The sequence below is a fragment of the Brachypodium distachyon genome, chromosome 1 (assembly GCF_000005505.3).
Source record: "Brachypodium distachyon strain Bd21 chromosome 1, Brachypodium_distachyon_v3.0, whole genome shotgun sequence".
Lineage (NCBI taxonomy): Eukaryota > Viridiplantae > Streptophyta > Magnoliopsida > Poales > Poaceae > Brachypodium > Brachypodium distachyon.
The window spans coordinates 37646848-37791026 of NC_016131.3; the positions used below are offsets into that span (position 1 = coordinate 37646848).

Consider the following 144179-nt stretch of genomic DNA (forward strand, 5'->3'; position numbering starts at 1 on the left):
GAGTCGGTGCTAAACTTTGATTCGGAACGTGTCCATTTGAGGTACTAGGATCAGCACACCAAACGGACCTACTCATCGAAGCGAAACAAGACTTGACCACTTGTACGGACTCGCTAGTCATGGTCCCTCACTTGAATGGACAATCCGGCAAAATCGCAGTCTGTGCTAAACTTTGATCCGGAACGTGTGCATTGGAGGTACTAGGATGTGCACACCAAACAAAGCTACTCATCGAAGCGAAACAAGACGAGACAACTTGTATGGACTTGCTAGGCAAGGTCCCTCAATAGGTCGGACAATTCTGCGAAATCAGAGCCGGTGCGAAACTTTGATCCGGAACGTGTCCATTTGAGGTACAAGGATGAGCACAGATAACATTGGTACTCATCGAACCGAAACAAGTCTAGACCAGTTGTACGGACTCGCTACGCATGTTCTATCACTAGGACGGACAATTCGGGCAAATCGGAATCGGTGTCAAACTTTGATCCGGAAGGTGTTCATTTGAGGTACTAGGATGAACACACAAAACAAAGCTACTCATCGAAGCGAAACAAGACTAGACCACTTGTACGGACTTGCTAGGCATGGTCCCTCACTAGGACGGACAATCCGGCAAGATCGGAGTCGGTGCCAATCTTTGATCCGGAACGTGTCCATTTGAGGTACTAGGATGAACACACAAAATAAAGCTACTCATCGAAGCGAAACAAGACTACACAACTTGTACGGACTCGCTAGGCATGGTCCCTCACTAGGACGGAAAATTCGGCGAAATTGGAGTCGGTGCGACACTTTGATCCGGAACGTGTCCATTTGAGGTACTAGGATGAGCACACCAAACAAAGCTACTTATCGAAGCGAAACAAGACTAGACCACTTGTACGGACTCGCTAGGCATGCTCCATCACTAGGACGGACAATTCGGCCAAATCGGAATCGGTGCCAAACTTTGAGCCGCAACGTGTTCATTTGAGGTACTAGGATGAACACACCAAACAAAGCTACTCGCTAGGTCGGTGCTAAACTTTGATCCGGTATGTGTCTATTTGAGGTACTAGGATAAGCAAACCAAGCAAAGCTACTCACTAGGTCGGACAATTCGGCGAAATCGGAGTCGGTGCGAAACTTTGATACGGAACGTGTCCATTTGAGGTAGTGGGATGAGCACACCAAACAAACCTACTCATCAAAAGCGAAACAAGACTAGACCACTTGTACGAACTCGCTAAGAATGATCCCTCACTAGGACGGACAATTCGGCCAAATCGGAGTCGGTGCCAAACTTTGCTCCGGAACATGTCCATTTGAGGTACTAGGATGAGCACAGATAACATTGGTACTCATCGAACCGAAACAAGTCTAGCCCAGTTGTACGGACTCGCTACGCATGTTCGATCACTAGGACGGACAATTCGGCCAAATCGGAATCGGTGTCAAACTTTGATCCGGAAGGTGTTCATTTGAGGTACTAGGATGAACACACAAAACAAAGCTACTCATCGAAGCGAAACAAGACTAGACCACTTGTACGGACTTGCTAGGCATGGTCCCTCACTAGGACGGACAATCCGGCAAGATCGGAGTCGGTGCCAATCTTTGATCCGGAACGTGTCCATTTGAGGTACTAGGATGAACACCCAAAATAAAGCTATTCATCGAAGCGAAACAAGACTACACAACTTGTACGGACTCGCTAGGCATGGTCCCTCACTAGGACGGAAAATTCGGCGAAATTGGAGTCGGTGCGACACTTTGATCCGGAACGTGTCCATTTGAGGTACTAGGATGAGCACACCAAACAAAGCTCCTCATCGCAGCGAAACAAGACTAGACCACTTGTACGGACTCGCTAGGCATGGTCCCTCACTAGAATAGACAATCCGGCCAAAGCAGAGTCGGTGCGACACTTTGATTTGGAGCGTGTCCATTTGAGGTACTAGCATGAGCACACCAAACAAAGCTCCTCATCGCAGCGAAACAAGACTAGACCACTTGTACGGACTCGCTAGGCATGGTCCCTCACTAGAATAGACAATCCGGCCAAACCAGAGTCGGTGCTAAACTTTGATCCGGAACGTGTCCATTTGAGGTACTAGGATGAGCACACCAAACAAAGCTCCTCATCGAAGCGAAACAAGACTAGACCACTTGTACGGACTCGGTAGGCATGGTCCCTCACTAGCATAGAAAATCCGGCCAAACCAGAGTCGGTGCTAAACTTTGATCCGGAACGTGTCCATTTGAGGTACTACGATCAGCACCCCAAACAGACCTACTCAACGAAGCGAAACAAGACTTGACCACTTGTACGGACCCGCTAGGCATGGTCCCTCACTAGGACGGACAATTCGGCCAAATCGGAGTCGGTGCCAAACTTTGATCCGGAACGTGTCCATTTGAGGTACTAGGATATGCACACCAAACAAAGCTACTCATCGAAGCGAAACAAGACTTGACTGTACAGACCCGCTAGGCATGGTCCCTCACTAGGACGGACAATTCGGCCAAATCGGAGTCGGTGCAAAACTTCGATCTGCAACGTGTTCGTTTGAGGTATTAGGATGAACACACCAAACAAAGCTACTCATCGAAGCGAAACAGGACTAGACCACTTGTACGGACTCGCTAGGCATGGTCCCTCACTAGGACGGACAATCCGGAAAAAGCGGAGTCGGTGCAAAATTTTGATCCGGAACGTGTCCATTTGAGGTACTAGGATCAGCACACCAAACGGACCTACTCATCGAAGCGAAACAACACTTGACCACTTGTACGGACTCGCTAGTCATGGTCCCTCACTTGGATGGACAATCCGGCAAAATCGCAGTCTGTTTGAGGTAGTGGGATGAGCACACCAAACAAACCTACTCATCAAAAGCGAAACAAGACTAGACCACTTGTACGAACTCGCTAAGAATGATCCCTCACTAGGACGGACAATTCGGCCAAATCGGAGTCGGTGCCAAACTTTGCTCCGGAACATGTCCATTTGAGGTACTAGGATGAGCACAGATAACATTGGTACTCATCGAACCGAAACAAGTCTAGACCAGTTGTACGGACTCGCTACGCATGTTCTATCACTAGGACGGACAATTCGGCCAAATCGGAATCGGTGTCAAACTTTGATCCGGAAGGTGTTCATTTGAGGTACTAGGATGAACACACAAAACAAAGCTACTCATCGAAGCGAAACAAGACTAGACCACTTGTACGGACTTGCTAGGCATGGTCCCTCACTAGGACGGACAATCCGGCAAGATCGGAGTCGGTGCCAATCTTTGATCCGGAACGTGTCCATTTGAGGTACTAGGATGAACACACAAAATAAAGCTACTCATCGAAGCGAAACAAGACTACACAACTTGTACGGACTCGCTAGGCATGGTCCCTCACTAGGACGGAAAATTCGGCGAAATTGGAGTCGGTGCGACACTTTGATCCGGAACGTGTCCATTTGAGGTACTAGGATGAGCACACCAAACAAAGCTCCTCATCGCAGCGAAACAAGACTAGACCACTTGTACGGACTCGCTAGGCATGGTCCCTCACTAGAATAGACAATCCGGCCAAAGCAGAGTCGGTGCGACACTTTGATCTGGAGCGTGTCCATTTGAGGTACTAGCATGAGCACACCAAACAAAGCTCCTCATCGCAGCGAAACAAGACTAGACCACTTGTACGGACTCGCTAGGCATGGTACCTCACTAGAATAGACAATCCGGCCAAACCAGAGTCGGTGCTAAACTTTGATCCGGAACGTGTCCATTTGAGGTACTAGGATGAGCACACCAAACAAAGCTCCTCATCGAAGCGAAACAAGACTAGACCACTTGTACGGACTCGGTAGGCATGGTCCCTCACTAGCATAGAAAATCCGGCCAAACCAGAGTCGGTGCTAAACTTTGATCCGGAACGTGTCCATTTTAGGTACTACGATCAGCACACCAAACAGACCTACTCAACGAAACGAAACAAGACTTGACCACTTGTACGGACCCGCTAGGCATGGTCCCTCACTAGGACGGACAATTCGGCCAAATCGGAGTCGGTGCCAAACTTTGATCCGGAACGTGTCCATTTGAGGTACTAGGATATGCACACCAAACAAAGCTACTCATCGAAGCGAAACAAGACTTGACCACTTGTACGGACTCGCTAGTCATGGTCCCACACTTGGATGGACAATCCGGCAAAATCGCAGTCTGTTTGAGGTAGTGGGATGAGCACACCAAACAAACCTACTCATCAAAAGCGAAACAAGACTAGACCACTTATACAAACTCGCTAAGAATGATCCCTCACTAGGACGGACAATTCGGCCAAATCGGAGTCGGTGCCAAACTTTGCTCCGGAACGTGTCCATTTGAGGTACTAGGATGAGCACAGATAACATAGGTACTCATCGAACCGAAACAAGTCTAGACAAGTTGTACGGACTCGCTACGCATGTTCTATCACTAGGACGGACAATTCGGCCAAATCGGAATCGGTGTCAAACTTTGATCCGGAATGTGTTCATTTGAGGTACTAGGATGAACACACAAAACAAAGCTACTCATCGAAGCGAAACAAGACTAGACCACTTGTACGGACTCGCTAGGCATGGTCCCTCACTAGGACGGACAATCCGGCAAGATCGGAGTCGGTGCCAATCTTTGATCCGGAACGTGTCCATTTGAGGTACTAGGATGAAGACACAAAATAAAGCTACTCATCGAAGCGAAACAAGACTACACAACTTGTACGGACTCGCTAGGCATGGTCCCTCACTAGGACGGACAATTCGGCGAAATTGGAGTCGGTGCGACACTTTGATCCGAAACGTGTCCATTTGAGGTACTAGGATGAGCACACCAAACAAAGCTCCTCATCGCAGCGAAACAAGACTAGACCACTTGTATGGACTCGCTAGGCATGGTCCCTCACTAGAATAGACAATCCGGCCAAAGCAGAGTCGGTGCTAAACTTTGATCCGGAACGTGTCCATTTGAGGTACTAGGATGAGCACACCAAACAAAGCTCCTCATCGAAGCGAAACAAGACTAGACCACTTGTACGGACTCGCTAGGCATGGTCCCTCACTAGAATAGAAAATCTGGCCAAACCAGAGTCGGTGCTAAACTTTGATCCGGAACGTGTCCATTTGAGGTCCAACGATCAGCACCCCAAACAGACCTACTCAACGAAGCAAAACAATACTTGACCACTTGTACGGACCCGCTAGGCATGGTCCCTCACTAGGACGGACAATTCGGCCAAATCGGAGTCGGTGCCAGACTTTGATCCGGAACGTGTCCATTTGAGGTACTAGGATGAGCACACCAAACAAAGCTACTCATCGAAGGGAAACAAGACTTGACTGTACGGACCCGCTAGGCATGGTCCCTCACTAGGACGGACAATTCGGCCAAATCGGAGTCGGTGCCAAACTTTGATCTGGAACGTGTTCGTTTGAGGTATTAGGATGAACACACCAAACCAAGCTACTCATCGAAGCGAAACAGGACTAGACCACTTGTACGGACTCGCTAGGCATGGTCCCTCACTAGGACGGACAATCCGGAAAAATCGGAGTCGGTGCAAAATTTTGATCCGGAACATGTCCATTTGAGGTCCTAGGATCAGCACACCAAACGGACCTACTCATCGAAGCGAAACAAGACTTGACCACTTGTACGGACTCGCTAGTCATGGTCCCTCACTTGGATGGACAATCCGGCAAAATCGCAGTCTGTTTGAGGTAGTGGGATGAGCACACCAAACAAACCTACTCATCAAAAGCGAAAGAAGACTAGACCACTTGTACAAACTCGCTAAGAATGATCCCTCACTACGACGGACAATTCGGCCAAATCGGAGTCGGTGGCAAACTTTGCTCCGGAACGTGTCCATTTGAGGTACTAGGATGAGCAATGATAACATAGGTACTCATCGAACCGAAACAAGTCTAGACCAGTTGTACGGACTCGCTACGCATGTTTTATCACTAGGACGGACAATTCGGCCAAATCGGAATCGGTGTCAAACTTTGATCCGGAACGTGTTCATTTGAGGTACTAGGATGAACACACAAAACAAAGCTACTCATCGAAGCGAAACAAGACTAGACCACTTGTACGGACTCGCTAGGCATGGTCCCTCACTAGAATAGAAAATCCGGCCAAACCAGAGTCGGTGCTAAACTTTGATCCGGAACGTGTCCATTTGAGGTACCAGGATGAAGACACAAAATAAAGCTACTCATCGAAGCGAAACAAGACTACACAACTTGTACGGACTCGCTAGGCATGGTCCCTCACTAGGACGGACAATTCGGCGAAATTGGAGTCGGTGCGACACTTTGATCCGGAACGTGTCCATTTGAGGTACTAGGATGAGCACACCAAACAAAGCTCCTCATCGCAGCGAAACAAGACTAGACCACTTGTACGGACTCGCTAGGCATGGTCCCTCACTAGAATAGAAAATCCGGCCAAACCAGAGTCGGTGCTAAACTTTGATCCGGAACGTGTCCATTTGAGGTCCAACGATCAGCACCCCAAACAGACCTACTCAACGAAGCAAAACAAGACTTGACCACTTGTACGGACCCGCTAGGCATGGTCCCTCACTAGGACGGACAATTCGGCCAAATCGGAGTCGGTGCCAAACTTTGATCCTGAACGTGTCCATTTGAGGTACTAGGATGAGCACACCAAACAAAGCTACTCATCGAAGCGAAACAAGACTTGACTGTACGGACCCGCTAGGCATGGTCCCTCACTAGGACGGACAATTTGGCCAAATCGGAGTCGGTGCCAAACTTTGATCTGGAACGTGTTCGTTTGAGGTATTAGGATGAACATACCAAACAAAGCTACTCATCGAAGCGAAACAGGACTAGACCACTTGTACGGACTCGCTAGGCATGGTCCCTCACTAGGACGGACAATTTGGCCAAATCGGAGTCGGTGCAAAATTTTGATCCGGAACGTGTCCCTTTGAGGTACTAGGATCAGCACACCAAACAAAGCTCCTCATCGCACAGAAACAAGACTAGACCACTTGTACGGACTCGCTAGGCATGGTCCCTCACTAGAATAGACAATCCGGCCAAAGCAGAGTCGGTGCTAAACTTTGATCCGGAACTTGTCCATTTGAGGTACTAGGATGAGCACACCAAACAAAGCTCCTCATCGAAGCGAAACAAGACTAGACCACTTGTACGGACTCGCTAGGCATGGTCCCTCACTAGAATAGAAAATCCGGCCAAACCAGAGTCGGTGCTCAACTTTGATCCGGAACGTGTCCATTTGAGGTACTAGGATCAGCACACCAAACAAAGCTCCTCATCGCAGCGAAACAAGACTACACCACTTGTACGGACTCGCTAGGCATGGTCCCTCACTAGAAAAGACAATCCGGCCAAAGCAGAGTCGGTGCTAAACTTTGATCCGGAACGTGTCCATTTGAGGTACTAGGATGAGCACACCAAACAAAGCTCCTCATCGAAGTGAAACAAGACTAGACCACTTGTACGGACTCGCTAGGCATGGTCCCTCACTAGAATAGAAAATCCGGCCAAACCAGAGTCGGTGCTAAACTTTGATTCGGAACGTGTCCATTTGAGGTACTAGGATCAGCACACCAAACGGACCTACTCATCGAAGCGAAACAAGACTTGACCACTTGTACGGACTCGCTAGTCATGGTCCCTCACTTGAATGGACAATCCGGCAAAATCGCAGTCTGTGCTAAACTTTGATCCGGAACGTGTGCATTGGAGGTACTAGGATGTGCACACCAAACAAAGCTACTCATCGAAGCGAAACAAGACGAGACAACTTGTATGGACTTGCTAGGCAAGGTCCCTCAATAGGTCGGACAATTCTGCGAAATCAGAGCCGGTGCGAAACTTTGATCCGGAACGTGTCCATTTGAGGTACAAGGATGAGCACAGATAACATTGGTACTCATCGAACCGAAACAAGTCTAGACCAGTTGTACGGACTCGCTACGCATGTTCTATCACTAGGACGGACAATTCGGGCAAATCGGAATCGGTGTCAAACTTTGATCCGGAAGGTGTTCATTTGAGGTACTAGGATGAACACACAAAACAAAGCTACTCATCGAAGCGAAACAAGACTAGACCACTTGTACGGACTTGCTAGGCATGGTCCCTCACTAGGACGGACAATCCGGCAAGATCGGAGTCGGTGCCAATCTTTGATCCGGAACGTGTCCATTTGAGGTACTAGGATGAACACACAAAATAAAGCTACTCATCGAAGCGAAACAAGACTACACAACTTGTACGGACTCGCTAGGCATGGTCCCTCACTAGGACGGAAAATTCGGCGAAATTGGAGTCGGTGCGACACTTTGATCCGGAACGTGTCCATTTGAGGTACTAGGATGAGCACACCAAACAAAGCTACTTATCGAAGCGAAACAAGACTAGACCACTTGTACGGACTCGCTAGGCATGCTCCATCACTAGGACGGACAATTCGGCCAAATCGGAATCGGTGCCAAACTTTGAGCCGCAACGTGTTCATTTGAGGTACTAGGATGAACACACCAAACAAAGCTACTCACTAGGTCGGTGCTAAACTTTGATCCGGTATGTGTCTATTTGAGGTACTAGGATAAGCAAACCAAGCAAAGCTACTCACTAGGTCGGACAATTCGGCGAAATCGGAGTCGGTGCGAAACTTTGATACGGAACGTGTCCATTTGAGGTAGTGGGATGAGCACACCAAACAAACCTACTCATCAAAAGCGAAACAAGACTAGACCACTTGTACGAACTCGCTAAGAATGATCCCTCACTAGGACGGACAATTCGGCCAAATCGGAGTCGGTGCCAAACTTTGCTCCGGAACATGTCCATTTGAGGTACTAGGATGAGCACAGATAACATTGGTACTCATCGAACCGAAACAAGTCTAGCCCAGTTGTACGGACTCGCTACGCATGTTCTATCACTAGGACGGACAATTCGGCCAAATCGGAATCGGTGTCAAACTTTGATCCGGAAGGTGTTCATTTGAGGTACTAGGATGAACACACAAAACAAAGCTACTCATCGAAGCGAAACAAGACTAGACCACTTGTACGGACTTGCTAGGCATGGTCCCTCACTAGGACGGACAATCCGGCAAGATCGGAGTCGGTGCCAATCTTTGATCCGGAACGTGTCCATTTGAGGTACTAGGATGAACACACAAAATAAAGCTATTCATCGAAGCGAAACAAGACTACACAACTTGTACGGACTCGCTAGGCATGGTCCCTCACTAGGACGGAAAATTCGGCGAAATTGGAGTCGGTGCGACACTTTGATCCGGAACGTGTCCATTTGAGGTACTAGGATGAGCACACCAAACAAAGCTCCTCATCGCAGCGAAACAAGACTAGACCACTTGTACGGACTCGCTAGGCATGGTCCCTCACTAGAATAGACAATCCGGCCAAAGCAGAGTCGGTGCGACACTTTGATTTGGAGCGTGTCCATTTGAGGTACTAGCATGAGCACACCAAACAAAGCTCCTCATCGCAGCGAAACAAGACTAGACCACTTGTACGGACTCGCTAGGCATGGTCCCTCACTAGAATAGACAATCCGGCCAAACCAGAGTCGGTGCTAAACTTTGATCCGGAACGTGTCCATTTGAGGTACTAGGATGAGCACACCAAACAAAGCTCCTCATCGAAGCGAAACAAGACTAGACCACTTGTACGGACTCGGTAGGCATGGTCCCTCACTAGCATAGAAAATCCGGCCAAACCAGAGTCGGTGCTAAACTTTGATCCGGAACGTGTCCATTTGAGGTACTACGATCAGCACCCCAAACAGACCTACTCAACGAAGCGAAACAAGACTTGACCACTTGTACGGACCCGCTAGGCATGGTCCCTCACTAGGACGGACAATTCGGCCAAATCGGAGTCGGTGCCAAACTTTGATCCGGAACGTGTCCATTTGAGGTACTAGGATATGCACACCAAACAAAGCTACTCATCGAAGCGAAACAAGACTTGACTGTACAGACCCGCTAGGCATGGTCCCTCACTAGGACGGACAATTCGGCCAAATCGGAGTCGGTGCAAAACTTCGATCTGCAACGTGTTCGTTTGAGGTATTAGGATGAACACACCAAACAAAGCTACTCATCGAAGCGAAACAGGACTAGACCACTTGTACGGACTCGCTAGGCATGGTCCCTCACTAGGACGGACAATCCGGAAAAAGCGGAGTCGGTGCAAAATTTTGATCCGGAACGTGTCCATTTGAGGTACTAGGATCAGCACACCAAACGGACCTACTCATCGAAGCGAAACAACACTTGACCACTTGTACGGACTCGCTAGTCATGGTCCCTCACTTGGATGGACAATCCGGCAAAATCGCAGTCTGTTTGAGGTAGTGGGATGAGCACACCAAACAAACCTACTCATCAAAAGCGAAACAAGACTAGACCACTTATACAAACTCGCTAAGAATGATCCCTCACTAGGACGGACAATTCGGCCAAATCGGAGTCGGTGCCAAACTTTGCTCCGGAACGTGTCCATTTGAGGTACTAGGATGAGCACAGATAACATAGGTACTCATCGAACCGAAACAAGTCTAGACAAGTTGTACGGACTCGCTACGCATGTTCTATCACTAGGACGGACAATTCGGCCAAATCGGAATCGGTGTCAAACTTTGATCCAGAATGTGTTCATTTGAGGTACTAGGATGAACACACAAAACAAAGCTACTCATCGAAGCGAAACAAGACTAGACCACTTGTACGGACTCGCTAGGCATGGTCCCTCACTAGGACGGACAATCCGGCAAGATCGGAGTCGGTGCCAATCTTTGATCCGGAACGTGTCCATTTGAGGTACTAGGATGAAGACACAAAATAAAGCTACTCATCGAAGCGAAACAAGACTACACAACTTGTACGGACTCGCTAGGCATGGTCCCTCACTAGGACGGACAATTCGGCGAAATTGGAGTCGGTGCGACACTTTGATCCGAAACGTGTCCATTTGAGGTACTAGGATGAGCACACCAAACAAAGCTCCTCATCGCAGCGAAACAAGACTAGACCACTTGTACGGACTCGCTAGGCATGGTCCCTCACTAGAATAGAAAATCCGGCCAAAGCAGAGTCGGTGCGACACTTTGATCCGGAACGTGTCCATTTGAGGTACTAGGATGAGCACACCAAACAAAGCTCCTCATCGCAGCGAAACAAGACTAGACCACTTGTACGGACTCGCTAGGCATGGTCCCTCACTAGAATAGACAATCCGGCCAAAGCAGAGTCGGTGCTAAACTTTGATCCGGAACGTGTCCATTTGAGGTACTAGGATGAGCACACCAAACAAAGCTCCTCATCGCAGCGAAACAAGACTAGACCACTTGTACGAACTCGCTAGGCATGGTCCCTCACTAGAATAGACAATCCGGCCAAAGCAGAGTCGGTGCTAAACTTTGATCCGGAACGTGTCCATTTGAGGTACTAGGATGAGCACACCAAACAAAGCTCCTCATCGCAGCGAAACAAGACTAGACCACTTGTACGGACTCGCTAGGCATGGTCCCTCACTAGAATAGACAATCCGGCCAAAGCAGAGTCGGTGCGACGCTTTGATCCGGAACGTGTCCATTTGAGGTACTAGGATGAGCACACCAAACAAAGCTCCTCATCGCAGCGAAACAAGACTAGACCACTTGTATGGACTCGCTAGGCATGGTCCCTCACTAGAATAGACAATCCGGCCAAAGCAGAGTCGGTGCTAAACTTTGATCCGGAACGTGTCCATTTGAGGTACTAGGATGAGCACACCAAACAAAGCTCCTCATCGAAGCGAAACAAGACTAGACCACTTGTACGGACTCGCTAGGCATGGTCCCTCACTAGAATAGAAAATTCGGCCAAACCAGAGTCGGTGCTAAACTTTGATCCGGAACGTGTCCATTTGAGGTACTAGGATGAGCACACCAAACAAAGCTCCTCATCGAAGCGAAACAAGACTAGACCACTTGTACGGACTCGGTAGGCATGGTCCCTCACTAGCATAGAAAATCCGGCCAAACCAGAGTCGGTGCTAAACTTTGATCCGGAACGTGTCCATTTGAGGTACTACGATCAGCACCCCAAACAGACCTACTCAACGAAGCGAAACAAGACTTGACCACTTGTACGGACCCGCTAGGCATGGTCCCTCACTAGGACGGACAATTCGGCCAAATCGGAGTCGGTGCCAAACTTTGATCCGGAACGTGTCCATTTGAGGTACTAGGATATGCACACCAAACAAAGCTACTCATCGAAGCGAAACAAGACTTGACTGTACAGACCCGCTAGGCATGGTCCCTCACTAGGACGGACAATTCGGCCAAATCGGAGTCGGTGCAAAACTTCGATCTGCAACGTGTTCGTTTGAGGTATTAGGATGAACACACCAAACAAAGCTACTCATCGAAGCGAAACAGGACTAGACCACTTGTACGGACTCGCTAGGCATGGTCCCTCACTAGGACGGACAATCCGGAAAAAGCGGAGTCGGTGCAAAATTTTGATCCGGAACGTGTCCATTTGAGGTACTAGGATCAGCACACCAAACGGACCTACTCATCGAAGCGAAACAACACTTGACCACTTGTACGGACTCGCTAGTCATGGTCCCTCACTTGGATGGACAATCCGGCAAAATCGCAGTCTGTTTGAGGTAGTGGGATGAGCACACCAAATAAACCTACTCATCAAAAGCGAAACAAGACTAGACCACTTATACAAACTCGCTAAGAATGATCCCTCACTAGGACGGACAATTCGGCCAAATCGGAGTCGGTGCCAAACTTTGCTCCGGAACGTGTCCATTTGAGGTACTAGGATGAGCACAGATAACATAGGTACTCATCGAACCGAAACAAGTCTAGACAAGTTGTACGGACTCGCTACGCATGTTCTATCACTAGGACGGACAATTCGGCCAAATCGGAATCGGTGTCAAACTTTGATCCGGAATGTGTTCATTTGAGGTACTAGGATGAACACACAAAACAAAGCTACTCATCGAAGCGAAACAAGACTAGACCACTTGTACGGACTCGCTAGGCATGGTCCCTCACTAGGACGGACAATCCGGCAAGATCGGAGTCGGTGCCAATCTTTGATCCGGAACGTGTCCATTTGAGGTACTAGGATGAAGACACAAAATAAAGCTACTCATCGAAGCGAAACAAGACTACACAACTTGTACGGACTCGCTAGGCATGGTCCCTCACTAGGACGGACAATTCGGCGAAATTGGAGTCGGTGCGACACTTTGATCCGAAACGTGTCCATTTGAGGTACTAGGATGAGCACACCAAACAAAGCTCCTCATCGCAGCGAAACAAGACTAGACCACTTGTACGGACTCGCTAGGCATGGTCCCTCACTAGAATAGAAAATCCGGCCAAAGCAGAGTCGGTGCGACACTTTGATCCGGAACGTGTCCATTTGAGGTACTAGGATGAGCACACCAAACAAAGCTCCTCATCGCAGCGAAACAAGACTAGACCACTTGTATGGACTCGCTAGGCATGGTCCCTCACTAGAATAGACAATCCGGCCAAAGCAGAGTCGGTGCTAAACTTTGATCCGGAACGTGTCCATTTGAGGTACTAGGATGAGCACACCAAACAAAGCTCCTCATCGCAGCGAAACAAGACTAGACCACTTGTACGAACTCGCTAGGCATGGTCCCTCACTAGAATAGACAATCCGGCCAAAGCAGAGTCGGTGCTAAACTTTGATCCGGAACGTGTCCATTTGAGGTACTAGGATGAGCACACCAAACAAAGCTCCTCATCGCAGCGAAACAAGACTAGACCACTTGTACGGACTCGCTAGGCATGGTCCCTCACTAGAATAGACAATCCGGCCAAAGCAGAGTCGGTGCGACGCTTTGATCCGGAACTTGTCCATTTGAGGTATTAGGATGAGCACACCAAACAAAGCTCCTCATCGCAGGGAAACAAGACTAGACCACTTGTACGGACTCGCTAGGCATGGTCCCTCACTAGAATAGACAATCCGGCCAAAGCAGAGTCGGTGCGACGCTTTGATCCGGAACGTGTCCATTTGAGGTACTAGGATGAGCACTCCAAACAAAGCTCCTCATCGCAGCGAAACAAGACTAGACCACTTGTACGGACTCGCTAGGCATGGTCCCTCACTAGAATAGACAATCCGGCCAAAGCAGAGTCGGTGCGACACTTTGATTTGGAGCGTGTCCATTTGAGGTACTAGCATGAGCACACCAAACAAAGCTCCTCATCGCAGCGAAACAAGACTAGACCACTTGTACGGACTCGCTAGGCATGGTCCCTCACTAGAATAGACAATCCGGCCAAACCAGAGTCGGTGCTAAACTTTGATCCGGAACGTGTCCATTTGAGGTACTAGGATGAGCACACCAAACAAAGCTCCTCATCGAAGCGAAACAAGACTAGACCACTTGTACGGACTCGGTAGGCATGGTCCCTCACTAGCATAGAAAATCCGGCCAAACCAGAGTCGGTGCTAAACTTTGATCCGGAACGTGTCCATTTGAGGTACTACGATCAGCACCCCAAACAGACCTACTCAACGAAGCGAAACAAGACTTGACCACTTGTACGGACCCGCTAGGCATGGTCCCTCACTAGGACGGACAATTCGGCCAAATCGGAGTCGGTGCCAAACTTTGATCCGGAACGTGTCCATTTGAGGTACTAGGATATGCACACCAAACAAAGCTACTCATCGAAGCGAAACAAGACTTGACTGTACAGACCCGCTAGGCATGGTCCCTCACTAGGACGGACAATTCGGCCAAATCGGAGTCGGTGCAAAACTTCGATCTGCAACGTGTTCGTTTGAGGTATTACGATGAACACACCAAACAAAGCTACTCATCGAAGCGAAACAGGACTAGACCACTTGTACGGACTCGCTAGGCATGGTCCCTCACTAGGACGGACAATCCGGAAAAAGCGGAGTCGGTGCAAAATTTTGATCCGGAACGTGTCCATTTGAGGTACTAGGATCAGCACACCAAACGGACCTACTCATCGAAGCGAAACAACACTTGACCACTTGTACGGACTCGCTAGTCATGGTCCCTCACTTGGATGGACAATCCGGCAAAATCGCAGTCTGTTTGAGGTAGTGGGATGAGCACACCAAACAAACCTACTCATCAAAAGCGAAACAAGACTAGACCACTTATACAAACTCGCTAAGAATGATCCCTCACTAGGACGGACAATTCGGCCAAATCGGAGTCGGTGCCAAACTTTGCTCCGGAACGTGTCCATTTGAGGTACTAGGATGAGCACAGATAACATAGGTACTCATCGAACCGAAACAAGTCTAGACAAGTTGTACGGACTCGCTACGCATGTTCTATCACTAGGACGGACAATTCGGCCAAATCGGAATCGGTGTCAAACTTTGATCCGGAATGTGTTCATTTGAGGTACTAGGATGAACACACAAAACAAAGCTACTCATCGAAGCGAAACAAGACTAGACCACTTGTACGGACTCGCTAGGCATGGTCCCTCACTAGGACGGACAATCCGGCAAGATCGGAGTCGGTGCCAATCTTTGATCCGGAACGTGTCCATTTGAGGTACTAGGATGAAGACACAAAATAAAGCTACTCATCGAAGCGAAACAAGACTACACAACTTGTACGGACTCGCTAGGCATGGTCCCTCACTAGGACGGACAATTCGGCGAAATTGGAGTCGGTGCGACACTTTGATCCGAAACGTGTCCATTTGAGGTACTAGGATGAGCACACCAAACAAAGCTCCTCATCGCAGCGAAACAAGACTAGACCACTTGTACGGACTCGCTAGGCATGGTCCCTCACTAGAATAGAAAATCCGGCCAAAGCAGAGTCGGTGCGACACTTTGATCCGGAACGTGTCCATTTGAGGTACTAGGATGAGCACACCAAACAAAGCTCCTCATCGCAGCGAAACAAGACTAGACCACTTGTACGGACTCGCTAGGCATGGTCCCTCACTAGAATAGACAATCCGGCCAAAGCAGAGTCGGTGCTAAACTTTGATCCGGAACGTGTCCATTTGAGGTACTAGGATGAGCACACCAAACAAAGCTCCTCATCGCAGCGAAACAAGACTAGACCACTTGTACGAACTCGCTAGGCATGGTCCCTCACTAGAATAGACAATCCGGCCAAAGCAGAGTCGGTGCTAAACTTTGATCCGGAACGTGTCCATTTGAGGTACTAGGATGAGCACACCAAACAAAGCTCCTCATCGCAGCGAAACAAGACTAGACCACTTGTACGGACTCGCTAGGCATGGTCCCTCACTAGAATAGACAATCCGGCCAAAGCAGAGTCGGTGCGACGCTTTGATCCGGAACGTGTCCATTTGAGGTACTAGGATGAGCACACCAAACAAAGCTCCTCATCGCAGCGAAACAAGACTAGACCACTTGTATGGACTCGCTAGGCATGGTCCCTCACTAGAATAGATAATCCGGCCAAAGCAGAGTCGGTGCTAAACTTTGATCCGGAACGTGTCCATTTGAGGTACTAGGATGAGCACACCAAACAAAGCTCCTCATCGAAGCGAAACAAGACTAGACCACTTGTACGGACTCGCTAGGCATGGTCCCTCACTAGAATAGAAAATCCGGCCAAACCAGAGTCGGTGCTAAACTTTGATCCGGAACGTGTCCATTTGAGGTACTAGGATGAGCACACCAAACAAAGCTCCTCATCGCAGCGAAACAAGACTAGACCACTTGTACGGACTCGCTAGGCATGGTCCCTCACTAGAATAGACAATCCGGCCAAAGCAGAGTCGGTGCGACGCTTTGATCCGGAACGTGTCCATTTGAGGTACTAGGATGAGCACACCAAACAAAGCTCCTCATCGCAGCGAAACAAGACTAGACCACTTGTATGGACTCGCTAGGCATGGTCCCTCACTAGAATAGACAATCCGGCCAAAGCAGAGTCGGTGCTAAACTTTGATCCGGAACGTGTCCATTTGAGGTACTAGGATGAGCACACCAAACAAAGCTCCTCATCGAAGCGAAACAAGACTAGACCACTTGTACGGACTCGCTAGGCATGGTCCCTCACTAGAATAGAAAATCCGGCCAAACCAGAGTCGGTGCTAAACTTTGATCCGGAACGTGTCCATTTGAGGTCCAACGATCAGCACCCCAAACAGACCTACTCAACGAAGCAAAACAAGACTTGACCACTTGTACGGACCCGCTAGGCATGGTCCCTCACTAGGACGGACAATTCGGCCAAATCGGAGTCGGTGCCAAACTTTGATCCTGAACGTGTCCATTTGAGGTACTAGGATGAGCACACCAAACAAAGCTACTCATCGAAGCGAAACAAGACTTGACTGTACGGACCCGCTAGGCATGGTCCCTCACTAGGACGGACAATTTGGCCAAATCGGAGTCGGTGCCAAACTTTGATCTGGAACGTGTTCGTTTGAGGTATTAGGATGAACACACCAAACCAAGCTACTCATCGAAGCGAAACAGGACTAGACCACTTGTACGGACTCGCTAGGCATGGTCCCTCACTAGGACGGACAATCCGGAAAAATCGGAGTCGGTGCAAAATTTTGATCCGGAACGTGTCCATTTGAGGTCCTAGGATCAACACCCCAAACGGACCTACTCATCGAAGCGAAACAAGACTTGACCACTTGTACGGACTCGCTAGTCATGGTCCCTCACTTGGATGGACAATCCGGCAAAATCGCAGTCTGTTTGAGGTAGTGGGATGAGCACACCAAACAAACCTACTCATCAAAAGCGAAAGAAGACTAGACCACTTGTACAAACTCGCTAAGAATGATCCCTCACTACGACGGACAATTCGGCCAAATCAGAGTCGGTGCCAAACTTTGCTCCAGAACGTGTCCATTTGAGGTACTAGGATGAGCACAGATAACATAGGTACTCATCGAACCGAAACAAGTCTAGACCAGTTGTACGGACTCGCTACGCATGTTTTATCACTAGGACGGACAATTCGGCCAAATCGGAATCGGTGTCAAACTTTGATCCGGAATGTGTTCATTTGAGGTACTAGGATGAACACACAAAACAAAGCTACTCATCGAAGCGAAACAAGACTAGACCACTTGTACGGACTCGCTAGGCATGGTCCCTCACTAGAATAGAAAATCCGGCCAAACCAGAGTCGGTGCTAAACTTTGATCCGGAACGTGTCCATTTGAGGTACTACGATCAGCACCCCAAACAGACCTACTCAACGAAGCGAAACAAGACTTGACCACTTGTACGGACCCGCTAGGCATGGTCCCTCACTAGGACGGACAATTCGGCCAAATCGGAGTCGGTGCCAAACTTTGATCCTGAACGTGTCCATTTGAGGTACTAGGATGAGCACACCAAACAAAGCTACTCATCGAAGCGAAACAAGACTTGACTGTACGGACCCGCTAGGCATGGTCCCTCACTAGGACGGACAATTTGGCCAAATCGGAGTCGGTGCCAAACTTTGATCTGGAACGTGTTCGTTTGAGGTATTAGGATGAACACACCAAACAAAGCTACTCATCGAAGCGAAACAGGACTAGACCACTTGTACGGACTCGCTAGGCATGGTCCCTCACTAGGACGGACAATCCGGAAAAATCGGAGTCGGTGCAAAATTTTGATCCGGAACGTGTCCCTTTGAGGTACTAGGATGAGCACACCAAACAAAGCTCCTCATCGCAGCGAAACAAGACTAGACCACTTGTACGGACTCGCTAGGCATGGTCCCTCACTAGAATAGAAAATCCGGCCAAACCAGAGTCGGTGCTAAACTTTGATCCGGAACGTGTCCATTTGAGGTACTAGGATGAAGACACAAAATAAAGCTTCTCATCGAAGCGAAACAAGACTACACAACTTGTACGGACTCGCTAGGCATGGTCCCTCACTAGGACGGACAATTCGGCGAAATTGGAGTCGGTGCGACACTTTGATCCGGAACGTGTCCATTTGAGGTACTAGGATGAGCACACAAAACAAAGCTCCTCATCGCAGCGAAACAAGACTAGACCACTTGTACGGACTCGCTAGGCATGGTCCCTCACTAGAATAGAAAATCCGGCCAAACCAGAGTCGGTGCTAAACTTTGATCCGGAACGTGTCCATTTGAGGTACTACGATCAGCACCCCAAACAGACCTACTCAACGAAGCGAAACAACACTTGACCACTTGTACGGACCCGCTAGGCATGGTCCCTAACTAGGACGGACAATTCGGCCAAATCGGAGTCGGTGCCAAACTTTGATCCTGAACGTGTCCATTTGAGGTACTAGGATGAGCACACCAAACAAAGCTACTCATCGAAGCGAAACAAGACTTGACTGTACGGACCCGCTAGGCATGGTCCCTCACTAGGACGGACAATTTGGCCAAATCGGAGTCGGTGGCAAACTTTGATCGGGAACGTGTTCGTTTGAGGTATTAGGATGAACACACCAAACAAAGCTACTCATCGAAGCGAAACAGGACTAGACCACTTGTACGGACTAGCTAGGCATGGTCCCTCACTAGGACGGACAATCCGGAAAAATCGGAGTCGGTGCAAAATTTTGATCCGGAACGTGTCCCTTTGAGGTACTAGGATGAGCACACCAAACAAAGCTCCTCATCGCAGCGAAACAAGACTAGACCACTTGTACGGACTCGCTAGGCATGGTCCCTCACTAGAATAGACAATCCGGCCAAAGCAAAGTCGGTGCGACGCTTTGATCCGGAACTTGTCCATTTGAGGTACTAGGATGAGCACACCAAACAAAGCTCCTCATCGCAGGGAAACAAGACTAGACCACTTGTACGGACTCGCTAGGCATGGTCCCTCACTAGAATAGACAATCCGGCCAATGCAGAGTCGGTGCTAAACTTTGATCCGGAACGTGTCCATTTGAGGTACTAGGATGAGCACACCAAACAAAGCTCCTCATCGAAGCGAAACAAGACTAGACCACTTGTACGGACTCGCTAGGCATGGTCCCTCACTAGAATAGAAAATCCGGCCAAACCAGAGTCGGTGCTAAACTTTGATCCGGAACGTGTCCCTTTGAGGTCCTACGATCAGCACCCCAAACAGACCTACTCAACGAAGCGAAACAAGACTTGACCACTTGTACGGACCCGCTAGGCATGGTCCCTCACTAGGACGGACAATTCGGCCAAATCGGAGTCGGTGCCAGACTTTGATCCGGAACGTGTCCATTTGAGGTACTAGGATGAGCAAACCAAACAAAGCTACTCATCGAAGCGAAAACAAGACTTGACTGTACGGACCCGCTAGGCATGGTACCTCACTAGGACGGACAATCCGGAAAAATCGGAGTCGGTGCAAAATTTTGATCCGGAACGTGTCCCTTTGAGGTACTAGGATGAGCACACCAAACAAAGCTCCTCATCGCAGCGAAACAAGACTAGACCACTTGTACGGACTCGGTAGGCATGGACCCTCACTAGAATAGACAATCCGGCCAAAGCAGAGTCGGTGCGACGCTTTGATCCGGAACGTGTCCATTTGAGGTACTAGGATGAGCACACCAAACAAAGCTCCTCATCGCAGCGAAACAAGACTAGACCACTTGTACGGACTCGCTAGGCATGGTCCCTCACTATTATAGACAATCCGGCCAAAGCAGAGTCGGTGCTAAACTTTGATCCGGAACGTGTCCATTTGAGGTACTAGGATGAGCACACCAAACAAAGCTCCTCATCGAAGCGAAACAAGACTAGACCACTTGTACGGACTCGCTAGGCATGGTCCCTCACTAGAATAGAAAATCCGGCCAAACCAGAGTCGGTGCTAAACTTTGATGCGGAACGTGTCCATTTGAGGTACTACGATCAGCACCCCAAACAGACCTACTCAACGAAGCGAAACAAGACTTGACCACTTGTACGGACCCGCTAGGCATGGTCCCTCACTAGGACGGACAATTCGGCCAAATCGGAGTCGGTGCCAGACATTGATCCGGAACGTGTCCATTTGAGGTACTAGGATGAGCACACCAAACAAAGCTACTCATCGAAGCGAAACAAGACTTGACTGTACGGACCCGCTAGGCATGGTACCTCACTAGGACGGACAATCCGGAAAAATCGGAGTCGGTGCAAAATTTTGATCCGGAACGTGTCCCTTTGAGGTACTAGGATGAGCACACCAAACAAAGCTCCTCATCGCAGCGAAACAAGACTAGACCACTTGTACGGACTCGCTAGGCATGGTCCCTCACTAGAATAGACAATCCGGCCAAAGCAGAGTCGGTGCGACGCTTTGCTCCGGAACGTGTCCATTTGAGGTACTAGGATGAGCACACCAAACAAAGCTCCTCATCGCAGGGAAACAAGACTAGACCACTTGTACGGACTCGCTAGGCATGGTCCCTCACTAGAATAGACAATCCGGCCAAAGCAGAGTCGGTGCTAAACTTTGATCCGGAACGTGTCCATTTGAGGTACTAGGATGAGCACACCAAACAAAGCTCCTCATCGAAGCGAAACAAGACTAGACCACTTGTACGGACTCGCTAGGCATGGTCCCTCACTAGAATAGAAAATCCGGCCAAACCAGAGTCGGTGCTAAACTTTGGTACGGACTCGCTAGGCATGGTCCCTCACTAGAATAGACAATCCGGCCAAAGCAGAGTCGGTGCGACACTTTGATCCGGAACGTGTCCATTTGAGGTACTAGGATGAGCACACCAAACAAAGCTCCTCATCGCAGCGAAACAAGACTAGACCACTTGTACGGACTCGCTAGGCATGGTCCCTCACTAGAATAGACAATCCGGCGAAAGCAGAGTCGGTGCTAAACTTTGATCCGGAACGTGTCCATTTGAGGTACTAGGATGAGCACACCAAACAAAGCTCCTCATCGCAGCGAAACAAGAGTAGACCACTTGTACGGACTCGCTAGGCATGGTCCCTCACTAGAATAGACAATCCGGCCAAAGCAGAGTCGGTGCGACGCTTTGATCCGGAACGTGTCCATTTGAGGTACTAGGATGAGCACACCAAACAAAGCTCCTCATCGCAGCGAAACAAGACTAGACCACTTGTATGGACTCGCTAGGCATGGTCCCTCACTAGAATAGACAATCCGGCCAAAGCAGAGTCGGTGCTAAACTTTGATCCGGAACGTGTCCATTTGAGGTACTAGGATGAGCACACCAAACAAAGCTCCTCATCGAAGCGAAACAAGACTAGACCACTTGTACGGACTCGCTAGGCATGGTCCCTCACTAGAATAGAAAATCCGGCCAAACCAGAGTCGGTGCTAAACTTTGATCCGGAACGTGTCCTTTTGAGGTCCAACGATCAGCACCCCAAACAGACCTACTCAACGAAGCGAAACAAGACTTGACCACTTGTACGGACCCGCTAGGCATGGTCCCTCACTAGGACGGACAATTCGGCCAAATCGGAGTCGGTGCCAGACTTTGATCCGGAACGTGTCCATTTGAGGTACTAGGATGAGCACACCAAACAAAGCTACTCATCGAAGCGAAACAAGACTTGACTGTACGGACCCGCTAGGCATGGTCCCTCACTAGGACGGACAATTCGGCCAAATCGGAGTCGGTGCCAAACTTTGATCTGGAACGTGTTCGTTTGAGGTATTAGGATGAACACACCAAACCAAGCTACTCATCGAAGCGAAACAGGACTAGACCACTTGTACGGACTCGCTAGGCATGGTCCCTCACGAGGACGGACAATCCGGAAAAATCGGAGTCGGTGCAAAATTTTGATCCGGAACGTGTCCATTTGAGGTACTAGGATCAGCACACCAAACGGACCTACTCATCGAAGCGAAACAAGACTTGACCACTTGTACGGACTCGCTAGTCATGGTCCCTCACTTGGATGGACAATCCGGCAAAATCGCAGTCTGTTTGAGGTAGTGGGATGAGCACACAAAACAAACCTACTCATCAAAAGCGAAAGAAGACTAGACCACTTGTACAAACTCGCTAAGAATGATCCCTCACTACGACGGACAATTCGGCCAAATCGGAGTCGGTGCCAAACTTTGCTCCGGAACGTGTCCATTTGAGGTACTAGGATGAGCACAGATAACATAGGTACTCATCGAACCGAAACAAGTCTAGACCAGTTGTACGGACTCGCTACGCATGTTCTATCACTAGGACGGACAATTCGGCCAAATCGGAATCGGTGTCAAACTTTGATCCGGAATGTGTTCATTTGAGGTACTAGGATGAACACACAAAACAAAGCTACTCATCGAAGCGAAACAAGACTAGACCACTTGTACGGACTCGCTAGGCATGGTCCCTCACTAGAATAGAAAATCCGGCCAAACCAGAGTCGGTGCTAAACTTTGATCCGGAACGTGTCCATTTGAGGTACTAGGATGAAGACACAAAATAAAGCTACTCATCGAAGCGAAACAAGACTACACAACTTGTACGGACTCGCTAGGCATGGTCCCTCACTAGGACGGACAATTCGGCGAAATTGGAGTCGGTGCGACACTTTGATCCGGAACGTGTCCATTTGAGGTACTAGGATTAGCACACCAAACAAAGCTCCTCATCGCAGCGAAACAAGACTAGACCACTTGTACGGACTCGCTAGGCATGGTCCCTCACTAGAATAGACAATCCGGCCAAAGCAGAGTCGGTGCGACACTTTGATCCAGAACGTGTCCATTTGAGGTATTAGGATGAGCACACCAAACAAAGCTCCTCATCGCAGCGAAACAAGACTAGACCACTTGTACGGACTCGCTAGGAATGGTCCCTCACTAGAATAGAAAATCCGGCCAAACCAGAGTCGGTGCGACGCTTTGATCCGGAACGTGTCCATTTGAGGTACTAGGATGAGCACACCAAACAAAGCTCCTCATCGCAGGGAAACAAGACTAGACCACTTGTATGGACTCGCTAGGCATGGTCCCTCACTAGAATAGACAATCCGGCCAAAGCAGAGTCGGTGCTAAACTTTGATCCGGAACGTGTCCATTTGAGGTACTACGATCAGCACCCCAAACAGACCTACTCAACGAAGCGAAACAAGACTTGACCACTTGTACGGACCCGCTAGGCATGGTCCCTCACTAGGACGGACAATTCGGCCAAATCGGAGTCGGTGCCAGACATTGATCCGGAACGTGTCCATTTGAGGTACTAGGATGAGCACACCAAACAAAGCTACTCATCGAAGCGAAACAAGACTTGACTGTACGGACCCGCTAGGCATGGTACCTCACTAGGACGGACAATCCGGAAAAATCGGAGTCGGTGCAAAATTTTGATCCGGAACGTGTCCCTTTGAGGTACTAGGATGAGCACACCAAACAAAGCTCCTCATCGCAGCGAAACAAGACTAGACCACTTGTACGGACTCGCTAGGCATGGTCCCTCACTAGAATAGACAATCCGGCCAAAGCAGAGTCGGTGCGACGCTTTGATCCGGAACGTGTCCATTTGAGGTACTAGGATGAGCACACCAAACAAAGCTCCTCATCGCAGGGAAACAAGACTAGACCACTTGTACGGACTCGCTAGGCATGGTCCCTCACTAGAATAGAAAATCCGGCCAAACCAGAGTCGGTGCTAAATTTTGATCCGGAACGTGTCCATTTGAGGTACTACGATCAGCACCCCAAACAGACCTTCTCAACGAAGCGAAACAAGACTTGACCACTTGTACGGACCCGCTAGGCATGGTCCCTCACTAGGACGGACAATTCGGCCAAATCGGAGTCGGTGCCAAACTTTGCTCCGGAGCATGTCCATTTGAGGTACTAGGATGAGCACAGATAACATAGGTACTCATTGAACCGAAACAAGTCTAGACCAGTTGTACGGACTCGCTACGCATGTTCTATCACTAGGACGGACAATTTGGCCAAATCGGAATCGGTGTCAAACTTTGATCCGGAATGTGTTCATTTGAGGTACTAGGATGAACACACAAAACAAAGCTACTCATCGAAGCGAAACAAGACTAGACCACTTGTACGGACTCGCTAGGCATGGTCCCTCACTAGGACGGACAATCCGGCAAGATCGGAGTCGGTGCCAATCTTTGATCCGGAACGTGTCCATTTGAGGTACTAGGATGAACACACAAAATAAAGCTACTCATCGAAGCGAAAGAAGACTACACAACTTGTACGGACTCGCTAGGCATGGTCCCTCACTAGGACGGACAATTCGGCGAAATTGTAGTCGGTGCGACACTTTGATCCGGAACGTGTCCATTTGAGGTACTAGGATGAGCACACCAAACAAAGCTCCTCATCGCAGCGAAACAAGACGTCCACGTGACCACGTATTGTCGAGTGAATTTCTGAGGATTGCTCCTACAATCTCGCCGACGCCATCCCGGGGCAAGTGGCCCAACCATGGTCACGCTCCTCATCACCGTTCGCCCATGACACATGTCCTGCTCGATTCGTGTGCAGCAACTTGTACCGAATTACTGGCCACTGGTCTGACTGCAAGAAAATTATTTTATTCAGGTTCTAACGCACATTTCAGATCACATGCCCCAAGGATATTTGAATATAGCTTGGACGCTTGTCTTCTCAAATTAACTTAGGTTGCAATTTCAGATCCATGGGAGTTCCTGATCTCGAGAAGTTCGCTGCCTCCCTTCGGATGCGCTGGGCCTGGCTGCGTTGGGGTCCTGATCAACGTCCTTGGCAGGAGCTTCAGTTTCCCCTTTCCGATTCTGACAAGGAGATGTTTTCTGCTTTCACGAAGATCACCATTGGAGATGGAAACACTATCTCTTTCTGGAAGGATGCTTGGATGGAGGGCTCTCGCCCATGGATCTTGCTCCTGATCTCTTCGCCTGCTCGATCAGGAAGAATCGATCTCTCTTTCAAGCGCTCTCCAATGATAGTTGGATTCATGATTTGAAAGGAGATCCCAATGCGACAGCTTTACATCAGTTTATTGGTATCTTCCAATTCGTCTCCTTCACCAGACTTGATCCAACTACGGCGGATAGTATAAGATGGAAGCTTACAAGTTCAGGTGCTTATTCGGCTAGCTCAGCTTACCATGCTCAATTTCATGGCTTAGTCAGGGCTCAACATGTGAAACTTCTTTGGAACTGTCGGGCTCCTGTGAAATGCAAATTCTTTGGTTGGTTGGTAGCGCATGAACGGGTCCCGACGGCTGATGTGCTCATGAAGAAAGGAATCGACTGTGATAAATGGTGCTCCCACTGCCCAACTATTGCTGAGAATGTTGTGCACTTGTTCATCGACTGTTCTTTCGCCCGATAGGTTTGGAACCTCGTTGGCAGCCGTTTCCACCTCCCCCCCCCCTCTGCCCTCCCAACTGGAACGACTCCACTTCTGTCATCTCTTGGTGGACTGACAGGATGAAGGCCATCTCCATCGGCAGAACCAAAGCGGAGATCAAAGGGGCTACCTCCTGGTTCCTTCTTACCTTATGCTCTGTTTGGAATGAGCGAAATGGAAGGATCTTCAAGCATCGCAGGCGTTCGGCGATGGCGACGGTAGAGCTCATCCAGGAGGAAGCTCGTCTATGGAGTCATGTGCCGACTCTTTAGGGATTGGTGCCCTCCAGTCTGGAGATGATGATGTTCCTTGAATTTCTTTTTTCATGTTGCTTTCCATCAACTCATTTGTAAATCCATAACTTGTTACTTTTCTTCCGGTTGAGTTTTCTCGACTACTTGATAATGAAAGGCACGATGTGCTACTTTCGTAAAAAAAATATACTTAGGTTGCAATTTCACGTGCCAGCAGTTTAATTGAACATTGTCTTAAGCCGGTTGATTTCTTGAAAACATATTTTTGATTAGTGTAGAGTATCTGTCGGAGCACGGTCTTCGGCACCGGGGATGCCGAGCACCCCCTTTTTGTTTCGGTGGAGGGCGAGATGATTGCTCCGGCGATCGCCGGCGTGGCGATAGACACGAAGTGTAGACACAAGAGTTTACCTAGGTTCGGGCCACCCGGAGGTGTAATTTCCTACGTCCTGCCTTTTGTTGTATTCACAAGTTTGAGTGCGTATAAATCATCCAGGAAGTTCCTGGGTTGGCTACTTAGGTGAACGCTATGCAAAGTTCTAATAACTGGGGTTGGAACCCTTTGACCGGTGGCATTGGTCCTCTTTTTATAGACAAGGGGGATACCACAGGTGCCTAAGCATGCAGCGCGACATGTTTCCCGGACGCGTGTCACGGCTACACGAGATACACTTTGGTTGATCTGCGCTGGGCGCCATGCAGCGCCCTGTCTACTGTACACGATAGAAAAAACGGTTCGTAGGGTAGTCGCCCTAGCCTTGCTTAGCAAGCTAGGCCCGCCGATAAGACTCTTGTCGGTGCATTAAATGCACTGGGCCCACCATCTTGTCCTGTCTTCACTGTTCTGCGGGTCCCGCCTGCATGCCCGAGCGCGGGTTGCCGGGGTGCACCTTCCCGGCTAGCGCACTCAGCTGGTTGCCGGGAGGCATTCCTTCAGCTTCCCGAGACCGGGTTCCCGGGGGCATCTTGTACTCGGCTCTCAGCTTTAACTTCACCAAAGGCCGTCTCCTCGAGGCAGGCTTCCCGGACTCGTTGCTTCCCAGGAGGCCTTCCTGACGGCGCTTCGTCACTGGCGACCCATGCGTCCCGTATCAGTGGGACCCCGTGGGCCACTGGTACGACAGTAGCCCCCAGGTGTGGGCCGGCAGCCTTGAAGCTCCCAGCAAGTGCTACCCTCGGTCGGTTGTCGGGCTACGCCCTATCCGAAGCGTGGGTCGCCAGGGGTAAACCCCTTGGCACCCGGCCTCGCGGGTCGCATTTATAGTTCCACTTCTCCGAGCGAAACGGTCGGGCGCACGATTTCGTGCCTTATCTCCCTTAATCACTAGAGAGTTAAGGCCACGTCGCGCACCCCCCTCTTAATCTCCGATTCTTTAGGGCTCTTTAGTGCCAATCGTGGGGGTGTCCGTTGTAGCCCGCCAGCCCCGATAAATACCCAAGGCCGACGGCGGGCACTCCCCATTGTCTCTCGCTCCTGCCATCGCCTCCTCCCAAGCTCCCCGCTCCCCAACTCCAACCAAACCACCCCTCCACCTCCACCGATGTCCTCCAAGGGCTAGAACCGTCCCAAGGGGAGCACCAGCAAAGGGGAGATGGCCGACAAGAAGGAGCTGTCGGATAGGGCCCGAAAGGAGGAGGAAATGCGGGCTAAAGTCGCCTTCTTTCCCCCCGGGTACAACGGCGAGGGGGTCGACAAGCTGGACTTGGTGCTGGCCACCAAGCACAATGACCACAGGCCGACGCGGGTCCTCCCCGTCGGTGCGGAGAGCGATGGGCACTACTTCCGGATCTTCGGGAGGTTCATCCTTACCGGGTTCGTGCCGCCGCACTCCTACTTCCTTTCAGCCATCATGGAGACCTACAGGCTCATCATGGTGCAGCTTCACCCCATATCATTCTTCACATTGGCTGTTTTGCAGCACCTCTGTGAAGCGTTCGTGGGGGTGATGCCGTCGGTGGCGCTATTCCGCCACTACTACTACCCGAGGGTGGAGAAGAAGGCTCCCCTGTCCTCAGGAGTAGTGTTCCGATTCCGCGACAGAATCAAGTCGGAGTTCATCGAGCTGGGGAAGAAAAAGATCGAGCATGAATGGCGCCACGACTGGTGTTGGGTGCGCACCGAAGAGCTCCAGGAGTTCCACGAGGAGCCCCTCGGGCCTCCGAAGGGCTCTGACGACTGGACGCTCCGCGACCAGAAGGACGAGGAGCTGGCCCCAATCTGTGCGAAGATCAAGGCGCTCCGTGAGGCTGGGCTCACGGACACGGATGTGGCCCGCCACTTCATCGGGAGACGTGTGGCCCCCTGCAGCGGCGCTCGCATCCGGTGTGGATGTACACCGGGCCCGATAACCGGACCCGGCTGCAGCGCATGGACCTTCTCCTGGAGGAGGTGCAGTTCTGGGTGAAGTGTATTACCGGCGAGGACGAACCTTACTGGCCGCCCCGCTTGGAGCGCACCCGCTCCACATCGGGATCCCGAACCCGGGAGCCCGGGATCTCCCACTCTGCGACGAGTGGGGGGATCATGGAGGACCCCTCGATGCCGCCCTCCCCCCCGCAGCCAGGCCTCGCAAGGGCCAGGAGCCGGCTACTGACTCGGGGAAGGGGGGCCAAGGCCAGGCCTCCGCCAGGGCTGAGGGCTCGGACTCCGACGCCTCCTCGCTGGGCGTCGGACGGGACCTCAGCGACGACGACGACAACGACGATGCTCCCCCGGTAGCCGTCGGGGTCGCGCCAGAGGAGGACGATGAGGTAGACGACATCCCCCTGGTGAGTCGGTCTGCGGCGGGCGGGCGGGCTGGCGGGAGGCCAGCCCGCAGCCTCAGGACCCTCACGGCGACGCGGGGGCTGGGGTCTCCGGTGGTAGCAATGCGGCTGCAACAGCCACCTCGACCACCCCGGCGGCTCCGACAGCTCCCCCCGCGCGAAGTGGCCTTCCGGCGAGGAGCATCCTGGCGGACAGGGTGCTCAAGCTCAAACCGGCGGGGTAAATCCAATGTTATCCAAGACACCTTTGATTTCACAAATTTTTCGTGTGTCTGACTAATTTGTTGTTGTGCTTTTCAGTTCGTCGAGGAAGAGGGGGCAGACCAGCACGTCACCGGCAGGCTCGACCAAGAAGCCCTACCCGGCATCGCGTGGCGGCGACCCACATGCCGCTGACGGAGCGGTTGGGACGGCGGCAGCGGCCGCTTGGGACCCAAGGGTCCCCGATCCAAGCCCGCAGGGCATCGGCCCGGCGGGAGGTACGTGCGAGTTCGAGCGTTTCTTCTATCTATTCGCACCATTTCCCATGCCTGACGCAGGTGCTCCTCGTGCAGTTGCCAGAGGGGTTCCGGCTGCGCCCGCGCCTATAGAGGTGGGGTAATCGACCTCACTGGCGAGGTCGACGACGATGCTCCGGCAATCGGTCATGGTGCCTGCCGGGGCCATGACTGCTGCCACAGGTGACGCCACGCAGGGGGCGCCGTCCGAGGCGGGTGACACGGAGCAGCCTCCGCCAGCCGGAGCGGGCGGTGGTGCCTTGGAGAAGCCCCCGAGCCCCCAGCCCGCCCCTTCGGACGGGCAAGGAGCAGCAGGGCTTGGCCAAGCCGGGGGTGCGTCGCCAAACCCTGACGCGCCCTCGAGATCGCAGACGATCGCGCCGGGGTCCTCCTCCTCCGCCGGGGCCGCCTTCAACCGGGACTAATCAACAAACGGCGCCCGTTCTCGTTAGGTTGGACAGAGCGTCCGTCAACCTGTCGTGGAGTACTCTTTTTCCTAACTCTACTCTCTCTTTTCTCCCTCGCTCCACCTCGGATCATGTCCCAATTATCCTCTCCGTGTCCTTAGATGTTCCTATCCCTTCGGTGTTCAGGCTGGATAATCATCTCCTCACTCTCAATGCCTACGGGCAACTTGTCTCTCATATCCGGCACTCCTTTGGCTAGGCCCATGCTTCTCGCGGTCAACCAGGTCTTCTTTGCCGCAGATTGAAAAGAATTAGGGAATAGACTAAGAAATGGTGTCGCCACTCTCGATCCCCGGCAACCTTAGTTAAAAACTCCAACACTGTTATCTCCTTCCTAGACAGAATTGAGGAGTCAAGTGATTTATCGCCTGCTGAGTTCTCACTTCGGACTGCTGTCAAACAATCTCTTCATCGTCACAACGCCTTACTTGCTTCATTCTGGAGACAACGTGCCAAAATTAAAGATTTCTCTCTGGGTGATGAAAACACTAACTACTTTCACACCTGTGCCTCTATTAGGCTTCGAAAAAACCAAATCCGACTTCTGGATGTTAACGGCACCCTTATTTTCGCGCACTCAGCTAAACAAACTATTCTTACTGACTACTTCACCTCTTTCATTGGGATCGCTGGAACTTCGTCCATTAATTTCAATCTATCTTCCCTTCTAGCTTCCTCTTGTCTCTCTTCGTCTCAGGCGCAATCGCTTATCGCTCCCTTCACGGCCGAGGAAATTAAAGAGTGTTTCCTTTCTATGAACGATAATGCTAGCCCCGGGCCGGATGGATTTGGTCCTGCCTTTTTCAAGAAATTCTGGTTGTCAGTCAAACATGATCTTTGCTCCTTGATGTCAAATTTTTACTCTCATTCCACCGACCTTAGACGGATAAATAAAGCTTACATTGTACTTTTGCCTAAGAAGCGAGGCGCTTCTTCTCCGGACCACTTCCGTCCGATCTCTCTGCAAAACTGTTGTTTAAAATTTATTTTGAAATGCATGACTTTGCGGTTACATCCTCTTATTCCTCACCTTATTCACCAGGAGCAAACCGGCTTTGTCCAAGGAAGGAGTATCGCTGAAAACTTCATTTACGCGGCTGACAGTGTCCAGTCTTGTTTTAAACGTAACCTCCCTTCCATCGTTTTGAAGCTTGATTTTCAGAAAGCCTTTGATTCTGTTTCCTGAGAGGCTCTTTCTCGCGTCTTGATTGCCAAAGGCTTTCCTCAAAAATGGTGTGATTGGATTGTTGCTCTCAACTCCTCTAGTCAATCGGCTGTTCTTCTGAACGGTGCTCCTGGTCCATGGATCCAATGCCGTCATGGTCTGCTTCAGGGTGACTCCCTTTCTCCCTTCCTTTTCATTATTGTTGCAGATGTCCTGCAGCGTCTCCTTCTCCAAGCCTCTTCCCTTGGGTTCTTATCTCATCCAATTGACGACTCCCTGCCATGTCCTGTCATTCAATATGCTGACGATACTCTGATCATTCTGCGTGCAGATTCAGCACAACTCTCTTATCTTAAAGGGGTGCTTCTTCAGTTCTCGGAGGCAACGGGCCTACAAATCAATTTTCATAAAAGCACCTTCTCTCCTATTCATGTTGCACCGCCGGAGGCCGCCTTAATAGCGGATGTCCTAGGATGTCAAATTTCCACCTTTCCTCAAACTTACCTCGGCCTTCCGCTGTCCACTCACAAACTTAGACTTTCGGCCTTCAGACCAATAATCGACAAAGTGGACCGTCGTCTTGCCGGCTGGAGAGGTAAATTACTATCCATCGGTGGCAGGGCGATCCTTGTCAAAGCTGCTCTTCGGGCGATGCCCACTTACGCTATGGGAGCCATGCTTCTCCCTGCTAGAACGATTCAAGAGATCGATCAACGTTGCTGTGCCTTTTTCTGGACGGGAGAGGACCATGCAAACGGTGGGAACTGTAAAGTGGCCTGGGACATTGTTTGCGCACCACCTTCCAAGGGGGGGGCTGGGTTTCCGCTGCCTTCGCACTCATAACGCCTGTCTTCTTCTTGAACACCTTGCTAAGGTGCATCAACCGGGTTCTACACCTTGGGAACAACGCTTTGCCACTTCTTATGGCTGGTCTTTCATGCGTGATTTGGGGGACACACACCATCTGGACACGCCAGTCTGGAAGGACATCTCTAGCGGCCTTAGCCGCTCGATTACTAAGGTCTCCATTGGTAATGAACATGCCACTTCATTTTGGCTTGATCAATGGTTAGGCTCTGACACCCTCACCTCCCGCTTCCCCTCCTTGTTTTCTCACTCCTTGAGGCCAAATATTTCGGTCGAGGAGGCGATTCGCACCTTCGATAGCTGTAGTACGTTTCGCCCTAGGCTTACCCAATTAGCGCTTCTTGAATTTGGCGATTTGCAACTTCTGTTGTCTACTGTAGTCTTGAATTTGCAGGTCCCGGACGTTCGGGTTGGCCGATTGGATGGCGAGGTTCTCACCACGAAGTCTGCTTATTCGGCCTCTTTCGCATCGCTGGAGGACGATCAGGTCGCCCCGGTAATCTGGGAGAATTTTGCAACCAACAAAGGCCGTATTTTCATGTGGTTGGCTGTCAAGGATCGGCTCTTCACCAATGATCGTCGCTTCCGACGTGGGATGGCTTCCTCGGACAAGTGCCCCTTTTGTAATCTGTCAGAAACAACTGCTCATCTTTTCCTTCAGTGCGACGACCTTCAACCTGTTTGGGAGGCACTCCAACCTGTTCACCCGAATGCCGCCTATTGCGCCAGTCTCGCGGACCTCGCAACTCAGTCTCCATCCGACAAAGGTCATGCTTCTGTGCTCATTGCTGTGCTCTGGAATATTTGGAAACGAAGGAATGCCAAGGTCTTCAAGAACATTGTCGAAGACCCGTACTTGCTCATAGAGAGATGCTCCTCCGACATCTATCTCTGGTCCTCTCGCTGTAACTCTATTCCTAAAAAAACCCTTCTCACTGATTGGGCAATAATGTTGGCTCACCTGACCAACACCTTGTAATTACTCTCCTTTCCTTCCCCTTCTTGTATATTGTTAGGCTCTTCTTGCACTGTTCTTGGTTTTAATAAAGTTGTGCAGGCTGGCTGTTACCCGCGGTAGTTCTGGTCAATTTCCACCAACCATAGTTCCAGTGCAAACCAAGCTTGCAGTACTGGCAGCATGCTACATGATTCCATCCTGCATCTTGTATGGATGAACAGAAGGCGTTATTAGTGGCCAGTTCACAGAGGTGTACGCAGTGGCTTTTTGCTTGCAAGTTGGATGAGAAAGGAAAGCGCGAGGCTGCAAGTCAGCGAAATGGGCAAGTCGGTCAAAGAAACCGTCTGGAATTCAAGCTTGGCCCGTCCGTGGGATTTATGCGTGCTGTGCAGATCTCAATGATTCTCTGAACACTCATGGGATTACATGCTAGCGGTGGTGCTAGCACTAAAGACTTGTGATCGATGTCAGAGCTGTTAATGACTTAAGTATCTAGTTTAAAAAGTTAAAGAGGCACAGATTGCATGTACAGCCACTACCGCTACCTTCTATAGCAGGTTGTTTAATTTGGGCTCTTGGAGCATTGTTCTTTGAGATTGTAATTTCGGATTAGTTCCACGCAAATGATTCCATTCGAGCGGCAAAAGCTCAAAATGCTGTAGAAATAATAACGAGAAAAGGTGCCAAGTGCCATAAGTTTTTTTATATTGAACTTAGAACATCGTAAAAGGGAGCTCCTATTTTCTTCACATTTGTCTATTTTTTTTTCAAAGAGGGCCACCAACCATCAACGGCAGTATAAAGAGTTCTAGAACTAAAAAAGTTTACAAATAGATCGATGGACCACCTAGCGACGGCAACAAGCGCAAGAACGAGCCGAAGGCAGGCCACCGTCCTTGCCCCTCCATCACCGAAGCCGTGTAGAGGGTGCCCAAAGAGAGCTTGTGGTAGTAGACGTTGGGATAGCTGTCAAGATGAGAACCATAAATTGAAAGAAGAAGACCGAAAACCACAAGAACAAACACGAAAGCCGACGAAACCCAAAGGATTCGTCATAAACCCAAAAAGTCAGCCGGATCCCAAGAGATTCGACGGACACACAGCTCCACACGCCATCCACCAGCGCTAGGCGCACTGCCGGAGTGGACAAGTCAGGGATGACCTTATTATTTTGGCTGCGAGATGTCACCACCGTCTCACCATCTTGAAGAAAACATTGAATAAACCTAAAACATGGAGCAAAAGATCCTTCCGTCAGCGAGCGACCGAGATTTGTCACACCTAGCTGCCTTTTCAAGCCTGCGGTCTCGTGCCTCCACGTAACATTTCAGAGAAAAGCCGTCTAAATTATTCATTTAATGAGACATAGACAAATAATAAAATCCAATGAGTACCATCAAACATCATTTATCCAAATTAGAATTGTCCACTATCCCCATTCGTTCCTCAAATTTGAGAGCGTTTGTCCGCGTCCATGTCAGCACCACAATCCTGATGCACTTGCTACTGGACCTTATAACGTACTCATTCCGACCCAAAATATGTGTTGCCGTTTTGAACTAAACTTCGTTTAAGCCTAGTTTAAAACTGAGAGTGCACGTCGTCTTAGGAATGTGAGGGACTGGCTGGAGTAATCGTACGGCGAAGGTGACTGTCGTAGTTGAGGTAGACGGCGGAATTTGTCTGACATGGTCGTCGGCTAGAGCGTATGAAGGGTGCTTCCGCTTCTTCCTGTCGTTGTGGTGGCAGGGACCAGGTATGCAGTTTGCCTGGCCGGGATCCTCGTCGGCGGCCTTTTGTGCTGGCGGCGTCTGCGACGTTGCGCAGCGCACGCATAGCGAGCGGCTCCGGCAATCGATTGATCGACCAGTCGGCTGGATGGGCTGTACGGTGGGAAATGGGTAAAGGCCCAGGTGCGGGGAAAAAAAGAAAATGAGTATAGGAAAAGATAGGCAGGTGGGCTGTAGCCCAACCGCCCATATGTGGAAGGTGGAAAAAGGGAGAAGAGAAGAAAATGGGCCGGCTGAGTTAACGAGAAAAAAAAAAGGCAGATCGAATGCAAATTCAAAACCAAATCTAAATGCATCTTGAAAATTTGAAAAATTCATAGAGGCTACATGGAATATTAATACTCCCTCCGATCCATATTAACATTCTCAAATTTGCTCAAATATGAATATATCTATGCTCCAAAAGCGTCTAATATATGTAATATTTCGACTAATAATTTGGATCGGGAGTAGTATATTCCAATAATTTCAGATCCAAAAGTAAAGAATAAAAATATAATGTTCCTTCAACAAGCCCCCTAGCCCCCCGTTTTAGTAATTCAAATTAACGTAAAATAAACTCTAATACCTACTCTTCTAAACCATACTAGTATATACCAATACCTACTCTCTGTTCTAAAAAAGCTAAATACGTACCCTAAAGGCCTAAATCAACCCCAAATTGAAACGCTGCCAGTTTTCGTTTTATTTGTTTTGAGGTCATTGTTGTACTTTTTTATGATCTTTCCTTTTGCACATAAGAGAGGTTTTATTGATACACAAGTGTTACATCAGAGGTATCCGAAGGAGGATCACACCCCGACCATCAAGTAGTACGCCGGTTTGACCTGGCACAAGCAGCTAAGTCATGACGGACCCCAATTTGAGAACGATCGATCTTGGTGATCTTAACCTCTCTCGGTGAAGAAATAACGCGCTTCACCTCTTTGACAAGGCTGCAGTACCTTGACCTATCCATGAAACCCACTTTGGCTTTTGAGATACAGTGTTCCTTATGGTTCAAACTTCATGAAAATCAGTTTCAAAAAAATCTGAATTTTTTTTTAATGTTAGTATAGACATAACTACATATCTGTACATTTTCGTGTAAACATATATTGATTTGTGATCTGTGCAAAAATAACAAATCCGGAGATGTATAATAGCGCTATCGTACCTCCCCAGATTTGTTATTTTTGTACAGACCACAAATCAATATATCTTTACACGAGATGTACAGATACGTAGTATACGTCTATACTAAAAAAAATTCAGTTTTTTTTAAACTGATTTTGATGAAGTTTAAACTATATGCAGTACCTTGACCTATCCTGGCTTCTATTTCGGGCACAAGCCGTTGCGCCTCTGACTGGGCCCGCTGCCGCCAAATCGGCCGGCGAGCCCCCTCAATCCCGCGCCGCCGGCTGGATGTAGAGCACAACCGCCACCCGTTCTTCGCCCACGCGCGCGCCCAAGGACCCGCCGCACAGCTAGAGGCCCACCCGTGGCCATCTTCTGGTGGTCAGGCGCGGTGGCAACGCGGCCCGACGCGGCAGGCGCGGCGGAGGCCGGGAAGGCAGCGGCAGTGGGCACATCGGGAGGGCAGAGGTAACATGAGGAGGAAAAATGAAATTTGAAAAATTACAGGGAACCAATTCAGTGAACGGGCTAGAGAAAGAGACCATTTTTTGCTACTCCGCTCTCCTATTCATAAAACTTCTTTTATAGTCCAATTACCCCTTCTCCGTCGCGGCCCATCCACACGAGTCAGCCGTCCACCGCATCAGTTATATCTTGAAATCAAGGTTTTGTCATCCAGAGATCAGAAGAAATCAGCGGAAATCCCCTTAAAAAATGAAATCAGCGGTAACTGTGAAATCAAGTGTTTGGTCAAGTGGATTAGAATTTTACCCCTTCAATCTGGGTACTCCTTAAATTTCATTGTGGTACATTAGATGAACTAGCAAAAGAACCCGTGCGTTGCTACGGACAACGGAAAATTGTATCAAAACGTCAAATTAAATATTGTTATGTTTCATGATCACATATGTATATAGTGATTATGATATGTTTTTTTTGTGAGCTATACTCTGGTATTTTTCTTTTTTTTACATGTCTTGTTTTTATATTTCTCCTTGCACTGCTCTCCTACTACTCCTACTTCGTATTTTCTTTCTCAATTCTCTTCTCCCAATTTCTCGCTCTCCGTTTGACTATCCTCTCCATCCACCATGAGTGCAAACTCTCCTCTCCCCGTGCCGATTCATCCCACCACCGAACATCACGCCGCCATGCATAGCCGCCCGCTTGTGCGCACCGCCTAGATTCCCGCCGTCCGTCCCCTCCCGCGCGTCGTCTGCTCTCACTTGCCGCCTGGTACGCTTGTGCGCTGCCCACCTGCGCCCTCTCGCAGCCTTGTCCGCCTGTTCGCGTCCGGCCACTGGTCGCCGCGCGCCACTGCCGTCCGGAGGGCCCCTGATGGCTCGCACCGACGCGGTCACTGCTGCCTTGTGCGAGGCCACCGCCATCCCGGCCTCAGTCTCATCCCATCGCCGTCTAAGTCCCGCGGGGAGCCATCGGCGCGCAAGAGCCGGTGAACGCGGCGGTCGGACCATGCGACGGAGCTGCGGGTCCGCAGCCGCCTTCCGCACACGGACGCCGCCGACGCGCACGAGCTGGTGGAGGCAACCAAGAGCGGCGGCAGGCGCTGGCGAGATCCAAAGGGCAGCGGCAAGATCCGGATCGGGCAGGGGTGGGGATGAGATTCGTAGGAGAGGAGGAGCAGCGCTCTGTTGGTGTTTTTTTTTGGCGGTACATGTTTTTTCTGCGTTTGAGGACTGCGGGAGCCGGGACTAAAAGGGAGGTGGGGACAGCGGTGGCAAATTCGTAATTTCGGTGAAATGACGTACCGCGACGTCTGAATCATCATCACCAACTCCAATTTAATATATTGATATAGATAAACGGCCACAAATTTTGGGTACCGTAAAAGAAATGAAAAACCGACAAGAAGGCAAGAGCACGCGAGCTGTAAGAATCAAGGCTTAAGAGAAGGCCGGCCTAATGATACATGCTTAGCGGCAGGGACAAGAAACAATGATTCAGCATGTTAAATCGACCAGCTGAGGACAACTTTCTAAAAGATGATCCTAGTCACCCATGTATAGCATCATAATCTACATGCAGGTTACAACTTTCTAACACGAGCAAGTTCAGTGACGCCATCATCTACCATTCAGAGGAGGACCGAGTTTAGCTTTACAGGCTACAGCACGGTTCATGGAAAGTTCGTGTTCAGTGTTTCCATCCAGATCCCATGCAATGGTACCCAGAAACAACGGCACAAGCGTACCTACACGGAAGATCCTTTGGATCATAGGATTCTTACGGGACAACCTTTTGGTTTGGGCAGATCTCGCTGGTAGTCATCATATCAGTATCACTAGCGCCTGCAAAACAAAACCAGAACAAATGTGCACTATAACGACAACATATGCTTGGGCACATGCAAAAGCAGTAAAAAAACTAGTACTGTAGTATGTAGAAAACCCGTGGTGATGCAGTCATGTTTTGCGAATGGCAAAAACATGACCGTTAGTGATCGAGATGAGAGAGATCGTTACTTACATTTGATTTTTTTATCATGAGGCTAGGTTTAGCTATGAGAGCATGTATGTCCCATTTGGATGGCAGTTTAAGTTCACTGTATGTAATGTTTGATTTTCTCCCTTGTGTTGCGTGGCTGATCGTTGTGTGCATATTGTGCTGGCTCCTCCAACTTTACTTGTCCTCTCCACGCCTTCTCTAGGCTCATTCCTCACTCTTTTTGACAGCTTTGGTAGGCTTAGACAAAAAAGAGGAGGTCCCAATCACCATCCTTATGTACTTTCTCCGTCCTGAAATAAGTGAGATGTATCTGGAGAGAAACTGGCGCTTAATGAAGCGATGCCGAGATTTGGTTCTCCTTGCCAGCTTCTCCTGACCTTCATTCCTCTACCTGGTCGATGCGGTGGCACAAGTGTACGTGGCACAGAAAAGTGCTCTTTCAAGATATATTTCTCCGCCTCCTCGAAACTGGAGTTGCAGTTCGTAAATATTTTCTCACTCCATGTAAAATTTCTTTCATTGAATCAATTTCAATTGAAAATCATGCAAAATTTCTGTTCATAGATCAACTTACATTGGATTGTTGTGAATTGGTGATTCAGATGCTCTTCGATCTAATGCCATTGCTCTAAGTGTATCAGGTCTGTCGCGACAACATGATCAATTGTTCTGCGACAACTATTACCGCAGCCCAGAGTGAACAATCGTTTACTGATGAGGGAACAAATGCAATTGGGTTTCCAAAGAAGATCATGTGATGCGTAACTCGGAATAACCCATCCATGTCTTCATTGATATTAATAGAATTTGACTGTTAGATCAATAAATTGGTCTTTTTATTGATGTTATGTTTTGTGATACAGAACTATTGTGTGTACGACTTTTTAGTTATCATATGATTACGATGCCTTTTATTCTACATTAATAGATTTCCCACTGATTTTTTCAAAGCCCAAGTACAGATTGCCATGGAGTCATTTGTTTGGCTTCGCATAGTAATTACTGCAAATGTCATAGGCATAGCAACGCTGTTGGTAATATTTGAGAGGTGCATAGTCGAAGTTTGACGTGATGTGGGGAGACTTCTCCCGGTGATTTCTAAAAAACAGAGTTTCGATGTGGTCGCATGTCGGGAAGATATATATACGTATGTAAACAAAGTTGTGACATTTAATATGGGCGGAGAGAGTAGTTACCGGTACATTCAGGGCACTTAGTTAGGTTTATCTTGTCCTTTGCTATTAGGCATCTAAATATGTTTTGAACTTTTTTGCTTTGTTACGTGGAAATGCAGAGCTTTGACTTCATTTTGTGAAGAAGAAAAAAAAAGGAGTTTTTCCGCATTCAAGATACACTCTCCGTTAATTTCTCAGAGACATCCATTCAGCAGTTGTGAAAGTCAATAAGACAGAGGAATTGGCGTACCCGATCAACGATCTCGAATTCTCATAAGCTGACTCCACTCCGCCCAAGTCCACAATCAGATGAGAAACCAACCACTCCTCGTCTAAATGTTCCAGCATACACTGGCAATGTCAGTACCTATTAAACCACCTCACACATTTCCCACCCAGAAAAACTGAAAAAGCAGAGCAACCCCCCTGCACTGCACATTTCACTACAGCACTCCATTCCTCTGCTTCCCCTCCCCCCTTGGAGTAGTTCTCTTATCTCCCTCCATCAATGCCACCACCGTTCAAATCTCCTCTTTAACTCCCCTGCACACGTACTAGTACCTACGTACGCTCAAGTGCTTGTTCCTCTACCATGCCACTCCACTCTCACGTCGGCCAGCTCCTATTCCTGCTGCTGCTAATTCTTTCCACCGCAATTCCGGACGCTGTCTCCTCATCCTGCGCCGGCCGCGACCGGGACGACGCGGCCATCGTCGCGGCCGCGTTCCGGCACGTGCGCAACTTCCAGCCCTCGACCGTCCCGGCATGCACGCCGGTAACGGAGCTGCGGCTGCCCTCGCGGAACCTCACGGGCGCCGTGGCGTGGGCGGCGCTCGCCAACCTCTCCGCGCTCGCCACGCTCGACCTCTCGGGGAACGCGCTGCGGGGCGCCATCCCCGGCGGGTTCTGGCGCGCGCCGTCGCTCCGCACCGTGGACGTGTCAAGGAACCAGCTCGGCGGCTCGCTGCGGGTGGAGGAGCCGAACCCGCGGCTGCTGTCCCTCAACGTCTCCGGCAACCGCTTCACGGGCGTCTCCGGGGTGGACGGCCTCGCGGTGCTCGACGCACTCGACGTGTCCGCCAACAGGATCCGGCAGGTGCCGCAGGGGCTGGCGCGGCTGGCGCGGGTGAGCCGGCTCGACATCTCCGGGAACGCGATGCAGGGGACGTTCCCTGGCGACCTGCCGCCGCTCGACGGGGTCCGTTTCTTGAACGTGTCGTATAACAGGTTAATGGGCGTGGTGAAAGTCGGAGCCGTGAAGAAGTTCGGGCCCTCGGCGTTCGTCCACGCCGGGAATGCTTCGTTAGTATTCTCCAAGGAGTCCACCCCACGGCCGAAGCAAGCTCCAGCGCGGACGCCGACGCCGACGCATGGAAGAAGTAAAAACAAGAAGGACCCTGCGAGGACGGAAAAGAGTACGGCGACGAGAAGAAAGAAGCATCCGAACATGGTCGTGGTGGCGGTGGTGTGCGGGGTGGCGTCCGTGGCCGTTCTGCTCTGCTTGGTCCTGTGCGTGGCGTGCGGCGTGCTCAGGCGCAGGAAGAATGGAGGGAAAGACGAGGAGGAGAAGAAGGTGCAGCAGAGGGGTGGTAACGAAGAAGAGGTGACGGTGGCGGCGGCGGCAACGGCGAAGGGCGCATCTGCCGCGCCGGTGGTTCTGTTCGAGCGGCCGCTCATGGAGCTGACGCTGTCCGACCTGGCCGCGGCCACGTCCGGCTTCGGGCGCGAGTCCCAGCTCGCGGAGCGCGGCGGCCGCAGCGGCGCGGCGTACCGCGCCGTCCTACCGGGAGACCTACACGTGGTCGTGCGCGTCGTAGAGGATGGCAGCATGGGCCGGGCCGAGGAGGTCGGCGACAACCCGGCGGCCGCGTTCCGGGAGCTGGCGCGGCTCCGGCACCCCAACATACTTCCGCTCCTTGGATACTGCATTGCAGGTGAATGCGACAAAGTTGATTTTGGATTCTTCTCCGCGTGTTCTAGTTGGAGCAGTTAGGTTAGGTTGCGCGCACATATCATCAGAAATTCTTCTCTGCTGCAGCTTTTGAAATTCGAATTTGGGTCACATTTATTGTCACAGGTCGGGAGCAGTTGCTGCTATACGAGTACATGGAGAAAGGCGACCTCCACCGGTGGCTGCACGAGCTGCCGTCAGGGTGGCCGGACGACATGGAGGACACGGGCGGCGGCGACATCTGGGAGACGGCGGAGGACAAGCGGTCCATATCCGACTGGCCGACGCGGCACCGCATCGCGCTCGGGGTGGCCCGGGGCCTGGCGTTCCTGCACCAAGGGTGGGCCGGGTCGGGCCGGGCCGTGGTGCACGGGCACCTGGTGTCCACCAACGTGCTCCTCGGCGACGACCTGGAGCCGCGGATATCCGACTTCGGCCGCGGAGGCGAGGAGCAGGGGACGCCGGAGGGGGACGTGTACGGCTTCGGCGTGGTGGTGCTGGAGCTGATGACGGGGCAGGCGAGGTGGGACGAGGCGTCCGTGAGCTGGGCGCGCGGGATCATCCGGGACGGCAAGGGGCTGGACATCGTGGACCCGAGGGTGCACGGCGAGGCGGCGGCAGGGCCGGAGGCGGAGCGGGAGATGGTGGAGTGCCTGCGGGTGGGGTACCTCTGCACGGCGCACTCGCCGGACAAGAGGCCGACGATGCAGCAGGTAGTGGGGGTGCTCAAGGACATCAGGCCTGACGGTGGTCCGCTGCACTGCCAGCGCCTAGCTGCGTGCGTGCCTCTTCTGATGAGCCACCAACACATGCAGGCGTCGTGTGCTGCCTTCCCCGCTTGAGTACATGAATCATAGGCTTTACAGCTTCGTATTTTTTTCTTTCCTTTGCACAACGTGTATGCAGCAATATTCCTAGCCGGTAGGAACAGTTGAGTTCAGAACCTTTTTCTCGTGTTGCTTGCTTGGGGGCTTAACTGCGTTGGTAGTAGGAACATGAACAGTTTGGTATTAACTGCAAGTCGACGTACGTCGGCAACGCACAGATGGGTTAATCCGCGCCCTTTTAATTCAAAAATTTACGCAGCACATCTACTTAGTCTGCGATAATTGACAAGAGATCACCGCGTTCATAAGGGGAAGGTTTTCTTAAGAAAAACGAACTCGACCTGGCCACCACTCATAAGAAAATAGAAATACTAAACGAAAGAGTACTGCGCATCATGACTGATTCATACGGGTTAACAAAAGGTAAGGTCGATCGAGAAGAAGGCAGTCGCACAGACTTGCTTTCTCAAGTATGGCGAAGAAAGATATTGCTAAACTAGCAAAAGGAGTAAGCAAACAAGGGTTAGTGGAAGGGAATGCGAGGTTGTTATGCATGTCTGCGTGCGAGTCAGAGATCGATCTCACTGGGGTTGGTTGTCAGCTGGTCGGTCGAGGGACCATACCCTTTTTGGCCTTTTAGGTTTGGGTGGCCACGCATGCACACACAAGAGTCAAAAAAATGGACTCGATCTTGTCGCGTTGCCGCGAAATCGTTGCGGGGAGGGAGGGTGCGGCAGTAGAGGTCAGCGAGGAGTTTTTGTTCGCTTGCTTCCAATTACTTGCGCACCGGTACGGGCCACAGTAGATCTCTGCCACGACACGTGATTAAGTATTACTTCCGTCCAACAATAAAGAGCATATTAGGGTTCGGTTGACCAAACATTTGATCACAAATTATTTCATGAACATATGACTAATGTGATCAAAAGCATATTCATGAACAAATATCCTTGAGTAGAAATATAATAGATATGAATCTATGCATATAATCTATTATATACTAAAAGTACGTGACGGAAAAAAAAAAGAGAGGTTAGAAAATCCCACAAAAAGCAAAATATCTGACCGTTCATATATAGATCTATTGAATCACAACCATCGGATCTTCCTGACGCGTTGTGCCTATGACCGAGATTAATTAGGGCGCGTACGTTAGCCTCTACCTCCTCTCTATCGATTCTCCCACGCCGCCGCTCGCCTCGCCGATGCCTGTACCCCATCCCCCGCCCGCTCTTCCACTCATGCACCGACCTAGCTAGCTTCGTCCGCAGGCAGCAGAATTAGCGCTGCACGTTTGCATCATGCAGCAGAATTAGCACGCCCTGCAGGTAGGTACGTACCGGTCTCCGCGGGATTTCTAATTAACCCGTTTGCATCATGCAACAGAATTAACACGCCAAGCAACTAGCGATAGTGCGATACTGCAGAGAAGCTATGCATGATGGATCGATGGATCGTGTGGCTGCCTACGTCCGAACGTGCATGCTCATTAGCGTCTACACATATCCGTTGCAGCAAATTCTACATGCAGGCATGTTATGTCCTTTGCTCCTGTTTAGATTAACTCTAACACCAGAAACAGCATAATAATCTCGCATTGATTAACTGAAGTTCTAGCATGAAGACAGTACTCCGTAACATACAGTAATGCTAGGACAGCAGTCCTAGCATTGGTCTATACAATAATTATGTTATTAGTTCCTCAATGCTAGGTAGCACACGGCGGTCGTAGAAAGGTCTATACAATAATTATGTTATTAGTTCATCAACAGTTAGACTTTTGGATAGAGTTTCATTGATCATGAGAAAGCCTAATATATCATTTATGTGCCATCCACATTGGATTTACACAGACAATTAATTGAGCTTCAGATTTACACAATATTTTTTTATTTTTGGTTCATCAAAGGTTTCATATTTGAAGATAGTTGCATATTCTTCTAGGCGTCGACTGCCCAGGCCTAAGATTACATTTGGAGAAATCCAAAGTATATCGTATGTTTAAATATTTCAGAATTTTTAATTTAAATCCTCTTGATTATTACAACGTATTTAATAACTTCACTGTCCATCCTAGGAGTATGCGCTCCTAGGAGCCATTTTGGTTCCTACTTATATACATATTTTGTGATTGCATCCTGGATCCGAGTGGATTGGTGACATAGCATGAATTTATTTCAAAACAAATGCCTCAATTCGTGGAAAAAAAGATTATGACGGCCTTTATGATCCAAAGAGGTTTGGATCCTTGACTGTGGAACCAACATTTGTCCGAAACTAAGATTTTTTCTAATTCTATCTTCAAATTTCTAGGCAATGGAGCATGCAAGATGAAAACACCGGAGAACTATCGAGGATATAAGCTTATTGAATAGATTTCTACTTCATTACCGAGGTACGCGCGCGGTCATACTACTTTATGAACTAGATGATGCCCCGCACTTTGCGGCGGGACTCATAGCATGCATTTTAGTTAGACAGTCGATAAATATGATCAATATAATGATGAAATAAAAGGCTACAATTCTACAAAATGGTACTTGTAATGTAGCACATCTCCAAATCGAAAGGATGGAGTGAAATAAGAGTCAAATTGTGGCATCCTTCAGCTTGGTTGATACACTTTATCTGGCAGTTTCTGCAAGAAGCAAATTATGATCCACTTGTTTGTTCCCTGCAACAACAAACACACCGATGGAACAAAAGGAGTAAACGATATGGTTGTGTCATTTGAATTAAATTGTCTACTTCACTAACATGCTCATCTTGGTGTTGAACACTGTTTCGGAATACGATCTGACTTCAAAGAAAAATGGATAAATTAAACTCCCTTACCTTTTGTGTGTCTGATGCAACTGCATGTACCATGAACAAAAACTAAGTAGATTTTTTCTTAATTCACACCCAACATAAACAGGGAGCAAAAAAGTTTCAGAGCAGCCTCTTACCTTTGTATGCAACTGAAAAATCTCATATCTGATTTTTGTATTGTGCCACAATTATCTACCGAAAAATGACCACATACAAAAACTGATTAACACCTTTGCCATCTAAAATAACCGCGGAGCGCAAAACATAGGAAATCTTGAACTCATCGTACCTACTTGCACAACGAAATAAGGTTCAACTATATGTTCTTCAGAGCCGACAAATCTTCGGAAGAGGCAAATCCTCAAACACATTCAGTGCAGGAGATGGGGTAACCTGGGCAAATAATCAAACACCTTGCAGGGAGGTGGGATAACCTGGCAGCGACAGAATTGACGGGGGAGATTCACCTTGAAGTCAACAATCACAATGAATTGCTTAATTGCAGCAATTTAAAGCAAAAGGGCAAGAAGTCAAGAACCTGACCTTGGATCCGAGAAGGTAATCCTCATGCACCGGCCAGGACCCAAGCCAAAACATCCCGCCACCGACACACCGCGGAGCACGTCGAGAAGTGCCTCTGGCATGGTCAGCAACGAGAAAAAATCGGTGGAGTAGACCTCCCCAGAGTTCGCGACGGAGATGCTGCGGCCTCACACTCCGAGAGGTCAAACCGGTGCCCGTGCTGAAGAGGCATCGCAATGAAGGACAACATCATCAAGGAATGAAGCGTCGACGCGTACGACGAAGCCGCGGCCTACGAACATTGCATATCATGGGGGCTCCAGCGCGGTCGCTGCCGCGGCAAGGAACGCCGGGTAGGGCTCGCCGTACGCATGGAAGTCGAGGACACGGAAGCGCTCACCTAATGCCGGGTCGATGTCCGCGTTCATCCGGCGGAGGAGTAGGATGTGCTGCTTGCCAATGCTGCCGTGGACTCGCACATATTTGAGACTTGAGAGCTGAGGAGGCTTCGGTTAATAAATGGGAGGAGTCAAAGCAGCCATAAATGGCTGCCTCTATGGGGAATACGAAGAGGAAATGGGGGAGAAGAAGCAGCGTGCTGAGATTTATTTCTTGGACAGAAATTCTGGAGGGATGAGAACATGGCCCATGCGCCTGCTGTGGCCAAGCCCATGTTGGAACACGACGCGACGGACGCACGGTTCACTCGCGTATGACGTGGGAACGGAACGGCACGGTTCGCTTGCGGGACTGACACGGGAACGGAACGCAGTAGATCGGTGCATGGTTGATTAGTGGTGATGACGTGGCAAATTGCTGAGGTGGATAGGCTGCATGTTGAGAGAATTAGGCTAGTGGGTTGCCTCCTGCAACTTGCAAGTTCATAACAGTTACATGTCTTTCAGAATTAAACTCAGGACCGAACAGGAGAGGAGCATGAGGATTTAATACGAATTACGTTGTTACATATAACTACTTAAAATTACTGCCAGTATGCTTCGCAAAGACAAATTGGCAGTCGATAAAACCTCATCCCTGAAAGACACACGGTGCAATTAGAAAATTGCCACCGGTTGCTCAGTCCAGATGGTCGGAGTTTTTTTTATTGCTCTCAAACTTGGTTATCCAAGCTTAGATGCACTATCTATTATGTACCTACTATACTTGCTTGTTGCTATTTACTTCTAAACAATAGAGTTTGTTATTGCCTTTTCTCCTGTATTGTAAAAAGGGTGAGTACATACACATCAACTGACACCGCTACTAAAACCAAACCATTTATATTATTGTACCAACATGGCCTTGCGATCATTGAATTCCACGGTGGTGCAATACACATGGTTACCTGTTTTTAAAATGAAGATATCTCATTATAGGAACTCAATTCATGTGTTCCGAGGGGTTAAAAGGGTGAATATATGAAGTAAAAAAAATTGACGAGAGAAAAATACTAGAACAAATTATGGATTTTTATTGGTATCTGTTATCGATCAGTTCCATTGGTAAATTTGACAAGACCAGTCTCCCAACAAACAAATAAAATACGTTTAAGTAAAATCTCGATCAAATGTTATAATTTAAATCTTAATTAACTACTTCATATTTTGTAGCAATGATAATAAATAATACTTCCTCCGATTCATAACTTTGTACTAAATCCGTGCACTTATTATGGATCGGAGGGAGTATAAAGAACAAACATTGTTAAGGGTCTCCAAAAAGCTTAAAATGGTCCAGCCATGCTTTTTCAAACAATGTAATGCTACTATTGTTTATGTGATATTGAAAATGATTAAAAACCTAAAATCATAATAAGATACATTGCTCATTTCCATGGTACTCTATGTCATACTATTCTACTCCCTCCGTCCCATATTAAGTGCCGAAATATTACATGTATCTATACACTTTTTAGGTATATACACATCCATATTTGGACAAATTTGAGTTAATTAATATGGGACTGAGAGAGTATATCTCTAATAATTACTCTCACCGTCTTCTGTTATATGGAACTCACTGTTTTAGACATATGTACACAAAGATAGTCTTGAGAGTGTATCTAACATCATCGGGCTAAAGTCCTTATAGTAGACCACAAATATTTCCATACTTGTACGGCATATTTATAACAACAGCGAATCTAAATGTTTATCCACTCTACAAAAGTTTGTGACACATTTACCTTGTAGCAAAAGTTCCTTCATTTTACCAATTTTAAATACTTTTGGCACGGTTTTACTCCGTTTAAGATTTTCAACCATCCTAACAAACTGGTCCCACATGTCATGCCTATGGGGTGCCTCCATGTAGAACAGTAGAAGACCTAAATACGGAATGCGCTTTCGATCAGGGTTAAAACTTCGACAAACATAAAATTTCAAAGGTCACCAAAATTTAGTAGAAGATTCACATTGCCTATAAGATGTTGCCCTCGCATTTGCAAGGGCCGCTGTACTAGTTATATATTAATAGAGTAATTTGTGGTCAAAGCATTGGTCAAAGAAAAGCTAATACGCCCCCTATTGTTGGACGGAGGTAGTAAATGTTTAGACGCACGTCCAAGTTGGTAGTACTCCCTTTGTCTAACAAAATATGTCTCAAATTTGTCATAATTTGGATGTATCTAGGCATGACTTAGTGTATAGATGCATTCAAATTTAATCAAAGTTGAGACATCCTTTGTTGGACGGAGGGAGTATTAGACTTTATCTATCTTTAATCTTAGTTTTCGTTTTTTTAATCTTTAGGTTTCACACGTCCAAACATTGTTACTTCAATAATATACAATTCCTGTTCTTGTTTTTGGAAAAATAATTCACATTCTCAGTTCATGGACATGGCAGATTGGAACACTTTAGTTCATAAACATAAAAATGTTTCATCATTACCCCTAAACTTACTGGCTTAAGGAAACACGCATCGTTGTAAGCATAAGTAAGCATCATTGGCAGGGAATGATTCTTTTTTATCTTAGTTAAGACATTGTACTTCCGCAAAAAAACAATTAGTTAAGACATTGTACTACCACCTTTTTGATATCAAGGATTTGGAAATTGTACAAACTAGATGGTGCCACGCACGTTGTTGCGGAAATTTTTAGTTAGCATACGTGAGTGAAATTAAGTAGCAATGAAACAGTATTCAAAACTAAAACTATATATGAAATTGTATGATAGGTTCTTTGCTTAGTGAGGATAGCTTGAAAAAAGTAGCATGCATGTGCAAAAAATATGAGTTTCCCACTAAATTGGTGTGAACATATTAATGACATGATGATGTGGCATCGTTGCATGTTGAGAGAAATCAAATAATGGGTTTCTCCTACTTAGATATAGAAGATAGGGGAAAGGATTACAACTTCATGCCCTTTTTTATACTACAATATTGAAATAATGTTTTGATTGTGCATGGATAAAACAAATAATATTTTCAAGAGGTTGGAGTAAATGAAATTAGTACTATAAAATATTTAGTAACACAAATGAATCCAGGATTCCTATGTTTCACGTTCCTGGTCCTAGAATGAACTAACTCGAGAAACACATCTTAGTGTGGCGGTGGGGTTATGGGTTCATGGCTCTACTCACCAGGGTTCAAATCATATTGCTCACAACTATAATTTAGAAGTTTCTCCTACAGTTTTTTCATAAAAAAAAATTCAACTAACCGATTTATTGAAGAACCTGAGGATGTGATTTTTTTTCCTTTTTGGTAACCCTTAGAATTAAACAAACGGTATGATTTTCTATGTTCCTTGAGATTCTGGTCCTAGAATCAACTAGCCCATTTATTGAGGAGCTCTCGTTGGCTTGCGTCCAAAAACTTGCGCACTGGTACCGGCCACAGTAGCATCTCTGTCACCATGTGCATGTGGGTTAAGTGACTTAATATACAGGTGATGTACTTTTGAGCTGTGGAAACTGACGTTGATACGGCACTCCACAGGATTAAGTAAATGTTTAGAGGCACGACCGAGTTGGTAGTATTAGACTTCGTCAATCTTTAATCTTAGTTTACTTTCAAAAAAAATCTTTAGGTTCACACACCGAACATTGTTACTCCAATAATATAACTTTTGTGCTCTTCTTTTTTGGTTAAAAGAGAGAAAGAAATCACATTTTTTTTATAGAAAGACCGTAAGGGAGACCCATACAGTATAACTAGATGATGTGCCGCACTTTGTTGCGGAAATTTTTAATTGACATACGTGAGTCCACGTTGTTGAGAACATAGATGAGTGAAAAGTAGCAACAAAAGAGTATCGAAAATGTATAATGAAATTGTATTATAGATTATAGATTCTTCACTTGGTAGAAATAACTTGATGAAAAGTAGCATGCATGCATGTGCAAAAAATATGAGTTTTTCATTAAATAAGTGTGAACTAATTAATGGTGTGATGATGTGACATGCTTGCATTTTGAGAGAAATTAAGTAGTGCGTTTCCCCTATTTAGATATAGAAGATTGTGAGCATCGGGATTTGAAACGATGGAGTCATGCACGCACAACTCCACCACCACACCAAAAGTTGTTTCTCGAAATAAACAAAAATTGCATTGGCTGATGGGAACACTTTACTTCACAAACTTAAAAATGTTTTATCGTTACCCCTAAACCTGGCTTGTGGGATCATCTTGGGTCCAAAAGACGTTTACTGGCATAATTTGGATGACGTGGCATTCGGGAATTTCTGGAGTTTTTCAAGAATGTTTTATTTTGTAGATACCCCCCTAAGAAGTTTTTCTTCTTTCCGCAGTGCCCCCTTGTACTGTGTAAAATTACTAGTCCGAACGGGCCAATTCCCCATTTTAAAACCCCAAATCCCTAACCCTAGCTTTCCCTCGCTCTCATTAATGAACCTTGTTTATTTGGATTCCTATTTTTTTTTTCTAATCAAACATCAGTTTACAAAATTCATGAGTTTTTAATATCATGTTTGCACATGTATTTCTACCATTTTCTTATGTTTTTTTTTCTATTCCTACTATTTAAGATTTAGTGAATCAAACAGGCCCTTATTCTCTTATTTCTTTGAGAAGTCGAATGCATCTTTTCTCTAACTGTCTATTTTGTTTCCTAATTCATGTGTTTATTTTCTATCCAACATCCAAAAACACCCATTTGAAAATTCCGTGTTTCCAAACCGTATTATATACTCCTATGCTAACAAATTCATGCGATCCATGCCCTTGCAACTTGTTTGACAGCCCTCATTTCATATTTTTTTGGTCGAATTGAAATAATGAAATCAAACTTTGGGTATGTATCTAAACTCCAGATTCGAAAATTATGTTTGTCTGCTACACGGATTTGTATAATGAGAACAAAAGTGATATTGTTTTTAGAGAGAAATTAAGGTTAGGTATAAATGCGATTTCATAGAATTTCATATTGTATTGATGCACCCAATTTTGTGCCAGTATGAGCCATGAGGCTATTCGTCCGTAGACGATCACAAGCCACACCAAGACAAGAACAACATCTTTCCTGATCATGCGTGCGTACGCTTCCAAAATTGGCACAGATCGTTCATCGATTAAAGCATCTTCGACAGGTTCTTGCACAGATTGCCCTGGCTGGCAACAAGCAGCTACTGATTCGCGTGCTCTCACGGTGCGCACGGTGCATGCCCCGCAAATATGGCCACTGAGAGTAGGATAAAGACAAACGGGTAACCTGTGTGCATGCGTAACTGGGCAAGCTTTTGCAGTTGTAGATACACGCATTTGCGACGGCGTTTTTTCTCTTTTCTTTTTGAGAACATGCGACATTGCTGAGACATAAGAAAATCGGTCACTGTCGTTGCAGAAGCTCTGTTTGGGCCAAGGCCTCGTTCAGTCTGTTTCACTTTTCATATGGATAGCGAGACAATGCATGGCGGCCCATAACATTTCTGGCATGCTCCCCAGCTAAGCTTGGCTCCTCTAAAAAAAAACTAAGCTTGGCATGTAAGGTACTCTCTCCAATTCATAAAAAGTGACGCTTATTTTGTGCTAAGTTAGTACAAATTTTGTACTAAATAGACGACACTTTTTATGTCGCAGTGAGTAGTAAGTACTTCAACGTACTTGAGTATGTTTGGTATATCCAACCTTATCAAATGTTAGCAGTAATTGGGTTAGTAATGTTTTGGCCAAGGATTTTTTTGGTCTTCGGTTTGGCAAGAATCTGTGAAAGGGATAAAATAGCTCGCAACCAAAATTTAGGTCTTGAACCAACCAATAACCAAATAAACATAGGTTGTCAATATTTTGGCATGACTTGTTTGGGCACCAACCAAACATTCCTTTTACAGTGTATGTGTGTAGTTGAGTTGAAAACAAACGGAAGTGGTTGCTGACATAGTTGTTCCCGTACTTTATAGAAACAGAAACGAGTACCAAATTCGGTACCTTTTACTGTGTGTGTGTGTAGTTGAGTTGAAAACAAACGGAAGTGGTTGCTGACATAGTTGTTCTCGTACTTTATAGAAACAGAAACGAGTACCAAATTCGGTACTGCCGAGTATTAAATATATGATGTTTCAACTTATTATAAGTCAAAAACATTAAAGTTGGGCAAGTCTATTGAAAAATGTAATAATATCTATAATATTAAATAAGTATAGTATAAAGATATGTCTCATGATGAATTTAATAAAACTAATTTAGAGTTATATATGCTGCCAAATTTCTACAAACTTGACCAAACTTTAAATAGTTTGACCTAGAACAAAGGTAGAACATTTTGTATTTAGGAACAAATTAAAGAGATAAAATACAAAGCAAATTGGTGTGGACACGAACATGAACATAAACCCTCCTTGCACGACATATGACACACTGGTGTCAGACGTATGGAAGTAGAGCCCTGGAGGATGGGACTCGGGGGTTGATTCATGGGCGGAGCTCTCGCTAGGGTGAGGTGGGGCGTCCGCCTTACCTTAATTCGGGCCAAAATGTTTTATACAGGTATTAATTTGGGTAATGAACTAAGGGCCTGTGGGCTGCGTTTTGCCTCATCGGCCTGGGAATCGCTCCGCCGCCCTCCGTAGGCTGTCTCGTCGCTCGGTGACGGACAAAGTCATCATCTCGTCGGCTGTCGAAAAAAGAGTCGTCGCCTCATCGAGTGGTCCATAAGCAGAAGAGCAGAATGCCTTGCATGCTCCCCTCTGCAGCCTGACAGCGGCCGGCGATTCCACGGCACGACTGCACGAGATTCGGGCGGGGCGGCTCCGTGGCTGGGCTACACCAAGATAGGTAGGGCTCAGCGGTGCAGCGGCGCAACTCGTTGGTGTGTCTTGCGGGCTTGCGGCCTACCCCCTACCTCATGCCTTGGCTGCTTTTGTATTTTTGTTCTTCGGTGAATGATGGAAAGGAAGGGGATATCAAAAGGAAATGGTAAAATTTGTTTTTAAATTACTCCATTTGGGTGAAAAACTACTAGGAGTGTCTTATTTGATGAAAGTAGCTCTAATCCAAGCACCATCAACGCAGTTTTGTAAGATACTTTTTGTGTCACTTGTAGTGAAAGTAGCTCTAATCTAAGCACCATCAACGCATAAATGTTTCTAGGTTTTACTTATATTTTAGAGTGAAACAGATCACTCTATTATTTGTATTGTACTAAGTGATTATTTTTATGATCATGTAAAACATTAATATGTGTGGAATAATTAGAATTTTTGCATCAAATTTTCTTTAGGCTTTATAGTTTGCCCGACCTTTAAATAAGTTTCGTCCTCCCCCCATGGGTTGATTCCAATCGGCAGCACTAGTAGAATGTGGGATCGTGAGTGCCGAGGGCCATGAAGGGTGGTGACGCGGGGTATCGTGTAGCACCATTGTCAATGCTATCAACTAGCAACATGACACGCATATTGCCCGGCAAGATTTGTTACCTTTTGTTTATTTAAGTTTTTAGTCCATGTGGGGAGCAAGGCTTTGGCTACCGGGCGGGGGGGGGGGGGGGGACCAAATGGTTACCGGACAAATTTAAATCAAATATTTGATTTAAATTTTTGGTAGCCAAAATAAGAAATCAGAACGCCTATTAGACACAATCGTGCACCTATCTCAGCGGCAAGGCAACCGGACAAGTTACTCAGCTCGCAATTCCCCATTCCCCGGTTCGACTCTCCGGTGTTCATATTTTTGGTGTTCATATTTAAAACTTTCGTGCAAAAATGGTCGACGGGGAATCAAACCCGCCACCTCCCCGCTAGGATGGACGACCATACGGTTCAACACTTCGCCAGCTACTCGATAACCACAATACCTGGGACAAACCTATATATAATCTTGTTTTAGTCGTTTAAATTCGAAAAATTCAAACAAATTCGGTATTTTTTGCATGGTATGATCATTTACCGTGGGTAGGCGGTAAACGAGGTTACCGGGCGGTAACCAAAATTACCGCCCGGTAACCCAAATCCCTTCGAAAAACAGGTGCTCCTGTCTTTTTTTTATGCGACCTAGTGGCCGGGTTCCACCATAAACGGCCAGGAAGAGGAAGAAGAAGGAGGAGAAAATAAATGTGAAAATACGCAGGGGTTGAATGCATAAATGGGATGGACCTGACAGCTAGCCCCACCTGTAAGGAAAAATGTCAAATGCGCTTAAACATCGGTTTTGGGTAAACTGAGAAGATTAGGCGGAAGAAGTGTGGTTCTGCGAGAAATTTTTCGAAAAGTGTGGTTTTTTGAGAAGTCTGCCTCAAAAAGTGTGGTTTTTTGAAATTTACTCAAAAAGATAACGGAACAAGGTGCTCCTGTCCTAGAAAACCCGTATGGGTTCCCACCTCCGTGTCACCCCTCCTCCGCTGGTAGCGCGCCGGCTTTCTCCTCCTCCGCCGGGTTTGTCGGTCAGGGTGTGTAAGAAGGACCCGATCTACTAGCGGGAGCTATTATTTTTCCTGTCTTTATTTGTCAAGGATCGGCGATGGTGAGACAATTGCAGCACAGTCAGCATGGAATAAGGTTTGCACATCTCGGCCTTGTTCTGGTGGTTCTTCATACCATTGGAAGGCGCGTGAAGGATGGTGTGATCCTTGCATAGAGACACTTCGTTGTCATTCGATGGTACAAGAGTCTCGATGCAATATCCAATACGTATTATGTTTGCGGCGTTTTGTACTTCAACATATGTATGTGATGTTCGTCAAAAGAAGTTTTTTAACGGTGCAAATTGTACGTTATTCATTTTAATTCACTGCTGCATGATCAGACTTGTATTAGATTGTGCTACGGGACTTCGGTGACAACGTTAGATCATGACTGTGTGGTGATCCGATACGACTAACGACTAGTTGGAAATGTAACTTTTACTTGTATCCACTAATTTTAATCTAATATCGTCTACAATCAACACATGCGCTTTTATTTATATGGTGTTTTAGCAAACGAAATTTATAATGACCGAACGTCCGCTCTTTAGTCTCTTGGAGCGAACACTCGGCTGGCCATCGGATGGGAAAGATAGTGCTTGAGATCGTGCCACATGTCTTGTGGTCTGACCACTGTAGTTCTGTAGGATGCCAACTTTTGTTTGTGAGGACGGCAACTTTGGTTTTGTGCGGTTGACAACTTTACCCCATCGCGCTAGAAGGATAGAGAGTGAACATTTAATTATGTGAGGTCACAACTTTAGTTTTGTGGACATGACAACTTTAGTTCTGTTCGAATGACAATTTTACCCGTCGTGCCGGAAAGCTAGGCAACGAACGATTCGCTCCCTGTTCCATTCTATTAGCAGATGTCATAACAATCATTAGTCTATACAAAGTAAATGACTTAAAATATTTCCCGCCAAGGAATATTCTCTTTTGTGGTAACATGTATTTATAGCTTGCGTGACATGCACATCTGTGAAGTGCCAAATTATAATTTTCAAACGCTTTGAACACGTGCCATGCTAGTTCGTTTCAGAACAGACACGCAGTATACGCAGGGCGCACCAACCCCAAAAATTGCATGAACAACTGTATAGATATAGACTTGCGTGAGATAACATTAGACGAATCAATTGCTGTCATACATATACAGAGATAGCTGATGCAGGCATGGTAACACGATGATACAAAGGAGAAAAGAAAATGACAAAATCTTTCAGCGTGCGGACTTCCTCGTGATACCCACAGATTATTAAGTCGTGGATATCAGGGAGGCGCAGGTACAACGTACACGTAGCAGAGGAGACCAATTTTGTGGGGGATTGGCGTTGGCGACGATCTCGGGGACCGGTCTGTGTACGTCAAGGAACGGTGAAATCAAAGGCAAGCCAGTGCCTCGAGGCATCCCTTGGCAGTGCCCTTTGCGTTCTTGCAGACGGCCATGGTCTTGTTGTTTTTGCCAGAGTACTCGACCTTGACATCGTTGAGCTCGACGCCGCTGCAGGGCAGCTTGTCGGAGCAGAGCAGGCTGACGGCCTCCGGCGTGGAGGAGGTGCCGGTGATGTTCTTGAAGGTGACGTCCTTGATGGTGACGTGGGAGCTGCCCTTGGCGGGGCAGATCTTGTTGGGGCAGTAGTTCATGTCGATGATGATGGGGTTGGCCACGTCCTCCATGTTGACGTTCTCGTAGTGGATCTCGGAGGCCGTGAGCGAGGACTCGGCGGACTGGTAGGACTTGATCCGGAGGCCATTGGTGGCCTTCTTGAGCGTGCAGTCCTTGACGTTGATGTCGGTCACGTCCTTCTCGTCCTTGTACCTGCCGAGGCTGCCGATGCTGATGCCGTGGCCTGGGCCGCAGGTGACGCCGGTGATGTTGATCTTGGTGCTTCCCGGGCCGATGGAGATGCAGTCGTCGCCGACGCCGATGGTGGTGCCTGTGATGGTGATCCCGGACGAGTCGCCGATGTGGATGCCGTCCGTGTTGGGGCTGTCCCCGGGGGCGGTCACGGTCACGTCCTCGATGGTCACGCCCTTACATTGGAACACGTTCATGTGGAAGAACTTGGCGTTCAGGAGCGTGATCCCGGATATGGTGCCATTGGTTATAAAGTCCAGCACCAACGACTATATACAAAATGTGGATCAATGTGTTAGCTAGTTTAGACGTCGACAGGCAATTGAAATCAAAATGCACTTTACATTAAGCAGCAGCAGGCAGGTAGGTCGATAGTTCACGTACATTTGGCAGGATCTTGCAGTCGTATTTCTTGGCGCAGGCGTTCTTGCTCCAGACCTTGGGGCCCTGGCCGTCGAGCGTGCCTTTGCCGCTGATGACGAGGTTCTCGACGCGCATGATCTCGATCCAGTTGGACTTGTAGAGTGCCATGTCAGTGGAGCCCAGCAGGTTGCCGTCGAGCTGGATGGTGACGTCGCCCGTGCACGGGCCGGTGAAGTTGAGGGGACCCGTCAAGTAGTCGCCCTTGGGGATTTGGATCGTCTGCTTCCCGGTGCCCTTGCAAGCCGACGCCCACGCCTCCTCCAGAGCTTCGGTGCAGTCCGCCTTGCCGTCGCCCTTGCATTTGCCGGACTTGCTGATGTCCAATTCGCCGCCGCCGGACGACGGGCCCTCCGCCGCAGGGCCCTCCGCGTCCGCCTCCTTGTCTTTGCCCCCCTTCTCCTCCTTCTTCTCCTTCTTCTCGGCGGCCTTGCCGTGCGCGGCGACGCAAAGGATCACCAGGATGAACAACACCCTGATAGCATTACCGCTCAACGCCATTTTGTCGCCGTTTATTCAGGTGTGCAACTCTCTTATTCGTCGTCCTCACCGCTGATGATTTCCAGCGCTTGGAAAAGGAAAGCCCCTATATAATGGCAGGGGGGAGCCTACGCTTTCTATGTTAAGGGCGGCCCTGTTTTAGAGTTTGCCTTCTTTGCGCCATGGTTGACCACCACAATACATGTGTGTTCATGTCCCTTGGTTGATCTACATGTGTCGTTGACCACTTGAACGTTTCTTTTCTTGCCACCACATGCTGCTGCACAGGTCCGACGGGCATCCATGTCGATTGTGTCACTGACACTGCTAAACAGAGCAACTAGTACCATGCATCCATGTCCTGGCTCCGTCAAAGCCTAGGCACACGGCAAGGTCAAATGATGATTGTGATCTACCGACCGCAAGCAAGAGATACTAAATGCTAAAATGACAAAGATAAATCTGTCACCGATTTGGGGTAATTTGGTTGGAGATTTACTGCCTTAAGCAGAATTAGGATAATTTGGTTGGAGATTTTTATATTTTTGGGATTTTCGACTTGGGATTTCGAGCGAGGGAGATGAAGATTCGGAGAGAACAACAAAGATCTCTGTCTCTAGCCTCTAGGAATCGAACTTTTTTTTTGAGCGAAGCTAGGAATCGAACAGACGGGGACGAGTTGTCGAGGAAGATCGATCGGCCGGCCGACAGGCTGCAGAACCAGGCCCAAGGCCCATAGGAGAGCCGGACCAACGCAACAGCCCAGGCACTGAGGCAGAATTAGGCCCAGGCAACAAGAGAGGGGCTGAGGGCCAGGAGGCAGAGGCGCTGTGGCCCAAAACTATCGTTACGCATCTTGCAGCATTAGCGTTAGAGAGAAACTTTCGACGAGAAGACAGGAGAAAACCTAGCCGCCGCCAGGCGCCTAGGTTTTGCAAAGGAGGCAACGTCGCAGCTAACATGTGAATTTGTCGTTCCCCTCGCTTCTGACGCTATCTGGCGTCATGAGGTGAGGGAAACATCGGATCTTTCTAAACGTTTCAAGAAGTTTTCAGTTTTATAAATTGTGTGTTCTCATTGACTAAACTATGGTGGAGGATGCGACGTCGTTGAGAATAAAAGTACTCTGGTTCTTCCTCATCTATGGCGACATCTTTGCTGGTGATGCCATGGAGCCAGAGAATTTCCCCATCCGCAGGTTCGGTGTCTCCGATCTTGCGAGATTTGGGTTTGTGTACTCGCAAATCTGTTCGTACGGATCTGATGAGTTTTTATCAGTGTGTCGTTATGTTTTTATTGGCATTATTTTTTGTGGCTTTGGAGTCCTTCTTTGGTGTTCCGATAAAGATTTTGTGGTTCGACGACTTGTATCTTTAGGGGATCTTCTCTGGCTCAAGTACGTCCAACGATCATGGCTTATCTTTTTTTATGGGCGACTCAAGGGGCTTTCTAAAACCTTCAAAGGTAGTCAAGTTGGTGCAGGTGGTCGAGTAGCGGTGTCGTTGCTCCAGTCTGGGTGCAATATCTTTACCTAACCCTTGGCAGTACTTCATGTTGCAAAGATTGATATCATGGAGAATTTTTTTTTGAAACCTTCAATGTAATTTTTAGTTATAAGAGTTACTTGGTAGTTTTTTGGACTTTTTATCCAAAGCATTGTACCTGTAATCGATGTCGAATTTGAATAAAATTACAGGTGATTCTAAAAAAAACTATCGTTACGCGGGGCAGACGTGCTGCGTGCGTTCGTTTTTCGAGGGGACGAGAGGCACGCCGTGTTCGAGAGGATTTGATAGTTCAAAAATTTATTCGAAATTAAACTAGAAGATTTGAAAATTCAATTGAAAGTTAGACATATTTAGGGTTCCGCTTGCATCCCTGAGTCAAGAGCTTTCATGTCCTGGTTAGGAGGTTGTCAAGATGTTGTGCGCACTGCGCAGGTTCCTGTTTGATCTTGGCGTGCCAATCAGTGCCTGCAAACTAGTGTAGTGTTGGTGTTTCTTCCGGCGAGCGGCTGCGACTATGGTTTTTTGAGATTAAAATATTTTTTCGAAAGGTGGCCGTTCCCCCGGTCTATCCATCAATCAATGCACACAACTATTACTCATCATGAATTTTGATTATGTTATATGGCCATACTAGGTCCACTAGTCTCAATTCGGGCCAAACAAGGTATCCACAACCTCACGCACAACTGATGTGAATTGGGTTGGTCAGATCATGCTTGAAGAACACATGTCAATATACAGATACTAAAAAAGAAATATCAATATCCTCCGAAAAAATGAAAACATATATCGAAATAAGAACTACTCCCTCCGATCCAAAATTCTTGTCTCAAATTTGCCTAAAATATGAATGTATCTATTTTTAAAAAGTGCCTAGATACATGTAATATTTCGACAACAATTTAGAATCGGAGGGAGTATAAACTAAGTGAAAAATGTCAACTTCACCGAAAAAATATTGTACCAATTGAACAATGGGTGGATTCAAGTTGCACAACACAAAAAGTGCAATTTGGTGTTATGAGATGTGCAAATAGGTAAAACAAAATTAACATATGAAATCTCAATAAAAAAGGCACAAAACACAGACACAAGGTTTAAAACCTGAAAAACAAATTTGCAGAAATAAGTTACCCATTTTGTGAACTCAAGTTACCCATTTTGTCAACTCAAGTTGCACAAACAAATAGTTCAACTTTGATTTTGTATGTTGAGTTTGAAAAAAAAAAGATTTTTGAAAAAATGAGATCCCAAAATGCAACTTCATTATCGTTAGGTGTTTTTTTTTCGAAAAGGAGGACATCCCCCGGCCTCTGCATCGATCGATGCACACAACCATCAATTATTAAAAGTATTCAAAGTACATGTCTCAGAGTTACTAAAGATAATGAAAAAATGATGAAAGGATAACATCAATATCCTCTAGCCTAAGACCGGTGCGCCATCCAAACCGGCTGAATAACTCCCGTGCTACCGTCTCCAAACGGTTGCACCCAGATTCCATAAACCCTTGTGCCTCCATCGAAGCAGTAGGGACCACGTACGGAGCCAATGCGACTTCCGAAGAACAACCTGCAAGAAATTAGACACTTTCTTGTTACGAAAAACCAAATCATTTCTGCAATTCCATATAGACCAACATATCGCACAACCCTACAAGGATGAGCGATGTAATTTTTTTTCAACTCCCCGAAGCCACCGACCAAACATATTAGTAACACATGATGGAAGAGGTAAATTAAATGTCACAAAGACGGTTCGCCAGACCAAACACGCCATTGGACACTAAAAAAATAGATGTTGAATGATCTCATCTTGATCACAAAAAACACATTTCTTGCTACCACCCCAATTTCTTTTGACCAAATTATCCTTTGTAAGCACCACCCCACGACATAAATACCAAGCAAAAAATTTAATTTTAGGAGGAACCTTAAGATTATTAATAATGATTGCCAATTTAGACATAAGGTATCGTTAGGTGTGAAAATGAAGAAAAACATTTCTCATAAATGAAATCCCCAAAAAATATATTTAAAACTTGGTGAATTCTGCAGTGCATTTGTGCAGCTTATGCAGCAGTGCACCCTTTTGTTCTCCACATCAGAGCACCAAAACACCTGTCTTTTCCTGCCAACACACTTTCCTAAAGGTGCTTCATCCAGCTATCCTGAGCAGCATGGCCGGCTGGTGTTGCTTCCGACCGAAGATTTGAGCTGCAACTTGCACAAGCGGTATCTTGCCCCTCTACGTTTTATTCCTATTTCTCGCAAACCTACTTCCTGAAGACCAGCCAAATTAACCAGTGAGCCACCTCGTCCAAAATAGAGATAATTGCACCGCTAGTCCCAGAACTTGAGTGGTGGGAGCATTTTAGTCACACAACTTGAAAAATGAGCAAATCTAGTCCCTAAACTTGATTTGCGGATTGGTTAGATGATACGGGTCGGAGTGGCCCGATCTTTCGATGAGATTGATAACTCTCGATTTGTGTAGGAGGTGACGTTGACGATCCGACTACGGCCTAGGAAGCAGCGTCTTAGCAATCGATACACCAACTCCAGAGGGTTATTGATCACGCGGGGACACGATCAACCTGACCACGAAGGTCTTTGTTCCTGCAAGCAATCGAAGAACAAGCAAGAACAAGATAAATAGCAGATGCAATCTAAAATTGCGAATACTATATCAAACCAATGTCTCAACGAGACGATAAGTTGGGGTTCCGAAAACGGTAAAACAGGTGGTCTAACCGACACACGCGATTACACGAAGTAGTAGCGATGGCTAACTTTTAACTAAACAAAACCCAAGGCTCCTTAGGGGGGGCTCATGGGGTATATAAAGGAGGAGGGAGAGATATTTTCGTCCACCTTGAGTAAAGAGGCCGAAATCCAACTCTATCTCTAACTTTCCTAACAAACTACAACTCTTTAGGAAACAGAAAAACAGATTCGTCAGCTTGTTTTGTCCGTCACAGTCAGCACGAGTCGAATATCTTGATGGGGCTAGATCCATTGGAAAGGTCTTGCAATTACCTTTCCAACAAGTACTTGATTACTTGATTTGGAATCCGGATGCGGCCTGGGTGATTAAAACAAATTCGGGTCTCCTGGCAGCTCGGACCTGAATCGGATTCAACTTTAATTCGTGATATCTTTCTCTAGCAAGCTCCGAATTCATGTGCCGTTTGATTTGTTGGAAAGTACACTTGAAATCCTTCCCTCTCAGCTGTATGAATGCTTGATTCTTGTTGGCCCTCCCGTTCGCTTCCATCGTATCTCATCTTGACCTTGGACTTGAAAAGCTCGACAAGATGCCTACGTAATAAAACGAGATAAGATAGTAGTAACTCCGCCTCTTCATAAATATGACAATGAAAACAATTACTACTTGAATTCACCTAATTATAAATCTTGTCAAATATTATAGAATTGAGGGTACCAAAGTTCGTATCCATGGTTAGCATGTCCATATCATTAGAGGTCCAGGCTAATCATATGGTGCCACGTTGTTGTTTTAGCCGGTTATGAGTTTTCGCAATAAGCCCTCTGAGAAGATTGCATCTTACTCCTCGATCCAGCTATCAGGGGCATCAGAAAAGAGTCTTTTCTTTTAAAAAATAAACCTATTCCACACCTTTTCCTCTTACGCCCGACTCTGTCGTAACCCTAGAATCGCCGGCGTGCCGAGCTTGTGCGAGAGACGGTGGTCTGAGCTTGGGCGAGAGACGGAGGACTAAGCTAGGGCGAGAGACCAAGCACTTGATGCGTGCACCCGAGCGGCATGATTCGCGGCAGATGGGTGGCAGCCACGATCGAGGTGGAGACGGAGGATTGGGAGGCGCCGGCGACAACAACAGGTGGAGTACAGCGGGCCGCGGCGGTTGGGCCAAGGTGACCGGTGAGGCTTACTGGGACCCTAGGGCATCGTCCAAGGTGAGATTTGGTGAATATCTGATGGCGCTCTCCACCTCTGTTTTGTGCCCCTATTTCTTGATGCACTTTGGTTGGAAAATTTGAAACGCAGGGCATTGTACTGATAAAATTGTTGAACTGAAGAATGATTCGACACTGCAGAAGAGGCAGAACAACAACATTCTAGTTGCTTTGGAAGGTGAAAATCGAAGGCTACTCCAGATAGTAGCTGAGCTGGAAGTGGTGATCAAGAAGATGAAGAAAGAGAAGAAGTTGATTGAAAGGAGTCATTTGGAAGAGATTAGGGGCAGGGATAGGAAAGAGTTATGCATCTTCGTGTTAGTAGCAGCTTGTGCAATTGTGTACGCATTAACTGCTTTGATCACAAGGGGCTTCATCTAATTGGGAAGTTCAGTTTGTAATGAATGCCTGTTGTGTCAAATTCAGTTTGGATATGAATATCAGTTTAAAATTCTGTTTGAATTTCAGTTTCAAATTGTGTTTGAATTTCTGTTTGAGGCCTCTTTCTCTTTCTGTCAAGAAGATAAATAGAGAAATATTATGCTATCTATTTCAAACTGTGTTTCAAATGTAATTCAGAGACAAGTTAAATAGACAAAACTGCAACACGATGAACTAAAATATATCACAGTTTACATCCAGTATCCAACAATTACTACCAAAATGCAAAGCACACAGAAATATATCCAGTTTCGCATAGAAGTAAAATACATCCAATTTCACATAGAACCAAAATATATCCCAGTTTCACAGAAAACCAAAATAAAGTTGACAGCTAGACCTCATCAGTTGGTGCATTCTGTGTGATAGCTATCTCTTCTTCACCACCTAGATTGGCTTGTGCTTGCTGGCCCTGTTGATCATCACCAAAAATCAGGAAGTGTAGTGATCCTGGTCCTGTGTTGTATGATCTCTTTCTCCCCCTGGCCTTAGCTTCAGCTCTATTAGTTGCTCCAGATGCTTGAGCAAATGCACCTCGTGCTCTCCTTCCTCTCCTTTGTGCAGCAGTGCTTCCCCCTCCTCTGCTTTGTCCTCCACCAGCAGATGCAGAAGCAATGTTGCTTTCCCCTCCTCCGCCCCTGCCTCTCACATGTCCTCCATCAGCTGCTCCAGATGCTTGAGCATCAATGACAGCTGCTCCAGCCATTGTCCTTCCCCTTCCAGCAGTTTTCCTTTCCCTCCCTCTCACTTGTGCAGCAAAAGAAGTTATTCCTCTTCCTCTGCCTTGTCCAGCTACAGTGCTTGCTGCAGCTTCATTGTTGTTTCCTCTGCCTCTGCCTTGTGATCCCCTTTTTCTTGCATTCAAATTTGCGGTAGTTACCCTGGCAGCTGGAAGTGCATCCCTTGCAGCAGCAACAAATGAACTCTCAAATGGTAATGGATCATGTGATCTGTTGACATGATCCATAGCTCTGTCCTGACAAGTGCAATAAAAGTTGAACATGTTATCTGTTTTACATAATACTGCATAAACAATTGATCTCAGAAACCATTAAAGTTGAACATGATTACCTGTTGGTCCATAGTGTGTATCATGGTTTCCCTCTTCATTGGATCCAAAGCAGGGTTTGGAGTAGCAGACGTAATATTCTGCAAAATGACAATGCTGTTCTCAGCTCTTTCACATCATTGAAGACCATCCCAACCTTGAACACTGGATCATCCATGTCTACTTCTGGATTGAAAGCTTTGAATTTGTACTTTAAGCTCTCCTCCATTTCTTTGCTGAAATCCATGTCATCTAATGCTGCATCATCTTCTATCTCAATTTTCTCATCTTTCTCATTGTGATCATTGACCTCTTTGTCAACATTGTCAGTAAACAAGTCATCATCTCCACTCATAGCATCAAAATCACTGTCAGAAAAAGTTGAATCAAACTCACTGTCATCACTACTAGGATTTAGTTGCTCATCATCTTCTTTTTCTACTAACTGATCAACTCCTGGCACCTCAACTGAGTTGTGAGTTTCTTCAACCAAATTCTGGTCTTTACTAGGGTTCTCCTCAGGGATCATAACATCAGGCAACTCTGGTTCTCCTCCACTATAAATCACATCATCTCTGAATCTATTTAACAAATTTTGAGGATCTTCAGCAGCATTATGAGACTCTTGTTCACCACATTGGTCTTCAGGGATCATAACAGCAGGCAACTCTGGTCCTCCTCCACTATAAATGACATCATCTCTGAATCTCTTTATGAAATTCCTGTGATCAATTAAAGGGACTTCTCATGCTCAGCTGCATTGATCATGTCCACAATATCAGAATCTGATTCAATGCATTGCATTGCTCCCTCTTCATGAATATCCATCCCAGGCCTGCACCAATATACATGAAGTGTGCCATCCATTTCATACCCTAGCCGCTTCAAAATTTCCTCAATCCAAAGCAAAGATCATGTCTCTCTGTTGCAATTGTCGATGAATGCAAATTGAGGGTGCTCATATGTTAGTGTCAACCTAATCCCACAGAATATCCCATCGTGCTCAACAACACAGGAGAAAATGTCACCAGATTAATCTACATTAACAAATTACAGAGCAGCAGTTCAATTTTCACGAAAACATCTGAAATCTGAACATTATGGAATCAACATGTCTTACACGCCATAATCTACCGAACATATGGGCTTAATCAACCATCAAATTGGCACAGCATCTAATCTGAGGCATTATATGAAGCGGATTACCCAAGATCATCAAAGCCGAAAACCCTATCACAAACCCCACCTAACCACCCCAATAGACAGAGCCAGGGCATGAAATCGAAGAACGTACCGTACTCTGGCGACCCATCGTCCCACTGACGGAGCCGCGGCTTCGGCCGCATCGATGTTGTCGGCGTTGATCGGCCACCACGTCGTCGTCGAGAGAGAGAGGAGGGGGCACGCGAAGTCGGAACGGGCGGAAGAAGGAAGATGAAACGCTCTGTTCGATGGTGGGGGTGGAAATGAAAAGACCTAGGTTTTCGGGGTAGTTTTGCAAATATCACATTGATCACAACCGGTTTCCTGAGTCGTGAAATGTCTAATCACGAGGGGCTTTTTCAGAAAAATGCCGGTCGACCAACTGGAACCCTCCCGAGCATGCCACGTGTCCAATTCGGACTAATCCGGATTACTGTGCATCCCTAATGAAGTTTAGGGACTAGCTTTGCTCATTTTTCAAGTTGTGTGACTAAAATGCTCCCACCACTCAAGTTCTTGGACTAGCGGTGCAATTACCTCTCCAAAATACTAGTTAAAATAGGCTAGATTCGATCAACTACACGTCTACACCTAGTGCAACTGGATTTCTCATATGAGCTGGGAAATTCAGCTGTACCCATGCAGTCAACTCTGAGACAGAAATCAACACTACAAAACATACACATCTCATTACAGTTCCAAAGACATAATTAAGAATGCTCTATTTCTCTTTTGTACAGCTCATCTTTGCAAAAGCCCTCTGATACAATCATTACAGCAAGTACTCTAAATCTCATCACCTAACCTCTCGTATCCTAGAGCTATCCAAAGAACCAGAAGCTAACAAGATCTCGTTGAGAGAGCGAGAAAAAAGAAAAGTTATGCACAAAGAAAGAAGAACCAAAAAAGTGCAGGCGCCAGCCAGGCTAGAAGTCTACAGCATGATTGCAGCATATATGAGATATTCAGAAATCGATGCTGCCGTCGCCGCTGGCCCTGCACATGCACCCGGGCGTCCTGGGCTGCCGGTAGGCGCTCCGGCCCCTTGGCCGGGCCCGGACCCGCTTGTACTCGTCCACCATGATCCTCACCCTCTTCTGGAACCCGCCCCACTCGATGCCGCCTTCCTCCGACAGGATCTGCGCGTACCGCTTCCGGTTCGGGTGCAGCGTCGGCGCCCGGCCCCTGCCGTGGTACACGCGGTACCCCGACACGAGCGACGACAGCTGGCTGCCGGAGTCCGTCACCGCGAAGACGTCCGACGACGCGCACGCGATGAAGTCCAGCGCTGCCAGCTGCAATGCAATGCCAGGTCGAGAGTACTAGTAAGCGATCCCATCATCGGAGTAGTAAGAGAATTTAACTCGATTTTTTGTGGTGTCACGGCGGATTTACCCGGGAAGAGAAGTTTTTGAATGGAGCTAGCTCGTCCGAGGAGAGGATGTCATCTTTGGTGACCAGATTCGGGTACAGCCGCGTGAGAGGGCGCAGCCGTGTCGCGCCGCCGTATATCCGAGACCCGGCCACGTAGAGGAACGTCCGGTGGTCGTAGCCGAGCCCGGAGAGGATAAGCCCGGCTTCTTCAGGCGTCAGCGGGCACCTCCCCAGGCTGCGCTGCTCCTCCGGTGACACCGTGCTGGCGACACACAGAAAATAAATGTCACTTCTCGGTAAAAATGCAGCAACGGAGCATGAGACGGGCGATCGGTTCAGTGCCGTACGTGTTCCGGAGGCGCGTGGCGAGGGCCGGGAAATGAGTTTCCCTGAACGCCTGCAGCTCCCTCCGCTCCTCTTCGCCGCCGCCGAATTCGCAGAGGGAGTAGGCCACCATGTCCACCTCGAACCTCATGTGCAGAGCAACGAACCTGCTTGGCAAGCCGCCGCCGGCCGTGGTGGCGCCGTCGAGCATGTTGCCTCCGAACAGCTGCTTGTCCATCTCCGTCTGCATCGCGCTCACTCCCCGTAGCCGCTGGACCAGCACAGAGCCCAGTCTCTGGATTTCAGGGGCGAACTTGAGAGCATGGAAATTGCATCTGCATCGCAACCTCTGCAAACGCAAATCCTGTCAGGAGGTGTGGCTGGAGCCTGGAGGTGCTTCGTCTAAATTCTTTCTTTCAGTAAAATATAATCTTAACATGAATGAATTGTTTACCTGCAGATGGGCAGGAACCGAGTCGAACCCGAGCCGGTTTCCAAATCCGAGGAAATGAACTAGGCCGTTTTTCCGAAGAACAGGAAGTGCCAAGTTGATGAATTCAGACGGTTCAGCCTCCTTACGGATGTCACTATCAGTCATCTGTGATAAATGGGGGACAATGGAACCGATAAGGGAATCCTTTTTTTCTTCTTTCGAAAAGGGGGAACCCCGGCTTCAATAAGGGAATCTGAAGAACCAAAAGCGTCTCAAAGTTTAAAGGCACAGTTCAGGCACTAACTTGGCTACCGATCGCTTCTAGATCTAGAGACTGGAGATGGGGTGGTAAATCTTTCACAATTTGCACGTCACTCTTCATGTAGTTCACGAAGTAGTCTTCCTGGTAAATGTCACCGAACTGACTGATTGAAAAGGACAGGGATGACAGAAATACCAAACAAAATTTTGTCAGACATCATTTCCAGAGAAAAAGAGTCAAATACAGGCAGTGGAGAATTAATTTGAACTCTACAAGTTTTTTTTTTCTAGAATACACCGAAGCGGGTGTTCATCTATTAAAAAGAAGAAGACTGCAGAGCAGTTTAGTCCAGAAGTTGATGATTGTTAATAGCTGTCCACAGAAGCAAAAAGAAATCCAATCTGATGTGCTTTCCTTTGTATTGCGCAGTAAAGTGCATTGCATCTGTAATGACTAACCTTTTGTCCTTCCAGACACTGCTGTAAAGAAACCGGGGAATCACTAGTGTGGCATTAAGCAGCTTTGCAACGACAACAGCATTGCACACCTGGAGGAACAATGCAAGATGATGCTCATTTAGGTGCCGAATATCAAAAATTAACGTGGTATTGAGCTGATCTTGTGGGGATTTAAGCTCCAGATCCTTACCGCCACGCGCTGTTGGTTGAGACCGCCATTTGCACTGACCAGAATGAAGCCGTTGTTGTTCTCGCTAGGCCCTGCGAGATAACCAAATATACTGTCAGAAAGCAAAACGAGAAAAGGAAACTAAATATTTGTAGTTGCTTGTATTAAGTTTAACCTTCATCGGCCAAGCTGTGTTTGGCAGCACATGGTTTCCATTTGTGCGCCTGCTTGTAGGGTTCTTCCCATAATTCGAAACTTTCACCATCAGACTCGTTCTGCACTGGCAGGGAGGTAGAATTGCAACATGAGTGAAAAATGCTAAAGAAAATAAAGAGTTTATACTGCTACTATATACAGTACATTGCAGAAAGCAATTGGTGGAAGGCTATGATGGCAGAATCAAACCTTTGTGCTGTCTGAAGTTGCCATCTCGAGAAGCCTTGCATGCATTATCTGCTCGGCCTGTTCCTTCCTTGCAAAATTCTGCTTGAGCTCCTTTCACGAAAATGGTTTTATCAGATCGAGTGATTTTACATGGTGTGCAGAATTAGAAACATTTCAGTTGGCTACAAGATTCAAACGAAACGACCGCTGGACATGAATGAGTACAGCTATTGCACAATCAGAAGGGGGGGGCGGGGGGGTGGGGGGGGGAGAAAATCAAATAATCAAATTCAGGGGCGACACAAAACGGAGGCGATCAGATAAAGATAAATTCGCGATCCCACATGCGCGTTAGTTTCCTGAATTTGATCAGCAGGGGCAACATATTACATATAACATACCTGAAGGCCCCTGAAGCTCATGGAGATGGCGCCGCTCCGGAACTGCATCTGATGAACCGCGGACATGAGGAGGGAGGCGGCGAGCAGGAGGCAGCCCAGGAACCCGACCACCACGGCGAACACCCTGAGGTGCCACGACGAGACGCCGGCGACGCCCCTCGCCTTGCCCTGCTGCCGCGGCCTCCCGATGTTGGTCGCGCCGACCCTCGCCTCGCAGGCCGGGCCGACGACAACGCAAGAGGCATCCATTTTCCGCCGCTGGATCAAGAAAGCGCCGCCGTTAGGGAAGCACCAGCCACCAGGCGCTTCTTCTTCTACATCCCATTGGGGGCTAGCTTGTCTTGGAGGGCAACCTCAGCTCCACCAACACGGCAGCAACAACGACCCCATTTGGCACCTAGATGTTGAATTATTCTTTTCCTCTTGACCTCCAGTTCATGGATGGACGACGGACAACGTGGGCATCCAGCAAATCCCGTACGAATTTCGGAGTATTGAACGGTTGGTCAAACGAGGCGCTGCCTGCAGCTTCCGTTCTCTCTGTCCCTCGATCAGTGTGTAACCACCGTGCAGGTAAGATGATTTGATAAGGCAATGAATCCGACTCAGCGGCAGGCAGCCTCCTCGTGGCGGAGATAAAGAAATGGGCTCGCTTTTCTCAGGAAGGGGGTCGATCGAGGATTAAAGAAAGCGGGAAATCGGCTAGCGGAAGTGGAAGGGATCGACCTAACGTGAGAAGGACTCGCCGGCATCTAGCAAACTGGCTGGACGATCGCTGGCAGGGAGTGTGGAGTGGTAGGATGGAGATTGCATCTTTGGGAGGTGTTTCGTAGAAGCGAAGAGAGGTTTTCGGTTGGACGTTTGTTGATGGATGAGACGGCACGAAAAAGAGGGCGGAGTCGGTAGCCGCCCGCCCGGTTGGTGCATGGTACAAATCGGGATTTCTTTGTGCCGTTTCCCTTCGTTTTTGATATTTTCTTGCTTGGACACTGGACATATCCTCTTGCCGCCGAGCGGAGGATGCCATCTGCGCTTTGTCTTGTTCGTTGTTGGCAGGCCGTAACGTTGGGATGACACGGGCAGCACCGAGGAAAGCGGCCTCACCTCCGAGACCTCACCTCACGAGTGGTAGGCCGTGGAAGCAGCACGAAAGTGTAGCTGAATCTCGGTGTCAGCTGCGAACAAACACCATCCGGAGATCACAAGACTCAGACTATGTGCTACACCTTATTCAGCAAAACCATGATTTTAAATAGCGCGCTATGACATTTAGCGCCGGTCTCCTCCAGATGTTATAGACCTTATAGCGTGTTATAGCACGCGCTATTTCAAATAACGTTTTGAAAAAAAAATTGAATCAAATATAGCCCAAAATTGAAGGTTTCAGCATAAGAACGTACTAAAAAGTTCTCCAATCATTTACAAAACCAAGCAAATGACATAAACATAAATTTGAAGCATAATTGAAGCGCCGGAGGCGCCACCGTTGGTGGCGAGCTGGAGGAAAGACGGCCTGTTGCGAGCTGAAGGAAGGAGTCGTTGCCCCCGCAGCCGATCACGACCTATAGGATCTGCCGCCTCCGTTCTCGTGATGGAGCCGTTTTAGGTCTGAGAGACTGAGACGAGACATTTTGAGCTTGGTCTTTACGCCGGCATGGTACTATTTGGATTTTGGATGCTAAATTATTTAGCGACGCTATAGCAAATAGCGTTTAGCACCATTTAGCGTGCTAATAGCGAGAATAGCGGCTTAGCGAGAAAAATTGCTTAAACGTAGCGTCGGGTCTTCAGATATGCTATAGCGACACTTTAGCGAGGAAATAGCGTGCTATTTAAAACCATGAGCAAAACCAAAAGAACCGTAGCAACTGCATTTCTCTCTTTTTCTTTGTGAGAGACGTATAAAGTAGGAACTTTTTTCTTTTTGCGGGTGTATAAAGTAGCTACTTCATATTAGTTGTTGGGGGAGTGGGGGGAAATACCAGGAGAGACATATCATCAGATATGTTTACATTGTTGGATACCGAAAATGTTCGTGTCAAGCATGAAAAAGAAATGATTCTTTTCTGAAATGTTTTGACGTAGGAAAGACAAATCAACAAAAAACAGTTAAACAAACAAAAGGAATAAAACTGAAATAAGAAAAAAAAATAAAAAAAAAAATCAAGAATGATCAAGAGTATCAAAGAAAATTTCATAAATTTATAAAATGTGTTCGTGTATTTCAGAAAATACTATTTATGGTAGAAAAGAACTGGTCATATACTTCGAAATAAATGTTTTGTCTATGAAAAACATGTTCATGCATTCCCCACAAATAAAAATAAAATGGAACCAATAATATTTATATTTAAATAAAAAATGAAATCAAATAAAATAAATAAAAGTGGAAACCACAAAATCTAAATTAAATAGTAAAATAAAATTAACCAAAGACAAGGAAAGAGAGGGAAAACAGAAGAAATGAGAACAATAAAAAGATACGTCCAGTTTTTATTGCACTATTCGACACCGTTGGGGTGACACAGGGAGGAATGGTATTGTCCGGAGTGAGCGGGGATTAAGAAATCTTGTTTTTCTAGAACAACGATCTGGCTTTATTTATTCATTGAATTGAGTACATTTGATCGAATGATAAAACGACAACAAAGATTTTGAATAAACTAAAAGTTACATAACAAACCTTTGAAGTAAACTTCTTTAGCTGCGTCATTCGTATCTTGATATTTCTCCATATATCTGGTGATGAAATTGTAGAAGACAAAATCTACACAAGTTGGACTAACCTTGTGGATTTTATAGAGCCGCATGAGCTGCCCACTCCAATGGGTGAGAACCTGATATCGCTCAACGCGCTGGCCGGGGACACACCCGTCACAAGACAGGTTGTCAATCCGTTGAATCATCGCCGAACCGATGAGGAAGATGACAAAAATTACAGAATTACGAGCCGTGAGATCCACAAACTCATGGAGTAGACCAAGATGATTACGCTAGAACAGGGTGGAGTCGGGAGACCTTTAATCCGTATGCTGCCACCGCCACCGTCAAGACGTTGCCGCCAAGAATACACCAAACCTTACAACAAAGGTACTAAAAACAATAGGCCTGATGTGTGCCCCCCCCCCCCCACCACCCCCCTCATGATGCCCGCGAGGGGAACCAGAAGATCACGATGATGATTTCTTTTCTTCCGGTGGCTAGGGTTCCAGCCGAAGAGCTCGTCTGATTCTACGACCGCGATAGGGTTCCAGCCGAAAAGCTAGGGTTCTAGCCAAAGAGCTCTCGTACTAGAATTTTTTTTCCTATATGGATAGCAGCTCTTGCTCAACTCGACCAACTTTTGCTTTATCACAAACAATTTTCGAGTGCTCGATAGCAACCTTACCACCGTACGACAACTTTGGCTGATATATCAATGACGATGTTGCTGTATTAGCAAATTTTACTCCATTGCACACAAGTTTAGTGTTTCAAACAACAATATTTTACTTAATGTGTCGGCAAATTTGTTTTTCCGCTGGCAACTTTGAATTCCTGCAGTAGTAAGTTTGTCTCCTATACCGACCCCAACTCAACAACAACTTTGGCTTTATACCAGAAAATTTGACTCACGTACTAGCAATTTTGACTCTCCTACCAGCAAGTATCGCTGAGATACTAGCAACTTCTGCTGCTATACTGACAACTTTGGACTCCCAAATCGGCAACTTTGCCTCCCATACCAGCAATTTGGCTCCCATACTGGCAACTTTGGCTCGATACTAGTAACTATTCTAATAGCAAATTTATCACCTACACCGGCGACTTTGCCTCTCACACTAGAAACTTTGGCTTCTATACTGAAAGATTTGACTACCGTACTACCAACTTTGGCAGCGCTACTCGCAACTTCGAATCACATACTAGCAAATTTGGTAACTGTAGTAGCAACTTTGGCCGCTATAATGGTAATTTTAGACACCCTGAGCGACAACTTTGTCTTCGAAACAGGCAACTTTGGACTCCAATATGAGTAACTTCGGCTCCCATACCAGTACTTTCGGCTCCAAAATTAGCAACTTAGGTTGTTATACCAATAACTTTGGACTTAGAGACCGACAAATTTGTCTTCCATACCAACAACTTTGGCTTCAAATATCAAGAACTTTGGCTCTCATACTAGACTTAATTTGCCTCCTATACCGCACCACTAGATTAGCATACTAGCAATTACGACTCATCCTAGCAACTTTGCCTCATATATCAGCAACTTTTGCTGTACAACAGTTGCCTCAACACACTTTTGGGGTTTTTTAGGCAACTATCTACACACATTTAGCAACATTGGATTAGTAAGCAACTTTTGAGTTATTTTGCCAACTATCTACACATATAAGCAACTTTCTGTTGCAAAATCAACCTAACATGTGTAAGGTGCCAATTTCGGATCAATACTAGACAACATTTTAGGCCCTCTCTGGATCATAGGATTTTGGAAACTCATGAATAGGAAATTTATAGGATTGAGATGCCATGCTATGTTCAGTCCTATGAAATGCAAAAACTGTGGATTTGAGAGTAAAGTTCATTTTGCTGCAACATAGGAACATTGATTGACATAGTCATCAGATCGACGTGAATTGCAAGAGAACGGTCTGGCTTGAAAGGGAGAACGTTGATTAGTACAAACTAGGTTCATATGAACAGGCAGGAAGGGTGTTGTTGTAAAATATTTCAATCCAGACAATCTTGTGCTAGAAAGATGTAACTGATAGAAAATACCCCAATTAAATTCAGCAGCTTTACTGTAGAAAAATAAGCCTACTTTTATCTAAAGGTATTATAAGAATATATATGCAGACTTGCACTAGAAAAACATGCATCAAACTAAATCTACTAATGGTGATTGCTAGATGCGAACTACATGTTGCAGGATATGCAAATTAATCATACGCCAATGTAATTTAGCTGAAACTTAGAACCTGGATAGAATCAAAACTTTGAAGTGGTTTGTATGACTGTCCATGTCCAGTACTTCAGATGATATGGTGCCACCAGCTAACAGAAACTTAGAGAAATCTCCCTAAAAAAATCGTAAACAGTATGTCCTGTGTGTACCACAGATCAATAAGAGCAACAATATGACGGCGGTAAGCAACTAATTCCCTCGGTTTTCCATTGAATTGGGCTCCCGCGTACCGCTTCGAACAGAATGAGATAAAGAGGTCGAGCGAGGGAGCGCGGGAGGAGAGGAGACGAGACCCCGCGATTCATCCCGGCGGTGGTGACGAAGGTACTCCCCTCCCCACCCTCCTCCTCCCTTGCCCTTCTCCTCCGCTTTCATCTCCTCCCTCGGCCGTCCCTCCCTCCAACAGCAGCCTCCAACCCTAGGTCGCGACAGTGGGGGGCGGAACTACGGTGGCGGCTGAGTGGTAGGCCGAGGTTGGCCACCTCCGCATGCATCTCCCCCAAGCCGGCCTCTCCCTGGCCCTCCTCTGCCCCTTTGATTCCTTCTGAATCCTCCCCTTCTAGCTGCAGCCCAAAACTTCAATCTTTTTGGGAGCTAATCCTTAGATCTGTTTAAATTGAAGAATTTTCTGAAGAAGTGGTTTCACGTGAGGCGATTGGAGGTATGATCTTCATGCTAAAAATTTGTGATATGATTTTGTTGCTCCGAGTTTGATGTTTGTGTACTATGATATGATTTTGTGATACATAGGGTGTTGCTTCATGTTCTGAAAAATTTGTGTCCATCTATACTCTGAAAAATTAGTGTCCATATATACTTTGAAAAATTAATTCACATGTGATGTGTGCATTGTAGCTTCACGTCTGAACTAGACTTGGTTGCTTGCATTACCGAAGAGAACAGAAGAAGAAAGGGAAAAATGATATTGTTGACAAAGGCTTATTTTGAGATGTCATGCCTAGCTCTAGCTTATCTTAGTACGCAGAGGGCACCAAAGAATTTAGGATGCTTCGATGATGACGATCATAGGCGTGGTCTTAGAAAATATCTATTGAAAGAAATGTATGATGGGTCTGATGTAACCTGCTATGATGAGCTAGTGTTTTTCTAGCGTGGTCTTAGAAAATATCTACTAAAAAATACCCTAAGGCTTTGTTTGGTTTTAGTGTATTTTTTAGTCACTTGTGTTTTGATATTTGAGGGGTTAGGGTGTTCACCAAAACTCCTCAAAATCCACTAGTACGAGAAGTGTTTAAATTTGGTTAAAAAACGGAGTGTTTTGTGAAAAAAAACTAGGAATAGCACCTCTAAACCTTCCTACCAAATAAACATTTGGGTTTAGCGTTTTTCAATTTGGTATGGATAATAACCTAAAAAAACGCTCCCAAAAGTCTAGTACCTCCGTACCAAACAAAAGAAGGCCTTAGGATCAAGAAATCCCGTTCTAAGATTTATTTTAGGGGAAAATCCCGTTCTAAGATGTTTTAATCCAGATTTTCCAATCTGAAATACTCCGTTGGGCCGGCCCAAGCTATTTTCATGACCGGCGGCGTGGACCTGAATGAGCCCAGTCCAGAAAGTACCTAAAGAACGCCTCCCATTCCTGTCGTTCTCCCTTCACTCCTCCCCGCTTAAACCCCACACCTGTCCTCAGCTGTCGCCGGCGGCGCCGCCACGCCCCAACCATGGCTCACCTCCGCCTCCTCCTTTCCCGCTCGCGCTGCCACCCGGACCCCCATCGCCTCCTCCCGCTCTTCCGGTTCTTTTCCGACTCCAGCACCTCCGCACCGCCACCCATCAAGCCCGTCTCCTACGCCCCGAAGCCGCAGGCCCCACCCGAAGAGACCTCCGCAGCGGAGGCCCCGAGCGCTAGCCCTGACTCGCAGTTCCCGCCTCCCAGGAGACCGCAGCAGCAGCCGCCGCCGCCGCAGTTTACGCGGCAGGAGATGCGGTTCGTGAAGGACGCGGGGCCCGCGATCGCGCCGGTCTCGTACCCGAGCAGGGTCGTGCCGCTGCCGGACGATCATCCAGCGGACGAAGGGGCCGGAGAGGGGGCGGTGGAGGAGGGCCTGCGCGGCGAGGGGGAGCGGATTGAGATGGAGGTTGCGCGGGCGAGGAGGTCCATCTTCGGTGTGCAGGTGGAGGAAGAGACGGTGCCGTACCCTACGCTGATACCCGTGGTGAAGCGGCCGCAGAAGGTCGCCATTGATCTGGTTGATGCACTCCGCGAAATCAAGGTCTGCGCCTCTCCTGATTTGGTCCCAGTTTAGTTTTTTTCTGTTCTTTAGTTCGTTGTAGTTCAAACGTCTAACTTACAAATTAGAAATCTGGTCGTAGCATTGAGTAGATTATCTCGTTTGAAGTAGCATGATTTGGTTTTGTTTAGTCATGGGAAGGAATCGGGATGAAATAGTCTTAGTTTTAATGAAATGTGATGATAAATTCATAGGCTGGGATTGAACCAAGTTCGCCGTTCTTTGATGTGACTGTGTATGCTAACCTACTAGAAGGAATACTTACTTTCTTAAACTGTTTCAGTGAGTTGATTTTACATATTTTGTTGTTTGGGTACCTGATTTTGGTATAATCTTCCGAAAATTATTTAAAATCTTGTTCTGGCTAACAGGAAAACAGAAGAAATGTCGAACTCGTGACAAGTGTAATGCTTTCTCTTGATAAAGAAAATGTTCTAGTGTTTTGTTCTGCCATATTAGTTGAATTACAACCTGATTGCCAAACAAGACTAACTTCTCCACAACACCTTCGAACAAGTTGGGCAACCGGTAACTGGCGTATGATCTATATTTCTACGTAGATGTTATATTCCCTCAGGTCCTTTGAAAGATGCTGTTTGGCATTTCCACGGTCTCCAAAGTACAACAATGAACATTAATTAGTTTAAAGTTTGACTCTATCCTTCTCCAAAACAACAGCGTTTACAGAACTGAAGGTAGTAAACATTTTTTGTGTTTTTGTCTTCCCCCATAGGTTGTAGGAAGAGTTCATCAGAATCCAGGGCCAGAGGTGCAATTAGGTGTTGTGACTGGCGCAAGTTGTCGAAGGTATATATACGTAGGAAAATCAGAGAACTAGATAGGTTAACGTAGCATAATGGAAGAGTGAATTTCTTATTGATTGAACAAAAACAATTATTTTTTTAACTGAATAAGTGGATAGTGCAATTTGCAAAAGATCGTTCCGTGAGAATAGTGGTGCCTCGGTTACTTCTGAGATTACTAACGCTAGTGCCCTTGTGTGGCTACAGAACTGCAAAGAAAATAGTGGAGTAATTTGCCAAATGAGTGCATTTGTTTTGGTTTGATCATCAACTGTATGCAACAAACAATCAAATAACAACCACATTATAGCAATGATGCGTATTTTGTAAGAGTTGTGGTCCCACATATCAGTAAGAGCAAAGGGGTAGTTAAAAAAAACAGAGCAGACGGGTAGAAAAGGGGACGATTGAACTCACCACCAACTTCAAATTTTATAAGTAGGAAATATTTTTGTTGCGTCCCAAATCCGAAACATGGTACAGGCATATGTTTGGGAAGATGTCCTGTTGAAACCACCCTTCTGGTCAAAACTCTTTGAAAACCACATGTGAGGTTTTAAAAAATTCTATTAAAAAAGAATATGTCTGAGAGGTGATGTTATATGAACATATAAAACTTCAAGATCAAAGTTAGTGGCATTTAGGAGGCATGGGGAAATTACTGTTCATGCTATTCCCCCTAGCTTCCGAAAGTGATTGATTTTTAACTTGAAATTGTTTAGGTTTACATGGGCATTGGTTTTTAATGTTGTTTTTTTAGAAATTCGGTATATCATTTCCGTGGAGATTTCACCAGAAGGGTGGTTTCCACCAGAAACTTTCTCCACATTCTAAGTGAAAAATGTTTCAAAACTTTCATGTTCTTGAATATATTCTTTCCATTAGTAGGGCAAGTAGTGGATGTCGAGAAAATTGTGATATGGTGCATACATTTGATATTTCATCATTTTAAAATATTCTTGAAAAGTGTTTATTCAAAAAATAACTGACCAAGAGTTTCACCTCAAAATTTTTGTTTGTTCATGGTGTCATCTTGATGTTGGATTGGAGCACAGAATGAACTTTATCAAAAAGTAAAAAAAATTATTTTTATGGCACTGGACTATTGCTAAAGTCGTTAGCTGTTCCCTTATGAATTCAAGACCTCTTTTTGATGTTGCGCTCTCATCGTAATACTCTTTAATTAGATAGACCTAGTCAAGATGACTTGTTTGTTACCTGAAGTGTGGGATAGAAATAGTTTATGCTATTGTGGAACTTAACAATCTAATTGTTTAATCAAGGAATTGAATTCTCTAGTTTGTTTTGTTGCTTTCTTCCAGAGCAGTGCAAACGAGAAGAAGCGGAATTTTACTGAAACAGTTGAAGCTCACGTAATGTTAGGTGTTGATCCACGTCGTGGTGACCAGGTCTGCTGTGTTTCTTACAAAGCACCTTGAAGTATACCTTTTATTCTGCCATGCTTTTTCTTATGCTGTTAGTACTCTTGTATGGAAATTTAATGTTGTCACAATACTGAATCACTGGTTGCGAGCTGCACACTGTTAAGACTTGTTTAACTATCTGGTTTCACTTGACTGTATATGATCTTGCCTGGTCTTACATATGGGCTCATCTGCTCATGCCACTGGTAATATCTGAAGCTGTGGTTCTCAGGACATAAGCATCAAGTATATATATTATTACCGTGGATGTTCTTTTGGTCTTGATTTGATTTCTGCAATAATTGCAAAAGTGCTTGTTCTATTGTAGCACTGAGATCCTTGAGTTTTAGTTTGGCTTGTCCTTGAACTTGCTTAGAAAGAAGGTGGCACGGCTGATCCGGGAGGGTTCGATTATAGATTGGGAGGACGAAATAGATTGGAGATAGATTGTGACTGCCCCTTATATAGAGGAGGATTACTTGGCCCTCAAGAGAGATCTCATCTAACTATCTGTTGATGGTGATCCGACTCCGTTACCAACTCTGCTAGACGTAGCAGGATAGGTTTGGGCTTTGTGTCGGTATACGAGTTGAACTCGTTTTCCTTGTCCTATTAGGACTCATGTTTATTGCCCGTTATATATACCCCATGTAGTCACACCTAAAGACGGTTTGTCGTCTTGTGCTTGTAATACTCCAACATTGTGAAGTTGCACCTTCGTGCGTCCGTGGTTTTTCCCGCAAGGGTTTCCACATTAAAATTCGTGTCTCTCGTTTCTAGTTTAATCTCTATTTTCGTAACAAGTGGTATCAGAGCCACGTTGCTGAGATTAATTTTACAAGGCACTTTCGTCAAGTCTGTGCGAGAGATTTCGTTCCGCCGAGTTCGAGCTCTTGCTGGCTTCAGTTTCGAGACACAGGAATTAATCCCGTTCCGCTGCTGCCAATACCTCCGAATTGGTTTTCTACTCGGATTCGATCGGAGACGCGTGCTGGTTTAAAATCGATCGACCGGATCGATTTGTTCAGCGGACAACAGGCATAGCAGACCACGTGTCAGACCGAACCAGAGTCCAAAGAGAACAGAGCAGTTGTACCAAAACGGCGATCGCAGCAAGCCAGACCGCGCAAGTGGACCGAAGCAAGTCCCAAGGCGGAGCAGTGCCAGACTAATTTCGATCGGTCGATCGGGCCTGCAAGTTAAGGCTGCTGCACATGTGAAGCTTGATCAATTGTTTTTTGATCTAATTTGCTAAGTGCACATGGTGTCTACCAGGTGCTATCTATTCAGTTTTTCCTCCACAAATTAATTCAATTCTCCGGCTTGTACTACTTTGTGCACACAGTTTCATCTACTAATGGCTACCATGAAGTACGATCTTCCGCTGCTGGATTGTGACACAAGGTTTTCCCCAAGGCAAGTCAAGATGCGGGCGTTATTGGCTCAAGCCGATTATGATGATGCACTGGATGGATTTGCGAAAAAGAAGTCTGCTGATTGGACTGATGAGAACAAGGAGAAAGAGAATGATGCCCGAGCCACCGTTGTTAGCAAACAAGATTCTGTTGGTGATGTTCTCGTTGTCTTTACCGGTGATTCCAAAATGAGAGATGTTTGGGTTCTTGATACGGCATGTACTTTCCACATGACTCCGCACCGGGAGTGGTTTGCAACATATGAAGCTATGCCAAATGGTTCTGTGTTGATGGGCGATGATTCTCCATGCGAGATTGCAGGCGTTGGCACCGTTCAAATCAAGATGTTTGATGGCACTATCAGAACTTTATCGGATGTTCGCCACATTCCGAGTTTGAAGAAAAATCTTATCTCTTTGAGTACTCTTGATAATAAAGGGTACAAATATTCAGGTGGAGTTGGGATCGTCAAGGTCACAAAAGGTTCTCTTGTTGTGATGAAAGGTGATATGAAGGCTGCAAATCTTTATCACCTTCGAGGTACGACAATTACTGGTAATGCTACAGTTGTTTCGCCTAAATTATCCGATTCGGATGCTACTAGTCTCTGACATATGCGTCTTGGTCATATGAGTGAAACTGGAATGATGGAGCTATGCAAAAGAGGCTTACTTGATGGTCAATGCATCGACAAGTTGAAATTTTGTGAACATTGTGTCTTCGGCAAGCAAACTAGGGTGAAGTTTGGCACAAGAACTCACTCTACCAAAGACATATTGGAGTACGTTCACTCAGATTTGTGGGGAGAATCCCGCGTTCCTTCACTTGGAGGTGCTGGTTATATGTTGACAATCATTGATGACTACTCGAGAAGAGTTTGGGCATATTTCTTGAAGCACAAATCGGATGTTTTCAATGCATTTAAGGAGTGGAAGATTATGATTGAAAGACAAACTGGCAAGTATATCAAGAAGCTGCGTACCGATAATGGTTTGGAATTTTGTTCTGGAGAATTTGATGCTTTGTGCAAGTCAGAGGGAATTTTCAGACATTACACTGCCCCAGGTACCCCTCAACAAAATGGTGTGGCCGAACGCATGAATAGAACCATCATGGAGAAGGTGCGTTGCATGTTGTCAAGTTCTGGATTATCTAGAAGTTTTTGGGCAGAAGCCACCTCCACTGCTTGTCACTTAATCAATCGGTCACCTAACCTTGCTATTGGAAAGAAAACTCCCATTGAGTTATGATCTGGTTCTCCAGCGGATTATTCAGATTTGAAAATATTCGGTTGCCCTGCTTATGCTCATTTTAATAATGGTAAATTGGAGCCTAGAGCTGTCAAGTGCATTTTCCTTGGTTTTAAGCCTGGTGTGAAAGGCTCAAGCTGTGGAATCCTGAAACTAGAAAGGTAGTGGTTAGCAGAAGTGTTACTTTTGATGAGTCTGCTATGTTACCTGGTAAGCCATATACTGATGTTCCTGTTATAAAGCCACACGATACAAGTGTGCAGGTGGAGCATGTTATTGATTCAGGGTCTACAAAAGAAATTGAAGAGGAAAATGTTCAGGAAGCTCCCAATGTTGTGCAATCACCACAACGGTCCATTGAAGTTGATAGGACTAAAAGAAATATTGTTCGACCCAGGAGGTTGATTGAAGAATGCAACGTTGTTGCATATGCTTTGAGCGTGGCAGAAGAAATTGAAGGTAATGCTGAACCTTCAACTTATTCAGAGGCTGTTACTTCTGTTGATTCAAATAAATGGATGACTGCCATGCATGATGAGATGGAATCTCTTGAGAAAAATGGCACTTGGGAGTTAGTCAAGTTGCCAAGTGAGAAGAAGCCTATCCGTTGCAAGTGGATTTTTAAGAAAAAGGAGGGCGTTACCCCGACCGAAGAGGTCAGGTACAAAGCAAGGCTTGTTGCAAAAGGTTACAGCCAAATCCCTGGTATTGATTTTACAGATGTTTTTTCCCCTGTTGTCAAGCACAGTTCTATTCGTACTTTACTCAGCATTGTGGCTATGCGTGATTATGAGCTTGAGCAAATGGATGTGAAAACTGCATTCTTACATGGGGAGCTCGAAGAAGACATTTATATGGAGCAACCAGAAGGTTTTGTCGTTCCGGGAAAGGAGAATTTTGCTTGCAAGTTAAAGAAATCTCTTTATGGTTTGAAGCAATCACCAAGACAATGGTACAAGAGGTTTGACTCCTTTATGATCTCTCAGGGTTTTAGAAGATCAGACTATGATAGTTGTGTTTATTTAAAGACAACTAATAGTTCTCCTATCTACTTGCTCCTATATGTTGATGATATGTTGATTGCTGCAAAGGACAAGGCTGATATTGTGAAACTAAAGGCACAGTTAAATAGTAAATTTGAGATGAAGGATCTTGGTGCAGCAAAGAAGATTCTTGGTATGGAGATTTCCAGAGATAGACACTCTGGAAAATTATACCTAAGTCAGAAAGGGTATATCAATAAAGTATTGCATCGTTTCAGAATTCAAAACCAGTGAGTACTCCTTTAGCTGCACATTTCAGACTTTCTTCAGATTCATGTCCACAGTCAGATGATGATATTGAGTACATGTCTAGAGTTCCATATTCCAGCGCAGTTGGTTCACTTATGTATGCCATGGTTTGTTCTCGCCCTGATTTATCTCATGCGTTGAGTGTTGTTAGTAGATACATGGCTAATCCTGGTAAAGAGCATTGGAAAGCAGTTCAGTGGATTTTCAGATTCTTGCGGGGCACTGCAAATGCTTGTTTACAATTTGGAAAATCTAGAGATGGACTTGTTGGTTATGTGGATTCAGATTTTGCTGGTGATTTAAATAAGAGGAGATCTCTTACCGGTTATGTGTTCACCATTGGAGGATGTGCCGTTAGTTGGAAAGCAAGTCTTCAAGCTACAGTTGCCTTGTCCACTACAGAAGCCGAGTATATGGCTATTTCAGAAGCTTGTAAAGAAGCTGTTTGGCTAAGAGGTTTATTTACTGAGCTTTGTGGAAGTGCGTCTTGCACTACAATATTTTGTGATAGTCAAAGTGCTATTTACCTGACAAAGGATCAAATGTTCCATGAGAGAACAAATCACATTGATGTGAGATATCACTTTATTCGAGGTGTCATTGCTGAAGGTGATGTCAAAGACAGCAAGATTAGTACACATGATAATCCAGCTGATACGATGACAAAGCCAGTTCCTGCCAATAAGTTTGAGTTTTGTTCAGGTTTAGTTGGTATTACTCACTAGTCCTATTTACTTTGACGCACAAGGTGTATATGCTCATTTGTTTGGAGATGTTTATTTTCTTCGACTACTGTAGGGGATTCGGCTCAAGGTGGAGATTGTTGAAAGTGATCCGAATCCGTTACCAACTCTGCTAGATGTAGCAGGATAGGTTTGGGCTTTGTGTCGGTATACGAGTTGAACTCGTTTTCCTTGTCCTATTAGGACTCATGTTTATTGCCCGTTATATATACCCCATGTAGTCACACCTAAAGTCCCTCAAAGTGTTAAATTAGTATATAAGCTACGCAATTTAACAGGGTTGTTGCTTAAATGGTTTTTGTTTACCAGTTAAGGTCTACCTAATACATCCAAATACAGAAGAAATTATGTCCAGAGCTTTTATGCAAGCCATGAAATGACGATTAACTGATGCCTCACAAGCTGAATACCCGAGTCAATATGTCAACCTTGTGATCTTTTTATTTGCGTCAATATTCTTGTGAACACTAGATTTTTTGGAAAGTTATCTTCTGATACTGACTGAAATGTTCCCTGGGGTACAGATGGTCCGTGGCGCTATAACTTTGCCTCATGGCACTGGCAAGGTACCTTTCTAAATATCATTGACAGCATGATTGTGCAGGAATATTATAAGTATCAACTGATTAAGGAATAAGGAAAAATTCCTGTGTTCCAAATGCGGCCTTTAGTTTTCTATGAGTTCTTAATGCTCAGGTCTATTTTTTGTTTAAGACTGTTAGGGTAGCAGTATTTGCTGAAGGTCCTGCAGCAGAGGAAGCTAAAGCAGCTGGAGCAGATGTCGTTGGTGGTGACGAGTTGATCGAGGAGATTCGCAAAGGTACTTTAATTTATTCTGTTGCTGTTTGAGCAACTTTACAATGTTGTTATTTCAGGAACATTTCTTTTTTGAAATATCACCAAAAGGTACCTGATTTTACAGTATGTTTTCGGTTGATGTTTTCCTTAGTTTTCCATCTCTGTTGTCTGACATCCTTGTCGATGAAGCGTTGTTTCCACCTGACCACCTATGATTAAATATCTGTAGGAGGAGGCAAACTAAGCTTTGACAAGTGCATAGCTACCCCAATGTTCATGCCTCGGCTTTCAAAGGTAGTAGTTCAAACTTATTGACACCAGTTGTATTTCCTGTATGGCATACTAACTGCTTGACTGATTTGCATCTGCAGGTTGCTAGAATATTGGGTCCACGTGGTTTGATGCCAAATCCTAAGGTTGGCGTCTTGTCTTTTCATTTTATTGTAGAATTGTAGTTGTGTTCTGCCTTTGGTGACTCTTTCACTCTATAGCTAGGGTCTGTGACGAATGATGTTTCTGGTGCTGTCAAAGCGGCAAAATCAGGCCGTGTTGATTTCAAAATAGATAAAACTGCTATAGTGCATGTTGGCCTTGGGAAGGTATGGAGCATCAGTATCAATACAAATATGCCTAATGAATTTATCAATATAATAGTATACATAGCTGAGCAACTGCATGCTTCGCAATTCTGTGTTGTACCTCATATTGCTTGTGTGGTTTTCTGCAGGTGAATTTTTCTGAGGAGAGCTTACGTGAAAACATTGGTGCTTTCGTAAATGCACTGTTACTTGCTAAGCCGGTGGGCTTAAAGAAAAGTAAGTTACTTATTCATGTATTTTTGTTGCAGATTGTACCTTATGAGTGATACAACTCATATATTATAATATTTGAACTTCACACTATAGTTAGCAGATGCACAATTCGATCAGTCAGCGATTTGAATTCGCAATTCGTCACTAACCACAAATCGAGTTCGATGGTGTGTGGGGGGATACATCTTTGGTTCGTGAATCCGGCAACAGATTCATGAATCAGATGATTTTGATTTGGTAGCCTGATTAATTAGTTATTTACAGTTAACTAGTTCAAAACGTGACAAAAGCATATGTGGTTTATATACTACAGGGCGTATTACGTTCCATTAAGACAAGGGATTAACCAAGAATTACTCCACCAATATGTGGTTTATATGATACAAAATCACAATTATAAGTACCTCTGAAGACGAAACTATTGATACCAATATCATGTCATATAAACCTCATACTAACAAAGTATTTTTTTTCAAAGCCTTGTCTTAACATAACCTAGTATGTCTTATTTATGAAACAGGAGTTAGTAGCTCTTAAATGTAAAATAGAACCGCATGTTGATCTACAAAGCCCAATTAGGACAGAAGCCTCTTCACGTGACCTGCCTCTGCTTCAAGCAGACAAGCAGTTGCTTCTGGTCTCTCCTCCAAATCTGCTCAGTTCCTCTGCTTCCTCAAGCTTGTCTGCTCCCCTTCTTCCAGTGGTGAACAAGAAGTGGAGCACTGGCGACGGCAAGCAGAGGGATGGTGGTGGTCATCCTCCTTCTACCCTTTCCCCCACCTCTCTTTTCTCTCAGACCCACTCCCCTACATGGTACCTGGCAGTCAAGCTGCTGCACCAGGTTAGGCGCCGCCACAAACTAACCTATTCCATGATGGTGATTTCAAGTTGGTGAATCGGGCTTCAAATCCCTTCCGATCTTCAGCAATCTTGAACCCCAACCTTAGATCGATCAACCGGGCGATTTATCAGGGTTCGATGGCAGCTCCACCCAGTCCGTTAAGGCGTTAACTACTTAACTATGCCTCATACATTTTTTATATAGTTCTTGTGGCATATTGCTTGTCCTGACAGTATATAACTGATATAATGTATGAGCTCTCAACTTCAATGCTGATTAAAAAGTTGTTTTCTTCTGACCCTTTTATATGGATTTCAATACTTTGGACACTTATGTGCAAGAAAGCCATCCGAGTATCTAATCTTGATGAAAATTGCCCACTAATTCTTATGGATAATAACATTGCTCAACATGCACATGCCAATCTTTGTAACCGTGATGATGCCATCAAATCCACACTTTTAACACTCTCCTTCTTTCAGCTTCAAAATATGTTGGATATGTGAAGAAGTTCACTTTGAGTAGCACAGTAAGTTCTCTTATCTTCTACATAATGTCAGATGATAAGGCTATTCTGCATGCATTTATTTTGACACTAGTGGTGCCATGGAATACTGAACACAAAAATAATAATATGCTAAAGATCTTTGGGTTTTCTCTTCTTATGAACTTGTATGGTGTATTATTTTTATGACATCACTACCAGAGGACCCTACTGAGTTCATGTTACATCATAATAATAATAATAATAATGTATAAAATAAGATGTAAAAGGCAACAGAAGACCCGAAAGGGTACATGCCTTCATAAACTAATATACTGACAAAACCAAGAAGGATGCAAATAAATAACTGCTGGTAGCTCGTCATGTTCAAAATTGTTCGTTTTACTAAACCTCGTCCTTGCTATTGTTTACTGTTAGTATTACACCTTTATTGTGTTGTACTGTTGTATAGCTTAACTACAGAAAACAGAGCCAATTACTCCAGCCAGCTAAAGGTTCAGTTTCCAGTTTGATTGATTTGAGAGTATAGTTGAGTAGGACAGATAAGAAGAAATATATAGAACTGCAGAGCAACAAAAGTAGTACAATTAACAGAAGGTACCCACTAGTCGTCCTGCAGGCATTTTTGCACTATCTTGTGCTTGTGCCAAGCAAACTGCAATTATGCATGCTATTCGTTGGCAAAACCGTTTTGATTTCTAAAATTAGGCAGTGTAGTAATACTTGTTTGTTCATTATGCTATTCATTGAGTGATAGTTATGGGACAATGTTCAAGAAACAGTAGGCTCGCAACTGGATTCACAGCCCTATCACGTGGTGTATCGTCTTTGGAGACTAGATCCTTTCTAATGCTGCGGTGTGGAGAAACTTGGAATTACTGCTAGTTACTTCATAACTTTGCCATTTATTGGTCGCCTGTACCATCTAATGAGATGTATTGAGAAAGACTGCAATCAAAACCTCTAGCGTGCCTCTGCAACTAGATCAAAATATACTACTTGATGATCGTAGCATCAAGAGTAGCTCTGGCGGCTACTGGCTTCTCATTGGCCTACTTGACCTCTTTGTTGCGGGGCCTTGCTCAAAGTAGACGGCGATATACCTGTCTGGTTGCCTATGCTAGCAGGGTAAAGTAAAAGTTAGGCTGTTTGTGATAATTGAACTTAGTCAGGCCAATGAGTAATCCTATCCCAATTTCTTCAATCTGTCTTTTTCAACTGCAACGTCTCCTCAGATTGCTCTTATCTTTTATGTCTCTTACTGAGGAACTTGCCTGCAGATGGGACCTGGATTTCCTGTTACAATACCATCGCTATCGGCAGCCGCGGATCATTATAACAAGGTGCAAGTCAGCTAAGCCAGTATAATGAAAATGAACGAACTGTTTTATTTTTGGGGCACTTGCAATCGCTGCCTTGCAAGTGGCTGGCTTGTTGCCGAACATAGCTCGATAACAAGGCGGAGCACAGTTTGGATGGGTTGCTGTTATGACATACTTGGATGATAATTTTGTGGACAAAAGTATTTCCACAAACATTATCTCGTTAAATTTGTTACGTGTCACAGAAATTTTGTGGTTGCTTTAGTGGCCTGCTCGTGTCATCCTCTGTGTTCCTCAGTTTGTTGTATGGAATGTATTGAATTCATCCTTAGATGGGATTGTTGTTCTAGTCATTTTTATTTTGAAAGAAAAGAATTAAGAGGTTGGATAACTGACGATGGCCAGTGAGCATCAGTAAATGACCTGTTTCCGGCCTTACTGTTACTTATCACAGTAGCATGGTTGTTGCTGCAGGCGTGATGCAGTTCAAATCGCATCTCATCGATTTTTTTTTTGTCTAGTCTGGCTGGTACTTATCACAGTAGACCTAGATGTCCGTGGTTGCAGTCAGCAGATTTTGACCTCTTTGTTTGCTGCCAGGGGCCTTTCCAAAGCAGACGGTGACATGCACGTCTGGTTGCCTCATGGGCCACCTGTATTCGCCGCGGACAAAATAAAGAAATGTCGTTGAAATGGATACCTTTTGGCTTATGCTGCTCTGACTCCGGTTGACACGCTCTTTTTTTGTATTTGGAGTAAAATGTGTCTCCGTACAATTGGGATATTCGTTGCGTCACTAGGTCTAGATACTTTCAAAATGAGTCGTCCGAGGTCGAAATCAGTCCAGCTGGTTTTGAACGGCACACGTAACACTTTGTGCCCTTTTCCCAAGTTTTAACAGAGGAATTAGTGACATTTCACCCAAACGAGCGAGGTCGTCATTTCAAAACTAGTTCAAATGGTAAAATGTGTTTCAAGGTGGAATTATATGTGCAAAATCTTGTTCAAAATGGCCCAAATATGTGGTGAACAAATCACTACGTAAATACGTACATGGTTTAAAATTATGGATCTTAATCTAGAATTTGAAACCTCGCAAATCTCCGGGAATGCTATATGAAATCAAGTGGACTTGTTCCATACGATTGAACGTCAAAGATGAGAAAATATGTTTGGTTGAGAGAACCAAGTTGAATCGACCATAGATAACGGTTCCTAGTACTTGTGTTTACTTTATGGAGTACAAAATTTAGAACTGATTGAGATGGTTACACTAGAAGAAATTGTCCACGGATATGTGGAAACAACTCATACCTCCAAATGGTATTACTTGGTTCGCAATCATTCCTCCAACCATTGCCTCGACCAAACAAATCTGATGCCATACTATTTACCGACCAAACACAGAGATGGAACCATTTCGTTGCATCTCATTCCATAGATTTTGAGCAATTCCGTTGCATTCTACTTTGTACTCCCAGCTAAACGGACCTAATTGTTCAAAAAGAGAATCTTGGTTCATCTTTGTGGGTCTAAGCGTGCAGGTAGATCTCTCTATATTTTTTGTTAGACCCACAAACTCGTTTTAGTTCTTTGCTGGTAGTCCACTTGATTTGGAGTTGAGATTTATGATTCAATTTTTTTTTGTATGAATACCCAAATAGACATGTATTCTAAGAATCTATCCTAATAATAAAGGGAGCAACGTTTCCTTGGTTGTCGTCCGACAGGTATATTTGCGTTTTGCTCCTTCTGTTTTTAAAAAACTCGCACGGTTCAAGTTGCTAACAAAACTGGTTTTTCATGCAAAAAGCTAGCCTTTTCGGCAATTTTGCTGTCTCCCCTATTCGCTACACTCGACCTCCGCCTGCCACCTCCGCGCGCGTCTAGCCACCATAGACCGCCGCGCACGCCGCCGCGGGATTCTGCGAGCGCCTCCAGGTCCTCACCATGGGTGTCCAGACCATCCGCTGACCGCCGCGCCTACGCAGCCCGCGGCTGCCTCGTCGTGGCTGGCAAGGCCCCCACCGAGGACCGGCTGGACCGACTCCTCGACGCCGGCAGCAGAGCCATTGACAAGGCGGCATGGGCGGCCATGCGGTCCTCCTTGGAGCCGGAGTAGGTGGAGGGCGGGCTACTGGAGCAATTAGATGATGCCCCGCATGTTGTTGCTAATTTTTTTAGTTAGCATACGTGAGTGAAATTGAGTAACAACGAAAGAGCATCCAAAACTGAAAACACATAATAAACTTGTATGATAGATTTTTGGTGGGGATAGTTTGATGGAAAGCAGCCTGCATGTATGTGCAAAAAAATATGAGTTTTTCACTACATAGGTGTGAACAAGGCATGCTTGCATGTTGAGAGAATTCAAGTAGTGAGGTTTTTCTACTTAGATATAGAAGATTTGACGGGGAATTTCTTCTAGATTTCCATCATGTAGTAGCGCCCTCATCAAGGTGGGATTTCTCTGCAGGTTTCCAGAAGAATTTGATGGGGAAATTGGGAATTACCCATTGACTGGTTCGGTTTGATGGGTTAGCCCATTACACTCCCCATTTACTTTTGGGCATAGAAATCTTACCCATTATCCTAACCATATGAATGGTAAAACTAGGTAGGGTAATTGTTTTGATTTTCTCTTTTGAATTCGATGTCAGATTCGCGAACCACGAACAAGCCGATAGGAGAAAACCATTGGCATCGTTCCTGTATTTGTCAAGGACAATTTCTCAGAATAAAGTTGATCTCCTCTTCTTGTGAATATTAGTAGTTCGGCACAGATCCATGAATTCCATGATAACGAGACTTGGATTATAAGATTATGTTGTTTTTTTAATACGGGTGAATTTTCGTATAACCCATGTTCAATGTGAAAATGAAAGGAATTTAGAGGCCGTGGCAATGCACGGACACGGTATAGTCCAATTCTTATTCTTTGAATTGTACAGAGGCCATTCCGGTCGAATCGAAAAACAATCTCGAATTCTACATACGGAGTAGGATGTTCCTAGGTGTCTTATCAACAAAATGAGATGCGGATATCTAAGGATTGCGGCGCAGGCCACATATTGGCATGCATGCAGTTCCGCCTGGAAGAGCTATAAATAGGGGAACTCGTGGGAAAGCCAGGGCACTACCACTGAACTGCTTGAGTAACTACTAGACTGACTAGGCATCTGTGATTAATCAAATTAATTTGATGCCATGGCTGCTCCTACCTTCATGCACTGCCTGCTCGCCATCTGTCTGCTCTCCTGTGCTGCCCACGCGCAGCTCTCGGCCGACTTCTACGCCGACTGCTGCCCCAGCTTGGAGTCCATCGTGCGTACGGAGATGATCAAGGCCATCAGCCGCGAGCGGCGCATCGCAGCGAAGCTTCTCAGGGTCTTCTTCCACGACTGCTTCGTACAGGTGATAATCCATTCTTCCACGACTGCTTCGTTCATGTGATAATCCATTCTTCCACGACTGCTTCAGGTGATTTGAGCGCGCGCGCGTGTCTAACTCTCGTACATGCATGCATGTTATGTAGGGGTGTGACGGGTCGGTTCTTCTGGACGCCCCAGGTGAGAAAACTGCCATACCCAACAATAACTCCTTGCTGGGCTACGAAGTCATCGACACCATCAAGGCTAGCGTGGAGGCAGCGTGCCCCGGCGTCGTCTCCTGCGCCGACATCCTCGCGCTTACCGCCCGCGACGGAACGTTTCTGGTACGTAGTACGTGCAAACTACTAAAACTTCACCGGCTCGATCAGTACGTTTATATAGGAGCTTAAATGCTTAATTTGCCTGATATATGGATGCAGCTGGGCGGACCAAGCTGGAGCGTGCCGCTGGGCCGGCGCGACTCGAGGGGCGGGAACCAGTCTCTGGCGAACGACAACCTCCCAGCGCCGGACTCCAACCTCACCGTGCTAATCGAGCTCTTCGGCAGGCAGGGGCTCTCGCCAGCCGAGATGACGACGCTGTCCGGCGCGCACACCATTGGCTTCAGCCAGTGCCTCAACTTCCGGGACCGGATCTACAACGACGCCAACATCAGCCCGTCCTTCGCCGCGCTGCGGCGGCAGACGTGCCCACGCGTGGGCGGCAACACCACCCTGGCGCCTATCGACGTGCAGACCCCGGGGGCGTTCGACACCGACTACTACCAGAACCTGCTGACGAGACGCGGCCTGTTCCGCTCCGACCAGGCGCTCTTCAACGGCGGGTCGCAGGACGCGCTGGTGCGGCAGTACAGCTTCAACCCGGCCCTCTTCCGGAGGGACTTCGCGGCGGCCATGATAAAGATGGGCAACATATGCCCGCTCACCGGCGATGACGGTGAGATCAGGGCTAATTGCCACGTCGCCAACAGCTAGTAATTAGCTGATCGAGATGATATGAGCCGTACGATCGACGACTGCTAAGTAGATATTTATGTCAACTCTCGCATATAACAGCGACAGTGAGTAGAATAAGTGGTGCCATCACAAGAAGTGACGCACAGTATATATACATCGCCGTGGTATGGAAGTATATGGGACATCAGGTGGGCCTACTATATCCTCCGTATTGTGTTTCAAATTACGTACTCTGCCGTTGGTTTGTCTGAATATCTCTCGTGTACAATGATGTTTGTATACGACGTTATATCTGTCAATAATGTAAATTTGTGTAGTACATTATAATTATATGTATATGAAAGAAAATGTTTTGTAAATCCTTAACTTTTTGTAGAACCAGTCTAAAGTCCTAAAGTCCAGTCTGTGAGCAAGGGTAGAGGCGACAAAAAAATATAGGGAGGACCATAATAGAAGGAATGATTTATTGGGAGAGGGGGGAGAGGAAAGCGTAAAAGTATGAAACTTTATGATGAAATGCAAAGGCTATATAGGATTTAAGTACTAAGTACAAATTCCAAATCATAGGGAAGTCCTGGCTCTGGCACTGTCCGTGAGCATGTATCTCTACAGTTCAGTCCGTGATGCATTTATATAGGAATTTGGATCCACGTGAGGGGCCTGATTCTGTCACATGCATGTACAATAACCAACCTAGATAGAGGACGCATGATTGGATGTACTGTCTCCATACACATGTAACTGCACACCAGATGTAGATCTCTGCATCTAACACATAAGAGAATGATTCCAAAGTCACGAAAGATCAAACAAATAAAAACATTGGAACACGCTAACAAAAACTTAGATTTGCATGAATAGTTCTGCGAGGACATGAATCCAAAATTTGAAAGATCGGATACACCAAACATGTGAACAGAAAAACTCTCTGGCATCGTGGCATTACCCGATAAGTACCAAAGAAAAAGAACAACAACATGCAACTTTATTCTCAACGACTCTGCATCGTCCATATGGCGTTGTCGACGAGAAACACACAATTAAAATTACTAAACCCTTCTTGAAATAACTAGAAAGATCCAAAAGTTTCCTCAAAAAACACAGGAAATGAACAGTTTTACTAAGAATTTTTTTTGCTCATTTCGTACAAACAGAATGCAGCTTTCTATGTAATCCCCAATCCTGTCTTTTTCCTTTGAAATTACTACGCGCCGAATGGGCCCTGAGCTTATTTTTTTCAGAAATTATATTGAGTGAACGTTCTCCCTCTATCTTTCTAGCGCGACTAACTCCTGGCCAATCGATCTCCCCGCGCGATGGGCTGCTTCTCGTGCAACGCCCGCTGCTGCCGCGCGGTGCCCCAGCCGCCGCCGAGTGCCGTCCGCGCACTGCGCGCTCTGCTGCCACGCACGCCCCTGAGCGCCACCGCCGCGCGTGCCTGCTACTGCGCGCCGAACAGCCACCGCCCCTTCTCGGGCGCGCCATGCAGCCATCGTGCGCAGGCCTAGCCGCTGCGTGCTGCCTGGGTAGGCGCCGTGCGTCCGCTGCTGCACGCCGTTGTGTGCCATCCCGGTCATCACGTGCGGGCCCCGCCGCAGCCCGACCGCCGTCCAGGACTCCCTAGCGCGTGGCGTGCGTGATCCTCACGCCGTCAATGCTCATCCTTGCGGGTCTTCTCGTCGAGCTCGAGGAGGAGGCCCGCCGCGTTGACCGCAGGTGGCGACATGAGTAGGGTGGCGGAGGACCACGCCGGGTGGCACGCGTGCCCGCTGCGCTCCGTCGTGTACACCTCTCGGGGCGGCTTGGTGGTGTTGTCAGCGAAGGAGGTGGCGAGATGGCGTGCAGGTTGGAGTCCACGCGGGCTGGCGGTCCTTCCTATGGTTAATGCGTCCGGACTGCAACGGGATGCTGGCAATTCATGCGTGTCATGGGTTGCAATTTCGGTTATTTTTGTGTGTGGCAATTTGATGTAAATTGATGGATATGGTTATTTTTGTTTGGTATGCCTTGTTTACTACGCAATGTGTGATTGTTTCTCCACTGGCGCACACCAACAATACACCTCGCTGTCAGGCTAGACTGTGCACCCAGTCACATCGGCTGACCAAACGGCTCTTCACCTTCAACAGGTATGTCATCCATGACGAAGTTTAACCCAAATATCATGACTCGAGACTATCTTTCATACAGGGTAAATGAGTTCCTTGCGAAACACTAGGACTCGCATCGAGTCTCGCCTGTAAACATATGGACTCTCAACTGAGTCACTTATTGGCCAGCAGTTGGTCTGTTTCAGTTAAGACTTCACACAGTCTATTTGTGGGTCATCCCTTTTCTAAGCGGGTAAACCAATTCGTAAAACAGTGGAGGGAAGAAGAGGCGGCAAGCGAAAAATAGTCCTGGGCCCACGTTTAGTGACTTGGGTTTTTCTTTATGTTTAAGGCTTTATTTGGAGTGCTAGTTTTTTTTAGCGTTTCTAGATTATTATCTCTCTCAAATACCAGAGATGAATGCAATACAAATTAATCTTGGGTGCTTCATAAAGAAACACCTTTCCAACCATTTGGAAAATGAGGAAAAATGTTTTTCCCGTGGAAATAGCCAAACTTTCTTCAATCACAACTCACCATGTCAAAAGTAACCCGTGGATAAAATTTGGGGCTAGTATGATGATTTTAAAAACTTGTTTGGCCAAAAGGGGATACTTATTGATGAATTCCATTAAACACTACCTCCATGAATCCATTTTGAGAAGCGAGTGTTTTCCAACTTTATCCAAAGACTTGAATTTTTTAGGCGGTATTCTATTCGCGAGGGTTGTCGGGTATTTGCACCTCCATTTGAAATAATTCAAATACTACATACAAGTTTAAAAGTACAAGTTGTGTCATGGTGTCTTCTTATTGGTGCAAGTTTACACAAAAAAGTCTCACCTGATTTCATCAATTTTTGTGCAAACATTTTAAATCTGTTTGAACTCAAATAAAAGAAGAAGAAGAAGAAAACTTACCTCTAGTTGGGCTGGAGCCCTCCCTACGGCAGCTGCCAGCAGCAACCCGACCAGCCCACTAGCCAAGCGCACCTGGTCCCTTTTTTTTTCAGGCACCGAAATATGGCCCTGGCCTGTTAGCCCAAGCAGGCCACACAGCCCTTGCGCTAGAACTTAACACAAGTGCTTCCATTCTGTGGTGGTTAGGTGGCAGGTTAGGGCATGGCAGATCGTGAGTTCGTCGGTCTTGACCGCTGGTGGGTAAACTTATGCCTCGTGTAAGTGAGGCCCGCATGTCATTATGTGCCCCACTTGTCAACGCGTAAGTGAGGCCCGCATGTCATTATGTGTCCCACTTGTCAACACGTAAGTGAGGCCCGCATGTCATTCTGTGCCCCACTTGTCAACACGTAAGTGAGGCCCGCATGTCATTCTGTGCCCCACTTGTCAACACGTAAGTGAGGCCCGCAGGGTTACTGAGGCCCACATGTCCGTCTTGACCGCACTAGTCAGTTAGCTTGCTGGTGTTCAGACATTGTGGACACATCAGCATGAAATTGACACTGGTGGGTAAACTTATGCAACGTGTAAGTGAGGCCCGCATGTCATTCTGTGCCCCACAAGGTTAGTCAGTCACGTTGCTGGGGCCCACAAGGTTATTGAGTCCCCCATGTCAGTCTTGACCGCACTAGTCAGTTAGCTTGCTGGTGTTCAGACAGTGTCTCACATCATATACAAGACTCGGTAAACTTATGCTAGTGTGGACACATCAGCATGAAATTGACACCTAGGCATGACACGTGGACGAAATTGGTAACGTGGCTACCAGTCAAACGAATGCATCAAAGTTTACGAGGGTTGTAGTTGTATGACCATTTTCGTGTGGTGAAATTATGACCATTCTCGCACAAATGGTCATAAATATTTTGGGTTTAGAACCTTCTAAACGTTCTATGACCATTTGGTGCAAAAATGTCATAAATTTATGACCATTTCTTTCATCGTCATTAAAAAAAGTCACAAATGAACACATTTCTTGAAGTGGGTGAAAACCACCTCTACGGTGCAAACTGTGAAAACTCCATCAAAAAAGTTCAAAAAATTCTCGAAAAAATTATATATGTTAGAAAAGTGATGTTTTATATATGTACAAAATTTCAAGTCCAAACTCAATGGCATTTGGTAGCAGCAAAAAAAATAATTCTGCATGAACTGTGATCTTTCAATGTCTGACACTATTCATCGTAAATTTCTCTTTTTAATTCCTTCCAAATGATTTTGACTTTGAACTTGAACTTTAGCAGGTTTGTAGAACATCACACTCCCAACATATGGTATTTTGTAGAATTTTTTTGAAACTTTTAAACATGTTTTTTATGAAATTTGCACGGTTTGCACCGAACGAAGGTTTTCACCAGATACGCCACCAGAACTTAAAAGTGTTGCCCATTTTGTATAAACTAATAAAGCCAAAAATTAAGTTCTTCATTTACGTGCGTACTACCACCGATCCATAAAAGTGTTGCCCATTTTGTATAAGCTAATAAAAAATTTGTACTAAGTGGCGAAATTTTGTACGGATCAGAGAGAATACATACCATAATGCTATTGCCTATGAATGCACCCGAGGGTTTTAGGTACCCACTAAGATCTATGGAGCAGAATGATCGTCTAATTTCGTAGGGCTACGATCAGTGGCCGAGGTAGGGGGACTAGCAGGGGCCCTGGCCCCCCTATGATTTAGGAATTACGCCTAGGTGCTTGACTACATATTGCAACATGCGGTGTATTTTCATGCTTCGGCCCCCTAATAATTGTTTTTTCTGTTATGGCCCCCCTCGTGTGACTTTTCTGCCTCCGCCCTGGCTACGATTGACACCGCCACACTAACTGCGCACTAATAATACTTGGAACTTGACAAGACCATCATTTTAAGATCCATGATAAACTTCCAAGTCTCTAAGCTATGTCTAAAGGAGTGTCTCTATGTTAACAGGAGGTACAACATATAGCCTGGTACTGCTTGATTCTCACTTTTGATCTGCACCACACATTTTAGATATGAATTCTCCCATTCTGTTGGCACACTCGGTGCTACATTACATGGTCTCCTCCACCCTGCACTTCAACCTGAGACCTAGTTCCACGAGCTTGTTCGTATCAAACTACTGCATCCTCACCACTTCCCCGGCCACCCCTACACAAAATATATGGGATTAGGGAATCTGTTTCCCCGATCTCCTCGTTGCGACGATGCCACCATCCCCAATCGCCTCGCCGTCGGTGCGGGAGTTCTTTGATGTGTTTTTTTCATAGAATGATTTAGATGTGATTTTTGGTCCAAATTTGTGTGCGTTTGTTCATGGAAAAAATTGAGCATTGTTTTTTTTTGAAAAGGAGGTTAAACCACCCCTGCCTCTGCATCAAAATAACATACACAACCACCAAATTGACCAGGGGTGGTTTAACATCAACACATATAGCCAAACACACATCTCTACCCATTCTAGAATCCTGCCGTTTGGTTTGATGTCATATCTATTGCTACTATTTTCAGCAAAGTTGGTCAAATCTAAAAACATTTGAAGTAAGACAAAACATAGAAGTACACTTATTTATGGAAAGACAGAGTACATGCATGTGTATATATGGATTGCTACAAGGGCAAGGCTGCATGCAGCGACTTGTACCCGTGTAATATATTTTTTATACACGTCTAAGGTGTATTAAGTCAAACCTTTCAAATTTCATTCTGAACATAAGTCTTAGCTTTGTATTAATTAAGTCAAATCTTTTAAATTTTGATCAAACTTACAGAAAATCTACTAACATCTAGCTACGTTAGTTTTATTAAATTCATCATGATATATATTTACATAGTATATTTATTTGATATTGTAAATATTAGCATGTTTTTCGTATATAAACTTGATCAAAATTTAGAAAATTTGACCCGGGACATATACGCATACATATGGGAGATTTGATCATTTACCCCACTTTACTTTGCACTTCGATGATTTGTCCCGCCCTGTCTGTCACTTACCTGTGGGTATGGAGCAAACGATGAGGGTCACACATCATCAAATCCGACGCATACGTAGCCAGCAAATTATGAGGGTCAACATTTATGCATAAGCGGTACATACGGAGCCATTCAGTACTCTAGCTTCCCGGTTACAAAGAGCACACACCTCTCAGTTTCTCACTGCCTCGTATACTAGGGGAGATACACTCATATAAGTAAAGTCGCCGTACGTAAACACGTGGATATACGTACGTACCTCTACGGCATAGACAGAGAAAGCAAGCAGCGACCAATTCGGAGTATAAATGTGCTAGAGATCTTCGCAGCTGACAGATTATAGATCCATTTCACCCTGCGAGCACGTATGTAAGGGCACTCCTTATTTCTTAGGCGGCGGGCGCGCAGTCATAGTCGTCATCATCGTCATCGTCGTCCGCCTCGGCCTTCCTATGCGGCGACCCGCCGCAACACGCGTCACACGGCGCTGCGGCGTAAACGGCATAGGAGACAATGCCGCCGTCGTGGGCGAGGTGGCCCATGACCTTCGACGCCGGTGCCATAAGAAGCTTGAAAGAGTATGCAAGCGAATCACAGGCTGATCGCGAGTATGCCGGCCAGCTTGAGTGAGCACTCAGCTCAGTACACTGCACAGCGCGCGACTCGTTGTAGTCTAGTACTGATGCTGCTGACTGACGGCCGGGTGCTGTTGTTGACTTGTTGGTGCTAATGCTTAGCTAGCTGTGTGTTGGTGTGTGATACTTACAGAGTATAGCCGCGTGTGGTGTGGGTTTTATAGGACAGCAGGCAGGGAGGACAGGTGTGTGATAATTGAGCAGCACGCGGCGGGGCGTATGCCGGTGCGTGCATGGCTCCGGTCGGCATGAGGCTCGCGGCGGCCTACGCAGCTGCCGGGACTTGGCTCACTGGCACACATGCCGCTGACAGGTGAGCGTCAGGATCCCGCGCGGGCTACATGCCAGTGTCTGCCGCGGCTGCCCTGGAGCACTCGGGACGTGGAAGTGAGGAATCCGAGCGAATGAGGACGAAGCAAAAAGGAGCTAGCACCGTCGACGCAGATCTGGACCCAGCTGCCTCTGGACTCTGGACTCTGGAGTACTAGTCAGTAGTGCAGCGAGGCTCTTTATCGAGGGCATCTCGCCCTATCGGCCGGTATTTCGCACTTTGTGGCAATTCGATCTCGGTGCGGATATATATTCTGTCGCCTCCTGCATCTGCTTCCAACCATGTTAATCTCGGCCGCGCAATCGCCGGTTCTCCACACGATCAGCGCGTGCGGGTGAAGGGTGCTTTTTTTTTCTTTGAGGGAAGGGTGCAGGGTGCTGGGCTGCGCTGGTTGGACGACTGCCCGGCTGGCTAGCAAGGAAGGTGTGGCCCAGCAGAAAAGAGAGAGAAAAGAAAGAGGGAAGGTGGGCTGGGCTAGTTTGGGATGGAAGCAAGAAGGGCTCGGCCCGGAGTGAGGAGAGAGAGACAGGCATGATGGGATTTGGGCCAATCGCTCCTCGGCCACACACTTGTAGGTCAGACGCCTCAGAGAACGGCTCGAGCTGGATTCTTTGCATTTATGACGCTTACGAGTGAGATAACGTTAGCACCATGCCCGTGCTTCTAGAGGGTGACACAGAATTGTTCCTGGAGGCTACAACTGACGAAGACCCTGATTTTCGAGTAGGCAGGATTTGTCCAAACATGGATGAGTTCAGGATGTCATTCGATACCTATGCAATGAACTGCAAATTAGACGTCAAAACCAAGGAAAAGTAGTCGTCGGTTCTGTGCGAAGTGCAAAGGTTTAGATGGCAGCATGCAGCCCTGCATGTGGTACATTACGGCTCGACAGCAACCTGACGGAAGGACTGTAAGGATCAATGAGATCCCATATGAAGATACATGTATGACTACCTCTCGAAGGGTAGCGAGCATGAATCCGCAGCTTATGCTGGCAGAAAAGATTACTAGCACTTTGCGTGCTAAACCGAACACTAGTGCAAAGGAGAGGCTGTACAAAAAAAAACTTAGTTATAGCTCAGTATGGAAGGCAAAACAGAGGGCAATGAAAGAATTATATGGTGATCTCGCGAACACCTTCAGGATCTTGTATTGTTTCATGGCCGAGGTGGAAAAGAGATCTCTGGGCAGTTTTGTAGAGATAAATACTGAAGTAACGGAGGATGGCAAAGTGTGTTTCTCCAGGTTTTTATGTCCCCGAGGCCTTGCATAGATGGCTTCAAAGCAGGCTGCCGGCCGTATCTCAGCATAGCCTTGTCTTTTCTGAGTGGCACCTGGAATTGGCAATTGGCAGCATGCAACGCTCTAGATGGGCACAACTGGATGTATCCTTTGGCAATTGGTCTATTAAATTCTGATACAGAGTCTTCATGGACATGGTTCATGATGCAGCTCAAGAGGTGCATAGGACCAATGTCACCTCTAGCAATTTGCACAGATGCGTGTAAAGGCTTAAAGAACGCTGTGAAGAGCGTACTTCCCCACGCAGAAAATAGGGTGTGCTTCCGCGGTTTGTGGTCAAACTTGATCCAAAACTTCAAAGGAGAAGAATTTGGGTGCATGTTGCCAGCAGCAAGAGCATACACTGCAGAGACACATGCATATTAGATTGGTATGATGTTGGAAAAAATGTCCTAATTTTGGTGCATGGCTGACCAGCAACCATTCTCGGATATGGTATAGGTCTGGATTTAACAACGATATAAAGTGCGATCATATCAACAACAACTTGGCAGAAAGTTTTTGTAGCTGGGTAAGAGATAAGAGATGTGAAGGATTTGCCAGTGCACGAAATGGTTGACCAAATCAGGGTGTAGATAATGCGCCTCTTCGTCAAGAGATCAATGATTGGTGAGTTTTTGCAGAGGGATAAGCTTCCGGCGGTGGTTCAGCAGGTGGTCAACAGAAGCAGACAGGTCATACACTTGGTTGTTGAGTCGTCTTCAGCGTGGGTTGCTGAGGTTAAGGATATCAGAACTAAAACTTTCCATGTTGTGGAACACTAACCTAGTCTAACGGCAGAAGGATTGCCAAGCGTCGTATGACTCCGGGAAGGCCAGAGTATGTTAATGGCTTCACTAGTTTATGATGTTTTGCTTATTTATTTGTAGCTTCATGATTAATAGATCGCTTATATGAATTTTACACGTTGGTTGAAACCAATAGCCCTTGCCAGGCGAAAAGAATGAGGAGCCGTAAGGATGAAATGTGATGCAAGGCAGCAAAGTCGTATACCTATGAAATGTAATTGTTGTAACTGTATGTGTAGGCACTGTTATTCTTTCTTAATCACTTGTAAGCTTTCGTATTTGTGGTGTTCACAAACATCTCTTAGAATAGTCAGAATAAAGCTACGACATTATATAAAGTGGATATGCTAAACATGACAAAAAGTCTTTCAACTACAGTAGATAATTAGAGCTTACAATCAGAGGAGAAACAACATAGAGACAATAACTAAAGGCTTACAACCACAGGAGAAACAACATAGTCTAACGGTGGTCTTCATCTTCAGGAGCGTTGACAAACACCTCATTGACACGGACGGCAACAGGATAGGAGAGCGTGTGCTTCGCACTCGGACAAAGCGGCGACGAATGGTGCTTCTCCTCGTCCTCCTCCTCGTCCTCTGTGTCATCGTTCATGGACGGTAGTGGCTCTGGAATCTCCACTGTCAGGCTATTCGGCAGAGATGGATCATGAAGCCATGCCCAGAACCTGACTTCAAGTCGTTCCCTGCTACACGAAAGCATCGTCATCTCGGTCTCGAGCTCGACTCCCAGCCGGTTCGTGACCAGCTTCAACATTTGTTCGTCCAATACTCTGACCGGAGACCAAACAAACTAATGTCCTCCAGATACCCTAGCGTGGAAGAGGTTGCACCTAAGCCAGGAAACCAGCGGCCGAAATTCACCTCGCCGCCGGCGCACAACACAGGCTCGGCTCTTTCCAGAATGAATGTGCAATCCTGGGGCCTCCTAAGAGTGACAAGGTAAAAGCCCGGCGCACATACCTGCACTCGCATCGTTCCAAGGCCTTGCGGGAAGGCGCATTGAATGGCAGACTCCAGGTGCGTAGCCGACACCTCCGGGACACCTTGGGGGAAGGGGATGCTCCAAGTCGTATTGGATGGCGGCAGAATAGTTTCAACGAGGGCGTGCCTGAGAAGCCACCTTTCTTTTGCATCCCTATAGTGCGGGACACCACAATGTGCCTGCTTTCCGGCCGACGGTGCTCTTCCACGAAGTGGCTGAAAAGCCTAGCTCCGCTGCTGGACATGGCGCTGGGAGAAAGGGGATTTTGGATCTAGGGTTTGGGATTTGGGATCTAGGGATTTGGAAATTTGGAAATGGAGCAGGGGGAGGAAGGGGACGGGGGGTGGGGGTTTTGGTCGGGGATTCTGACCAGGTTGGCCTCGGTCCTGACCAGGCGAGGCTCAGGTCGGATCAGGTGCGGCTCAGTCCCGACCAGGTGAGACTCGGGTTGGATCAGGTACGGCTCGGTCGGTATCTTTGTCGGTTTGGACTCATTGGGTCCAAAACGGCCAAAAACTTGTACACATTTTAAAAATTAGGAGCCAGAAAAAACCAAACCATCTCCAAATGAGCCACAACTCTTTCATCGAGAACTAAATTGAAAATGACTAGGAAAGGCGAAGTTTCATGAATTTTTGGGTCCATCTGCCTATTACTGGATTTAATTGTAGCAAAATGCATATATATCCATTTAAATGATAGTATATAGCAGCGTAGTTCAAAACATGTCTGACCCTTTACAAAAAAACCTTCGATTGACGTACTCAGTCCAACAAAAATATGTTCTGGCTGATATGATGAAATGCTTTGAGTGCTCCTCAACTAATTCAGTTTGCTAATTTCAGCACTAAATCATGTTTTCAGATCGTTCTAAAGCCAATCATGAAAAACTACTTTCACACTAGAGGTGCTTACACCTAGATGAAACTTTGTACTAGGAAGTTTCGATTTTTTCCAAATTTCAAAAGTCCCATGCATATGTTGCCTTTGGACTAACACTAGCAAATGTCCAACCCTTGTTGGGGATTCTGACACTTTGCAGTCCATGATACCAAACCATCTCCAAATGCCCCCACCTATTTTGAACAGCTCTTGAATCGTGCCACATGGCGACTCACTGTAAATTTTAATTTAAACAACGAATCGACTTTAGGAGGGAGTGTCATTCGAAGCGCAATCGAATGTGCAAGCTCATTTACCTTGTCCTCGGAGGGATCGATCTCCAGTCCAACACCACTTTGACTTTCTTGTGCACCACAAGACCAGCACGTGACTAAAGGAGCGCACGGGACAGAATGGTGAACGGGGACACCCAAAGGCATGGAAGGCATATACTAGTACCTATCTAGTTATTACCCTTCTGCGCACCTGTTCCAGCTACTTCCTTTGTATTTTATTTTTGAGGGAAAATGTTGTTGACGGGTTGTTGACTTTGGTGGGGCCAGAATGCAGAGGGACTTGTCTGGCTAGTTGTGGACCGCTGCACCAACTTATGCATTCAATGCAGAATTCAAAACAACGATCAACCGGTTTGCTACTGGGTAAAAACCACCCATCTTGCATTTCCCTATTTTTTACTCTCTTTCACATATTTTCATTGATGAGACACGACGTATGGAACCTAATCGACGTCTCTTTTTTTCCGGTTGGATGCCACTTTATTTACTGCACAGCGCTCCGGATAAATCGAGAAACCACCGCCGCATACGCACAGCCTTTCCTCTTCCCCCAAATCCACATCGCAGTTGCTGCTACTCATCGCTCGTAGCAATGGAATGCTATGGCGCCGGTGACAAGGACCGTGGTGGACGACGCCAGAAGAGGGAGGCAAGCGCTAGTGGACAACGAACGGTTCGTCTTTTCCGATTTTCTGACCACACATGGTGGTTCCCCTTTCCTGATCTGTAGTTGTTTACTGCTCCAGGCGCTCAGTTCTGGTCGTTTCTTCTTCCAGGCGGTCCCCCAAGGCTGTGGTACTGAGGCCGGGAACAACCGCACTCACGGCATTGAGGTAAGCGGTTTAATATCATCCAAATCCAGATTTTTACCGAGTAGTAGACAGCACGTACAGTATTGACAGAACTGGTTTTGTGTTCTTTAGATGCATTGTCTAGATCTGTGCATGAATGTACTTAGTTTAAGAATATATCTGTCTGTTGCCTTTCATGTTAAGATCCCAAATAGTACGTACTTAGAGGCTACTTAACAAGATTAAAATTCGGAAATTTTGCACACCCCGCAGGATGAGCCAGCAATGCAGTCCATCTGGAGAGCGGTCTTCCCCTACGAGCACAGCAAGCTAGACTACCAGCTGAAAGACCGCGTTTGGGCGGATTTGACCTCTCGGATCGTGGTAATTTCTTGAAGCCCATCTTGTTGTTTTTAGTTGGCTACCTCCTAGACTAAAAGAAATCACGCAAATCTCATCGTAGAACAAAGATGGTTGATACCCCCTTTGGGCATTCATCTCGCCCAAAATATTCCACGGGCTAAGCCCAATAGAGAAGATGCGTGTGTGGCTGGAGTTCATCATTGGCCAGCAGAAGCTCGAGGCCGAGAATGTAACTGAGAACTCACTTAATCTTGTTATGAAGAGAACCACGTAGCATTTACTTAATATGTACTCTGCATCAAAGGTACCGGAAGCAGCAGATGAGCTCTACGACTCTGAGGTAAATCACATTGATTTCGCTTTTATCATTCCTAGATTAGAATAGGATTGGGGGTAGAAATTGTCAGAACAAGCACATCAAAGCTCATCTTTTTAGTCTACTTCCCACACTCCAGGATGACAAGCCGCCGGAGAAACGAGAGGTGGACTATGAAGATGAAGACGACATCGAGAAGGTGGCCAATGAAATAGTTCAGTTGCTGATCGCAGGGAAATGGAAGCCCATCCGTGGCGACATGGTCAAGTGCCCCATCTGCCTCAGGAAGCTCAACCCACGATTCTTAAGTATCCTGCAGCACGCCGAGAGTTACAAGCCTGACCGGCCAAACGCGGGGGGCAAGAGGGGGACGCACCGCGGCCTTCTACGTTTCATGAGAGCTAACATGCTGCTGAATCTTCAGGCCATGATGGCTTCGCGGGACCAGAAGCTTGGGATCAATTATATACCATGAGCGCAATTCATGGTATATACAACTATCATCTTATGTTTCCGTTATGAATGGGTGTCCGTTATGTTATGAGTGAACTGTAGTATTACTACGTTGTTCTGCCGAACTTGATATCATGCCTGTTGCTGTTAAACTATCCGTCTGGTACTATTATTATTATTATTAATATGCAGTGTCTATCGACAACTCTGATGGCTAAATTGTTCTTTGCAATGCTTAATTTACCTTTCTTTCTTTGTTTCGTCTGAAGATTTTTGATTCTTTTCTTTTGCTTTCCCCTTGTATTTGCTCGTCTCGAGCGCATGTTCTCCTACCTTGAAATGAGATTCAACAGTCCACTTGCTGTTCGTTTAAAACAAAATTCAATTCAACACTCCACCTGGGGCAACTAGATTTGCGTGGTTTCATTCGTGACGTCCTGAGTAACCACCTTATTTACGATCATTAACTATTATCTCGCTCCTCTGCTTCAACTCGAGGGCTACCTTCAACTCGATTAATTGTGCTGAATATGGTCAGCCGGATGAAATTTTTTGACCCACTAGTCCGTAATAGACGTACACGAGTTCAACCTCTAAACAGGGGTGCCCCTAAACAGGCCAAGGCTGCCTCCACGGCCACGCCCCGTGGAAATGTAGACGATGTCACAGTGGGTTCACGACGACAGGGGGGGGGGGGGCTGTGGTGGCTAGGGTGGTTTTGAGAATGGCGTCATAGGCAAGAGGAGAGGGACAGATGGGGAATAGCTGCCGGCTGGGTGCCATAGCTGCAGAGAGTTTGTCCTATGTAGGGAGTGGTGGGTGGGGGGGGGGGGGGGGTTCGCCGAAGAAGATGGTAGCGGCGGAAACGGGCCGGGGATAGGGCCGCGGGGGCTCGTTCCCGTCAGGGGCTGTCCAGTGGGGTCCAACGCGGACGCGGAAATGAAGTTGGTCCCACTTGTCAAGGTTTTTGGCACTTTACGTGCCGATCTGGATGAGTTGTGGGACCCACCTGTCAGCCGACTCTTTTTACCAATGCTCACACGGATAAGTTGTGCACCCCACCATCATAAGCAAACTCACGGGGGCTAAGGAAAACTGACAGCCCACCATCAACACCTCCTGTCACAAACAGGTCAAAAAATGCCTAGCAGATATTGACACATGTGCAAACTCGGCCAAGGACCATTCCCACTGAAAGGTACCCCATCAGGGCGAATACACCTCAAAGGGATGGCCAAGGAGCTATTTTACTGACAGAAAGGATGGTCTCGTGGCCGTGTGGGGCATTGAGCTTAGAAGTAAACAACAAAGGCCAACGAGATTGCACAGTTAAGTATAATCCAAGGTAAAGAAGCCTTCTTTGGAGGGAGTAGTTTTAGTTTTGATTTACATCAAAATAGGGCTGTTAATTTTTTAACAACATTATCTGCAATAACAATATGACATGAGAACAAAGTGAAGCTCAAGAACACAGCACTCGATCAGCAGGTTGATCTCGACAAGCTAATCTTTATTACTCAAATCCATAATACAACAGGTCAGAATTAATATGCCATCTCTATTGAACTAAAATTAGCCTGGAGGTTAATTATGATTTCCTGAAGCAAGAGGAATCGATGAGGTTGTATGGGTTAGGGTAAGCAGCCCCGTACACTGGCAGGTGCAGGGTGTGCGCCTGTTAAGGGCCCCCCAAAATTAGGGGCCTCCAATTCTAGCCTTAATACTACTACTAATTACCTAGTCTTAATTAATTCAATAGAAAAAAAAGCCCAAAGAGAAAAGCCCATATGAGAAGGTATCGCTTCGGCCTTCGGCCGCACGTCCTATATAGAGACCTCATTAATTTTTGCACACGAAATTTTTTTGGGGCCCATCTAAATTCGGGGCCTGTTTAGTTGAACAGTCCGCACTCTTATGGGCCCGGGCTGACTGCACCATGGGAACCACCGTCGGATCCTCACCGCGGGAATCATCCAGGTCTATCTGACTAGTTCACTCACACACACAAAAAATATGTCTAGTTGAGTACTTGAGTCGCCTTATCCTTTCTGTATTCCCCTAAACTTAGTTAATCAATAAAGAAAGCTTCTTCTAAAAAAATGCAGGATATCATCGATCATTGCTGCTTGCGGCGACACCATCAGCACTTTCCTGCCATTCGTGCCCCCCTCATCGCATCCTTCCGCGTCAACGTCCACCGCGCAACGGACTCCACTGCATTTACTACAAAAGAGGTGTAATAGCAATAGAGATAATGGTGATGATGATAGCATTGATTGCCACCGATGACCATATTCAAAGGTGCATTTAGTACAGAAGACTGCTCTGTTTGTTTGATTTCGAATACTTAATATATATATATATATATACTTACAAGCTAAACAGGAACCGGTTCCTGTTTAACTAAACAGGGAACGAAGCGAACCCCCATGCCTGCACGACTGAACTTCCGGTAATGAGGAAGTGAACCTCCTCTCTGTCTGTACGCGAATGCACTTCGGGTGGAACCCGCCGGCCGTTTTTCTTTTTTTTTTCTAATCCCACGCGTGCCCCGACAACTGCCGTCTCAGCATACTGTTAAGCCCTCAATCTCCCCCCGAACTCGCGCTCTCCTTCTCCCCGCTCGCAACAACCGCCGAAGTCTCGCCCCGATTTCTGGCAGTTCATCGGTGAACCGCTCGGGAGTGGAGTCGATACGCGAGGCCTGGTGGTTGCACACCCATTTCCCCTAAAAACCGCAGCCGCGACAGCCTCTCACGCTAGTCGGAGGGTGCAGCGACCTCCATCTTGTCCAGCGCCGTCGCTAGCACGGAGTGCCGCCGCCTGTTCATTGATTCAAGGGTCCAGAGGTTGCTATTGGTATGAATCTCGATTTCCTCGGGTTGGTTTTCGCACCAAGTGTTTCGTCCTCTCGATTTAACCTGGCGCATTGATAGGCTCTTCCAGTGCTAGGTTTTCCCCCAAATCGCCTCCAATGGATGGTGCATCTCCGGATAGATTCGATGGTATATTTCCTCTCGCACCCCTCCTTGCCCACACCCTCACCGCGCATGCATGTGTGATTTTGAACTTACACACTTGTGCTTGGTTTTTTTGGTTGCTTATCTTGCTTAGGATTTTTAGGGTTTGTAATGTCACCACATTGATGTATGTTGATGCTTCATATATTTTGTTTGTGTGCTAGCTGTTGTAGATTGTATCAAGTGTTTGCTTTATATTAGAATCAGGCAGATGTATAGGTTTGACTAAATGTTTACCCTCATGCGAACTGCCTACGCGCTAAATGTGAACCTCCTGTTGTATATGTTGTATGCCATGAAGTTCTGGTATCTATAATTTTTGGTGTTAAAGATTTACTCCTTTTTTTGCACTGATATGTTAACTGTTATATGTGACTCTGAACTTTGATGTTTGCTGAAAATGTGAACTCCACGCTGTACTGCGAACTTCATATAAGTTGTCTGCTTATTTTTAAGTTTGGGTTGCAAATTTACTTGCTTGTGAACTGCTCTGAATATTAAGTGCGAACCTCCCTGCTGTCTATGTTGCATGCAAATTTCACATGTGTTAGATGTGTCCCCTTTGCGCTTGTTAACTTCACATGCTGTATATGTTGCATGACATGAAGTTCTGGCAGCTACAATGGTGTTTATTTAAACTTGTACTCCCTGTGCTGATATGTGAACTTTCATTTGTGTTAACTGTGAACTTCTTTTCTGTTGCAATATGAACTCCCTGCTGTGCTACATGGTCCTGTGAACTTCATATATTAGTTTGCCTGGTAGATTTAAAAGTTGGGTTGCAAAATTACTCTTTTGTGAACTACCCAAGGATTTAAGTGTGAACCTCCTAACAGTGTAGTATATACCTTATTTTTTTTCCACCAAGTCAGGTTGTATTATTATATGAACTTCAATGTGTTGTTTGTCTGAACTGTCTATTTTTACTTACATCATTTTTTCTTTTTTGACGATTGCAGCTGTTGATAGCATCATGCAGTCGTTAAACGAGTTGAATGCTGAGTTTCCTCCGGTCGGAACACCAGACAGACAGGCTGATTATACTAATTCACCCAATGGCAGGAGCACACGGCCTAACAACGATGGGGCCCATGCGTTTGATGCAACCCCAACGCCGTCTGCCAATGTAGCCCGAGACAGCAGTCGTGAAGGGACAACAGGCCCTACTTTTGACCAAACGTAGGCGTTGCGCGCGAGCCCAGCCCCCTCGATTGCACTCCTATTTTGCAGGACACGCCATCCCAATCTGTAGATGGCACTGAGGAGGTCACACGGGTGTGAAACGCTGAACATTCCGAGGATGTCAGGCAGTACTACAGGAAGTTCCCTAAGAGGAAGAGGGATGGATCTAATGTTCCAGCTGATCAGAATGAAAATGCCACTGTACCAAGCGGTTCAGACGATGATTTTGAAGCCCCGTCTTCACCAATAGTGAAAAAGAAGGTCAGGGTTGCTGTTGCTAAACGGAAGGTCTCATGCGTATCGTCGCAGGAGTCTCCTAGTCCTGTTCTATGACTCAGCCCTCGTATTGCGACCCCCATGGGGCTGCCGCTGCGCAACCAGCTCGATCTGGTGGAAATCATCCGGAGTCTCCTGGTGCCGGCCATCCACGACGCAACCCTCGCATTTCGACGTCCCCTGCTGCTGTTGCTGCGCACCCAGCTCGATCTGGTGGAAAAGTATCTGGGAGCAAGCGTCGCCGAACGGCTGATAAATCTTATGTTCCAGATGGCGAGGATGATGCTGCAGATGTGGGTGTTGAAGTTGCTGCTGCTAAGGTTTGCCATCTACCTATTTTTTATTCTGTGAACTTCATCTTATATGCATATGAACTTCCTCAACATCACTGTTTTAATTATTTTCTTTTTTTGTCAGTTTTTCTGTGAACTTCACAGTTTAGTCCTTTTTTTTATGTGAACTTCATCAACTATGTGTGCTATAATTATTTTTTTATCATGTCTGCTTTTTTTGGAAATTCCATATGCTTATGTTTCTTTTTTTTCTGAACTTCCATAGTATAGAATCTGAACTTCCTGAATTTTTTTTTTGTTATTATTTTCTAGAAGGAGATGAGATGGGCCGCAGGTTGCAGCAGAAGAGGGGCTGGTAATGTTGGGAAAAATAGGAAATGTGGGATTATCAAGAAAGCTAAAACCAGCAACGATGACGATTGTTCTGATGACAGTCCTAAAGGACGCTTCCAGCAGACTGTCCGATGCTCTTTGGGCAAAGTAATTGAGCTTGCCAGGTTGCTGAAGGATCCTCACAAAGAGAGAGTGCGTGCAGCGGGTTTTGGTTGTGTCTTTGACTGGGTCCTAGAAGGCAACGTGTCACATGTTCTTTTGTGCTTTCTGTTGATGAACATGGAGACAACAACGATGAAGATTGACTGCGGCTCTGGCAGGGTGTTGACTGTCAACAGAGATTCAGTCCACCATATATTCGGGTTCCCGTGCGGAGGTGAAACAACCCCAAGGCCGTCCGACAGCGGCCATGATGTTGCATTGGCGAGTCTTAAGGCCGAACTTGGGTTTGAGAGAACTGCCAGCATCAATACCAAGGATCTCTGCAAGCTGTTGTCTGACTTGGTTGAAGACGACACCAGAGTTGATTCAGCAGTCAAAGTTTTCTTCGCTATCCTGTACAACAAGCTTATATGTCCTGGTTCAGCAGTTCGTTTGGGAAGGGAGGCTGCGATGCTTGTCAATATGGACTACGAGAGGATGGCCAGAATGGACTTTTGCCAGCTAGTAGTTGACGAGCTGAAGCGAGCAGCAGAGAAATACCAGAACACACATATGCCACAGGCTGGGCCCGAAGGGTGTGGAGTTGTTCCCGTTATCATGTACTTGGACAACTGCCACTCAAAGGCTCACTCTGTCATGCACCGTCTCACTCCTCGTGCCAACTTTTTGTATGAGAAACCGCTTAAAGCAATATTTTCACAAGATATTATCAAGAACGGGAGAAGCAATCTCTCGAAGTATGTTTTTGGGAAGCTGCCGGTGAGTCAAGACACACACTCTTTTCACATCAAAGTCAACCATGTTTCAAGTCATATCATGTGTGCAGTTCAATCTTCCATACTTTTGAACTTCTTCGCTGTTTCTATATCTTTTTTTGTGCAACGAACTTACTATTTTTTTTTATATATATAAGGAGTGAACTTCTTCTATGTTGTCGCATGGTGCTCCAACACCGGGGGTGTGCGGTCACGGCCCCCTTTTAGGTTCGGTAGGGGCGTCGGGGCAGAGCCCCGGCGATCGCCGGCACGGCCGATGAGGCCTGGCGGGGCCGGCGAAGTGAGGTACTAGAAAGTGCGCGCTAATCCAAGAACAAACACACACACGTTTTTTACCCAGGTTCGGGCCACCCGGAGGTGTAAAACCCTACGTCCTGCTTGTCTGGGCTGATATTGATTGTGTATCAAGCGTTTACAAGTTGCCGGGCAAGTTCCTGGGCTTTCCTTACTGCTCTTTGCTCGAGCTCCAAGCTAACTCAACTCGTGCGGAACCCAGACTCTAACCCTCTTAACCGAACTCAACTCATGCCGAACCCCCTGACCGTGCATGGGTCCTCCTTTTATACTCAAGGGGATGCCACAGGTGCCATGGTGCATGAGCCACAAGTGTCCAGCAGGGAGGCATTCAACTCCCCCCGGTGAGCTGGTGGCGTGCATGGAAGCCACCTCCGTTGCTAGGGGTCTAAAACCCTAGAGTAGGATTGGACAGCCACTGTTCCTTTGATCGGACGGGTAACGACCCGTCGGTCGGCTCGTTTACTGAGCCGTGCGCCTTACTCCTTGCCCTGGTGGGACCGTGCATCCCACGCCCGCCACGCGGCCTCGCGTGGTGCTGTTGATCTCCACTGGGCCCCGCGCTTGAGGCGGGGGCAGGTGCCCGGGAACCCCCTGTCCCGGCAAGTCGACCCCGGGAAGCACCCGGGCCCAACGCACCCGGGAACCTCCCCCGGGAAGCAGCTTCCTGGGAGGTGCCCAAGCGAGAATGTTCCCCAAAGCCCTGCTAGCCCCTTCCGGGCTGGTAGCTTGCTGGGCTGCTCATAGACGTTGCCTGGGATGAAATCTTCCCGGGAACTCGGGAATGGGGCCCACGCGTCGCGCGGCGGTGGTACCCCGGGTGCCACTGGTGCGACAGTAGCCCCCGGGCGTGGGCCGGCATCACCTGTTCCCGGAAGAGTCTCCCCCTGGTCGGTTGCCGGGCTACGCCCTTAACCGACGCGTGGGCCCCGATCAGTCGCGGGCCCGCGTCCCTTCGCTGCCCCGTGTACGGCGCTGTTACAAACGGAGCAGTGGACGCGTGATTTTCGCCCTAACTCCCCCCCTTAATAGGGAAGTTAAGGCCACTCCGTGCATTACTCCCAGTGATTAGAAGTTATCCCCGCGCACCCATAGGGTATGGAACCGGCCGTTACCAAACGGCCGGGTGTCATAAAGCCACCACTGTTGCCAAAAGGGGAACAATGCTCTGCCCCCATCACCTTCGCCTCCATCCCCTTCCGCAACTCGCATCCCTGCGCTCCTACTAGCTTCCGCCCTCACTTTCCATGGCGCCCCCCACCACCAGAAAAGGGAAGCAGGTCCAGGTCTCGAAGAGGGCTGCGACGAGCAAGACCGAGGCGGCAATCAAGGCGGCCGCCACCAAGGACCAGAAGAGGCGGGAGATGCGCGCCACAGTCGCCTTCTTCCGCCCCGGCTATAACGGCGAGGCACTGGGGAATCTCCGGCACGCCGTCGCCTCCCGTTGCAACGAGCACGGAGAGACACGGATCTTCCTGGGAGGCGCTGAACACCAGGACAACGACTTCCGGGTGTTCGCGCGCTTCCTCCTTTGCGACATGGTGCCGCCCTTCTCCTTGTTCCTCCACGCACTAATGGAGTCCTACCAGCTGTGGGTGGCGCAGCTCCACCCCACCTCGCTGTTCCTCCTCGCCACCTTCCAGTTCCTCTATGAGGCGTTCGTGGGGGTGATGCCGTCGGTGGGGCTCTTCCGCCAGTACTTCTACCCGCGTATCGACAACGCGAAGGCGATGTCGTCAGGGGCGGTCTTCCGTGCCCGCGACCATATGAAGTCCGAGTTTATCGTCCGGTCGGGGAAGAAGATTGAAAAAGAGTGGCGGAGTGACTGGTGCTGGGTCCGAGTGGAGGACCCCCAGGAGTTCAACCAGCCGCCGACGGAGCTGCCGCAACCCCAGAACGACTGGCAGGATAGGTACCACCGCGACACCGACCTCCTCCCCATCGTGGAGAAGATCAAGGCGCTGCGGCTAGCAGGGCTCACCGATGTGGACGTGGCACGCACATTCGTCCATCGGCGCATAGCCCCGCTGCCGCTACGCTCCCGGCCCGTGTGGATGTACACGGGCTCCGGGGACAGGACACGCCTCCAGGATGACGGCGTGGACTTGGAGACCCTCAGAACATGGGTGAGGGGGATCTCCGGTGGGATCTTCCAATCAACGGAGTTCCCGTCGGGGGTTTCCTCTCTTCATGTCGGCGTCAGGGCGCTCAGCGACATTGTCGGCGCCTTCCCGCCCTACAACGAGTGGGGGTTAATGGACGACACCCCCACCCGGGTCCCGCACGCTCCCCCGCAACCACTCCGCGAGAAGCAGGTGTTCGAGGAGAGCAGGGACGGATCCGAGCCCAGCTGGCCCTCCCTCCAGTCACTAGAAGAGGAGAGGAGGCGGGCCAGGCGGCTGCATCCCCGGAGGGGGCCGCCGTAGACGTCGACGACGAAAGCAGAGACAGCGCGCCCTGGATCATGAGGAGATCGAGGAAGTTTGCAGCGGCCGCAGCCATCTCCTTGACGGCAACGTCCGCCCCGGCGGGGGCCCCCAACCTTGCGGCGGCGGCCGCTTCAGGGGCGCCCTTCGGCACTCCGATGGCATCCGCGGCAACAGGGGCCGCGGGTGTCTCATCGGCGGCCTCCGCCTCAGTGACAGCCGCGAGCGTTGCGGCGGCAACCGGTCACGGGGTGCCCGCCGGTACTCCGGCAGCACCAGTGCCTGCAGGGGCCACCGGTGCCCCAGCAACGTCCTTCGCCCCGGTAGCAGGGGCCTCCACGAGTCCTGGTTCCGGCGTCGTGGCGGCCTCACCGTCGACACCCGGAGTTCTCCGGGCCACGATGACTCCGCGGGCGCCCACGGCGCGACCTGCTCGGGGGGTCTTTCGGGGCTTTGCGCTCCGGCGTAACCCCCCGAAATCCTCCTCACCGGCGGGTGCCAGCAAGAGGGTGAGGAGCGACTCCCCGCCCTGTACGCCCAGCAAGAGGACGCGCGCCGATGCCAGCGGCGCCGCCGACCCCACCGCCACAGGGGTCGGCAGCGACATGGGCGTGCCCCTTGGCGACCCAGCCCCCACGGAGGCAGGGCCGGCAGCCGGTATGTCTTCATCACTCTTCTGCAACTGCAATTTTTGTTAGCCAAACTCATGAACATACCCCCCCTCCCCTTTTTTTCTGCAGTGAGCGGCAACTCGCCCGCGGCAAGCCTCTTAGGCGCTCCCGCAGGCACAAGCGAGGCAGGGGAGGTTTCCTCGGCAAGCCCGGCGGCCGAGCAAGGTAAGCACCCTGGTTACCCTTGATGTCTTTGAAGGCTCCATTACTCGCCGATCCTTATGCTTCTCATTGTTGTAGGCACAAGTGCGCCCATGCCCGGTCGTCGAGGCCGTGGGGGCGGAGGTGGAGCCGGAACCGGCTCTTACGTCCAGTCCCGCTGCGGCGGACACAGCGGCAGCGGCGGACATCGCCGCCGCCATGACTACGTCCGGCGACGCGCCCGTAGCTGCGGCCACGGCCGACGCGGGCTCTCCCGTCACCTAGCAGGAGACGGCCCCCGTCGGGAGCAGGGAAGCTTCTCCAACCCCGGGGTCCTTGGGCGCAGGCGCAGGGGAAGTTGCTGGGGAAGGACAGCAAGACCCCCGGGAGCAGGCTGGCGACCCCTCGCACAGCCCCGCATCGGCAGCAGGGGCTTCACCGTCCTCGGCGGCTCTCCCCGGTACTGACCTCGGCACCCTCGCCGGGGTCGCTTGGAACCCCGTTACCTGGGATCCGAGCATCTTCGAGCGGGGGCACCGGTTTCTGGACGCCGTCAGGGACCAGCAATTGGCCTTCGTCACCTCCTTCAATGAGGTGAGGGAGCACCACACCGTCGCCAAGAATCAGCTCGGCGAGGTGTGGGAGGCCGTGGAGAGAGAACGGCGTGAACTGTCCCGGCTGCGCGAGGAGACGCGCCTCACGGAAGAGGAGGCGCGGCTGGCCCGGCAAGCCCTGGAGGACGCCCGGGAGTCAGTGGTGCCGGAGACCGAGCTCCATCGACAACTGGAGGCCCAGTGCGTGGAGCGTCAAGGGAAGCTTGACTCGATTTCGGTCACCCTTGAGGCGACCAGGAAGGAACACGCTGAGGTGGTCGCGGCTGCCCTGGCCCGGCTGGACGAGAAGAGCGTCCTGATCGCCAACTACCGCGGCGAAATCCAAGGCCTCCGCGTCATGCTGCAGGTGCAGGTCAAGGCCACTGAGGATGCGGTGAGAGCGGCGGCTCGGCACGAGGCCGAGCTCAACTCTGCCAAGGACAGAGCGGCTAGGCTTGAGACCGAGCTAGCCGCCGTCCGAGAGGAGCTCGCCAAGGCCGGCGAGAACAATGTGGCCAAGGCCGCAGAGCTCGAGAAGCTGGCGGGCCGTCTCAGCAAGGCTAAGAAGACCACGCACGATGCTCGACTCCACCACGGCACGCTGATCGGGCAGCGGCAGATCGAGACGGAGAAGCTGCTGAGGATCGCCCAGTCACCGCGCTACCTGCTGCCCAAGTTCGAGCTGCAGGCAGCGGAGGTGGACGGGACGGATGTCACGACGCTGATCCCCTTTCTTCTCTGACTTAGTGGGGAAGCTTGGGGCGCTCGACGTCTGGATCGCCATGTACGGCGCCAACGAAGTCGCCAACTGCGCTCGGGAGGTTGCTGGGACAATCCTCCTGCGGATTCATCTCCGGGACCCGGAGTTTCCCTTCGAGTCCCTGCTGGACGCTTGGTCTGACAGCGAGGACGAGCCCACGCACACCCAAGCAGTGCGCGTGTTCGTCGACGAGGTCGTCGAGCGGATGCAGATGAAGCCGGAGCCTGATCTCCCCGCGGACCCCCTAGCCGAAGACGGTGACAACTAGTTGCTGCAGCCCCCAGCCGAGCTCGTTGCTCCCAACGTAGCTCCTCTAGTTCGCTTTCCTGCAAGTATGGCGCTTAGCGCCGTTTGAACATTCATCTTTTGATTAGTCCATGTAATCATTCAGCACTCGGTCAATCAAGCTTTTTAATTTGCTCAATTTTTGTTCCTTGTTTCCGGGGCTGCCTCGCAGGGCAGTTCCCTTAGCCTTTGCGTGTCGTGCCTTGTGTTGCCAGGGACTCGCACGTCCCACCCTTGAGCAAACCAGGGACCCAGGACGGACCCGCAGTGCCGACCTGGGGTCAAGCAGTAGTTGGCGAGCCACTCCAATTGCGGGGTAGCTACTCCAAGCCATGCCCTCCCGAGACGGACCCGGAAGCCACACGGGGAGCGCACTCCCCCCGCAAGCATCCTCCTCACACCACGGCCACGCGCGGGTTCCGGGGCCACACTTGGCGAAGCAGCGTCCAATTCTAGTCAATTAAGTTTTTCAACATTTTCGTTGTTCCCAGTGCTGCCTAGCGGGGTGGCCCTTTTAGCCTTTGCGTATTTTGCCTTGCGTTGCGGGGGACTCACACGCCTCACCCTTGACCAGACCAGGGACCCGGGACGGACCCGTGGTGCCGACCTGGGGCCAAGCGGGAGCGGGGAGCCACTCTACTTGCGGGGTAACTACTCCAAGCCATGCCCCTCCGGGACGGACCCGCGAAGCCACACGGGGAGCGCACTCCCCCCGCAAGCATCCTTTTAACACTCCGGGTACGCGCAGGATCGGGGGCCACACCCACCGAGACAGTGCTCAATTTCGTTCAGTTCTTAGCGAATTCAGCGTTCATGTTCAGACACTTAGCTTTTCTGTTCGGTCCAATGCCTTGTGACGCTCGGCGGTAAAGTGCAGCTGGGGCACTGCCTTGGTAGGAGCCCACCTTGGGTACCTGTTCAAGGGAAACGGTTTCTGAGGGGTGCGGCAGGAGCACGGGGGCAGGATCGCCGCCGGCGGCAACCGCCGATGACGATGCTACCACCATGCTCACGCGGTAACCCTCGCCTTCAGGGACGAACCCTGGCTTAGGAGGACTCCACCCCGGGAGCAGCCGCAAGACGGCTATAACGTCCTCGCCACCAGCTGCGCCCCACCACGAACGGCGGGCACGGGTGGCGAGGAAGTTATAGCCTCCCGGCGACAGCCCCCGCAACCGGGGAGACCTGGTTTTTTTTCTTCTTCCGGGGAGCTCGTCCCAAGGGATATGACAGCCCTTGTTGCCCGGGAGCAAATCTGCTCGAGGGCCGTGGCAGGGACGCGGTGATGGGCCAGAACGGGCGGCAGGCGCCGGTACCGGCGACACCACAGCGTCCTCGCAACGACCCGCGCCCAAAAAAAGGCTCTCTCAAGGGGAAAGCGGCCGGGTCTCTATGATAGTGCACCCGTCAGCACAAGGCACGGAGGGCATGCACTCCCATGGAGTCTCCGCAGCAGCCCCTGCTCCTTGCGGAGGTGTGTTATAGAGGGACGCGGCAGGGGCATTGCAGCAATGCACCTCGTCAGCGCTGGGCGCTGATGGGATGCACCACCACAGTGCCTCCGCGGCGACCCTCACCCAGGAGCCACACATTTGAGGGGCGGGCTCGATGGGGTGATGTGGCAGGGGCGCGATGGCCGCACACCCGTCGGCACTAAGTGCTGATGGGATGCACCCCCATCGCGCCTCCATGGCATCACCCGCCTTAACAGCCCCGGACCTGGCTTCGCTCTGAGCCGTTCCATGGTTGGGGCGCGCCTTTTATAGGTGCGGGAGGGGGGTTTGCCACCGCACGCGATGGGCCCGCGCCACACCCGTGGCACCCCTTCCTTGAAACGCGGTACAATCTCCGCCGTCATGCACACCAGGCAACTGTGGCACACGTGGCGGCGCCCTCCCGAGTTAGAAGCCTCGGAGTGCGGTGAGCCCCTTGTGTTGCGGCCATCCCGCACCACAAGGCACCGGGGTATAGTGCGACCCGTGGGCAGCCCACGGGCAACATAGTGCACAAGATTCCATCCTTTCCTGCAGGTTAGATTCTTACCAGGCTTGAGGTGCTGCAAATTTTTTTGAAATTTATGAAAATATAAAAGCAACACAAAGAAAACTCCTCCTGCCTCCCAAGCCCCCAGCACAAAGGGGTCGATACCAGACTTGGATGTGAGCATTTTCTTTCCCAGGCGCAGCGACTGCGCGGTGCACGTTGCGGGGAGCCCGGCAACTGCACGTCCAGTGATGGACGTTGCGGGAAGCCCGGCAACTGCATGTCCAGTGATGCATGTTGCGGGAAGCCCGGCAACTGCATGTCTCGTGCCGGAACAATCCGGCAACGGGTTTATGTTTTCGAGGCTCCAACAGCTCCCTGCTCACAACCAAGTATGGAAAGACACCTTTGTGCACTTACAACAGGAGACAGAAGACGGAGGAACATGCAAATAAACAAGGCAAATTCAAAGCTCAGGGGCGAAACACTTATCTTTATTCACAATAACTAGTGGTTTACACACGGGGCTGCCCGGCTACACTAGTTCGAGAGGTATGCATCGGCGGCATCACCTGAGGGTCGGGTGTTGGAGATATGCCCTAGAGGCAATCATGTGATGATGTTATTTCCTATGTATTCATGAGTTATTGTTATTGTCCTTGAACATCATCACTGATATGTATCAATAAATACGTGATTTGTTTGTGAGACTATGTATTCTATGATGTTGTTCTAATGGTCCCTAGTCATTGAGGTTATGCGGACACATAATCTAGACTAGCAATGTGGATCAGTATGATGACTATGTTTCACAAGTCATAGGGCAAGGTGTTGCCGACTGATAGCATGGACTCGACAATGAGATTGTTGAGTCGGACAGACCCGCACTGAGACACAACGAGATGATTGTCATTTGTTAGTCTCAAGTACGATGTATATGCCAGTCCTAGACCTGAGGTCATCGCATGAGCTTGGGATGTGAATCGGCCTACTTAGGGGTTGCCAAACGCTACTCCGTAACTGGGTGGTTATAAAGGTAGCTTTCGGGTTTGCTGAGAAGCATGCTGCGAGTCATGGTTGAACAAGATGGGATTTGCCCCTCCTGTTCGGAGAGATATCTCTGGGCCCTCTCGAGTGATCAGATTCGGAAAGCATGGCCATGCGACTTGGGTTAAGTGTTAACCCGTTCGGGAATCTGTATCACAGGAACGAGAAGAGACTCGATCTATCAAAAAGGATGACAAGCACTCGCCTTGAGCTCGACACACATATCGTGAGGCAAAAGGAATGTTGCATATGACACATTGTATGGTTCGTCAATATACCTTGTGGTTACTTGGGAGTTGGCATGTGCTGCTAGGCGCCGCTACCAACTATCGACTTGAGTCGGTGCCAGTGGACAAGTAAGGTGTTACTCGGGCTCGCAGTCCGAGCTCGTAGTCGTGTCCGACTGACCGCGAACCTGAAGGGTCACATGCTTAAGGGGTGGGAACCGAGTTGGATCGGATCCAACTCGTATCGGGCTTAGACTCCTAACGGGCCTCAAGTGTTGAGCCCACTAGGGACGTCTATATAAGTGGAGGAGACCAACCCGTCTAGGGTTACACCAATCCAGACGCGAGTTAGACTCGGCCGTCACACCTCCACACCCAAAGCCTTGCGATCGGATCTAGCAGTCCGCCGCACGGAGTTTCTCCCTGTACGTGTGGATACCTCGGAGGCGCTGCACCTGCGGCGCTTGGACGAACTGTTCGTGGGATCGGCGAGGAGGAGCAGGCTGTTCGACTACTCGGCATCGACACGCTACATCGACTCTACTTCCTCTACGGGTCTGCGCGTCTAGTGGTAATCTCGTGATCCATTATCTACAGCATTGATCCGGGCGGAAGCGGTAGAAATTTTATTTTGTGCTAGCCTAGCGTACCGCATTCCCCAACAGTGGTATTAGAGCCGATGCTGTCTGTTTTGGATTCGGATTACGTGCATAAGTGTTATGCGGTTAGTAGTAGATGTGATCTTTTTCTATCTTGGTGGTCGATCTAAGTGTTAGATCGGTTTTGTACTCAATCGATTGGATCGATTGTACTCGGGGATCATGGATATTCGATTCTGATAATCGTGATGTAGAAGGTCGTGACACAACATACTCCTACCGGTCGGATTTCCGCCATCGGAGTAGACAATGAAACATAAATCCGGATACGATTCATGAGATCAATGCGATTAGAATAGGTATCTATTCGTAGCGCCGTGCTATCTATTCGTAGCGCCTTAGTTGTCGTTGCGAGTTCACATCAATTTGGTAGAATAGGTTTCTACGCTTAACTTGTTTTTGCAGGATTGATGTGAATAGTATGGCTCATATGTATGTGATGCATGTGTGTAATATTTGCATGACCTGCGTGTCGTGAGTTTGTCAGCCAGGCTGGAGCCAAGGTGCTGTCTTTATAATTGTATAACGACCTGCGTGTCGACATTTGATGTCATTCTCCATGTAAATTCTTTGCTAGATACTAGGTGTAGTCATTTGGTATGAATTGGCGGACGTGAGCACCATGGCGGCTTGATGATCAGGTTCATGGAGATGGAGATCACCATGAAGAACAGAGCCATACTATTTCACATGTTAATTTGATTATCTGTGATGGTTAATGCTTTGTTTACTCCTATGCATGTTATTGTGTTAGAATAGAATGATCCCTCAAAGAATGTTAAGTTTATTTACCTCCCCAATAGCTGCAACACCACAAGACAAGTACATTTGGTGACGGGCTCATGAAATTGGGGTATCACCATTTTTCCTTGTCGTTGGTGATGTTCGTGTCGGACACTTACATGCGAAGCTTTGGTTAACTTGACGGGGCTATCAAAACGGTTTTGGGCCTCGGGGTGAAAGGAGTCGGAGCCGGGGCAAGTGTTGCCTACCGACTAACAAGAGTCGTATAGAGATACGATTGGCAAGAGTTGCCTACTGAGTGATTCAATCGGCTAGCAGTGATGCTAAAGCTCACTAGACGATTGGTTGATCTTGGATCTTGAATCACTAATGATCAATGGAGGGATGTTGATTTTAGTGGGAGTATATTTCTATTAAAGTGTTTAATATGAATTACTCTTTATGAATACTTGTCTTAGTGTTTTTGCATTTTCTGTTGTAGATCAATGGCACCACCTCAATTGTCCAGTTTTGCTTTGAGATCTTTTCTTGAGAAAGATAAACTAAATGGAACTAACTTCACCAATTGGTATCGGAACCTGAGAATCGTTCTCAGGCACGATAAGAAAGAACATGTCATAGAGAACCCACTTCCAGAGGAGCCGGCTGATAATGCCACTGCTGCTGTTAGAAACGCCTATCAACGCTCATGTGATGAGTCGATTGAGATCAGCTGTCTGATGCTTGCCTGCATGGAACCCGAACTGTAGCAGCAGTTTGAGAATGTTGAGGCTTTCGATATGATCGAGACTCTCAAAGACATGTTTCAGACTCAGGCTAGGACCGAAAGATTTAATGTCTGGAGGTCCTTCCTGGAGACTAAGCTGAAAGAAGGCGAACCCTTGAGCCCGCATGTAATCAAGTTGGTTGGTTACACGCAAAGCTTGGAGAAGCTGGGCTTTCCGCTGAGCCAAGAGTTGGCCACGGATACAATTCTGGCATCTCTTCCGCCGAGCTATGCGCAGTTCGTTCAGAACTACCATATGCATGGCATGGAAAAGAAAGTCACTGAATTGCATGGGATGCTTAAAACAGCTGAGGAGGATATCAAGAAAAATACCAAGCAAGTGTTGCTGGTACAGGGAAAGCCAAAGTTCAAGAAGAATTCTTGGGCTAAGAAGAAGGCAAAGAAAGGAAAGGCTAAGGATGTGATCCCGACCCCTGCCCCTGCTGCGCCTAAGTCTGGACCGGACTCAGAGACCATATGCTTTTTCTGCAAAGGCACCGGTCATTGGAAGAGGAACTGCAGCAAGTACCAGGCCCACGTGGCAAAGAAGGGTGGAAGTGTGACTTCTACTTCAGGTACGGTTGTTGTATGTGTTATAGACATTTATCTTGCTGATGCACCTAACAGCTCTTGGGTATTGGATACCGGATCGGTTGTTCACATTTGCAACTCGATGCAGGGGCTGGCAAGGACTAGGAGCGTCGCAAGTGGAGAGGTTGACATAAGGGTTGGCAATAAAGCAAGAGTTGCAGCGTTGGCCGCCGGGACTATGCAACTTCATTTACCTTCTGGATTTGTTATGGAATTAAATAATTGTTATTATGTTCCTGCTTTAAGTCGAAACATTATATCTGTCTCAAAGTTGTTGAGTCATGGTTATGAATTCAATATTAAGGGCAATGGTTGTTCTTTTTATTTGAAGGATATGTTTTACGGCTTTGCACCTGTTGCGAACGGGTTATTCATCCTTAATCTTGAAGGAGAATCTGTCTATAACATTAATGTCAAGAGGCGCAAGCCTAACGATCTGAATCAAACCTATTTTTGGCATTGTCGTTTGGGTCACATAAGTGACAAACGCATGAAGAAGCTCCATGGAGATGGACTTTTAACTTCGTTTGATTATGAATCATTCGAGACATGCGAGTCTTGTCTACTAGGCAAGATGACCAAGTCGCCTTTTGCAAAGAGTTGCGAGAGGGCGACCGACTTGTTGGAACTCATACATACTGATGTGTGTGGGCCAATGAGCACGACAGCTAGAGGAGGTTATCAATACTTCATAACATTCACTGATGATTTGAGTAGATATGGATATGTCTACTTAATGAAACATAAGTCGGAAACCTTTGAAAAGTTTAAGGAGTTCCAGAATGAAGTAGAGAACCAACGTGGCAAGAAAATAAAGCTTCTACGATTTGATCGTGGAGGCGAGTACTTGAGTCACGAGTTCGACGATCATCTGAAGAGTTGTGGAATTGTTCCACAGCTCACACCGCCGGGTACACCACAGAGAAACGGTGTGTCGGAAAGGCGGAACCGGACCTTGTTGGATATGGTTCCGTCGATGATGAGTCAGTCAGATCTTCCCTTGTCATTTTGGGGTTATGCTCTAGAAACTGCAGCGTTCACACTAAACAGAGTACCATCCAAGTCCGTAGATAAGACACCATATGAGATATGGACTGGAAAGCGTCCCAGTTTGTCTTTTCTAAAGATTTGGGGTTGTGATGTATTTGTCAAACGACTTCAGTCAGACAAGCTCACTTCCAAATCGGACAAGTGCATATTCGTGGGATATCCAAGGGAAACCTTAGGATATTACTTCTACAACCGGGCAGAGGGCAAAGTGTTTGTCGCTCGAAACGGTGTCTTCCTTGAGAAAGAGTTTCTCAGTCGGGAGGCAAGTGGGAGGTCAGTGCAACTCGAAGAAGTTCGAGATGAGCCAGTAGGGGATAACTCGACAGGTGATGTCCGAGTGACTGAGCCAGTCGTCGTACCCACGGCCAATACAGCACCATATCCACGAAGGTCGGAAAGACTGCGTAATGTACGCAATGTGTTGTTGTTAGACAATGACGAGCCGACTACTTATGCAGAAGCGATGGTGGGTCCAGAGTCCGAGTTATGGCTTGAGGCCATGAGATCCGAATTAAAGTCCATGGATGAAAACCGAGTTTGGAACTTGGTAGATCCGCCAGAAGGTGTGAAAACCATCGAGTGCAAATGGATATTTAAAAGGAAAACTGATATGGATGGAAATGTTCAAATCCATAAAGCTCGACTTGTCGCAAAGGGTTTTCGACAAGTTCAAGGAATTGACTACGACGAGACTTTCTCGCCGGTAGCGATGCTTAAATCAGTTCGGATCATTCTAGCTATTGCTGCATATTTTGACTACGAGATATGGCAAATGGATGTCAAAACGGCTTTCCTTAACGGAAATTTAACCGAGGACGTGTATATGATACAACCCGAGGGTTTTGTCGATCCAAAGAATGCTGGAAAAATATGCAAACTTCAGAAATCCATCTATGGATTGAAGCAAGCATCTCGGAGCTGGAACATTCGTTTTGATGAAGTAGTCAAAGGGTTTGGCTTCATCAAAAATGAAGAAGAACCTTGTGTATACAAGAAGTTTAGTGCAAACTCAGTCGTATTTCTAATCTTATATGTGGATGACATATTATTGATTGGAAATGATATTCCGATGCTAGAAGCCGCCAAGGACTCATTGAAGAAAGTTTTTCAATGAAGGACTTAGGAGAAGCGGCTTATATTTTGGGAATCAGGATCTATAGAGATAGATCAAGGAGGCTTATTGGTTTAAGCCAGAGTACATATGTTGACAAAGTGTTGAAGAGGTTCAACATGAATGACGCAAAGAAAGGGTTCTTGCCCATGTCGCATGGTATAAGTCTAAGCAAGACTCAGAGTCCTTCGACTTCTGATGAGCGAAGTCGGATGAGTGCGATTCCGTATGCTTCGGCGGTCGGATCCATCATGTACGCCATGTTATGTACTCGACCGGATGTTTCCTATGCTCTAAGTGTTACGAGCAGGTATCAGGCTGACCCCGGTGAGAGTCACTGGACTGCGGTGAAGAATATCCTTAAGTACTTGAGAAGGACTAAGGATATGTTTTTGGTTTACGGTGGTGAGGATGAGCTCGTTGTAAAGGGTTACACCGATGCTAGTTTCCAAACCAACAAGGACGATTATCGATCACAATCTGGATACGTGTTCGTCTTGAACGGAGGTGCGGTGAGCTGGAAGAGCTCTAAGCAAGAAACGGTGGCCGACTCTACAACAGAAGCTGAGTATATCGCGGCTTCGGAAGCCGTGAAAGAAGGCGTTTGGATCAGAAAGTTTGTTTCTGAGCTTGGAGTGGTTCAGGGCGCGTCCAATCCCATGGACCTAAACTGTGACAACAGTGGTGCTATTGCACAAGCCAAAGAACCACGACATCACCAAAAATCCAAACACATACTCAGGCGTTACCATCTCATACGGGAATTCGTGGAGAGAGGTGACGTTAAGATATGCAAGGTACACACGGATCTCAATATTGCCGATCCGTTGACAAAGCCTCTCCCGCAGCCAAAGCATGAGGCCCACACACGAGCCATGGGTATGCGATACTTGGATGATTGATTCTAGTGCAAGTGGGAGACTGTTGGAGATATGCCCTAGAGGCAATCATGTGATGATGTTATTTCCTATGTATTCATGAGTTATTGTTATTGTCCTTGAACATCATCATTGATATGTATCAATAAATACGTGATTTGTTTGTGAGACTATGTATTCTATGATGTTGTTCTAATGGTCCCTAGTCATTGAGGTTATGCGGACACATAATCTAGAGTAGCAATGTGAATCAGTATGATGACTATGTTTCACAAGTCATAGGGCAAGGTGTTGCCGACTGATAGCATGGACTCGACAATGAGATTGTTGAGTCGGACAGACCCGCACTGAGACACAACGAGATGATTGTCATTTGTTAGTCTCAAGTACGATGTATATGCCAGTCCTAGACCTGAGGTCATCGCATGAGCTTGGGATGTGAATCGGCCTACTTAGGGGTTGCCAAACGCTACTCCGTAACTGGGTGGTTATAAAGGTAGCTTTCGGGTTTGCTGAGAAGCATGCTGCGAGTCATGGTTGAACAAGATGGGATTTGCCCCTCCTGTTCGGAGAGATATCTCTGGGCCCTCTCGAGTGATCAGATTCGGAAAGCATGGCCATGCGACTTGGGTTAAGTGTTAACCCGTTCGGGAATCTGTATCACAGGAACGAGAAGAGACTCGATCTATCCACAAGGATGACAAGCACTCGCCTTGAGCTCGACACACATATCGTGAGGCAAAAGGAATGTTGCATATGACACATTGTATGGTTCGTCAATATACCTTGTGGTTACTTGGGAGTTGGCATGTGCTGCTAGGCGCCGCTACCAACTATCGACTTGAGTCGGTGCCAGTGGACAAGTAAGGTGTTACTCGGGCCCGCAGTCCGAGCTCGTAGTCGTGTCCGACTGACCGCGAACCTGAAGGGTCACATGCTTAAGGGGTGGGAACCGAGTTGGATCGGATCCAACTCGTATCGGGCTTAGACTCCTAACGGGCCTCAAGTGTTGAGCCCACTAGGGACGTCTATATAAGTGGAGGAGACCAACCCGTCTAGGGTTACACCAATCCAGACGCGAGTTAGACTCGGCCGTCACACCTCCACACCCAAAGCCTTGCGATCAGATCTAGCAGTCCGCCGCACGGAGTTTCTCCCTGTACGTGTGGATACCTTGGAGGCGCTGCACCTGCGGCGCTTGGACGAACTGTTCGTGGGATCGGCGAGGAGGAGCAGGCTGTTCGACTACTCGGCATCGACGCGCTACATCGACTCTACTTTCGCAACGGGTCTGCGCGTCTAGTGGTAATCTCGTGATCCATTATCTACAACATTGATCCGGGCGGAAGCGGTAGAAATTTTATTTTGTGCTAGCGTAGCGTACCGCGTTCCCCAACATCGGGCTCCACCGCTTCACGGGTAGAACTTGCGCAAGTGCTCAATATTCCAACTATTGGGCACTGGCAAGCCGTCTTCGGTTTCCAGGCGGACAGCCCCCGGCCTGGTCACCTGCACTACCCGGAAGGGGCCCTCCCATTTCGGAGTCAACTTGTTCCCGGCCTTCGTTCCTTGTATCCAACGCAGGACAAGGTCTCCGTTCTCGAGCCCCCGGGGACGGACTCACCTGTCGTGATAACGACGAAGTCCCTGCTGGTAGCGCACGGCTCGCACAGCAGCCCGGCATCGAATCTCTTCGATGAAGTTTAGATCGTCGACCCTTTGCTCGTGTTGGCTGGTGTCGCCGTACGCGCGTACTCGGGGAGATCCGTGCTTGAGCTCGAGGGGCAGCACCGCTTCTGCCCCGTAGACAAGGGCGAAAAGAGTTTCGCCCGTTGCCCGACTAGGTGTGGTCCGGATGGACCACAGCACGGGCTGGAGTTCTTTGACCTAGTGTTTCCCGTGGCTTTGAGCTTGTCAAAGGTTCTCGTCTTGAGCCCCCGCAGCACCTCTGCGTTGGCTCGCTCCGCCTGTCCGTTACTCCTCGGGTGAGCATCGGACGCGAAGCGCAGCTTGGTGCCCATGTCCTCGCAATAGGCTTGAAACGCCGCGCTTGTGAACTGTGTGCCGTTGTCGGTGATGATGCTGTTAGGTACACCATACCGGCACACAATGCCTCTTAAGAACTTGATGGCCGCCTGGGCGGTCACCTATTGCACTGGTTCCACCTCCACCCACTTGGAGAACTTGTCGATGGCCACGAACAAATATTCGTAACCGCCGACCGCCCTTGGTAGCCTGCCGACGATGTTGAGCCCCCAGACCGCGAACGGCCATGAGGACGGGATGACATGCAGGGCCTGCGCCGGTTGGTTGCTCTTCTTTGAGTGGAACTGGCACGCCTCGCACGTCATCACAAGTCGCTCTGCATCGCCAGGGCCGTCGGCCAGTAAAAACCATGCTGGAACACCTTACCGGCTAGAGCCCGGGAGGCCACATGGTGTGAACATGTGCCTCGATGTATGTCTTTCAGCAGTGCGCACCCTTCTCCCTGCGGCACGCAGATGAGCTTGAAACCGTTCGCACGCCTGCGGTAGAGGTTACCATCTACCATAGTGTACATCTTGGCTTGCCGCGCTACACGCTCCGCGGCGACGTCATCTTCCGGGAGAGCCTCCCCTTTCAAGTAGCGGGCGATTTCTTCCGCCCAGGGGGGAATCTCCCTGCCAACGCATGCCGCCACATCAGCGGCATGGACCCCCGCTGCTGCAGGGGTTCCTTCGGTTGCCGGAGGGGCGAACCCGGCAGCCGGCTGGGGGGCGACTGAAGGAGCCACTTGCTTCTGACAGAACACCCCCGCCGGAGGCTTCCGGCGCTCTGCTGCCATCTTGGCCAGCTCGTCAGCAGCGAAGTTATCCTTCTGCTTGACGTGCTCGAAGCGCAAACCTTTGAACTTTCGTTCTAGCTTGAGGACCTCCCCCACGTACGACGCCATTTGAGGGCAGTCGTAGTCCTTGTTCACCTGGTTGATCACGAGCTGGGAATCGCCGCGAACAACCAGGCGCTTAATGTCGAGGGCGACTGCTGCCCGCAACCCAGCAAGCAGGCCCTCGTACTCTGCCGTGTTGTTGGTGGAGTTAGCGAAGTCGAGTTGAACAGCAACTCAACTGGTCCCCTATTGGTGACTCGATGACGACCCCAACGCCTGCTCCCTAAAGACTGAACGGACCGTCGAAGTAGAGGACCCAGTGGTCCTCGTCTAGCTTGCCGGGCAGGCTGGTCCCCGGTTCACTTTCTTCTACGCCCGTGGACGTCCATTCCGCGACGAAGTCCGCCATGGCCGTGCTCTTAATGCTTTTGGAGTTGGCGAAGTGGAGGTTGAACTCCGACAACTCCATCCTCCATTCGGCCACCCTCCCGGTGGCTTCACGGTTGGTGAGGGCCCACTCAAGGTAGAACCCGGACACCACCGTGACGCGGTGCGCCTGGAAGTAGTGGCGCAGCTTGCGGGACGCAAGGAGAATCCCCAGAAGGAGCTTCTGTACTTGCGGGTACCTTGTCCGCGCGTTGCGCAGCACCTAACTAACGAAGTACACCAGGTGCTGCATCAACCGCTTCCGCGGTGCCGAGGTTGCCGACTCGGGGGTGGTCCCCGGGCCTGAGGCGATTGCCGGGGGCCACTCAGCCCCCTGCCCCGCAGCCCCAGTCCCCGGGACGTCTTCCTCCCTCTCATCAACCAGCACCGAACTGACCACCTGGCCAGTCGCCGCTAGGTAGAGTAGCAACGGCTCGCCCAGCTTGGGGGTGACAAGGATGGGCGGCGACTTCAGGTATTGCTTGAGTTCCTGGAACGCCGCCTCGGCCTCGGGAGTCCAGTCGACTGGACCCTTCTTCTTCATTACCCTGAAGAAAGGCAGGGCACGCTCGCCCAGCCTGGAGATGAAACGCCCCAGTGCGGCAACACAGCCGTTGAGGCGCTGGACATCTTTCACCTTGCGGGGGGCCTCCATCTTCTCAATGGCTTCTATCTTGGTCGGGTTGGCCTGTATCCCCCTGTGTGAAACCAAGAAACCCAGAAGCTGCCCGAAGTTGACACCGAAGGTGCACTTATCGGGGTTCAGCTTGAGGTTGATCCTGCGGAGGTTATCGAACGTCTCCCGCAGGTCATCAATCAGCGAGTCCCCACGCTTTATTTGACGACGATGTTGTCCATGTAGGCCTTCGCGTTGCGGCCTAGTTGGGACCCCAAACATTCGTGCAGGGCGCGCTGGAATGTGGAGCCCGCGTTCTTCAACCCGAAAGGCATGCATGTATAGCAATAGCAGCCAACCGGGGTGATAAACGCTGTCTATTCCTCATCCTTGACCGCCATCTTGATTTGATGGTAGCCAGAGAAAGCATCCAGAAAACTCAGCAAATCACAACCAGCGGTAGAATCAACTATCCGGTTGATACGGGGTACAGGGAAGGGATCCTTGGGGCATGCGCGATTAAGATCGGTAAAATCTACACACATGCGAAGCTTATTCCCTGCTTTAGGCACTACTACAGGGTTAGCCAGCCAAGTGGGGTACAGAACTTCCTTGATTGCCCCGGCAGCCTTAAGCTTGTCCACCTCTTGCTTGATGAAATCTTTTTGCTCTTGTGCTTGCCGCCGAATCTTCTACTTGACGGGGTGCGCATGTGGGCGCACCGTGAGCCGATGCTCAATCACCTCCCTGGGGACTCCGGGAAGATCCGACGGTTCCCAACCGAACATGTCGGCATTATCCCGAAGGAAGGTGATGAGGGCGCTTTCCTATTCGGCGGTAAGGTTTGCACCGACGGTAACGGTGCGCTCCTTGTCGCTGGCTTGGAGGGGCAGCTTCTTCACCTTGGCGGCCTCCTCCCGGAGCCCCTGCCCCTTGCCGGGGCACAAGCTCAAGCCTGCACCTCCCGCGGCAAGCTCTTGCGGGGTAGCACGGGCCTTCTTCGTTGTCGGGGCATCGCCCGACAGGCTGTCGCCTCGGACAGCATCCTCGTCGCTAGCGTCAGCCGCGGCAGCGGCCTGGATGGCTTCGCCAACGCACCAGGCCGCGTCCTTGAGGTCGCACCTGATGGAGAGGACTTCCTAGACGGATGGCATCTTCATCACGCCATATGCGCAATGCGTGGCCGCCATGAACTTGATCAGCGCTGGACGACCAAGGATCCCGTTGTAAGGCAACGGGGTGTGCGCCACGTCAAACACTATGTGCTCGGTCCTGAACGCTTCCCGGGACCCGAAGGTGACCGGCAGCGTGATGCGTCCCAGCGGACGCACGATCCCGCGGTTCACCCCCCGGAACGGGTCGGTGGGCTTCAGCTACTCCATCGGCAGCTGGAGCTTTTCCACCAGCCTGGCAGACAGGAGGTTAATCCCCACTCCGTTGTCCACCAGCACCTTGGTCACCGTCATATTGCTAATGATCAGCGAGACGACGAAGGGTATTACCCCTGAACCCAACTGTTGTGCTGGATGATCGTCGGCGCTGAAGGTGATCGGCACGTGCGACCACCTCAGCGGCTGTTGCGGCTCCACATCAGGCAACAGCGTGCACACGTCGCGGGTGAGGCGCTTCACCGCGGCATGGGATGGGAGAGCGTAAGCTCCCCCATGGATGCAGGCGACACCGCGAGGCTCCTTAAAGCCCGGCTCGTCGCCGCCAATACAGTCGGACTCGCGCTGCTCCTCAGCGCGTGCCCTGTCGCGTCCTCGGGGAGGGCGTTCCCGCCCAGCGCGGGGCTGACCGCGCCCCCCTTGGGGTTCATCCCTGCTGGCACCACCGCCGGCCGGCCTCGGCCCCGCTCTGGGGTCGTTCGGGCAGTCTCGGGAGAAATGCCCGATGTCGCCACAGTTGAAGCAGGCGCCGGCGGCACGGCGGTCCTCATGGCGCTGCTCCCACCGCTGCTTGATCCCCTGCAGAACGCGGCAATTCTGCGCATCGTGGGTGGAGTTGCTGTGGATGGGGCAGCAGGGCGCGTCGCCCTGCTTCCCACCAGACCCGCCACTCGGCGAGGCCTTCTTCGCGGGCCTCGCGACAGGAGTCCGCAGCGAGGACTTGCTTCCCGCTGCGCTTCCGGGAACCCTTCTTCTGCGAGCCCTCGCCAGGGCGCTAGGCACCCTTCCTCGGCCATGGCGCATTTGTGCGCCAGGGCATACAAGTTCTGCGTTGTCCGGATCCGATGCGTGCTCAGCTTCTCGCGCATCTTGGGATCGCGGACGTTGATGGCGAAGGTGTTGATGATGGCGGCCGCCTCCGCCTCTGGGATGGAGTAGGAGAGGTTGGAGAAGCGGTTGACGAAGGCCCGCAACGTCTCTCCCGATTTTTGCACGATAGTGTGTAGCTCCGCCACCAGTTCGCCCTGACCTTGTCGTCGGCGCCGATGGCATGCATGCCCCACGTGTAGGTCAGGAGGAAATCCTTGGGGTTAGCGGTCCCGTCGTACGTACCGAGCGCAGGCGCCCGGAAATTGCGGGGCCACGTCACCCGCCGCAGCTCGTGCGTGAACGTGGTGCAGCCGTCCTCGAGGCCCAGGGGAGCGTCTTGCTGCTCCTGCGAGCGCGGGCGCTCTACCTCGCGCCGGCGCCGGCGCTCCAAGCGCGGGCGCAAATCCTCCTGCTGGCGGGCATTCAAGATGCCACGCGCATCGCCCCCCGGAATGGTGGGCGACGAGTTTGAGGACCCCTCCGGGCCCCGTCTCCTTGGCCTCCCTGAGAAGGGGGAGGGTTCTCCCCCTGTCGTGAGGCGGGAGCCTACCGGGGCGCCCTCGCCTTGCGGCTACTGGGCGGCCAGGGCGAGAAGCGCTTCCAGCTCCTCGCCCCAGGTCTCATGCACCGGCGTGCCCTACTGCGGCTCGTACCGCACCATGACGCGCGCGGCAATGATGGCTTCCGCCGGGGTTCGTACGGGGGGCAGCCGGTTTCCCGAACGGCTGTTCCCCGCCCTGGCCCCGGACGCCTCCGGGCGCGCAGGGTGCGAACCCCCATGGGTGGCCCACGATGCGGTGTGCTCCTGGTGCTGTTGCCGTGGGGCATCCTCGGCCCGCGACTCAACTCGCTGGCCGGCGCGGGCGGCATCATGCCCGCTCGTGCGACTAGCCCTGGCACTGGGGGCAGCCGGTCTCCTCGGCCGATTGTCAGCAGACGGCCGAGGAGGAGGGGGAAGCAGCTGCGTTTGCTGCACCCTCGAGGGCTTGGGGTCCTCCTGAGCCCCTGACTCGGGCCGCACGTTGTGCGACCGCGTGTGTGCCGCTGGGGCTTTACGCGGGTCTATACGTGAATCACCAGCCCGCTTGGGGGGCATGGTGACTAGTCTCGTCGGCGAAGAAGAGGAAGCCGACGTCGATGGAAACACTGCTGCCGGCGATCTCTACTCCCGCACCCCCTACCTGGCGCGCCAGATGTTGTCGCACGGTGCTCCGACACCGGGGATGTGCGCACACGGCCCCCTTTTAGGTTTGGTAGGGGTGTCGGGGCAGAGCCCCGGCGATCGCCGGCACGGCCGATGAGGCCTGGCGGGGCCGGCGAAGTGAGGTACTAGAAAGTGCGCGCTAATCCAAGAACAAACACACGCACGTTTTTTACCCAGGTTCGGGCCACCCGGAGGTGTAAAACCCTACGTTCTGCTTGTCTGGGCTGATATTGATTGTGGATCAAGCGTTTACAAGTTGCTGGGCAAGCTCCCGGGCTTTCCTTACTGCTCTTTGCTAGGGCTCCAAGCTAACTCAACTCACGCGGAACCCAGACTCTAACCCTCTTAACCGAACTCAACTCACGCCGAACCCCCTGACCGTTGGCATGGGTCCTCCTTTTATACTCAAGGGGATGCCACAGGTGCCATAGTGCATGAGCTACAAGTGTCCAGCAGGGAGGCATACAACTCCCCCCGGTGAGCTGGTGGCGTGCATGGATGCCACCTCCGCTGCTAGGGGTCTAAAACCCTAGAGTAGGATTGGACAACCACTGTTCCTTTGATCGGACGGGTAACGACCCGTCGGTCGGCTCGTTTACTGAGCCGTGCGCCTTACTCCTTGCCCTGGTGGGACCGTGCATCCCACGCCCGCCACGCGGCCTCGTGTGGCGCTGTTGATCTGGCCACTGGGTCCCGCGCCTGAGGCGGGGGCAGGTGCCTGGGAACCCCCTGTCCCGGCAAGTCGACCCCGGGAAGCACCCGGGCCCAACGCACCCGGGAACCTCCCCCGGGAAGCAGCTTCCCGAGAGGTGCCCAAGCGAGAATGTTCCCCGAAGCCCCGCTAGCCCCTTCCGGGCTGGTAGCTTGCTGGGCTGCTCATAGACGCTGCCCGGGATGAAATCTTCCCGGGAACTCGGGAATGGGGCCCACGCGTCGCGCGGCGGTGGTACCCCGGGTGCCACTGGTGCGACATTCTATCTTCGTATATTCTGACACATGTTTTATCTATCACACGTTGTTACAAGCATGATGTGTGAACTTCCATTTGTTTTTGCATTTAATTGTGTTATTGTTTTATATATATAGGAAGAGTGAACCTTTTGTGCAGTAGGTGGTCGTATGGAGTGAACTCCCATCTTTTCTACATAAACGCTACACGTGTTTTGGCGTCTACTTCTATGTCGTGTTTTTCTTACAGCTTCCTTGGTATCATTTTTATCTGCAGTGGAAAGGTTGCAATGATATTGCTTATTCATACAAATTGCGTGTTGAAGAACTCCATATTGAATGTAGCCCTGAGGGGAACGAAGATGATGAAGTTGTCCCTATTGACAGCTATCGACATGATGCAAATGCCCCTGGTATTTCTTATAGGGGCGTGGCAGCTCCTGAATGCTCAGGGTCCACTTCTACGAACCCCATTGCAGAAATTGATCAGCTGCTGGCGAAAGCTGTGAAAATGTCGAGCTTTGTGCCAACAACGGAAGACCTTCTTAGCAAGCTGGCTGGTCTTTTTCCAAATGGTCATGGCCCTAGTTTTGATGATGTGAAAAAGGCTACAGACCTCGAAGTCAGTGTGATTGATAGTCTTAAGAGCGCCTTAACGTATGTGTGTAAAGGGTTTGCTGACATGGCGGCAAAGCAAGATCTGATGTGTGCTGGGTTTGAAAGAGTAGCTGTGATCATTGAGAAGCAGATTCGTGAGGAAGGCACGGACATAATTCAAGCATTGACCGAACATGTCATTGGGCAAGACGCAGCTGCTGCTGAGGTTTTTTTTTTTGCTCGTCTGCGAAATCTATTTTTTTCTATGGTCTATGTGTGAACTTCTATAGGAGTGCGATGTGAACTTCATTTCCTTCTCATGTGAACTCCAATATCTCTACTAGGAAGAAGCAAGACTAGCTGAAGAGAGTGTTGCGGCTGATGCGGCGGCCAAGGAAGGCGACGCTCATGCAGCTGATCATTTGGAAGAAGAACACCAGTTGGACGTTAGGCGGGCCTCGCCTAGTGAGACTCCACCCCAAGATTACAGCGAAGAAACTCATTCGGGGGACGATGAAGATGTTTCAAATGTTGTCAACAACAACGATGTCGTCCCAAGTTTGCAGTATACGAATCAGAAGTCCACTGGAGGCGGCGACGGAGTTGATAGCGCTCAAGGTGATCCACCCATGGAAGGCTCAGGCATGCAAGCTGAAGCCACGGTTGCTGAAGATCCACCACTCAATGTCATGGAAGAAACTACTGGTGATGATGTTGTAGGGCCTCAGGTTCATGCCGATGTTCCTGCAGCAGCTGCCGTTGTTGACAAGGAACCACCTACCGCTTGCAAACACGCAGCGACTAGTGCTGAAGCCATTGGAGATACCACAAGCGGTGACCATCCAACAGTAGGTGTCGTAGAGACGGATGCTCATGCTGTGGAAAGTTCAGCACATCAGGTTGGTGCAGAGGTTTTGACAGGTGCTCCTGCTATGGAGGAACACAAACAGAGCAGTGATATCCCAAACGGTGGTGGCGACGTAGGATGCACCCCAGATTTCCCCGCCATTACTAGCACGAGCACGCAGGACACATGCAAGGATCTGTAAAATACAAAATCCTCCCCACACCCCTATTTTTGTTTATCCATATGTTCGTTGGTTGTACATGAACTTCCCTACTGTTTTTGTAGAGGGGGGGGGGGTCGTGTATCATGAACTTCTGTTGTTACCCTTTATGAACTTCCATGTTGCATGTGTGGTACTGCTTGTGAACTTTCATTTGATTCTCTTCTACCAGAGTCAGGTGCTTTTAGCACACCCACCGCGTCTACGCTACCAGCCGTGCAAAGGATAAGACAAGTATATGATGCTGTTTGTAGGCTAAGGAATGACCCTGCAAAAAAGTATGTTTGCTCTCCTTTTTTCCTTCCCTATTTGTATTTTTTTTACCATACTTGTCATGCAGCGGAACCTTTTTATCTTTTTTTTTAAACTGAACTTCCAGATCCACCATTACTGAACCCCCCTTGATGCACCATTGTGAACTTCCTGTTACTGCCAAATCCAAAAATTGAATTTAACCGAACTCCCAGACCCATCATTTGTGAACTTCCTGGCTCACCACTGTGAACTTCCTTCTGTCTTTTTCCTTTTTTTTGGTCCAATTGAATTAACTGAACTCCCAGATCCATCCACCACTGTGAACCTCATGTTCCTCATCCTTTTTTTTTTTGCTGAATCAACTGAACTCCCCCCGATCAACTTAGTGAACCTCCAGTTTTCATAGAATACTCACGCGAATGTATGGCTTTCACTTCTTGCAGGGATATCGTCCTTTTCCAGAACGATGAGTGTGAATGTACAATTGGACAAGTTGCACGAGCTTTCCACCCTAACGGCATGTTGTGCTCCTTTGTTGTATCCGTTGGTACATATCTGGTTGGGCAGTAATATAAAAATTCTGACAAAATGGTTGTGCCATATGTTTGCTACGTAAGTGTTTTGTAGTACTTGTTTTCATATATTTTTTATTGTTTTGTTTCATATGGCGTGTGAACTTCCATGTCCCATTACTTGCTGTGTGTGTGAACAACCCAGATTAACAAGACCACTACACCCCTTTTCTTTTGCAGCCTACAAGCGAGTGAACTCCCAAAAACTGAACAAGTGAACTCCCACACAAAGGACATGTGAACTTCTGCTAAGCAGGGAAATATGGGAAACAAGATTAGTTTTGTCAGGCAGTTTTTTTGCCAATCCAGATCAACAGGGACTTTTTGTTTTGCAGCGCACAACCCAGTGAACTCCCAAGTCTGAATATGTGAACTCTTTATAAAACTGCATGTGAACTTCTGTCAAGCATTAAAATATGGGAAACAATTATTTTGGTGATGAAGTTTTTGTAAATCTAGATTAACAAGACTACTATGCTCATTTTTTCTGTAGCCTACCAGAACTTCTCAATTTGAAGGTGTGAACTCACATAAAAAGTTCATGTGAACTTCTTTCAAGCATTAAAATATGGGAAATAAGATTTTTGTCAGAAAGTTTTGCCAATCTTGATTAACAAGGCTACTACACTCATTTTTCTGTAGCTTACCGGTCAATGAACTTCCCAATTTGAAGGTGTGAACTCCCATAAAAAGTGCATGTGAACTTCTGTCAAGAATTAAAATATGGGAAACAAGATTTTTGCCAGAAAGTTTTGCCAATCTAGATTAACAAGGCTACTACGCCCCTGTTTTGCAGCGTACAAACCAGTGAACTTCTCAATTCGCATATGTGAACTTCCATAAAAGCACGAGTGAACTTCCAGCGTACCATGGCAGGAAGCATCCTTGCAAGCGCCGGGGGGAAGAAGGAGGTGGCTAGCCGGGTCTCGTCGGTGGAGATGGGGAGTTCACTAGTGAAATTCTCAAACTCGCACCTCCGCCGCCGCTCGCTCGCCCGCACCGGTGGGAAGGAGGTGGGCGGCACGTGGCGGCCGCCGCGGGCTCCCTCGCGTCGGCCTCCGCCACCGCTCACTCGCCCGTGCCGGTGGGAAGGAGGTGGCTAGCCCGGCCGGCGGGAAGGAGGGGGGCGGTGCGTGGCGGCGGCGCGGGCTCCCTCGCGTCGGCCTCCGCCGCCGCTCGGTCGCCCGCGGCGGTGCGGAAGGAGGTGACTAGGTGGGGCCGGCGAGAAGGAGGTGGGCCGCGCGTGGCGGCCGCCGCGGGCTACCTCGCGTCGGCATCCGCCGCCGCTCGCTTGCCTGCGTCGGGTGGGAAAGGAGGTGGTTGGGATCGGTGTAGTCGGTTTCTCGGGATCGGTGTGGTCGGGTCGGGGATGTCTAAACAGGAAAATAGTTCCTGTTTAAGGTAAATAGGAACTCTTAGGGTAGGTTTCTGTTTAGTCCAGACCTACATACATATATATATATATATATATATATATATATTTTATTTTTTTCAACTTGCGATACCACCTGATAGTACTGGAAACGGGCGTACTAATTAGCTCCGCTAACCCACGTAGGAGTGTGGTATGGGTTGAGAAAAAATGGATGGATAAACACTGATTTTTAGGGACGTTATAATCTGTCACGTGACGCCACTAATTTAGGAAGGTTGTTGGGTTTGTAGCCGGTTATATATCCGGCCAGACTGAGGTTTGTGATCTCCCAGGCGACGGGAGAATGGCTGGATGGTGGTGACTGTACTATATAATCTATGATGAGCAATTAAGTAGTATTCTGCTACAGTATGAGTTTTCAAGCCGCCCTGCTAGCTCGTTCTCAATTAATTGGTATATGAGCTGGTACTGTATGTGTCAAGAGTGCATACGAGTAACACACCTGTTTTTTTTTCTGTACATACGAGTGCATGAACCTTATTCGTATTTTCTTGGTAGAACGGGGTATGCAGTACATAGAAGATTAGTATGTCGTATATTAGAAGGTAGTATGGAGTATATACCCAAGTAGTATCTAGAAGGTAGTATGTAGTTTACAGAAGGTAGTATATAGTATATAGAATGGAGGATGTAGTAGAGAATGTAGAATGTAGTATATAGAATGTACTGTACTCAAAATGATCAAAAGATCTTAGTAGTATGTAGTATATAGTATGGAGTATATCGTCAAAACAACAGCTATTGAAAAATAATCCAACGTTAGTATGTCAACAAGCAATCGTTGTAGTATTCAAAAATAGAAAGATCAATTTAGCTACTCAGAAAAAAAGATGCATTGCCCCAACAGCAGACATGCATGCACCCATTAGCCTGATAATCATAGACTAGTACTAATTGCTACGTACTAGTTTGGTTTTCATGCGTCGGTTGCTATCTAGTAATGGCAGATCGATCAGGCAACATGGGATCGATATGTGCAGTCGATGACGCACAAACATGGAGCTGCCCGACTCGTGGTTGGCGGACAACGCCGTCGACGTCGTGGCCGTCGTCGTGGTATGATCTTGCCGCGCACTGGCCGCGTGGTGTCTCAAAGATGGATGTCGCGGCAGCGCTGCATCCTGGTCATGTACTGGAGATGTCCGTTTGATGCAGATGATCAGAAGATTTAAGATACATCTGCGGTAAAAGTTAATATAATATTTCCTCCGTCCAACAAAAGATGTCTCAAGTTTATCAAAATTTAGATGTATCTAGACATGACTTAATGTATAGATGCATTCGAATTTAGTTAAGAGAGTAGTCCGATCGAAGATCATCGATGCATGTTGACGTAAGTAAGCAGATGAAAAGAACACAATACCCCTGAATCCCATTATTCTTCCGGTGGTGACCACCTAGGCCAGCTGCCGCCGGTGTAGCTTCAGATCGAGGAGAAAACGAGAGAGAGAGGAAAAAGAGAGAATTAGTTGGGCATAAGGACGCTTGGAGACCGTGGCTGGCCGGGGGCCCCTAAAATCAGGATCTAGATTAGCAACGGATTAGGCAATAGATAAATTATTATTTTTTTAACATATTTTGTGCGCCTGCAACCCGTTAAATAGCAGGAGTAACACACACATATATTGTGGAGCCGTGGACATGAAGAAGGTTTGACTGGAATATCCTTCTGCCCACTATATAACCTCCCAACCCCACCACACACCACCACCACACACCACCACCACCACGGTCTCAAGACCAAATAAAACACAATCCTCCAATATCCTTTTCTTCTTCTGATCTCCTTAAATTTAGGTGACCGAGAGGTAAACATCTTCCTTCGTTAATTGTTGTTCCTATTGCAAAATTTCTTTATATATATATTTCAGTCAAAAGTTATGTTAATCGATCTTGCTCATATAGTGTTAACTATGAGCAACACAGTAAACGACAACGGTGGTAGCGGTAATGGCAGTGGCGGCCAGAACGGAGGGAGGCAGGTGGTGCAGCCGCTACAGCTGAACTTAGGGCCTATGGTGGCGGCACCTCCAGCAGTGGCAATTGAGGAGGGCGATGGAGGTTCCCTAGGTGCCTCAACTGCAAACGGCCTAGCCTCTTGATCCGAAACGTTGGCGATCGCGACCAGTCCTCAAGCAAATGAAGGAGATTAGTCATGCGTCGCGGCGATGCATGTATTTTCTGTGTTGGTGCTGAGTGAGGGACTGGTGACTATTGTCGGGTCGTCTACTTAATTAGACAATGTTATCTTATATGTATTATTTTCCTTTTATGGTTCATGTACTAATAATGTTGTGTTGATTAGTGGTTATAATGATGTTCTGTTCTTGTTAATTGTAAACCTCGTGGTTGAGGAGGTGGTGGCAATAAGTGTGGACAATTTTATTTCACATATGACAACGGTTCCCTTTGGTTGTTGTAGTCCTTTTATTTGTTTCGTGCCTCCGAAGGATTAACTAAACGTTGCAATATTTTCTAACTTTGAAAGGGTTTTTTCAAGTCGGCATACACATGCAACCCAATGAGCTGTCAAAAAAATTTAAACATTTTAGTTTTCGATGCGGACTATCATGTTCATGAAAAAAACATATTTTAGATATGACTTTGCTATTCTTTCTTAAATTAAATAAGTAACAAATTTAAATGAATTAATAAGTTATGAGTTGATTAATTTGTGCATACGTAGACCATTGTGCACGACAATTGCAATATGTAGACGGTTTTTTTAGTAAACCTCAAAAGTAAAAATATGGAAATGGAAACTCAATAAGAATCCTATTCAGTTCAGAAAACTTCCGAGGAAAAGAGTTATGCAATAAGGAGTAATATAATTAATATACTCTCTCCGTTTCATAACTCTTGTCTCAAATTTGCCCAAAAATGGATGTATCTACTACAAAGAAGTGTCTAGATACATGTAATATTTCGACAAGAATTATGTAACGGAGGGAGTACATCGTAGTTAACCTAAAAGACAACAATATTTGTGAATATCTTGTTCTTTAAGGGAAAGGATTGCAGCACTCATGGAGTCACCTCCCTGGTCGGATAGATTTTTTTAAGAGAAACATTTTAGTTGATTTGAAATAAAATCTTGAATGATATCCTCGTAATCAATCTTCTCCAACACTGCACTCTGAAGTGCTATTGTGGCCAAATAGTGCAGCACTCATGGAGTCACCTACCTGGTTCAATTGATGAATTGGTGCCGTCGGCGTCTCAGCGATTGGGATCGCAAGATCTGATCGGACGACGAGGGTGTCAACGACAAGTCTAGGCGCTCGGCGGGCCGCTCGGCCTCCTGGCCGCTGTTAAGTCATTTTATGCTGGTTACCTAATGGGCTGTAGGACTGCATAGTAAAAAAAATTTGGCCCTGGGCACTGTTCAGTCGAACAGGCCGCACTCCCATGCATGGGCCTGGGCCGGCCTATTCCCTGCCTCCTCAGTCCTCACGCCGCCTCTGCCGGTGGAACGGAAGCCGATCTACCTGCCATCGCCCTCAATTCCTCCAAGGTTCCGTTTGGCATTGCGGTGGATTATCATAATCCCGGTTTTTTCACCTGCTTTTTATTATTTTCGTATTTCCTAACTAATTTTTTCCTACTTTTGTGTGTAATTTTCCAAAGCAGATTATAAAATAAGTTCAACGAAAGCACAGTCCAGCAATGCCAAACTGAGCCCAACAACTGCTGCCACTACTGACCGGCGCCTCCGCTGGTCGAAGCAGACCCACCGTCGCTATCCTCCCCCCCCCCCCCCCCGCCTCCAATTGCTTTTTCTTCGGTGCCAATAACATTGTTCTCTTTAATAGTTGCCTGGGGGCAAATTTAACACCAAACACCACAAACATTACACTTAAATTACAAGACATTGTGTTGTTGAGCCTTCCCGTCAAGCATGCTGACCGCATTCGCAACATCGGCCTGGTCGTCTAGCAAGCGACGACCGCACCATGGAACCACCGCCGGGTCCTCACCAAGGGAATCAGCGAGGTCCCGCAGGATTCACCGATCCTTGTTGCAGCACCGTCAGCCCATCCCTCATCGCAGCTTCTGCATCAAACATCCATGGCATAATGGACTCTACTGCATTTACTACAAAAGATTGGCGATGGCGATAGCATTGATTGCCACCGACGATCATAGTCAAATGTGCATTTACTACAGGCAGTCTATTTTGTTTGATTTCTCATACTTAATATATTGTGGACCGTGGACATGAAGAAGGTTTGACCAGAACGTCCCTATGCTCACAATATAACCCCCCACCCCTCCCCCTCCACCCACACATACACCACCATGGCCTCAAGGCCAAAGAAAAAACAATCCTCCATCCCTTTCTCCTTCTTATCTCCTTGACTTTAGGTGACCAAGAGGTAAAAATCTTGTTTTGTTAATTGTTGTTCTTCTTGCAAAATTTCTTTTTATATATGCTCTAAAGTTCTGTTGATTGATCTTGCTCATATAGTGTGAACTATGAGCAACATAGTCAACGACAACGGTGGTAGTGGTAATGGCAGTGGCGACCAGAACAGAGGGAGGCAGGTGGTGCCACCGCTACAGCTGAACTTAGGGACTATGGTGGCGGTGCCACCAGCAGTGGCAGTTGAGGAGTCCGAGGGCAGTGATTTGATCCTCTATCAGTGCAATTCGTGCCTCAGGTTATGTCTGTTGGCAAGGGAGGAATTAGCCCGGTGCCTCCACTTCAATCAGCTTAGCCTCTTCATCCGAAATGCTTAAATCAATAAAAAGTGCGATTGCGACCAGTCCTCGAGCAAACGAAGGAGATTACCCATGCATCGCTGCCATGCATGGATGCTCTGTGTTGGCGCCGGCTACGGGACTAGTGACAATTGTTGGGTCGTCTACTTAGACAATGAACCTTATTTGTATTATTTGCCTTTTTATGGTTCACGCATTAAATGTTGAGTTGATTAGCTTCCTGGTTTGTTAGTGGTTATCATCATGTTGTGTTCTTCTTAATTGTTAACCTCCTGGTTGAGGATGCGGTGGCAATAATTGTGAACAACTTCATTTTATTTGTTTCGTGCCTCTGAATAATTTATAAAACGTTGCAATATTTCCTAGCTTTGAAAAGGTTTCTTGAAGTTGGCGTGCTCGTGCAACCCAATGTTTCCGTCGTTCGTCCCTACAAAGCATGTTATTTCCGAGATTTTTGTGTTCCCACCAGAAAAGGAGAAATGACTAATGTTTATCCTATGCACATATCATCTTGATCTTTCAAAAAAAGTCAAACATTTCAACTTTCGGGGCGGACCGTCATGTTCATGAATAACAGCATATTTTAGTTATGACTTTGCTAGTCTTTGTTCAATTAAATAAGAGATAATGGCAATCGTATTGATTGCCACCGATGACCATGGAGTCGTCAAAGCTGCATTTACTATACATTAAGACTGCCTCGATGTCTTTTTTGATTGCAATCATTAATACTGTGGAGCCATGGATATTAATAATGTTTCACCGGAACCTACGTCTGTCCAATCTATACCCCTCCCCTTCCCCATGACCCCAAGGCCAAAACAAACAGCATCCTCGATCCTTTCGATCTCCTTGAATTTAGCATTTTCTTTTGTTGCACTTGTCCCTTGCAAAATTTCTTTCTACATATTTCAATCTAATGTTATGTTCATCAATGTGCTCGTATATTGCTAACTATGGGCAACACAATCAACGGCAGCAACGGTGGTGATAATGGCAGAGGCGGCAAAAACGGAGGGGGGGGGGGGTGAAGCCGCGGGTGGAGCTGGACTTCTTCTGGCCTCTGATGGAGCCACGACAAGCGGCGAAAAATGAGGGGGATGGAGGTGAGGGGAGCGGCGGGTAATCGCGACATTGTGTGTGTCTTCGGACATTAGCGTATCGCGCGATGTTTTGATCCTCTATGAGTGCAAGCAGTGCGTTAGGATTTGTATGGTGACTAAGAAGGAATTCACCATGTGCATATACTGCAACCAACGTAGTCTCTTTTTCCGTCCGTACGCAAACATCGAAGTCAAGAAAAAGCGCGAGCAACCAATTGTTGAGAAAATGAATGGGATTACTCATGTGTCCCTGCAATGCATGGATGTACCGTGTTGGTGTTAATGAAAAGCACGTGCTCGGATTTGACGACCATGAGGCTTGCGGTGACA

General features: G+C 48.0%; 5 protein-coding genes and 1 long non-coding RNA gene across 10 annotated transcripts; 3 read left to right on the top strand and 3 right to left on the bottom strand.

Moving 5' to 3' along the window:
- The first annotated feature begins 40196 nt into the window (after positions 1-40196).
- Positions 40197-42797, top strand: LOC100845249 (calmodulin-binding receptor kinase CaMRLK). Its single transcript, XM_003560684.4, has 2 exons — positions 40197-41826; positions 41970-42797. Exons 1-2 carry the CDS (start codon positions 40485-40487, stop codon positions 42683-42685), a joined length of 2058 nt encoding a protein of 685 aa, XP_003560732.1. The 5' UTR covers positions 40197-40484; the 3' UTR covers positions 42686-42797.
- Positions 42798-45150: 2353 nt separating this feature from the next.
- LOC106865780 lies at positions 45151-46592 on the bottom strand. 3 transcript variants are annotated; one of them, XR_002964942.1, is made up of 5 exons: positions 46404-46592; positions 46025-46295; positions 45771-45915; positions 45619-45673; positions 45151-45344 (listed from the first exon to the last, which is right to left on the bottom strand). It is a non-coding gene; the product is annotated as an uncharacterized LOC106865780 (long non-coding RNA). The 3 variants fall into 3 exon arrangements; XR_001405114.2 differs by having other exon boundaries at positions 46025-46223; positions 46404-46589; XR_001405113.2 differs by having other exon boundaries at positions 46025-46589.
- Positions 46593-55953: 9361 nt separating this feature from the next.
- On the bottom strand, positions 55954-57695 carry LOC100845881 (exopolygalacturonase). The gene is made up of 2 exons (XM_003563791.3): positions 57116-57695; positions 55954-57000 (listed from the first exon to the last, which is right to left on the bottom strand). Exons 1-2 carry the CDS (start codon positions 57650-57652, stop codon positions 56254-56256), a joined length of 1284 nt encoding a protein of 427 aa, XP_003563839.1. The 5' UTR covers positions 57653-57695; the 3' UTR covers positions 55954-56253.
- Positions 57696-66432: 8737 nt separating this feature from the next.
- On the bottom strand, positions 66433-70507 carry LOC100845550 (O-fucosyltransferase 8). 3 transcript variants are annotated; one of them, XM_014899339.2, is made up of 10 exons: positions 69575-70507; positions 69195-69272; positions 68965-69064; positions 68811-68881; positions 68621-68709; positions 68205-68325; positions 67922-68065; positions 67491-67816; positions 67165-67405; positions 66433-67064 (listed from the first exon to the last, which is right to left on the bottom strand). In XM_014899339.2, the coding sequence occupies exons 1-10, from the start codon at positions 69821-69823 to the stop codon at positions 66735-66737; spliced, it is 1749 nt and encodes a 582-aa protein (XP_014754825.1). In that variant the 5' UTR covers positions 69824-70507; the 3' UTR covers positions 66433-66734. The 3 variants fall into 3 exon arrangements, with proteins under 3 accessions (XP_014754825.1, XP_010227672.2, XP_014754786.1); XM_010229370.3 differs by having other exon boundaries at positions 69195-69281; XM_014899300.2 differs by having other exon boundaries at positions 69195-69284; positions 69575-70505.
- A 5531-nt stretch (positions 70508-76038) lies between these two features.
- On the top strand, positions 76039-88458 carry LOC100845571 (50S ribosomal protein L1). Its single transcript, XM_003563790.4, has 10 exons — positions 76039-76762; positions 78906-78992; positions 84232-84273; positions 84422-84527; positions 84735-84799; positions 84877-84921; positions 84997-85104; positions 85233-85320; positions 86641-86687; positions 87944-88458. The coding sequence occupies exons 1-10, from the start codon at positions 76211-76213 to the stop codon at positions 88019-88021; spliced, it is 1218 nt and encodes a 405-aa protein (XP_003563838.1). The 5' UTR covers positions 76039-76210; the 3' UTR covers positions 88022-88458.
- Positions 88459-91097: 2639 nt separating this feature from the next.
- On the top strand, positions 91098-92692 carry LOC100846185 (peroxidase P7). Its single transcript, XM_003563792.4, has 3 exons — positions 91098-91399; positions 91521-91700; positions 91797-92692. The coding sequence occupies exons 1-3, from the start codon at positions 91193-91195 to the stop codon at positions 92349-92351; spliced, it is 942 nt and encodes a 313-aa protein (XP_003563840.1). The 5' UTR covers positions 91098-91192; the 3' UTR covers positions 92352-92692.
- The last annotated feature ends 51487 nt before the right edge of the window (positions 92693-144179 follow it).

What these genes read in the sequence shown, in the direction of transcription:
- LOC100845249 (XM_003560684.4), top strand. Translation starts at nt 40,485, where the DNA reads ATGCCACTCCACTCTCACGTCGGCCAGCTCCTATTCCTGCTGCTGCTA. An exon ending in CCTTGGATACTGCATTGCAG is followed by an intron (nt 41,827 to 41,969) that starts GTGAATGCGACA and finishes TTATTGTCACAG; the next exon opens with GTCGGGAGCAGTTGCTGCTA.
- LOC100845881 (XM_003563791.3), bottom strand. Translation starts at nt 57,652, where the DNA reads ATGGCGTTGAGCGGTAATGCTATCAGGGTGTTGTTCATCCTGGTGATC. An exon ending in ACTGCAAGATCCTGCCAAAT is followed by an intron (nt 57,001 to 57,115) that starts GTACGTGAACTA and finishes TTTTGTATATAG; the next exon opens with TCGTTGGTGCTGGACTTTAT.
- LOC100845550 (XM_014899300.2), bottom strand. Translation starts at nt 69,823, where the DNA reads ATGGATGCCTCTTGCGTTGTCGTCGGCCCGGCCTGCGAGGCGAGGGTC. An exon ending in AGTGTCTGGAAGGACAAAAG is followed by an intron (nt 68,326 to 68,620) that starts GTTAGTCATTAC and finishes CTTTTCAATCAG; the next exon opens with TCAGTTCGGTGACATTTACC. An exon ending in TCAAAAACTTCTCTTCCCGG is followed by an intron (nt 67,065 to 67,164) that starts GTAAATCCGCCG and finishes ATTGCATTGCAG; the next exon opens with CTGGCAGCGCTGGACTTCAT.
- LOC100845571 (XM_003563790.4), top strand. Translation starts at nt 76,211, where the DNA reads ATGGCTCACCTCCGCCTCCTCCTTTCCCGCTCGCGCTGCCACCCGGAC. An exon ending in GATCGAGGAGATTCGCAAAG is followed by an intron (nt 84,528 to 84,734) that starts GTACTTTAATTT and finishes AAATATCTGTAG; the next exon opens with GAGGAGGCAAACTAAGCTTT. An exon ending in TCATGCCTCGGCTTTCAAAG is followed by an intron (nt 84,800 to 84,876) that starts GTAGTAGTTCAA and finishes TTGCATCTGCAG; the next exon opens with GTTGCTAGAATATTGGGTCC.
- LOC100846185 (XM_003563792.4), top strand. Translation starts at nt 91,193, where the DNA reads ATGGCTGCTCCTACCTTCATGCACTGCCTGCTCGCCATCTGTCTGCTC. An exon ending in TCCACGACTGCTTCGTACAG is followed by an intron (nt 91,400 to 91,520) that starts GTGATAATCCAT and finishes CATGTTATGTAG; the next exon opens with GGGTGTGACGGGTCGGTTCT. An exon ending in CCCGCGACGGAACGTTTCTG is followed by an intron (nt 91,701 to 91,796) that starts GTACGTAGTACG and finishes ATATGGATGCAG; the next exon opens with CTGGGCGGACCAAGCTGGAG.